Here is a 144,179-nt window from a genome sequence, read left to right on the forward strand (position 1 = left end):
TCTCCCTTAGCTACAAATGCTAAAACATCGTGGTGGGAGAAAAAAATCTAATCAACTGAAACCAGAGTGCATAGAAATCTAAAGTTTTTTTTTGGTTTGAAATGATCTGGTTAAACTATAACAGGGACGATTTCTCCTTTACATTACAGATAGCAAAATCAAACACATTTTGCGTAAATGGGTTTAGTTCCATTACACAGAGCGCAGAGAGGAAATCCCCTCCCCTTAAATATATTTTCTGTTTTCCTTTTTTTTTATGTTCTACTACCCTTCCCTCTCAGTTTGTTCACTTTCTATTCCTTTAAAATTTAATATTAGTTCTTGGCCACAAGCAAGAAGGTAAAAGAGCTCAGCAATTAAATATTCTCTCCTCCTCTTTTCCCCCCCCCCCCCCCCCCCACCACCACCAACCTGGTTTCTTGGTTTCCATATTTTTTTCTGTTCCTTCAGATATAAAATTTGTAGGACCCTGGACCAGTGGAATTTTGAAGTCTTTTCTGTGGTAATAATTGTAAACCTTAATTATCACAGCTAATTTAATTGTAAGGAGTCTGGACAACAACAGTAGGATAATTTTTGGTGGTCATTTCTATAGTTGCCCTGGGCCTAATTTGCTGTCAAAAGAGACTTTGTTTGTCTGATATCTGAGGTACATAAGAAGATGCTGATAAAGCTACAGGCAAAAATATGGGGGAGGTTGTAGCTGATCTTACTTTGTATCTCCGTTTATAAAAATGTTTGAAATACACTTTTGAACAATTGAGCCAGTTGTCATTTGAGTTGCTGACTTTAGGCAATCTGCTACTGTGCAAAGGGTATACCTGAGTGAGAAAGAAAGAAATTGCATTCATATACAGTCCCCACCACCTATACCGTCCCTGCTTATCCCGAACAGCTGCCTATACTGGGCAAATGGTGCTAACTGTTTGCTATCACCATAGGTGTCAATTACAAAAGTGCCGCTTACATCATATTAAGCGTGCTGACTATTTCAGGCAGTTCAAGCAGCTCTTCGCACCTCGTTTAAGGTGCAGTTACCTGTATTAAGTCCTTTCAGGCGGCCCTGCTGCCTTCAGTTATCCCAGTGGCCTCTAGAACTCCTGCGATTGCTGCTCCCAAACATTTACCTGCTGTGAAACTGACTAGGACCGCTGCGTACTTCAGCCTCAAACTTCAGAACTTCTTTGGCATAATACTCCCCATGCCCTCACTCGGAGTAGTAGATATGCAGAGTAAACTCTCTCCAAGAGTCATTAATGTTACATTAATTAACCTACTTCAAAACGCACCCATACCACAATGGCAAGAGTAAAGGACTACACACAGCATAGTGATGGTCAATAGCAATAAAACATAAACTAAAAATTGATGATGTAGTCAGTGTTAAATCTAAACTTGAGTGGAGTTTACAAAATATATCTCCAAAATACCGACAGGTTTCAACAGACATGATCATGATCAGTGTCAGAAGAGAGCACGGTGCCGCACCTCGTTGCCTGTCACCTCCAGGATCTCAGCCGTCAGGTTACACCAGCCACTGTGTATAGTGGGCAAATTGCGTTGACGCCAACGTGCCTGCTACAAGCGGTGGGGACAGTAGCGCCTTTCACAACCTCGGGACTTCCCAAAGCACTTCACAGCCAATGAAGTTGTTTTGAAGTGTAGTCACTGTTGTAATGTAGGGAAAGACGACAGCCAATTTGCGCACAACAAGGTCCCACAAACAGCAATGAGATAATCTGTTGTAGTGATATTGTTTGAGGGATAAATGTTGGCCAGAACACTGGGCAAACTCCTCTGCTCTTCTTTCAATAGTACAATAAGAACTTTCACGATCACCTAAGAGGACAAATGAGGCCTTGGTTTAAAATTTCATCCAAAAGATGGCACCTCCAACAGTGCTGTACACCCTAAATGCTGCACTGAAGTTCAGCCTAGGTTATATGCTTTGGTCTCTGGAGTCGGGCTTGAACACACAAGCTTCTGAGTGTGCTACCACTGAGCCAAGACTGATACCTATAAAGGTTGCATTATATTTTCTTTGTGTAAATGTTGGTACCTTAATTGCATGATACATTTACTAGCAGTTGATTGAATAATAGTGTACAAATTGGGTGGTGTTGGAACCATTTCTCCAATTTGATCCCCCTCCCTGTATGCTCACTGAGTGAACCAGCCAATCCACAATCTCAGGATCCTGTTCGACCAAGCTGAGCTGCAAAAGTCTGAAGAGCCAAATTACTTTTTTCTAATAATTAAACAGCTCTCATTCAAAATCTTGCTCGCTGATATCGATAGCAGTGAACAATTCCCCACTGTCCTCCCCTGCTGTATTATCAAACCATTTGGTTTGGAAACGTGATAAAAATGTGGATCTACAATTCTGCTGCTGGAATAAGGGAGCTGGTTTTAGCAATGCTGCTCTCCCACAATCCATACGTCAATGTAAAAGCACCGCACAATTCACCAAATGGCCGTCCTCATCTGTATCCATCTTGTGATTTGTGAATAAAGCTTTCCTAGTAGTGTACCTATTTAAATATTTTGAACTTCAATTTTAAAGTCCTGGTGAGCTGAATGTGCATTGTTGCGTATACAGAAACCAACCTGCTGATACCTGTTGCAGCAATTGTGCTCCTTTGCATGAGCGAGCTTTCCAACAGGAACTGCACATTCACTTTTTAGACTTTTTTTTCTTGAAACAACCATATTTATGGGTTTCCAATTTGCCATTGGGCTATTAGAGCTAAATCTTGCATTGTAAATGTGGAAAGCTGTCACAGGGACACTCCTCTCATGGGTACTGATAGGCTTTCTCTACCTGATCCAAGTGCCCGTTCTTCATATGTGAGCATGTACAGTGAATATTGGACTATTCAACCTTGAAAGGCTTCATAACTAAGCATTATCTTGTTTGCTCCCGATGTCCACACAACTCCCAATGGATTGCTAAAGGGCAGCAATTGGGAATAGAAACCATGGCTAATTTTTTCCCTCTCCGTAACTGAGGGGTGCGGACTAATTGTGGTACTCCATCGAGATCAATACAAGAGTGGGGGACACCTGATCTATATAGCTCTGTACTACACTGGGGGTAGATCTGATTTTAAACACTATCGTGCTGGGGAGCTCTAGTTAATTAGTTAATTTTATCAGTATTTATTCCTCGATGGACTTACTGTGTTGTAAAAGTGTGACTATCATTTCATTTTTGAGTAAAGTTGTTGTCTTGGCAGAATTGGGTTGTGTAATTTAGAAGAGCATTATTACCATCAGTATGCACAATAAATTTGATCATTTTATCATTCACCAGTATTTCTGTGCATACTAAACATTAGAAATGTTTGGTTCTAAAACATGAGCCAATCAAGAGGAGGTAGCCAAAATTAAACAACAATAACTCCAGGCCTCCATTAATCTTTTTGGGAATAAGTTCAAGTCGAATGTAATTTCCAGCAATATTGGGCACACAAATGAGCACAGACTATAATGGAGAGGTAGAGTGGTTTGCTTTATCTGATGAAGATTGTCTGATGTACATGGTGTATCAGGCAGCTTGATCTTAATGCACAATACCTCCAAATTAAATTGGGTGATCAGGCAAGTCAAGTTGGAAGGAGCATTTTTAAATTATTGGCACATCTGAAGTGGATCAATAGAATAAGCAACGTGCCTTCTCGAACTCCAAGACTGAACAAAGATTATTTTTGGCAACCAACTATTCATTTGACTGTAGGCGTTCTTGAACACTTTTGTAAACTAAATTAAGCAGACAGGATATGGGTCACTTCATGACTAATTTAATTGGTTAAAGATGCAAATTTACTCCGGTTAGAGATTGGAACATTCAGCAACTTGAGAGTTTGGTTGCATATGAGCAGCAGGCTTTATTTTTTTATAATACAAGTTGAAATTTGTTTTGAAAATGCTGCTTTTTTGTGTCTCATTTTAAAAATACTCAGGCACAGACATCTTCATTAATACCTACCATAGGTTTTATTGCACAAATGTTTGAGTGTGGCTACAATTGTGACTGTCCCCACCCCCATTCCTGGTTGTCGTATATGTGCAGCATGGAGCCTTCGGGAAACGTAAATCTTAAATCCATGTTCCATTAATCTGCCTATATCTCAGGTTGCTGATAACAGATCTTCATGATTTAATTTAGGATTTATCCACTGATGAGGCAATGGTGTGGAGAACAACCCTTTGTAAACCCCTGGCTCTCAAAATGCAGACAGTAAAAATCAGTGCATTAAAAACACAAATACAAATATGACTGAGTTGACTGGGCTTTGAGGGACACGTGGTCCACAGGCTGCAGTTTGGACACCCCTATTCTAATCAGTGACTGTCAACAGTAATTAGCTTTCTGTGAATGCCCATTAAACAAATACAATTTAAAATACTCCATATAGGAGTGCTGCATCTTGAAATTTTGGACGTCAGATAAAACATGATGTATAAAATGAGCACAATTTAACAGTATTTATTTTGCAGAACCAAGGCAAGAATTGCTTTGCCTAATGGACCAGGTGGCTAATAGAGAATACAGAAATCATTCTCGCTCTTGGCAGCACCCGTCAGACCTCACCTCCAGGTAAACCCGAATATAAAAACATTACTTTTTAAAAAATTAAATAACTCACTACAAAAAGCCATTTTTGACCCTATTATATTTTTTTTCCTCACCCATTTCCTGAGTTGTGTGCCTCCCCATTCCATGAACACTTCACTAAATCGGTGGATGAGTTCTGCATGACCCTCTGTAACCAATTACTGGGACAAGGCACATTTGCCAGTTCCCTCCCCTCCCCTCTGCATGTATTGCAATGTGCAGAGTTTGGGAAATAAACTGGGTGAACTGGAAGCAATTATTCTACAAAAAGTCTAGACTCGATAGCATTAGCAGAAACCTGGCTGGAAACTGGACGCAATTGGAAAATAAACACATTAGGGATATAATGGCCCCGAAATTGCTCAAGAAATAACGGCAAGGCTAACAGGGCTCACTGTTATTTCAGGGAAATGGAAGAGCAAGTTCCGGCAAGCACGCATGGGCAGTCAAACCCAGAAATACGGAACTTGCTCTTCCTGATTCCCTGCTGATCTGACAGCTTCGCGTTAGAGATATCGCCAGCTGGAATCAATGGATCGTCGCGAACTTGCTCTCCTTCCCAGCTGGATACTACCTAATCTCCATTAAAGAGGTACGCTGAGTTATATCCGGTCTAAATTAACTTTTAATGGCAGGATAAGTCTTTATGACTGCCAAAGAGCCCCTCTGGAACTGATAATTAACTTTTAAAAATGTGGAGTCTCATTTCTCCTGATTTTAATTGTTTTTGGACATTTTTTCTAAAAAATTTTAAATTAAAAAAAAAATGTAATTTTACTTTTTCTTTCTGTCTCTTTTATCTTGGTTTGTGAATGAGCTTCACTTCCTGGTTCTCACAGCGTAGCTTGCTTCAAGCTGATTGGAGGGGACAGAGAGATCCTTTCCTCCTCTCACAGCTCAGAGAAGCCCGGGAAAGATCTCTGCACTTCTTACGCTTCTTAATTAAAGCAAGTTAGCACCCAGAAGCCCGCGAAAAGTTTGTAGGTGGGTGAGTTAGTTACTTACGAGTGGCGGGTGACGTCCATTCACCGCTCAGCCCGATTTCCAGTCAAATGGTCCAGAACTTGCTGTAGCTGGGCAATGAAGGGCATCCGCCGTTAGTTAGACATGCCCATGCCCCTATAATCACGATGATATTTTGCGCCGCAAGTTGTTGGAAGTGCGAGATGGAAACGTCGCAACGAGGGAAACCGGGTATCTGGGATCTGAATGAACAGGACAAGGAACTGTTTCTCCTTAACCAATCAGATTGAAGGATTGTAAATTAACAGCGCAAGGACTGAGAAGGAAGTGTAAATTAAAGTGGGTGAATTCAATGTTGAATCAGGTACAGAAAGAGAAATGAGAGAAAGAAAGATTGGATTAAGAGAGAGGAAAAAAAAGACACAGGAAAAGTTTTTAAAAAATGTTTTAACTTAGTTATTTTTTTTTTCCGACAACAGTTTAAAACCTGAAGGAATGAGACTCCACGCTTTTTTTAATGGTTAATTTTCAGTGCCAGAGGGATTGACTGGTAGTAATTAACATTTATCACATCATTAAAAGGGTACTTAGACTGAAATGACTTGACTTAACTATCTGGCGAGTTTAGTTTGTATCCACCGTGCAAATACAGCAACTTCATGCCGTTCAGTGCATTTCGATGGTGAGGCAGACAGCGCGATACCGTTTTCGCGAAGCTAACGGCGGAACGGCACATCTCTGACAGCAACTTTTGGATTTCCGTGTTTAACCGTGCATCTGCCCCTTGCCTGAAGTTGCTGTAGCATTTGTGCATAAATAACAGCAAGCGCCATTAGCCTCACCATTATTTTGACAACAAATTCTGGGCCAATATGTTTAGAAGTGGGGCAACTTTTGTTCACTGTGTATATCAATGATTTAGATATAGGCGTAGTGGGAGTGGTGTCGAAATTTGCAGATGATGCCAAAATAGGAAGTGTAGTTAATTCTTAAGGAAGCTGCAAATGGATATTGATAAGTTGGGAGAATGGGCTAAAAAGTGACAGATGGAATTCAATTTCAGGAATTGAGGTGATTTTAAAAAAACAATAATTATACTCTGAATGAAAGTAGGCTCAGTGGTGTGGAAGAGCAGAGGGATTTGGGGTTACAGATTCTCAAGACATTAAAATCAGCATCTCCGCTTGATAAGGCTGTAAGAAAAGCTAGTGGGATTTTAGATTTTATCACTAGGTATAGAATATAAAAGCCAAGAGATAATGAGCGTATATAAAACATTAAGGCCTCAATTGGAGTACTGTGTGCAGTACTGGGTTCCACACTACATCAAGATTATTGAAGCTTGCATTTGTACTCTTTGCCTCTATTTATAAAGCCATATGCTTTTTTAAAACTTTATCAACTTTCTATGACTCTTACCTGGTCCTAGACAGGTAAGACCAGTCTTACCTACAGCACAGACAGATTGAAGATTTTTCAAGTCTGGGTTGTTAGTTTATGTGATTATGTTGTGTTGTTCTACACATTTGCAACCAGTTGGCTCTGTAATGACCAGTGCTGAAAGAAATTAGAGAATTGGCAATCTCAAAGGAGAGAAAAGCTGAGGTGGTCAGTAGTTTAGATAGTGACAAGAAAGTGCCACATTTCTTGCAGTTTATGGACCAATGGCCTTAAAATTGGGAGCAATAACTTTTCAGTTCTCACTAATCCTATAAGACCATAAGAGATAGGAGTAGGCCATTCGGCCCCTCGAGCCTGCTCCGCCATTTAATGAGATCATGGCTGATCTGATTTTTACCTCAACTTCACTTTCCCATCCTTTCCCCATATCCTTTGACTCCCTTGCTGATCAAAAATTTGTCTAACTCAGCCTTGAATGTATTCAATAACTCAGCCTCCACAGCTTTTTGGGGTAAAGAATTCCAAAGATTCGCGACCCTCTGGGAGAAGAAATTCCTCCTCATTTCCGTCTTAAACAGGTGACCCCTTATTCTGAGACTATGCCCCCTAGTTTTAGATTCCCCCACGAGGGATAACATCCTCTCAGCATCTACCTTCTCGAGTTCCCTCAGAATCTTGTATGTTTCAATAAGATCTCCTCTCATTCTTCTAAACTCCAATGAGTATCGACACAACCTGTTCAATCTTTCCTCATAAGACAATCCTTCCATACCCGGAATCACCTAGTGAACCTTCTCTGAACTGCCTCCAATGCAAGTATGTCCTTCCTTAAATAAGGGCACCAGAACTGTATGCAGTACTCCAGGTGTGGTCTCACCAGCACCCTGTACAGTTGTAGCATGATTTCCCTGCTTTTATACTCCATCCCCTTAGAAATAAAGGCCAATATTCCGTTTGCCTTCCAGATTACCCGCTGCGCCTGTGTGTTGACTTTTTGTGTTTCATGTACGAGGACACCCAGATCTCTCTGTACCGCAGCATTTTGTAGTATTTCTCCATTCAAATAATATTTTGCTTTTTTATTTTTCCTCCCAAAGTGGATGACTTCATATTTTCCCACATTATATTCCATCTGCCAAATCTTTGCCCATTCGCTTAACCTGTCAATATCTCTTTGCAGACACTGTACCCTCATCGCAACTTGCTTTTCCACCTATCTTTGTATCATCAGCAAATTTGGCCACAAGGCACTCTGTTCCTTCATCCAAGTCATTGATATATATTGTAAATAGTTGAGGCCCCAGCACTGAGCCCTGCGGCACCCCACTAGTTACAGATTGCCATTTTGAAAATTACCCTTTTATCCCAACTCTTTGTTTTCTGTTAGTTAGCCAATCCTCTTTCCATGCCAGTATATTACCCCCAACACCATGAGCTCTTATCTTGTGCAGTAATCTTTTATGTGGCACCTTATCGAATGCCTTTTGGAAATCCAAATATACTGCTTCCATTGTTTCCCCTTTATCCACCCTGCCCGATACTTCCTCAAAGAACTCTAATAAATTTGTCAGACATGATTTCCCCTTCATAAAGCCATATTGACTCTCCTTGATTGTATTATGCGTCTCCAAATGTCCTGCTACTACTTCCTTAATAATGAATTCTAGACAAGTAATTGCTTCTCTAAAGAAAACTTGAATCTGACTTGTGCCTAGAAAGTTCTTTTTATTGCTTTTGTTGTATATTGCTTACAGTGATATAGTTTGGTACAGAAAAATATTTTGAGAATTTGCTTTAACGTTGCAACATTTGTTTTCTCAGAAATTATTCCAGACGCAACATGAATTCAGTCAACAAGCCTAATCTCCTCCAATGGGCAAACAGCAATGGACATGTCTGCCGTTTCAGTGGAATACCAGATCGCTTTCAACGTAGTCCCATACCTTAGTTGCAGAATATACTGCCTGGAATCCGTAGCATTTTTATGACACATGGCACAAAGTTGTAGGTTCAGTTTGTGAGGATTTGGTTTCCAAGTTTTTGGTGGGACATTTGGTTGCATCTGTAGTACATTACAGTGTAATCTGTTGCTTGTAAAAGAAATTTCTAATTTAGTCTTAATGAGATAGGTTTTTTTTGCAGGATGATCTTGTTGAATGTCTGACTGAGAGGGGGCAGGTATTTACTACTACTGTCAGAGTTGGAAAAGAGAACTTGGCAAGCCCTTCTTAGATTCTGCTCTCTGCAAAGAATAACCTTGGCTGTTGCAAAATAGCTTGGTTGAGATCAAGAAATCACAGGAAAGACCCGTAAACCTGACTGGTTGCAATTTTAGTCTCGAGGCAGACTATGCAATTATAAAATTAACATTTTACTTGCATATGTGGATTTGATTGCCAGCATACAGTGGTCAAGTGGCCATTGAGAGGCATTATACTTTCATGAGTCCTGGCTCTAATACTGGGTGTAACGACTGTACTCTGAAATGAAACTCTAAAATTGCAGATAGCCTGAAAGGTCAGTTATTATTAATGTTTCCAACTGAATATAATAGCTGATCTTAAAAAATTTAAGGTAACTCACCTGGGTATTTAGATGCAGGGTTTTGGTATGATTTATTTTTGTTCTACAGACTTGGAAGTTCCTTTGCATTAGTCCCTAAGAATATGTAACTAGCAATAGAGTATAATTAATGTGGTTACTATTTTGGAGGGGTAGTAATTTTGTTGGTGTAAGTAGTTAATATTAAATGGAAAGAAATACTTGAAAATCAATTTTCTGTCTGCCCTTGAAACTACCAGGGCATAGATATGAGGAAGAAAAAAAGAATGATATTTAGCTTTCAATCTTGCATCTGGTACACTTAAAGCACTTTAAGTACAAGTTATGGTTGGTGACCTTTTAAATTCCGCACAATAGTAACTGAAGTGAAATTATTCCAAAACACCATTGTAACATGCCCTACCTCCACGTACTGCTGTCAATCCCAGATAACAGTCTTGAGTACCAGTTTCAATAATAATACTATTGGTACCAGACTTGCACTGAAAACTATGTCATAATTTTGAAGAAATTCTGGAGCCTGGTAGCGTGAGTTAGGGTTGTTGTACTGCGTGACAGATTTGTTCTGCAGTAAAACATACCTTGCGAACATGACTAATTTATATCCAAACTCCAGTAGGAGAATTGGATGTACAGTAAAGCATACTCACACCATTTAATATCCTCTTGGCCAAAGAATTGTGCTTTTTTAATTTTGAAGTATTAAACGTCTCATTTATGTTATTAGTGGCCTATTAAATCCTTTTATATTTTCTACGTTAAGCTTTTCAGCTAACTACAACGAACATTCACATGAAGTCTAAGTATAAATGACTTGTCATTAACGTGAATAGTGCTTTAATATTAATTTAATCTTTTATCTGTTTCTCACATTTGTACAATCTTCTCTGTTACCCTGTGCTACTTTGTGTAGTAACATCTGTTTTGCCTTCTATATTTCTGTATCTGGCTTTAGTTATTGAAGAGCACATTCACGCTACTAAGGCCGCATCGATGTGAAGTGGTTTTGCTTTATGCTAACACTAAGATTATAGTGTAATTTCAAGGTCAGGGTTCAACCTGACTCACGATACTGGGCAATGGAATATGCATTTGTCAGGTATAATTCAGTACACTGGGGATACTACTGTGCATCAAACTGGATACAAATAATACATATTAGCGAAACATTTTTAAAATACAAACATGCTTATTGTACCAGTGAATACTGTATCGCCTTAATGTTGCATCATTGTAATATTGCACCATAATAATTTACAAGATTGTACAGTGGAGCCTACAAAATATTGGTCTAATATATTTGGATTAGGTAGCAAAAACTGTACATTACCCAAGCTACAATTCCCTGAGGGGAAAGTTATTTTATTATTGCAGCAGTTCTTAACCTTTGGGTTGCTGCAGCTCTACTCCCTGATTCACTCATGAGTGCTGGACCCAGATGTTGGTTCTCAACTCCAGCTCTTGCCTCCCCGACCAGACTCTTACCATGCTTTTGTGTGCAGGAATTCACAACCTTGACCATTTTGGCAGGATCAGGAATTTTCACTTGCAGCAGGTGAGTCTCTGCTTCTGGAGCAATACAAAAGTGTTGCAGAGGGGGCAGTAAGGAGTGCATCAGTGAGGGACAGCACCTCTGGGAACTGTGGGGGCCTCTGAATAGGGAGGACTTTTTAGTTTTCAGTTACGAAAAGGAGATCGTGCAACCTGATTTTGCAAAAAGTCCGACATAAAAATGTACTGAATTAGATATAAATAAGATAATGTAATGGGTAACTGTATGCTCACTGTGGGTGTTTGAGTCAGTCTATAGTTCTGCTTTACAGTTTAGACCCAATTAGAAACAGACATTTTGTGTCATACCTGCCTGCCCACAAACCATTGTTCAGATTCATATCACCAGAGTGGAACTTCATAACATCACAGGAAAGGGGAGTTCTCCACAAAATACCTAATAGGCTGCCTCTAACCAGCTCATCAAACTCTTAAAAAGGTGGTGATCGAGAGACATGCAAGTGTTATAACTCAAAGCATTTGAGATAATTTGGCATCTGGTAGAATATATTTTAAGCAGGTTGAAGAGACTAGTCTGAAGTGGAGTTTTGTAACAGTCACTTAGTTTTTTGGTCACAGCCCCACACTATGTGGAAATAAAGTAAACCTGCCAACGACTAGAGGTTTATATTGCTGACTGTAAATTCCAAATTGGTTTCCAAAAAGCCACCTGATTGGCTGAACCCTTAAGGCTGTGAAAAACTGCTTTAATTGAGAACACCAGTTGGCCAACGAGACAATATTGCATAATGAAATGTTGTTCTTTTATGGTCTTTCATTGCTATAAAGTCCTTTGTATTTTTTTTGTCATAATTTTAGATTTGTGCTTCAAATATTCAATTAAAGATGTTTTCCTACTGTTTAATAGTTGTGTGTTTTTTAACTTAGATTATTGAACATTCTAAGGTTTATGGTCAGTCTGACATGAGATAGCTTGGACAAATTATTCTTTTATGGCTACTTTTGGTGTGTTATACTATTCATACAAGTCTCTGAAATGCATAATCCAAAGAAGTTCCAACTACTTTGTGACAATAGAAGTAACTGTAGCCAGAGGTATGCAATTTCTAAACTCTTAGTGGATCTCCTGTGATGTCACTGATGGTGACTTGGAAGATACACAGTTTTATAATGTCAAATGACTCCAGCGTTAAGCACCTTTATACGTTCATTTGCTTCTGAAGACAAAAAACTAAATTGTATCTGCCTGCAACTATCTTCTATACTTTTTCGCACTCTTAATCCTCCTGTATTTCTATCTAGTATTTCTCTCTCTTGTGATTCATTATGGTTCGATCTGTCCAGTTGTCTGAATCATTTGTCACTCCAGAACACGCACTGTACTATTGCCTGTTTAGCTGCATGAAGGAATACGTTTATGTATAAAATCTGTTCAGCTGAGTCCTTTAACTGTACCGTAAAATTTTAAGGATAACCATGTTGCTTTTGTTCATGCGATAAGGGGAATAAGTGCATATGTGTTAAGTTGCAAAAGAAATTGTCATATTCTTTTTATAATTCTTCCAAAGGCAATTCTAGGAAAACTGTCGTAATGATAGGTATATTACATTGAAGTAGTGGGAACTCCTCTCAGTGTACTCTACTGTAGTACGTTGTCTACCAGATTGATTGACAGGAAGTAATATAGATGGTATAGATCAAAAATGTGATGGACAATTCTTCATGAGAACAGAAATGTAAGAAATGAGAACAGAAATGTAAGAAATGAGCACAAGCAAGAATGTTTTTCTGATTGCAAATTTTAGTTTTATTCCTGTTCTTTCTCCAGATGAAATGTATTGCCCTGAAACTGCATTACTGTTATGCAGTTACAAGTCCATGTGGTTCCAAGCTATAATTGACATTTAATTCCCTCAATGAACATCTAAAATAGAAGATTTGGTCATTTAACTCATTGATGTTAGTGAGACCTTGCTGTATGCAATTTGGTTGCCGTGTTTACATTACAACGGTGACTACACTTCAAAAATACTTCTTCATTGACTGTAAAGTGCTTCCATCCTGACAAGATAATTCTGAAACTCACTTTTATCCCTTATATAATACAATTAACTGGAAATTTGCATTGCAGACATTATATGCAAGTATTTTGATTATATTTTAGTACATAATGCAAATTATATATTCATTCCATCTTGATTTTAATTATAATTCTGTGCAGTATATCATTACCAAGCAGATTGGCGATGCTTATAAAATAAATCCCTTCTGAAATATCGCACCAGTAACAATGTATCATTAATCTGCTCATCTAAAAGATGTGCTATAATTCAAGGGTTGAGTTATAAGCCTGTCACACTTTTTTGAAAGAGCTGTTGTAACACACTGACTGCTACAGCATCCTGTATTTCACAAATGTTCTCAAATTACATTAATTATAGAAATCCAAACATATTAAAGAAACAGTAGCTCATATCCTTTGAGCATAACAAATACTTGAGTTAAAATGGGATAATAGGTAATCAACTAAATGTGATGGATTCTCACTGGAGGATACATTTAAAAAGGTTTGTAAGATGTTTAATAAATGCAAAAATAGATTATATACAAAAGAATAAAGTACCATAGTTTTTATTTTGAAAATATGTTCATACATTTGTAGAATTTTACATTATGTACAGTCATTGGTAAAAATGTAAAATCTTTTAATTCATGTACATAAATAAGTAATCATGCTAGCCCTCTTAGGAGTTCATAATTTTTTAACATGTTTGTAAAATACAAAACTCTTCTTGATTTTCCCCACCCTCCCCAATTTTTTGTTATTTAAACTAATTTTGGGGTTTGTTTAACCTCCATGTCAATATTTTTAAGTTTGTTTACTGCAAAAGATTAAGCTATCAGGTGCAACTTGAGAGCACATACACTGTAGTAAATTTAATGTACAAGTTATATTGTTTAACAGTAGTTACTGGGATAGAAAGTAATCACACAAATTTAAGTACAGAAGGTCATTTCAGTCACTGCTGAGATTCAAATCGTCAATCATTTACTTTATTCATATCTTTCTACTGTTTCCCATATCCTTTAATTTTTTCATAATGTTTTTATTTAACACTCAAAACGTGGCAATGTATTATCCCATATTTTAATAACCCCCTGGTGATTTATTTGATATTTTGATTTCCTGCTTGTACTAATCCTAAATTTGCACCCCTTTGTCATTGATTCATTGACCAATGGAAATGACCTTTCACTGTTGACTTATTCAAACCCTTTCATGATTTTGAACACTTACTTTAGGCCTCCCTTAATCTTCTTTCCTAGTTTTTCAAGCCTCTCATCATAACTATAATCTTATCCTAGAATCTTACAGCACAGAAAGAGGCCATTTGGCCTGTCGTGCCTGTGCTGGCTCTTTGTAAGAGCTGTCCAATTTCCTAATGAATCTATGTTGCATCTTTTCCATGGCTTCGGTATCTTTTCAATAATGGAGTGCCCAAAACTGCGCACAGCACTCCACCTGAGATTCCTCGTTGTCTTTTGCTTTTGTATTCAATGCCCCATTATATAAAATCCAGAATTCCATTGGCCCTCTTTAACCCTTTTAAAGATCTGTACCCTAGACCTCGCTGTCCCCCACTCCATTGACAATGGTACCAAAATATTTCTGGATTTAGGGTATACTTTGATGTAGTTATAAAAACCTTTTATTACATTTTATATTGACTGACAGTTTTCTTTCATACTCTTAGCCCTCCTAAATCTGCCTTTTTATTTCTCTGCGCTTTTTAATAGTGCTAGTTTTTATCTGTACTATTAGCCTTAATTTAATTGTGTGCCCACTTTCTATTTGCCGTAATCTCCTTATTGATGCAAATCTGGACATTCATGAACCCCTTTGCACCTGGTCAAGATGTTTTTATCTGTGCTCCATCCATCTTACACTTAAATATTTCCCACTGCTGGTCTCCAATGTAGGATGAATTTAATTTTTACAGAAAAAAAGATTCTGATCCCTTCAGAGATTTAAAAAAAAAATGTTTATACCTGATCCTTTAAAATGTTGTATCTGAACCATGTAGGTATAACAGGCATCGCATACTTGGCTTTTAGTGCCATTTTGCCATCAGAGCAATGTGAAAATTACCAAAAATAAAGCATAAGAGCTGCCCTCACTCTGCTGCTGTAATTTCACTGGAAGTGCAGCAGAAACCCTGTCTAGAGTTTCCTTGGCACTTAGGTGAAATGGCAGCACAGCGGGAGCAGTTCTGGCCTATGTTGCACTTTCAGGTCCATCATGATACTCCGAACTAACACAACATCCCAGAGCTATTATAAATTGTGGTGCCACAGATAATGTGTATCGATGCAAGTACAACTCCTCAGACTGATGGTGCAGCAGTAGCTATGGTTAACTTGTGTGGGCTTGATTTGACTGAGTTTCCTTAAACTTGGTTCTACAAAGATGATTGCCATTTTTAAACATACAATTGGATTGATTGGTATACAACAAAAGTATGGAACAAGGGCCAAGTCGTGAAAAAAGGACAATTTTCAGTGTCAGCTTGGCTCAGTGGTAGCACTTGCCTCTTGAGCGTATAATGTAGGTTGATACTTAATGCGATACTGAGGGAGTGCTATATTGTTGGAGGTTACATCTTTCGGATGAGTCATTAAATAAAGGCTTGTCTGCCTGTTCAGATGATCATAAAAGATTCCATGGCATTATTTGAAAAAGAGCTGGGACATTTTTCCAGTGTCCTGGATAATATCTATCCTTCAACCAATATCACCAAAAATAAATTAACTGTTCATTGGCCATCTCTGGGATCTTGTCTTACTTTTGCCTTTGTAATAACAGTGACTACACTTCAAAAATAATTCATTGGGTTGAATAACTCCTCACATTAGTTATTGTACTTCTAACTGACGTTCAAGTACTTTCCCATTACTATTTGAGAAGTATACACTTCTAGCTGCTCTCTGTATTGTGTGCAGTAATGGAAGAGTTGGAAATTGTCACAATCCCCTTACAATTAAAGGTAAATTGTGCTCCGAGCAGCTGCTGAGCAGTGCCAATAGCCAAACTAAACAGAATAAGTGAAATTCCATGTCTCCAAGATGGCAGCAGACTATGCGATAGGTAATGCAATCCTGGCTGCAGCATCTTTGGGAGTGCTGTTCCTCAGGTAGTGTGTGTGCCTGCAGCCCACTGAATTAACAGTGAGCTCTGCTTAGTTGAATACTTTTGTATTGCCCCTGACTCTTACTACATGGTGTGATATTAGCACCATGGGGGTCAGAATGTTTGGTGCCAGCAGTGAGTGAAAGGTTGCTGGCTCCCTTTGAAAAGCTGCCATTCTTTTTTAATGCTATGAGACACAAAGATCCCTTTTAAGAAGTGGCCATTGGAGGGGCAGGAAAAGCAGGGCTAGAAATGGAGGGTGGCCCTATCAAATGAAGAGGGCCATTTGTGAGTAAAATTTAACATTTTAATGTATTTCTGAAGTGCCCATCAGAAATGGGTAATAAAAACAGCAAGTTAGGTAGCATCTGTGGAGAAAGAAACAATGGTCCTTTACCTACTTTATAGGAGGAGCTCTAATTTGCATGAAATTTGGGATACACGGTGCTAGTGTGCTTGGTGCTTCCCATTCACATTTCTCTACACTCATTGCATCAAGGGTGGAGTAGGCTTCAGACCTTGGTACCTGACTGATAGGGCTCAGTGCTTTGGGTGCTTCTGACCACCTTGTCAGCCCCTGTGATACTTCCCCCATTCTTTTCAAGAGTTGTAAATTAATACTCTTCAACGAATCAAAATTATCTGACCTTGATATAGAAAGTCACATTGTTTGAATTCTTTAAATTTAGTGCTGCTTTTCTCAGTCTGCTACCATTTTGGAATATGGGAATTTGTCTCTTATTTACAGACATTTTGTTTACTCACTGGCCTAATCGCTGATGAATATATATCTTTAAGCAATCATTATAAATATGCAAAACAAACAAAGATGAATAGATGTCAGGCATTCATAAAATTGTATATGCTTTTATAAATATGACCTGTGAAGATTAATAAATTACCATTCCATAAAGGAAACAGCATCTGAATGGAACAGAAATTAATTTTGGAGGCACATTTAGTGCTTAAGTTTTAAAGATCATTCACTACTTTGAAATTTTTCCACAAGTTGCTTATGAACTGCAAAAACTGCAGATTAACACGCATTTAATTTTCTTACTGCTGTTGTCATTTACTCTTTACCCTTCCTCTCTGCCTCATTAGTTTTTTAGTATCTGCTCCTGTGCTACATGTAGGACACAGAGGAAAAAAATGACTAAAATAAGCATTAGTAGGATACAAACAATTAAAAAAAATGACCAGAGTAAGCATTAGCTGTTCAGCTTTGTATTGAGCTCTGCTTCAAAACAGTAATTAATCTTGAATTTGCTGGATGATGGGGTAAAAGATCATTACATTATTTTGCCTTTGTGCCACCTGACCAATCCAGATGGTTTCCCAGAGGTACTGGCTACCTGGGTATGTAAAAATCAGTCTATTCCTCTTTTGCTGCAATCTTGGAAACTAAATAGACAAGCATTTCCTACACCAAACACTTAAAGCTGAAACAGATCATTTAAATTTGACTTATTTAAACTATGCTTATTTAAGTTAAGCTTCATACTTGCCTGCATAATAAAAAAGAACTGGAACAAGTCATTGAACAAAATGCAACCTTGTTATCCACTAAAAGTGTTTGCTACATTAAACTTCCTGCTCTGAAATACACCATCATACATCAACAATGAGGTCATGGAAGACCTAGATTTCAAAACCTTAGTGAACAGCTTGTTCCATCATTACTCCGTGGTATAAAATGTATAAATATGACCAGATGGTAAGTTACCATTTAGGCACCTTCAATATAATTGAGATGATTTTTTAAAAATAGGAGTTACATCAGAAGTTAGGGTACGTGCACTTATTTTTTGCTGTACAATTGCACTTTTTTAAAAAAACAATGCTACAAAACCAAAGAGTTAACAGGAGTTTTACACAGACTTTTTTTAAACAAATCAATGGCTTGGCTTGACTTGACTATTTTCATGAGAGCATATACCCTCTCTCTTTCTTTCCCCCCCCCCACCCCTCGGGCATGCACTTGTGTTTGAGAGGGCAGCCTGCTCCTCGGCCACTGCCAATGATTCTTTTAGCCAGATGTAAGGAGTCTTACAACACCAGGTTATAGTCCAACAGCTTTATTTGAAATCACAAGCTTTCGGAGCTTTCCTCCTTCGTCAGGTGAGTGTAGGAGGATTCCATAAAGGTACAGCATATATAATTACTATATGTGCTGTACCTTTATGGAATCCTACACTCACCTGATGAAGGAGGAAAGCTCCAAAAGCTTGTGATTTCAAATAAAGCTGTTGGACTATAACCTGGTGTTGTAAGACTCCTTACATTTGTCCACCCCAGTCCATCACCGGCATCTCCACATCATGGCTACTATCTTTTAGCTAGGTGCTAGGAACCAAGTGAAAATGATCTTACATCAGATTTTTTTTAACCACCTCACAGGTTGGTGATTGGGTTATGCTTAACACCTCCCCACAGCAGCACAGTTGAAACTAGGAACTTAGAGGAGACGGTTTGACAATTCACATGATTCACCACTGTGCCAGACATTACTCATGACACTGTGATGCTGTGCGTTTTCTTGTGTTTCGTCTCAATATTTCTTTTGTTGAAATAAGCTTCAATAGAAATTAAAAGTTGCTTATGTAAAGACGGCACAATGAAACTACCAGCAGCCCTGAAACATGTCTTCCTCCAGACATCTTCAGCAACCTGTACCCAGTGGACCTTACAACGGAAGTGAGAGGTTCCTGAATCCAAGCACTATAAGCAACTTGCAACCACTGAATCATATCAACAGAAGTGAGAGGTTCTCAACTTTAGGCATGTTACTTTATGCAATAATGCTTCCACATGAGGCAGGCTGCTGACTGTGCTGTCTGCCTGGACACGATTTCCTCAATCCAGCATTTCTTCTTTGTTATGAATTATCTAAAAATGATATTCTGCAAAAAATGCTTGTTATAAAATACAATGAGGACAAAAGTATGTCTTTACAGAACACTGTGGAACAAAATATATTATTTTTCCCCATGTACAGAATTTCTACAACTTGCAAATTAGAAATTGTATAAACAGGCTAATTTAGTGGTATTGAGCACTAAACTGTTGTAGTTTATAAGTCAATTGAGATCTGTATTGCAGTGGTCCCATCAATTTTTTTTTGCTGAGTATGGAGTTAGTGCTTTGAGTAAAGCATGGCACACTAAAATCTAAAATAGAGCAAATTTACAGTTTTAAAAGTTTATTTTAAAGACTATGAATGAAGAGTTGTTCAGTGGTTCTGTATTCTTTGAAATCTAGCTTTAATTATGCTATAGAAATTCACAGAAAGCAGTGCTTGTAGATGCTATGATTGGAAAAAAAGCTCAACAATTATTAATAGCATACAGCACTTGAAGGAGTGAATGATATTTCAATGAAAGTTCACTACTGTATTGCATAAATGTAAATGAAGCCTTTTTGGATTATAAATTATATAGTTGGAGTCAATCCAGCTAACATTGTTAAAACTAACAGCACTGACAGAGTTCATTTCATGTAATTTATGAGGTGCAGAAGCATTCTCTATTCAGTAATGTTTCTAACACGCCTGGTCTAAAATAAATGCTGTCACTTTTTGATGACTTGTATAGGCTCCAGTGAAGTAAATTAAAAATCAGTCTTTAAAATCAAACCTATTATATGTGCTTTTTTAAGCTTTTACTGTAATGGCTCATGTTTATTTCATATATTAATGATTAAAATCTGCTAATATTTTAATATGTTTGTTCCAGGAGCCTTCTGTTTTATCGTGTCAATGTAGCATGCAAGAAGTTGCTACGAAGACTTCTTTTGAATATATTTTGCTCATCGTTCCCTTTATTTTTCTCCCCAGTGAAGCTGCTTACTCCAATAACCGGGAAAGCAATGCAGTATAGGACTTCTGTGACTGCCATCAATGTCATTTCATGAAAGAACATCAGGAGAGACAGCTCAAGCAAAGTGAGCTTGTCCATGTTCATTTTTCCTCTCTGTACTTCTCCTGGAGATAAGGTGCCTCACTTCCATATACTGCTCCCACTGGTTAATCAACTAAAGCAGATCAAACTGATGAAACTTGCACAACTGAGACAAAAAGTACGATGAATATCCTAGGTCTCAACCACTAGACATAATTTTTTCAATATATTTCTAACAGCAATCAATAAAGTTATAGCAAGCCATGTTAAATAAAACTACCGCCCCCTGGAAGGCAAGTAAAATCCATAATCCAGTAGAATAAATGATCTCCAGTGCATTTATATTATAGGTTTTAAGATGTGAAACCTTTTGACTGCCAGTAATCTATTGTAACAGGATCAGAGCACTGTAAAATAGCTTGATATTGAAGGGATATACTAATCGTAACATTGGACATGTAGATGTGCATATATGTGCACACACCATTATCCTAAAGAAAACTATGGATGTTTAAAAGTTCAAGAACCCAGCAATATCCTTAAAAACAAAGCTTATATCAAATGATTTTGTTTGCCCTTCAAAGAAGCAGGTCCCTGCTTTCTTACAAGCTCCAACTTCTATTGATTGAAGAAGTCTGGAGGTGAGGGACTTAATGACCTATGAATTCCATGATGATATAAGCAAACATTTCACAAAGATCATGTAGTGGCAGAGATTGCGCTGGTTTGCAGATGGAGCAATATGATGCTGCAGCAAGGGAATTTTGTTAAACTAGCAGTAACGGAAACCATCTTAGTTCCAGCCTGATATACGAACAGACAAAATTGATGGGCAGGAAAAGACCAACTGGTCCATCAAGCCTGCCCCATACTGGAGCATCATGACCAGACCACTTCCTACCCCTATTTCTCAAGAGGCAGATATTCCTCTGATTTTCTCAGTTGCATAGTTTACCTTAGTACACAGTGTATGATAGAATGAAGGTGATCTACAATAGTTGTATTTATATGGTACCGTAACAACATAAACATCACAAATCGCTTCATACAATTACTTTTGAAGTGCAGTGACTAGTGTTATGCAGCCAAACATAACAACTTAAAAAGTTCTCAGTTACGAACAACTTATTTGTGAGAAATATTTTCTCCTGTACATATTTCTTTTTCTCTAAAATATTCTGTATGTAACAGAAGTAATGAGCCTGATCACATACATGGAAAATGTTTTGTATATAAAATAGTGTATTTTGGGTATAATATTGTAATAAACTCGTATACCAAAATTATGGATGAGCCTGAAATCCAAGTTACCTCAAATTTGGAGATTTGCTTAATAGGAGCTAGATTTGAACCATTCTCTAAGTGGGAACCTTGTTTTAGAAATTGATTGGATTTTTCAAAAAAAACAATGCACATTAAGAACAAGAGGTATATTTGCAAATGTGTGGATCTTTTATGCAAGCATGAGCTTTTAAAGGTCACGTTTTTAAAGTCTAGAAATGATCACAGTTAACGATGTGGAAAACAATTTTGCTTTAGGGAAATTTTAAGGAATAATTTGACTGGACAGGACAGTTCAATGGGAATTCAGCAAAAGGGAAGGAAGCCAAACCTCATCTAAACTCTCAAATGACTCATTCTGGACCAGAATATGGATATCTATGTCAAGCAGAGCCATCTGTTGTTTCCCTGTTATGGCATACCATAAAAATTGTGAAAGATTAACAGAAGGTAAGTTTAGAGGACTTCTTAACTTGGACACAGTTGGTTCACTTTTTAGAAAAATGATAGGAGTTCATTGTACATAGGTGATGTGAATCATTGGCATTTTATACAGTAATTTTGGATAGTGTCATGAAGCACATTTGATGAAGCATTGAGATTTTTAAAAATCCTATATTACCATGAAATCAAACCATGACATACCCTAATTCTAAAGAATATGGAAAGTTCTACATCTGTAAATTGTGGGTTTAACACAGAAGTGATACTGTATTTCTCAAAGGGTTATATCACCATCTTCTGGAAAGAGCTGACTGATTATCAGTTTATAAAGGCACATATTTTAAACACAAGTTTTCCCGTTTTTCTTTGCGTGCGCCGTTCTAATCCACCAAAGTTAGATTGTATATCTTCCTTCCTTTGCTTCAAGCTGGCATGAGCTCCAATGCAAAATCAGATTTCTGAGTAATCATGCACTGCAAGGAAAGCGATATGAGGGTGGAGTTTCCTCTTTGTTGCACCTGGGGAAGACAGAGTTCTTGGATGTTGTGAACAGGAAAAAGGTGCGGAAATCTTTCACGTCAGGTCTCTGGCCCCACTACACAATTAAGGGATTTCATCGGCTTCCCCAACAATGTGTCACTTGGACCTGCACCTGGAGATAACCACAGGCTCAGCTTAAGCATGGAAATGAGTTCGGGAGGGGGGGTGATCCCAGCCTCCAATGTCACTTTGCTTATCATCCAACTGTTGGACGCCCCAGTGGAGGGTTACCTGAAGAAATCAGGTGATAGGGTTTGTACTGAGTCCCCCATGGGTCACTTGAAGACCTATACATGCAAATTTGTTTTTCGCCAGAAGGAACTAATACCAACGGCCAAAAGTTCAGTTGTAGGTCTGTCCTGGTTTCCAGCATTAGGTCTCGGCAGGGGGCATGCCTATGCTAGGGGTGTACCCTGGCCAAACAAATGGCCTTGAACAGGAAAATAGCAGGACTCTGCCCCCACTGATGTAGCAATACATGAACTATGTTGCACCTGTCTCGTATTCAGTGAACCTTGGAACAGGAGTAGGCCATTCAGCTGCTCGAGCCTGTTCTGCCATTCAATTGGATCATGGCTGATCTGTACCTCAACTCCATTTACCCACCTTTGTTCCATATCCCTTGATATTCTGTATCCCAGTGAAGGGTCTCAGAGGAAAATCTAACCTATGGACTGGAGAAAACCAAAGCACAAAAATACCATTTTGAGTTACGTACTTTGGTGGAATGTTCAATACTTTATTTTTAAAAAATTATATTTGAACATTTAAGAGAAAAAATTAGATGACCCAATTTTACCATTTGTCTGCTAGACATAGTCCAGATTCATAGTAGTTTTACAATTTTGGCATGTAAGTTGTCTTATGCTGATGAAAAATAATTACCAATTTGTGGTATTTTTGTATTAACACTTAGTTGCACCACAGCTACATAAAATGCAAACAAAATGGTCGGCAGCACAAATATCATCACAACTCATTTGTACTGGTAACTGCTGCAAAGTACAATATGCAGTAGCACTAAATAAAAATTAAGATTAAACCATGTCCTCAATGCTTTAACCCCAATAGTAATGGTAGTTTTAAAGCATAGCCGTGAATATGTCTAAGGATTCCTCCAGGTACATGTCCCCTTAACAGATATGACTAATTTGTCATGTTTGCCACTGGTTGGGAAGGATTAGCAAATGGTTGTCATACCTTGAATAAATGAAAAAAAACATGGGTTTTGAGAAAACTGTCTGTTGGAGAGACATATGTCATAAGCATTAAGTTCCATAATGTGCACTAAATTAATTGTGTTCTGAAATGTATCCATGTATTGATAATAAATACAAATTATAAAGTCTTTACCAAGTCTTCTATGCTTCCTAGTTTGGTATAACTCCACATTACAGTGAAGAAGAGAAAGATAAAAAGGCTCTTAATGTGTCTGGCTTTTGTAACTAACAGTATGGTTATCCTTTATATTAAAGTTAAAGGTGCTCTATTATTGGTTATAAGAATAACAAAAAAGAAACTATGTAAGTGCTGTAATCTGTCTGTAACCACTTTCAGAAGGCTGGCCAGTATTAGTGGTTCATGGGCAGGGAACGTTTGAGAAATTAAGAAATTCATTAAGAAAGTGCTACCTTTTTGTACATGCCTTTCATATTTTCTTAAAGACCATATATCATAAGGAATATCTAGCTTGCAAGCCCAGAAATTCATTTTTATAAGCAAAACAGAGAGTTAGGATCGTTGAAGATGGTGATAGAAATCTAAGATCATAATCTTTGCAATAAAAATGAACGTTAGAAGTTATCTTGCCATTCTCCTTGTAGAAAAGCTACTTTCGATTGTACTGAGCAAACCCCATTGCAGTGGTACCATCTTAGACATTGTTAGCAAAATCACATTTCTCACTGTGAAGAGACAGTATACCTTTAAAATATGCTTGTTGTTTGAGGTCCGCATGACTGTCTTCAGTACTTTGGAATTCTGAAGCATCTTGCGTCAACCATTTATAATTCTTCGGATGAACTGTCAGGTGAGGGAACTTTAAATGTTTGCAACTGTTTCTCAAATTGTTTATTTCTGTATCAGTCCCTTTGCAAGAACGCAAAGATGAAATCTTTATTAAATTACCTTTTGTCGTATTATACAAAAATGCTCAAAACTTTAGGGGTCTTCTTTTCCGCAGGTGAGAAATTAAATTGTCTCCTGTCCTTGATGAAGACGATCATTTCAAGAAATCTTGATTATTGTGTGCTTTTAATTCTGTTTATGAAGCAGGAAGCTCCTCGTCTTCAGAAACCAGCGGCTCCCTCCCAAGAGAAATGGATTAAATAAACCATCTTCTTAGATGCACAGCAGTCAGGCTTCAATGATATTTACAGAAGGCTTGTTCTTTGGAAACTGAATAAAAGGATGAAATTGTTATTTAAAACAATATATTTTTTTCTTATCAACACTTCAGATCACACATTGTCAAGTATGGTCTATGAATGGAGTGGTCTGTATAATTCTTGCTGGTTGTAAAGCTCTGGTGAATTTGATGCTCAAAATAGTTCACAAAATGTAAAACAAAGTTAATATTTGTTTAGAAACTCTTCATCAACGAAATAGTAACCTATTTTTTCCCTTTACTGGTGCTGATTGACAGCTCTTTGCTTTCAGATTTCCAACATTTGCAGTTCTTTTTCTTTTTATTAAAAAGAATGCTTTTTAAAGTTATTATTCCCCCTTTAGATTGGTACTATTATGTCGCATTGTCACAATTTCTCTTTCAGTTTAAAGGGTGGGATGCCTTGGGCCACACCCTATGATTGGCTGAAAAGAGGTCTATGTCCGAATGCCAGGATTGGGCCTGGAATCACCATGCATTCCCTGTCTCTAATACACCATTATGTATGTCAGACAGATAATCTGAAACTATCAATCCATATTCTGATCTAGGACAGTATTGAGTACAAACATTGAGAAAATCGAATTAAATTTCCTAAGCACAAATAGGAGGCATAAGTCATAGCCCCTTTGAGAGCTGTTTTTAATTATTTGCTTCTCTATCAATTGCACCAGATGGCAGCTTTAGCCATTTTGTTTTTACTCTTAACTAAGCTGAGCACTATAGACAATACCTAATTATCAACCTGCCATAAAAATGATGATTCATGTGCAACTAAGGCAAGCATAATAAAAATCTTGAATGTTTACACAAATCCTGTCTTCTGATTGCTGACATAAAGGTTGCATCTGTGATATCAATAGCATTATGTTGGCTATCGCGTTAGCAATATTTACACTATCTGCATAGTCTATGAGTTATCAGTTTAACCATTTGTCTTTACTTGTAGTTAACATTGCAGAGTTGAATCCTTGGAACAAACAGATGTTTTCTACACGCTATCTTTGTACTGTATAGTTCAGTCCAATCTACAGTCCAATTGTCTTCCTATAGAAAAAAAACTGTTGTCTACCACTTCTATATCTACACTTTATTTATTACATTCTCATCTCAGCCCCAGGACTTTGCTGCAGGAGTTGCTCAGGGCAGTGTCCTAGGCCCAACAATCTACAGCTGCTTCATCAATGACCTTCCCTCCATCATAAGGTCAGAAATGGGGATGTTTGCTGATGATTGCACAGTGTTCAGTTCCATTCGCAACCCCTCAGATAATGAAGCAGTCTGTGTCCGCATGCAGCAAGACCTGGACGCCATCCAGGCTTGGGCTGATAAGTGGCATGTAACATTCACACCAGACAAGTGCCAGGCAATGACCATCTCCAACAAGAGAGAATCTAACCACCTCCTCTGGACATTCAACGGCATTACCATTGCCGAATTGCCCACCATCAACATCCTAGGTGTCACCATTGACCAGAAACTTAACAGGACCAGCCACATAAATACTGTGGCTACAAGAGCAAGTCAGAGGCTGGGTATTCTGTGGCGAGTGACTCACTTCCTGATTCCCCAAAACCTTTCCATCATCTACAACGCACAAGTCAGGAGTGTGATGGAATACTCTCCACTTGCCTGGATGAGTGCAGTTCCAACAACACTCAAGAAGCTCGACACAATCCAGGACAAAGCAGCCCACTTGATTGGCACCCCATCCACCACCCTAAACATTCACTCCCTTCACCACCGGCTCACTGTGGCTGCAGTGTGCACCATCCACAGGATGCACTGCAGCAACTCGCCAAGGCTTCTTCGACAGCACCTCCCAAACCCGCAACCTCTACCACCTAGAAGGACAAGGGCAGCAGGCACATGGGAACAACACCACCTGCACGTTCTCCAAGTCACACACATTTCATCCCGGCTTGGAAATATATCGCTGTTCCTTCATCGTCACTGGGTCAAAATCCTGGAACTCCCTTCCTAACAGCTCTGTGGGAGAACCTTCACCACACGGACTGCAGCGGTTCAAGAAGGCGGCTCATCACCACCCTCTCAAGGGCAGTTAGGGATGGGCAATAAATGCTGGCCTTGCCAGCAATGCCCACATCCCATGAACAAATAAAAAAATAAATTCTGATGAGAGTTCTCTACCCAAAACTTATCTTTTCTTCCTTTAAGTTCCGATGGACTTGCGTATTTCCAACAATTTTTGTTCTTATTTGTTTCAAATTTCCAGATGCACGTTTTTAAAAAAAACTTCATCTTTTAAACTTTTTTTGTTTGGAAATATCAGCTCATATATCCTATGGCAATGCTGAAAGGTTTTCAATTTTATTTATGAAAATGTACTTATTCTTAGGTTTTCAAAGTGAGGCATTTGGGCCCACCAGAGGATCTGTCAGATCATTAGATTTTGTACCAGTGGAGCCAGGTATATCATGCATCATGAGCAGAGTATCTAGAGAATTCAGTAATTTATTTCTTCTGGATTTGCTGACTTACTAAGTATGTTTACTTCTGTTGCCATGTAGTAATACAAAAAACTCTGTAATGATAGTACTGCTTTCCTTTGGGCAGCTGACATTGTCGCTGGGAATTTCCTTGGGGTTTCTCCTGCTCTGCCACTGTAACTTTGTGGAAGTTTGCCACCTGAGTGCCTCCATGGAGTTTCCACTGAACTTCCGCCAGCGAAGGAGAAGCCCCGAGGGAAATTCCCAGTGTGTTTTTCAGAAGTGAGGACAGGAAGTACATCAGTATTTGCAAAGGGTCCCATATACAGAAAAGTTTAAAAGGCACTGTACAAATTGAAGGTAACCACCTTCTATGTGGAAATATTTTAAGCATCCATAAATGTTCCAAGCACACTATGCATTTTGCAAATATTACATTAGGTCATTCTTTCTTGTTTTTGAGGAAAAATTACTTCTAAATTGGATTCTCTTCACAAAATTAGAAGGTAACCTCACGCTGACTCATTTAGTTTCGATTCTGAGAGACAGATAACCACGAGCCAGTTCCTTAGATTGACATCACTAACTCCATCTCTCTTGGTGGTTGAATTGTAGAGTGTTTTTTTTTAAACGTGTCTGCAGTTTTGCCTTTGGAATCAGAGGGCTGGATTTAACAGTATAAAAACACGGACCCTGTTCATGGAATTCTAGAATTCAAACTAAATGACCCTACAATCCACCCACCCACTTGTTTCTGAAACCATTTTTATATTGTACTAATGTCACCAGCTCTTGAAGCGCAGGCCTACTTGGTTGCCGACCTTAGTAAATTTGGCAGTTTATCGTTGGTGTTGGCACTTGTCGCACAGGCCTCCTGCATTGCGAGCTTTAAACGATTCGACTTTTTGCCTCCACTACAGTCCCTGGAGGTCCGTTCCATATGCTGATCACTTTTTGTGGGGCAAAGAACCTCCTGACATCAGTCCTGAATTTGCCTTGCACTAGTTTAAACCTGTGCCTCTTGTTCTACTATCATGGTTTACTCTGAAGCAGTGTACTGCATATACTTTTTCAAAGGATTTACAAAATCATACTCTAAAGTACCGTTGCCAGTTTATGCAATTGTACATATAAGTTAAATAAATCAACGTGCTCAAAAACCATGAGCCAAGACTGCCATAACTACTGACCAATGTGTACAATGCCAGAGACAACTCTTACCTCATTTTGTTTATACTGAGTGGATGACATTGCTGTGATTAGCAATGAAATGCATAACAAAAGGGAAACTGTTATTCTGGTTATGTGTATAGTTTGCATCAGTGCCTTATGGAAACTGATTGCTGTGACTTACACAAGGGTCAAATTCAAGATGATCTACAATGCCTTGTCTTGCATACAATACATGGATTGGCCTCAATGTACTGCATATTCTGATTGCAAACCACACTCCGATAGATACTGGTTGTAGATTATTCAATGACAACAGAATTAAGATAGGAAAATTAGTTTCTTTGTGACCCAAAGCATTTATTTCTGCTTTTGCCATTCACTTATACTTCACTTATACTGAAGGCAAAATAATGTCATATGCCTGTAAGTTATAATATTTTCAGGAACTACAGGCTCTTCCTTGGCCATAAATTGCTCCCTCCAGCTCTTTTCCTCACTGAGATCAATCCCAGCGTGAGCTGTCATGACAGAAGTAAAATTTGCAAAGACTGCAGTTATTTGTGATTCTGTGACGACATTTCAGAATTTGTTAGGGGCTAACTCTGGAGTATTTCGCTATTGTCGTTTGCTGTTGCTTCTGTCACTATACAGATCCTTATTCTTGATTCCCAACAACTGCTTCTTATGCTGATTAACTTGAGCATTATCTCTTAAACCACACTGACCTTTCAACCTGAGGAGAATTTTATGATGATGAAGTGTAAGCCAACTGTTGAAGACATAAAGTGCAGTCAAATTTAGTGTGAATACTGGGCCTGATTTAAGCCTCCTGAAGCTTTGGTTTCAGTTGTCACCCCATTTGTTCTGTTTGATACAAAATATACCAGTAAATGAAGTATTGAGGTAAGTGCATGTATATACATTTAAAAGGGCCTGTAATAGTAAATGAACTGAAATAATATTCTCTGAACATAAGATGAAGGCAAACAAAAAAGGACAAGAGCCATAAGCATCATTTTTCTTAACCCATGGAGACATCAGTATAAAGACATGGCCTAGAAATTGTTTGCCCATTTTGTGCCTGGAAACGGGTGTGGCATCATCAAATTTCTTGGCCATGATCTCTATATTTTGGGGGCATTGAGGTATGCTTACTGAAAGCCTTGGATCAACAGTGTTCCCATCTCCTGAAGAATAAAGGTCAGAGGTGCTGCTATTTAACTTAAGTACAGAACCGAACAGATGGAGCTGCCCTTTAGCAGTCTTGTACAGTTCATTCTCTAGTCTTAAAAGCTAGCCTGGAGTTATACGTTCCTTAAGGCTCTTTCTTCAGGGGATTAAATCCTTTTAGCTGCAATGACAGTGGAAACGGCAGGAGAAATTTGGTTCAAGACCTTCCCAGATGCTGCTCTGCAAAAGCTGCTAGGAAGTGCATGAGAACTAGCTAATAGTGGCTCTCTCTCTAATTTTCCTTCCATTAATGCTTGAGGAGAGGCAGCTAACCTGTGGGCAGTGCAGTGATGTGGCTAAGATCTGAACTCAGCCGCATGGAGAAAATCAAACCAGCGGCTTGTCAGCATTTCGATTCTTAGCTACGTTGTGTCTGACTTGTCAGCAGCTAGTGTTGAATAACTGGAACTAGACTTCACCCAAAATAGATAGGTCCTTAACTGTATGTAAATACATCTATAGTTTCATACCAAGTTGAAACTATTAGGAAAAATGTCATAGGCACAAAACTTCCTGGTTAAAGAAGTAGATAAACTGAGTGTAATGGGGCAACTTTTACACCTCCAGAAATGGTACAATCTACACTGCTGGATAACAAGTGCATTGGGCAAATGTGATTTGTCAGCAAGCAGACAGTTAGGTATAATAATTCAGCATCTCCAGCTAGTAAAACAGGATGCTGTTATGCCTTTTATTGACAACATGCTGCAGCATGTCTGCCTTCTGTTCAAGCCTTTAAAGATGCCAATGATCAGTGCAGCCTGGCATCACAAGAGATCATCAATCACTGTGTATATACTTAGTTAAAACTATCAGGGGTATTATCCAACATTCATAAGTTTGTTGCTGGCATTCTCTTTGATGACAAGAGCATCTCTGGGGAGTATGTAAAAGATGTTCTTGCCAAATAACAGCAAAATTGGCAACCAATGTTAGCAATTCCTGATCGCATAAAGTAGTGCTATTGTCTTAGGAGGAATTAAATGCAAAATAACTTTCATGTTTGAAATTGCTTATTTGTAACCTTGCTTAAGAAATCAGAGCAGAGTCAGGCTCTCACGCCAAGAGTAAGGAGGGACCAGGCTCCCTGTCAGCCTATCAATTGGATAAATGGAAGCCATGGAAATATCAGGGGTGAAACTGGTCTTCGCCAGTAACGTGAAACAGGCTCATAGCAAATTGGCAGTCTGTTTTTCACCGCGCGACAAATTCTTTTCCATTGATGTAAATGTCAAAGAAAATCAGATAGAGTGGAAAACGGGCTGCCCAATTGTTACGAACCCATTTCATGCTACTGGTGAAGATCAATTTGTCCAATGGGCGTCTTGCGATCGGGAAGGGGGAGGGGCGAGTCCGCGGCAGGGGAGGCCAAAGCTTTCCTGTGGGACCCGGAGGTGCACTTTACTTTCCACACAGAAAGTTTTAAAAAAAAGTCTTAAAAAACGTCCCTATTTGAACCTCTTCCAGCCCTGGTCGTCTTCGCTGAGTTGGCCTGGTGGGAATCTTGCTGCGACTTGCCACTCAGGCCGCTGGGCTAAGAGTGCAGTCAGGTCATGATGATGTCTACATGCATATTTAAAGAAGAACCCCGCTTGCTTTGGGCTGGTGTCCTTATCTCTGCTCAATAGAGGAGGTTAAAATCCCAAATGGTCTGTTCCTGGCGGCTCCAGATAACCTAGTCAATTTTAACTGCCCACCTGCTCGGTTTCTGCTGGGCGGATTTGGTTAAAATCGACCCTAAGTGCAAGTATGCCTACGTCAACCACCATCAGGATTAATGCTATTTTTCCTTCAGGATTGGGACTTCAGTGTTATGCTACCAGATAACAATTTAAGAGCATTCTGAAGACAGATTTTATGCATACAGTAGTTACTACTTGGGCAAACGTTCAACAACGGTCATGTCAAGAGACCTGCGAGGATAAATTGGAGCAATCCGCATATCTTCAGCAGGCATTACTGTGTAAACTAACTGTACAGAAAAGCATTCACTTTGGCAGAGCTGTGCTCTGTTCTGTTCTGGATGCATTCTTCTCTCTGTAATAAATTACTGTGAGAAAGTTACCTACAATATGTAGTGGATAAGCAAATAAAAATGAATGACAGACTACTCACCTTTAGGCAGTGATTATTAGTCTTCAGATGGAGGTTAGACTCCACATAGTACATTTCCAGTATTCTTCCCCTCTGAAGTGGTTTGCAGGTTATCATTTGATGTGATTCTTTTCCTCGGAAGATAATCTCCAGGAGTGTTTTTTTTAATTGATCCAAGAGTCAGGGTTATTAATCTGTAGAGTATAACTTGACAATGCTCGTTTTCTTTATAGATTTTTATCTATACTTTAAAATGATAAATATTACTCCTAATTTTTATGGTTACTTGAATTGTTTTACAGTTATATTAATAGTTTAAAAGTTATATTAATTTATATGCTGCAGGTTTATTTTAGTGTTCTAGTAGGAGAACTTTCACATCCTAAAAATAATAATAATAATAATAATGAGAACTGTTATCGTTATAATCCTTAAAGGAATGCATCTTTGGATACTTCCCTTGGTTGAAAAAAATTGGAAGCTGGTGCAAGAAAGAGTCTAGTAGACACTGTAAGAGACTTTACATATACGGTTCTACCTAAAACCTCTAATCTCTGATTTTCTACCAGTGATTAAAAATAATTGTTTATGACATAGATAGCCCCTATTTACTAAAAGCATCCAATGTTGGGAGGTTGTTATCAACAGGGGTCAAGTGCTGGCATTAAGCCTAAAGGCATTTGAATGTAAGCCAAAACAGATTTATTTAAAACTAATATATGCCTTTGATAACATATTTGTAATATTATGTATAATTTTTTTTTGTTGATCTGTTGGGTGGAAATTCATCAACCTGTTTAAGAGTCTAAAAACCAAGCTACTGAGAAATCCCCACAGGTAGAGTTTTTGTTTGCCTAATTCTTTCCCCATTGGGCCACTGCTCACTTATCTAAATCCAGATAACTTACGCAGAGGTTAGCAAAGCCAAAGCTTAATGACCCTCAAGTGTGCACTAGGGGTACAGCTGCAGTTTAAGCACTTGAAAAGGCACATCCTTCTGGCACAGAGCTTCTTGCTGCTTTTTCAACCCGAGCTATTATATCCATTTGAGCACTGGCTTGCAGGGTTTTCTGGAACTGAGTGGGTAGAATCCCAGCTCCGGTAACAGATCTACTTCTCCACTTAATGAGCTAAAATGGCTGGTGAATCATCATCAGTGTCCAGCAATGTTCCCTCTAATTTTTTTTGGCCATGTGCGGAATGAATTTGGGTTTGTTCACCGATATAAAGGCTGTGTGTGCCACCGTAAAAAAAAAATCACAACTTTGAATTGAACATCTTTTTGGAAAACATTATTCAGGGCATATAACAAACAGAACAAATGTACAAGATAATAGATAATTGTAACAATTTAATGTTATATTGGCTGATAAATTTATATCATTTATGGAATAGGTTTCTTAAGTTGCACTAGGATTGAGCAGACCAGTCTTGTTATATTTTATTAAAAATTATCTGATGGGAATGATTCCAATCAGCTTTTTGTTGAATCAGCTTAATGACTCTGATTCAAACAGAAATAAATTGTGTGCAATCAGAATTTTTAAATTGAGTCGGAAATACAAAACAGCTGCCAAATCAGTCAGTGTGAATTTGGGGATAGGGAACAGTTCAATTAAAGCTCCCCCCACCCACATTGAATCCTCAGCAGGGTTTAAAAAATTATTGCATTACAATTGTAAATTTGTAGATCTCATTAGTTTTGGCTGCCTCTATGTAAGGTAGGGAGCAGTTTGGTCATGAAGAACCTGAACTGAGGGAGGCAACAGACAAAGATAAAAAGAGACAATCCTTGGGGCAACTGAGGGCTTTTGGATAGCAGTTGTATAAAACAATTTAAATCAACTTCATTGTTTTGATTACAATGTACCAATGTGATTGGAAAGTATATTTTAGCACAATTGTAGAAGGATCTTTAATAACAGTATTACACATGATCTGTGTCAGAATTACTTAATTTGTAAATATGAAATATAGAAATTGATAAACGATTATTACAATATGCCAGGGTAATTTGGGTTCATTTGTAGTTTACTTCAGAAGCTAACGTCGAATAGGATGGTGACAAAAACTGTTAATTGCACTAATTGTAGACTCCCTCCAATGTTATTTGCTACCAATGCTTTAAATATATTTGTCTTTAGACTAAAGTAACAATTCTCCATAATTCCCACTAGAGGTGAAAAGCTTTCATTTAACTGAATGCATCTTCTCACTGAATCTTTACTGAATCCTCGGGTGCTGAAGTTTTCTGATTGGAAACTCAAATCAGTTATATCATGAAGGGATGGAAATATATATGTATATATAAACTTTTACACTATTTATCCAATAAATATATATAAACTTTTACACTTTGTCAAATTAGTTTATATTTTTATATAATATATATAAACTTTTACACTATTTCTTCTATATATAAAAACTGTCACACTATTACTTTTATGTATATAGATATATACACATTTCCACTATTTGTCCTATATATATATATATATATATATATCCATCCATCGGACAATATACTATTTGTGGAGACCAGTCTCTGAGCAGCTGTACCACTGACCCGCACTAGACGCCGACATCTGCAGTACAAAACTCCCATCCAACTATTACACTATTTTCCCAATGCTCCCGTCCAACCTAACTTTAACTCCTGCCCTTGCTGCAAAGTGATTGGTAGCTGACGTCTCCTCAGCAGCATCTCCACCAGAGAGCGCTGGTTTGGTGCACAGACGGAATGATGACGTGCGCAGCACACAACAAACTGCTGCGCAGCCGCGCACGCGCACAGCTTAGAGGGAACAGTGGTGTCCTGTGGAATATGTGGACGTGACTGGCTCAGATATTGGATTACTGAGTCTGTCAATGTGGGTGGACTTAGTTACAAACTTCCATTGCTAGACTGATCATCTTGGAGCCACCTTGACATCAGAGAAACTGTGCCTACCCCCCTCCCCAATTAGATGGTCATTAATAACTGCAAGTGAGAGTTGGAGCCCACAGCTCAGCATAATATGTGTAAATGCATCCACCTGACATACCACATCCTACTGAATGATGGTTCCACAAGTTGGAGGTATAGAGTTTCAGCAGCATTTGCTAGCCTGTCTGTAACCAAGGCATGGTAGGCATGGAATTCTGGATATATGAGTGCACGTTCCCAGACCGAGCCTCCAGGTAATGCTTTCTAGCAGCTATCGGCCCATGTTTTAGAGTTTTTTCATGAGATATACAATGGACATTTGACTTCAGCATAGTGGCAGAATCTATACACTGCAGCTTGCAACATGCCAGCCACCGTGATGTTCGAGATGTCTAGGTCCAATGCTGCATACCAAGCTTACTCATCACCAATTATTCCAGGTCCTCATGTGAGGAACTTTGATAAAGAGATACAACTGGTGTGAGGTTAACTCCCCCTTCAGGATATTCAGTGGTATGTTGGTGTAAGTCAGAGAAGGGTTAGTGTTGGGACAAATGCTCCATGCACCATCCAATCAGTACCTTTGAGATCCTCTTTGAACTGTGCAAAGCCATAATGCCGCACTTAAGGGCACCCATCATTACATCCTACTGATTTGTCCATCATTCAAGGTGTTGAGTAGAATGCAATAGATTCGCAGTTGACTCTGCCAAAAACATAATAGCAACTGTGATAAGGGGTGCTGCAATTCCTTAAGAAATGTCTGGAATAGACACTCCGAGGCAATCCTTTATGTTACCATCCAATGCATCGCTGATAAAGATATTGGACAGGATGGATAACAACGGACAGCTCACTCCTCTTAGAAAGAGCTAGGTTTGGTGAATCTTTCACACATCCCAGATAAAGTTCAAGATTTGGTTATATACTTCCACAGCTTCCAGCTTTATCATGGAAGTTGTGTGATGCATTGCTAAAATACAGAAAGCCAGTAAAATCAATCACAGAGCAATTCATTGTGCAGGCAATGGTTCCAAATTAAAACAGGCCTCTGTGAGTCCTGCCACAGCAAACCTCCACTCCCACACTTGGTTGAGATCAGGGAGCCCACAGAAAATATTTAAATGACCCCGAGGCCGGAAGATGGGCCAGAATCAATGGCTCATGTTTATGGAGGTGGAAGCCCGTGCTGAAATGTGCCCCAACTCTGGTGGTGGTTAAGGGGAACAAGGATGAAATGGAGGAGAAATCAGAGGAGGCAGAAACCGCTGAGCAGATGGCTTGGGTCTTGTAAACATATAGAATTAGTGTAAGGAATCTTACAACACCAGGTTATAGTCCAACAAATTTATTTTAAAATCACAAGCTTTCGGAGATTATCCCCTTCGTCAGGTGAAACATTCACCTGACGAAAGGGATAATCTCCGAAAGCTTGTGATTTTAAAATAAATTTGTTGGACTATAACCTGGTGTTGTAAGATTCCTTACATTTGTCCACCCCAGTCCATCACCGGCATCTCCACATCATATAGAATTAGAGCTGTAGATGGAGAATGTGGAGAGGAAGGTCAGAAAAAGAGCTTAGTGATGACAAAGAGAAGTTTGGGTTTGTCCTTGGCCTCAAAGGTGACCATGAAACAATAGCAGGATGGTTCTCCTGGAAAGATTGAGAAAATTGTTTCTTCCTGGCAGGATTGCCTCCAAGCTAAGAAGGATTGCAGGGATGTGTGAGTTCAATGTGTAGGAAGCAAAATAGGGAAAATATATCTTTATAACAAAACGGCAGCCTTGTGATGGAGGTTGGCTGGAGGTTAGGTTCTAGGAGATGCACATTTTCACTGCCTCCTTAGTGAAATGAAGTCTGCAAAGGCAGTTTTCTTTTGATATTCCAAGGCACACAACACAATCCCAGCAACAATAATGGGAAATTGCACAGGCCATTACTTATCTTTAATATTAAAATGAAGCTTTTACCTGTTTTCATCTTGCGCCTGATTGAAACTTGGAAAGGGGAAAAGAACGGATAGAGGTCTGATGGGATGGATCTCTGTGTAACTTTCTTACTACCCACCATAGTGCCTGTTCAGCTCTATTACCACCAGTGACAGTGACTGGAAAGAATGACTCTGTTAACAATTCATGAATATTTGGTTTTTATTTTAGAATTGACCTGAAAATGGAATATTTTTGATCTCTACTGATCAAGCATAGATAGTATTCTATACACTCGGAGATACTACAAACTGCTCTAGGTAGGATCAGCTGGTCTTATAATTCTATTAAAGGCTTTGCAAAATGCAAAATCATTATTGAAGTTCATCTGTTTTCATGTTATTCATTGAATCCTACAGAGAGTTTTATAGATTGCACTGTAGAAAATAGCAGTGCAAACTATAATATTGCTTATTGTCATCCTCAAAGCAGTTTCATTAAACTTACATGCAGGTTTGATGGCAAGGAGATTAATGGTACAGTCACATACAGTAACGCCAACTCATATCTAACATTAAGGGGTAGACATTGGACCTGCCCCATTCAGGATTCTTCAGCGGTTCCTACGTTCACCAACAAAAAGTAAGTATTAAAATTTTTTTTTAGAAAACACCTTCCTGTGGAGCCAGGAGTAGGAGTGCTCCCCCAACTCCACAGGCATTGCAATCAGCCTACCAGGGGCCCAGGCAGGGGGAGAGAGATAAAGAGACAGAAGATCTGGCAATGGTAGAAACACACATACATCTACAGAGAGAGGCTGGTAGAAGCTGGCACTGTAATAACAAAATAAAAAAGTTTTTTGTTCAAATATATTACACAGTGAAACCAATTTATACGGAACTCAGGACAAAATTGTATTCAACCAAAAGGTGCATATATCTGAACTATACAATGGTGCTTGACTGTATATAATTCTGATATTAGTGAATTCCTGATAAATGCAAATTGTTATGAATTCACAATTTTGCTTCTTACATAGACACTAATGGTTTATTCAACCCTTAAGCACATAAGAACATAAGAAATAGGAGCAGGAGCAGGCCATATGACCCCCTCGAGCCTGCTCCTCCATTCAATAAGATCATGGCTGATCTACCTCAACTCCACTTTCCCACCCTATCCCCATATCCTTTGATTTCCTTAGTGTCCAAAAAGACCTTGTTATCTGTTTATATTGTTTCTTCATCTCTGTGTATCACAGGATTTAAACATATTTAGATTTTGCTTGCATGGCAGCCAGTGATTTCTCCTACCTTGCTGCGTAATAGTCCTCCCGTTGGGTGCTCTGGTGTGCTGTACTCTGAAGAATTCTTGGCTTTGTCCTTATTATTGTTAGGTTCATTGTCTTTGATGATATCATATTGCCTACAAAATAAGGCTATCACACCTGGCAAAGAGCAAAAAAGGAGCAATTAGCAATCAGTACCAAGTTCAGATGAATAACTAAACCACGCTGGGATAACCCAAGTAGGAGAAACCAATGGAGCCAAATTCCACCTCATAATTTTTGAACGCTGCATCATCAGCAGAATTCTTTAGCATTTACTTATCACATCAAGAAGTCACTTTTGTCAGTTCTTGAATACCCAGCAGATTGTTGATTCAAGTCCCACACTGGAGACTTGAGCACAAAATCTAGGCTCACACTCCGATGCAGTACTGAAGGAATGCTGCACTGTCGGAGGTGCCGTCTTTCGGATGAAACATTAAACCGAGGCCCCGTCTGCCCTCTCAGGTGGATGTAAAAGATCCCATGGCACTACTTCAAGTTCTCCCCGATGTCCTGGCCAATATTTATCCCTCAACCCACATCAATAAAAAACAGATTATCTGGTCTTTATATGAGACTTTGCTGTGCGCAAATTGTCTGCTGCGTTTCCTACATTATATTAGTAACTACACTTCAACAGTACTTAACTGGCTGTAAAGTGCTTTATGACATCCTGAGGCCATGAAAGGCTACATAAATGCATGTTCTTTCTTTCTTTGTCTTTGGTATCTGTACAGCTTTTAAATTTTACGGTTTGTTGTAGAAAAGCCATTGTTTGCTTAGTTTGTAATGGTGCAACTTAACTGAGGTGATGTGGCTCTTTTAAATGTTCTGCAGCTAGCAGTTGAATAGCCTTACAAAAATTAAATTGCCTTTGTATGTTCTTCATAATATTGCAGAAATGTTTTCCTCCATCTCTCTGAGCTCTGCTACATTCCGTTGTAAAGTGTAACCTGTCAGGTTCCATAGATTTCTGATACCCTACTTCATATTATTCAGTGAGATATAAGGCGATAGGAATGAGATCCTTCAGCTCGTATTATCTCATTTTTATATATGTGACAAACAAAGGAATTTCTGACTTTATTTCGTTTTTTTAAATAGTTAGATTGGAGACTGCTCTCTCTTCACTAAGTTTCAAATGGGAAGACAGGAGACAGTGGGGGAAATTTTCATCTGTATACCACTATGTTCATGCTGAAAATTGGGGCAGTTGGCAGACACATTTTTTTAAAAAATCCCGCCCATTGGCAGCCTGAGACCCACGTGACTCGATTGTCGAGCAGCTTCGAAATGAACGGTCGGTGCTCTCGCCCGAAACAGGTGGGAGCCTATTTAAATCAGGGTGCTGTACCGTTTGTAGGAACCTGATGCCACTTTCCTATATCAATGGGCATGGCATGCGTTGTGCATGCTCCTCTCATTGGTCCTAGACGTTGAGTGGACTCCTGGCCCCGCAAAAATCTTCCAGCTTGCTGTTGGCCTGTCCACGACCTCTTCCCTTCCCCCCCCCCCACCCCCCAACCTTAAACTCATTACTTCTAGCTTGACTCAATGGAGGAGTCTCTGGATTTCCCACCCCCCCCATTCCCAACCGGCGAGCTGCCTGTGGGTGCTCCTTCCACATTATGGAAATGAAGCCCAACCCGAATGGAATTGGTCAAATGAAAAATGCTCCAGTCTGTTAGCAATGGGACAATGGCTTGTGTTTGTAAATTAGTTTGGCGGATGGAAGTATATCAAGATAGCTGTTCACAGCTCAGTTAATATAGCAGCTACGTATTTGTACATTGATAGGGATACCTGTCCATGGTGTCACATTTATGAAAAGCAGGTTGTACTGGAATGCATTAATTACCATGGTCGAAAAGGACACAGAACTAATTATGTATCAGTATAGACAGGGTCATTGTATAAAGCAAAGTAGTTTACCATAGTACTGGAAATAAACCAGATTAACTTCATTCAAAAGTGTTTATGTCATTGTGTTTGTATCATTGAATCAATGCTTTCTAAAAATGTATTGGTTAACAGAAAAACTATAAAGTTGTCCTAGAGATAAAAGAAAACAACTGGAAATCTGACACGAAAACAGATAAAACTAGAAATACACACCTGGACCATTAACACCTGTAAAGAGAAGAGATGGGTTAGCATTCAGGCTGTAGACCTTTTGTCAGAACTCACTGTCCCAATAACATGACACCTTTAATGTAATAAATGTTCTAATGCATTTCAAAAAGGTGGAATGGACAATAGCAGAAGAGGAATTAGGGGAGCTAAGGGAACGCATTAGTATAGGTATTGAGGAGACTTTTGAAGGTGGAGAGGTAGCAAAGTGGAGGAGTTTAGGGAGAGAGTTCTAGAAGGTAGAGGCCAGACATCTGAAGGTTCGACCACTGTTGGGAGATTCGGGGGGAGAATGCAAAGAAAGCCAGAGTCAGAACAGCAGAGGGAGTACATTGGCATGTAGGCCTGGAAGAGGTTGCAGAGGTAGGGTGTGGAGGTGGTGGTGGAATGATTTATAAAAAAGGATGAGGATTTTGAATTTAGTCTGTTTGAGGACTGGGTGCCCCTGAAGGTTGGTGAAGACAAGTTGATGGGCAGCAGAGGTTTAGAGTTTTGGACAAGTTAAGGTGCAGCATGGTAGACTGACAAGGAGAAGAGGTGATGAATGAATAGATAAGGGTTTTGGCACAGGGAAGGGAGTAAGGAATGAGGTGGGAAATGTTGTGGATGTTGAATTACGCAGTCTTAGTGACGGATAAGTACGGGGTGGGGTTAACAGTGGGATCTTGTAACCTTCTAATAATTCTAAGTGGTGCAATTGGCTACAAGTAAAGAACTTGTTAATTGTTGGATTTGTGCAGGGTTCAATCCTAGCTGATAAAGGGTTGTAAGCATATGACCCGCATTTAACAAACAAATCAATTAATATTTCTAGACTGGATAACAGAAGCTTACTAAATATTGAATGAAGTGGTTTGGTAATAATGTTTGCGATTTCCCTAAGTGCTCAAAAATGCTTTTCAATTTGAAATGAAAAACAAACCCCACATCCTCTCACATTGCCAGATTGAACAGCGAGCTAAACAAAAATAAGTTAATATTTCCTCGAATTCCAAGAGGGAAACAGATGTAGAACAAACACCCACCTGCCCACATGACTAGAACAACCACAATAATGATCATCTCGCCTGTCCTTAGTTGTGTATAACGTCGCTGCAGCATCTGTGCTTTCACCTCATCTGTAAGTGAAAGATTAAACAGCTAACTGAGTGACAGAAGCATTAGATAAAATTGGGAATCAACTAGTAAAACTATTTAACTACTGAAAAAATATCAGACAACTTACACTGCGATTTATCAGTATGACTGAAGTTACTGTTTACATCAGGGAGCATTAAAATCCTTTGTAAACACTCAAATACACTGCATAATGATTGCAGGAAAATTACTTGTTGAAAATTTGTAATGCTGAATATCATAATGCAGGATTATAGAAATGTAAAGATATACTGAAGACGTTTAGACTGCTGTACATAAGTATAAGCTGTCGACACATTGCTAAACATATAAGTATGCAGGGAAAAAGATTTCTTCTGTGCAGTTGGCGTTGCAAAATGGTAGAAATTGTAGTTTATAAACAGGTTGATGATTTTGCTACATTTAGCAGATGCTGTAAGTCTTCTCCGGTGGCTAGTGCTGCATCAGGTTTCCCTCCCAATTTCTTCCTCTTACTGCTTCCTCTTTCTATGTCCATGTCCCTCGCTATCTGCTCCCACATTCGTCTCCATCCTTCTCAAAGGGGGAATGAGTGTGGAAACACTGCTGGGGCCAAGTTACCCGAGATGTGAAATTTAATTTAGGGAGAGAGAGCTGGGGAATGATGAGGATTGCAGTAAGGCATAATGAAAGCAGGAGGGAGGGACTGGGAAGTTAGGGCCATACTTTCTTCTGTTTGATAAGTTTAACGAAAATTTAGATGTGTACAATGGTGAAATATGTGCCAGTGCAGTATTTGTCTGTTTAATGATGCTTTGAGGATTGTTCCTATCCAAAAAGGGGTTCATAAAATGAATAAAAAAGATAAACAAAACAGATTTTGATACGTTAATCCTTTGTTAGAGGCCAATCAGGAAGGAGATTATTTAAAAGGGGAATACTTAACTTCAGTCATTCCTGGCCTTGGAGCTTAGTTTTTTTACTTTTTACTTGGCTCAGCAGCAATACTGTGGGCCGTTGTCAGCCCACTGCCGCCCCACTTCCCATTTGTTCATCCCCTCACCTCCAGGGCTTGCCTGTGGCCTAGCTCGGTATCCATGCCGACTAATTTTGAGAAGGCCTCAAACAGCTAGTTACATTGGGTCCATGGCTCGCGGTTTTTATGGAAATGAAGCTCAAGGCGCAATTTGGAAGGGGACTTCATGCGTCCATCTTTAGGCGTGTGCTCGGGTCGCACTGCCCACTTTGCTCCAGTTCCCAGTGCAAAACCAATTTCTCGGCCTTGGTCTTGACCCTGGTGCAAAGCTATGAAGATCGACTAGTATATTAAAAATCTTATGCCTGTATGTACTTCCAGTCTACAAAGCCTTAGGCCTTGATATTATTCACCCACCCACCGACATTGGGCACGAGAGCATCAGGGGAACGATTAAAATGTGAAATCCATGTAACCTGATCCCAACGTGCTACACACGCACCCGCCGCCATTTTTGCAGCGGTGGCTATCGGGGCGTCCGTGTGTCCCGCCGTGGAGAGGCGGGATGCTTATTTACATATTTAAATGGGGCTCCTACAGTCCAATTGGAAGCCTGATTTGAAATTAACTGTTGCTGCATGGGTTTCCCAGGGGTCGGGAAACTCGGCAGTGAAATGGAGGCAGGAACTGCCGGCTCCCCATGGTAAGTGGCTCTTTTAGCAAGCAGGAGCAGGAGTGATCCCCCCCCCACCCAGGCCCTTCAAGGAAGCCTTTGGCCTTCCCCCAGCCCCGATCTTCAGCCTCCCTCCCCCAGCCCCGATCTCCAACCTCTTACCCCCCCCCCCACCCCACCAGCCTTCCCAATCGCAGGCCTCATCCCCCAGCTTTCCCGATCATGGGCCTCCCCCCCCGCCAACCCTTCCGATCACGGCCTCCCACCCCAGCCCTCCCATGCCAGCCGGACCTACAAGATGCAAATGAGGCCCGGTCTTGCCAGGTTCTTCGGCCGATTTCAACCTCACTTTCACCATCCCCAACTCCCCGTAACTATCGGGGCCTTACTTTTTGTTGACATAAAAACATGACAAAAATAGGACAACTTTTTCCAATTTTAATCCCCTACGTCCACATTCATAATGGAAACCGTGAGGTAGAAATTAGTGTGGCCCAAAATTGGACCTTGGGCCTAATCTAAATATTCCGGGCTTACTGCGCCTCCACAGGCAGCTCACACTTCTCCAGGATTGAATTTTGGGCGGGCTGCCTGCCTCGCCAGCAACGGCCCTCAGGTAATTTACAGGGAAAGGGTTATGGGAAGGCCTTGCGATTGGAAATGGGGGGTTCCCGGGGAGGGGCAGGTCTAAACTTTGCTCTTCCGGGCCCCACAAAGAAATGTTTTTAAAGTTTTAAAACCTACCTGTTTGGGCCTCTTCTACCTACTAGGTTTCACTTGGCAGAACAGCCACAACAGCTTCTCCACTCAAGTCACTGGTTAAGATGGCAGTTGGGACCCAATGACATCATCAAAGCCCGATCTGCATATTTAAAGAAGGACCCCGCTGTGACCTTCCTGCCTGCTTAGAAGAACAGGGTAAAATGGAAGACTGTGGGAAGGAAATGGGATGTCAGAGGGCATGTCTCTTGGGCAATTTTAACGGCTCACCTGCCCAGTTTCTGCTGGGTGGGCCAGGTTAAAATTACCCCTTTAATTTAGACTCCCTTTGTGCAACGCCATGGGGGATTGACAGGTAATTTTATAAACTAAAGTGGATTGGGCATGTTGATCATATAATCTAACATTACTCAGTAGGTTACAGTATATTTCATGTTCAAATGATCAACATTCTTAATAAATATATATTTTTAAGCAGCAATGTATCACTAGCTTTGTTAAAGGTCTACTTGGTGCTTCAGCCGTGGCTCAGTGGTAGTACTCTCACCTCTGAGTCTGAAGATCGTGGGTTCAAGCCCCACTCCAGAGACTTGAGCCCATAATGTAGGCTCTCACTTCACTGCAGACTGAGGGAGCACTACACTGTCAGAAGTGCCGTTTTTCAGATGAGACATTAAACGGAGGCCCTGTCTGCCCTCTCAGGTGAATGTAAAAGATTTCATGGCACTATTTCAAAGAAAAGCAGGGGAGATCTCCTTGGTGCCCTGGCCAATATTTAACCCTCAATCAACATCACTAAAACAGATTATCTGGCCAATTATCTCATTGCTGTTTGTGGGACCTTATTGTGCGCAAATTGGCTGCCACATTTCCCCATATTACAATAGTGACTACACTTCAAAAGTACTTAATTAGCTGTAAAGCCCTTTGGGACGTCTTGAAGTCATGAAAGGCGCTATATAAATGCAAGTTCTTTCTTTCAGCCGTGGCTGAGGTTGGGAGCATATTAACTCAGTGATTTGAGCCTTCTTTAGCTATCTGCTAGGTTTTAGATAAATTATGGCCTTCCACCTTGCATAAGCATTCCTGTGTGATGAGGCATAACCTTGATAATCTGATTTACATATGAGCATTTCAATACATCAATTTGGTTGAGTTCCTACAGATAGCTGTAAAAATAAAATGAAGGGATCAGGAAAATGAATTTATAATTTACCTGCACTGTTCACTGCACTAATATGCCATCTGGTACAATGAGAAAAGTAAGAACTGTCTCCAACAAAACAAAAATTCATTGCAAAAGTACTGGTAGGAGTGTAGCACAATCCATTATACAGTACTAAAGTGCTTGTACACACCCAACAAGAGAAGAAAATGAACATCGGACACCCATTTGAAGATTTTCATTAGGCCAAAAAAGTGCAGTATATGCTTCCTGTGCTGACTTGACCTTGATTTTTGGTTATGTAAGTAAGACCACTTCCAAACAGTGATGTTGCATTGATTTTTCATTGTGTAGTGTAACGGAGTTATTGAAGATCATCAGGTTGAACTAGCACGGTGTGATATTAATAGCAAATGCACTAACGCATTTGAACGATATTCTTTGCTATTTTAACAAAGGTATAAAATAGGTTGATGCTTATCTTAAAATAGCAGACAAAGGAATTTCAAATGGATTTGCTAACAAGTTTGTTACTAATATCCTAGTGTGATTTGAACCTCTAAGAGAGAGTGAAACAGCAACACGTGGGTTGCTAACACTTAAGGTATGTCTCTATTTGATACCATGAATGCAAGAACTGCTGCAGTATTCTGTAACAAGTCAGTGGCAAAGCTTCACACACTGCTCCTCTTGGAACTCCTTCAAATTCTTCTAGCCTTTTGCATGTCAGAAACCACCAGGGTCACTGTTGTGAGATATTTCAACTTACAATAGTTGCTTACAGCTATGTTATGGCAGCTAACAACCAAAAAAAGAATTGTGGAGTGTATACCAACAGTGTAGTGATTCTATCAGAGCTTAACAAATGTATTGTATAGACAAAATATTGGGCTGGATTTTGCTCTAAAAATAACGGCGGGGTTAACAACGCTCACCGTTATTTCAGTGCAAATGATACAGCAACTTCCAGTGACTGCACGTGCAGTTAAACGGGGAAATCCGGAAGTTGTTGTACCAGATGCCCTGCTCCTCCAGAAGCTGTGCGGGAAGGAAATCTCACCGGCTGACTCATCGTTCAGATGAATGGAACAGCGTGAAGTTCCTGCACTGACCTGATGGATACAAAGCAATCTCACCAAAAAAAGGTACGTCAAGTTATTTAAATCTAAGTGCCCTTTTTAACAGCGTGATAAGTTTTAATGACTGTCAAACATCCTCTCTGGCACTGAAGATTAACTTTTAGAAGTGTGGCTTCTCATTCCTTTTGATTTTTATTGTTGTTGGACATTTAAGAAAAAATAATTTTTTTAGAATTTTTATTTTTTTACTTTTTCTTTCTGTTTCTGTCCCTTAATTCAATATTTCTTTCCTTCTCTTTATTTTGCTTTCTGTACATTGAATTTACTCTTCTAACTTACATTTCCTGGTTCTGACTCTGCGTGGATTGTTAAGGTGCTTTAATCTGATTGATTAAGGGATAGACAGTTGCTTGCCCCGTTCACACAGGTCCCAGACACCCTGTAGAGGGCGCCCCACAAGAGCAACTTGTCATGAAAAAAACGAAAAGTTTGTAGGTAAGTGCAAGTCTAACAAGCAGCAGGCGTCGTTCGTTCACCGCTCAGAGGAAAATCCAGCCCATTTAGTTTGCAAGCAGAGGTTGAAGTAGTCTGGGACACTGTTCCAGTTCTTGGCTCACTGCTACTTACAGTCTTTTGATCTTCTCATCGGAGTTGTTAAGTCTTTGTTTTCCTTGGGCCTTTCACAATCTTGCCTGATTAGTAAAAGATTGAAATATGCCTTCTGAGGATGCTCCAGTTTTGAATCCAGAGTTCTTTCATTTGTGGCTCTCCAAATGTGCTTTCCCCTCCCGCTGTTCATTAGTGGATTTGTTTTGCCGCTATCCCTGGCTGCTGGCCTGACTTCTGTTGCTCTCCCTGGTAACTGGATTCACAGACGTCCTAATTGGGAGAGGAATACTCTCGCTGTTTTGTGCACAAGTCTAAGGTTCAACAAATGGCAGTACTATGTACAGTAATACTCCACTTAAAAAATGGCTCATTTCAGAATGACACAAGATCATTAAGTTGTTAAAACTGCAATAAGCAACTGTTTCCCTAAATTTATTTATTGATCTTAATCTAGCAAACAAAACCTGTAATAATGCAATAACAACTATCTATTTCTGGTCAAAATATGAATACATTGATATAAAATTGCAAGGTCAAAATAATTCATCCATCCAAAATGGAGACCTTGAGAGAGTGAGCTCCCGAAATACTCAGAGGAAGACCCCAAGATACCAAGAAAAAGAGACCCTTTGAGAGAATGAGTCCCCAGATACCATCAGAGAGAAAGGACTATTCTGAAAGATCCATTTTTTCTTTTTCCTTATTTTTTCTTTTTTTGAAAGTGTCAGCCTGGGCTCAGTGGTTCAAACCCCACTCTAGAGACTTAAGCACATAATCTAGGCTGACACTTCAGCAGTACTGAGCAGCGCTGCACTGTCAAAGGATGAGATGTTAAACCAAGGCCCTGTCTGCCCTCTCAGATGGATGTAAAAGATCTCAAGGCACTATGCAAAGATAGTAGGGGAGTTCTCCCATTGTCCTGGCCAATATTTATCCCTCAACCAATACCTAAAACAGATTATCTGATTGTTTAGCCCATTGCTGTTTGTGGGACATTGCTGTGTGCAAATTGGCTCGTGCATTTCCTTACATATCAATAATGACTACACTTCAAAAGTACTTAATTGGCTGTGAATCGCTTTGGGATGTCCTGAGGATGTAAAAGCACTATATAAATGCAAGTTCTTTCTTTCTATCTTTCTTTCTTAAAAAACTCTAAATGCATTCAACTATTCAGCCCTGTCCTGTCCTACAACATCTGAATTTTCTTTACATTTCTAATGTTGAATATTAATGAATGGCCCTTTGCCTTATATAAATACTGTACATTTATAATCTCTATTGTGTGTCTGATCTATCTAAAGCTTATTTAGACATTGTTTTTAAAAAAAATCCCCTTTTTCACTTTCTCCTTGTCCTCTTCTTTTCCCGATGATGGTGATTACTACCTGCAACTCTTAGGTGCTTCACACAACAACAACAATTTGCATTTATATAGCATCTTTAACGTAATAAAATGTCCCAAGGCGCATTACAGGAGCATAATGAGACAAAATTTGACACTGAGCCACGCAAAGAGATATTAGGACAGGTGACCAAAAGCTTGGTCAAAGAGGTAGATTTTAAGGAATGACTTAGAGGAGTGAGAGGTTTAGAGAGGGAATTCCAGAGCTTAGGGCCTAGGCAGCTGAAGGCACAGCTGCCAATGGTGGAGTGAATGAAATCAGGGATGCACGAGTTGCCATTCTTCCTGTGTGAATCTTGGCAGTGAGCCTCGGTGGGGTATTCAACCATGGGGAACATTATTATTGAGCCCAATCCTATTCTAACCAGGTGTTTGCACATGTCGATTTCCAACAGTAGTCATTGGATGGTGATCAAGAATGGAAATTCTGGCCAGTTATTTTCTTTCCTTGGCCTGTGAACAATGAGGTTAATTGTAGAACCTTCCTGTGCTGGCACAGCTCAGTCAGACAACAGCACAAGGATTGAACCTGGTGTGTATGGCTTAGTGCAATAATATTCGGTCTTTGGGAAGAGTTTCATCAGAACAGCTATAAATTTGTACAATTCTATTACTGTGAAATCAGTTAAACAATTCTTGTAGCTGGGTTTACCCTATAAAAGCAGGTAGGATTTGGATTCACTTTAGATTTTATTGATTTACTTGATTCTCAATCAATTCACAAACATCATGATTATAAGGTCATGGGTGGGGTATGAATTAGTTCTTCATACGTTGCGTGTGTTGGCAACACGCCTGAGGAATGATTGAGGGGAGAATGGTGGAATTACTTTGATTTTCTATTTATATGGCCTTGAAGTAATGCTGTGGGATACTAGTGTATGAATAATTAATACATTTGTCTGAAATTCTTCTATTTGTTATTTTAGTTTGTTTAAAATGATTGCCTCTGATAAGATACAGAATCAAATTTCACAAAGAGGCTAAGTATTTGTATAGCAGTGTGCCACAGCGTAATTTCAAGGCCTATGAGTTTAATATGCAGCATTAAACACCATTCATATTCAGGATTAAAGTTGTATTTTAGATTGCCTCTGCATTAACACCATTCATCCATTTACCATTTAATCATCAAACAATGTTTAATTCAAATCAAGAGCCCCAGGGCTTGCCCCTTCGATGAAATCTGAATGACTTGCATTTCGGAGAGTGTTAGCAGAGATATTAGAGGAACAATCCTGCAGGCAGCAAGGCAGAGGTGACACCTTGTTGCACATTAAACATACTAATTGCTGATCATTTAAATTTCTTCAAAGAAAGTAAGTGATTATGTGAGATGAATAAATAGAAGAAATGAATTCTACACTTTATATAATAATTACCGCCAGTGTCTTTTATGTTTCATTTTACGCTAACAGTGTGACCATCTAATTGATTACTGTATTAATTCAGCTATAGTCTACCATCCACAGTACATATATAATGTATATTCTGTTTGAATGTAATAGTTATCTTGATGCCAATATTTCATTACTTTATCATTCTGAAGTAATAAAGATAAAATGGATTTATAGCACATCTAACTGGAGCAGAAGTAATTCAATTTAACCACTTTCTCTTTAGTTCTGATTGTGAAAAAACTGTTGTATTATTAAAGTTCTCATTTCTTGGGTACCAGTTATTTCTTTTACAAGATTTTTCAAGGACATACACATTACATTATATATATATATATATATATATATATATATATAAATAACTAAAATTGGACTGTGCAACCCAGTTAGATATGAAATGGGTCTTGTATCGAGCTTTATTGACAAGAGTATGAGAATGTACAAAATAGAATAAAATATTAAGAACAGCTACAGTAAAAAGAGGATCACAGCTTAAAAATGTTGCATAACCATCAGTACACCTTTTCTGACCAGTAATAAACCACCAATAATGGGACTGTTTTGTTGCAAATGACTTGTAGTGCATTTTGGTCATTATTATTGCTGACGTACGTTATTGTAGCTGGATCCACAGGGATACTGTAGCATGGCATCAACGTAACACAATTACAGAAACAAAACATGTGCAGCAGAACTCACTGTCCAGTTATGCTACAGCTATACAAAGCCCTGGTTAGACCACACCTGGAGTACAGTGTTCAGTTCTGGGCACCGCACCTTAGGAAGGATACATTGGCCTCAAAGGGAGTGCAGTGTAGATGTACTAGAATGACACCTGGACTCCAAGGATTAAATTACAAGTAGAGATTACACAAATATAGGGTTGTAGTCCCTAGAATTTAGAAGATTAAGGGGTGATGTGATCAAAGTTTTCAAGATATTAAGAGGAACTGATAGGGTAGATAGAGAGAAACTATTTCCAATGGGTGTGGGGGTCTAGGACTAGGGGACATAGCCTAAAAATTAGAGCCAGGACTTTCAGGAGTGAAGTTAGGAAACACTTCTACACGCAAAGGGTGGTAGAAGATTGGAACTCTTCTCCACAAATGGCAGTTGATGCTAGCTCAATTGTTCATTTTAAATCTGAGATTGATAGATTTTTGTTAACCTAAGGTATTAAGGGATATGGAGCTAAGGGGATATATGGAATTAGGTCACAGATCAGCTATGATCTCATTGAATGGTGGAATAGACTTGAGGGGCTAAATGGCCTACTCCTGTTCCTATGTTCCTAAACTTTTGACCACCCAACTTCCCTTCCTGGCCCCCATGGTAGCTGACATTTTAAAGGGTTCCCTCTCATTCGGCACTGTTGGGCCCTTCTTTCAAAACCACCATGATAACTCACATCTCAAAAAACCCTCAACCCCTCTGTCCTTGCAAACTCCTGCCCCATCTCCAACCTATCTTTCCTCTCTTATGTCCTTGAATGTGTTGTTGCCTCTCAAATCCCTGTACAAATCTCTCCAATCTGGTTTCCATGCCTGACACTGCACCAAAATAATCCCAACCAAAGTTACAAATTTACACTCTCTGTGACCATGATCATGGTGCCTTATCACTCCTCATCCTCCTCAATATCTAGGCATTTTTGAGAAGGGTGACGACACCACCCTCTTCAATGTCTCTCCTCCACAGTCTAGCTTGGTGGGACTGCCCTCGCTTGGTTTTACTCTTACCTATCTGATGATAGCCAGAACATCTCCAGCATTGTACCATTGCCACCAGTTCCATTCTCTCCCTGGCCAATGTCTCAGACTGAACCAGACTGTTCCCAACTTCAGCATCTTATTCGACCCCAAGCTGAGCCCACATCCTCTCCATCGCAAACACTGCCTACTTTCACTTCTGTAACATTGCCCACCTCTATGCCTGCCTCAGCCCATCTGCTGCTGAAACCCACATCCATGCCTTTGTCACCTCCAGATTTGACAATTCCAATGCTCTCCTCTCTGGTCTCCCATCCTTCATCCTCTGTAAATTTCAGCTCATCCTAAATGCTGCTGCCCATATCCTGTCCTGCGGCATCCTGCTCACCCATCATCCCTGTCCTCACTGACCTACATTGGTTCCCAGTCCCACAATGCCTCTAATTTGAAATTCTCATCCTCGTGTTTAAATCCCTGCATGGCCTTGCCCCTCCCTATCTCTGTAATCTTGTGCAGCACTATACCCCTGTATTATCTACTGTTCTGACTCTGGCCTTTTATGTATCCACTCTCTCTTTACCCCATTATTGATGGCTACCTAGGCCTCACATTCTGAAATTCCCTCCTTATATCCACCCTACTTGCTTACCTCCCACTCCTCTTTTAAGATCCTCCTTAAAACCTACCTTTTGGCCAACTCTTGGTCATCCCTCCTAATATCTCCTTCTTTGGCTCACCCTCAGTTTTTTAGTTAAGCCTCTGTTAAATGCTTTGGAACAGTTTTCTACATTAAAGTTGTTATATAAATGCAAGTTGTTGTTGCTGTTAATTTCCCACAGGAAGGGTTTTTAGTGTCATTGTCAATGTAAATTTTCCAGTGGCAAATGCTTATCTGATTTTCTTTTCAAAATGCCTAAAATCCAGCTAACATGCCTTTCCATTCAGGACCTGGAAAGTAACCCTGATCTTTTTGTTTGGAGGACAACATCTGCTTTGGAGATATTACTCTGCATGCCAATAATTTAGAAATTTTTATTTGCCCTTAGGGTGTGGGCGATGCGGGCAAAGCCGTATATATTGCCCATCCCTAGTTGCCCTGAGAAGGTGGTGGTGGGCCTTCTTCTTGAGAAGCAGTCCTTGTGGTGATGGTGCTCCCAAACTGGCGTTGGGTAGGAAATTACAGGATTCTGGCCTAGTGACGATGAAAGAATTGCGATATGTGTCCAAGTCGGGATGGCGTGTAACGTGGATGGAAAATTTGGAGATAATGGCGTTCCCACAATGTTACTGCTCTTGTTCTTCTGAGTGGCAGAGGTCACAGGGGAGGGAATTAAAACTATAATACTCTATACTACCTTACCTTGCTAATTACGAAAAACTAAATGCTGTTGTCCTCCATCAGTCTCCAGGGGGTATTTCTTGTTAAACAGCAAACTACATATATCCATGCCTTTAACATTTTTTCAGTCTTCTCAAAGCTTTACAATATCCTCTTTTCCTCTAAGCCTGTGTGCGCCTGTGTTTTCTGGTGGTGCATCAGTAATGAGGATTACAATAAAAACTTCTGCCGATGTAAAGTCAGTTAACAAGATGGGTATTTAATTACATATACAGAACTAAACGCTATTAAAAATCTTTGCAAGTTATTCAGAATTGTAATATCCAGTTGCAAAATGCAGCCAGTAGCCAGATCCTGCTCCAATCACTCAGCCATTCTATTAAAGAGTATAGGTTTACCGTTACCTTTTGAGGCTAATTTCTCAGCTTCCTTTGGGGTCCTAAAAGAGATAGGGTCACTAGCTGGACTCACACCGCTCAGGCTAATAGACTGAACGTGGACAATATACTCAGTGTCTTCCTCTAAATCCCACAGTACACAGGAACGGGTCGTGGTGTTCACTTCCTGGATAAGGCGTAGCATTCGCACATCCTTTTTCTAGAAAAAAAGTATATTTGTTACTGATCAATGAAAAAAATTACACTTTGAACATTTGTAACAAAATCAATGGGATGATACATTATTTTGAATATGAGAATTTAGAGACATTCCCTTAATACCGGTAAGGGCTATTTCAATTCTGCAATTAATTCACCAGTTAGAGCCAGACTGGAGAAGTAAGTCAGTTTGCAAGATGGGGGGAGACTGGTACCAATGGGCAGAACAGCAGAATCAAGTTTTAACTTTTTCTTTGTAAATGGTTTAATTGTCACCTTTAAAGTCTGGTTAAGTAAGATTCAATAGTGTCACATGGTAATCACCTATACATAAGTTTTACATAGCCAGAGGATTTACTGTGCATGTAAGGTTACATTGCAAATATACATTAACAGGTACATAGATAGCTGTGTACAGCAGTATGCTCAATTGGGAATTTTCCAAGAAAAGAATTTACTCTGAAAATGAAAGATGCCAGAATATTATTCTTTATTTTAGCTCAAAGAACAGCCCTAACTTTCAGCTGTCACTACAGCTTGCTTCATTGCTCGCAGTTATAGCTTTTCCCCCTGCCCTGTTAAATTTTGAGGTTTTTTTTAAGGATTGAGGCTGTTTATGTTGTTCCTATGCAAAACCTTTCAGCATTGTACACAGGGAACACAAGACTCCCGAGATTACAGTTGTGACAGACAGTCATGAATATTCTAAAATGTCAAAGCATAGAACATAAATTTTTACAGCATATCAGTTTAAATATTTGATTTCCATTAGCTTTGAATTGTGTTTAATTTTAATTTCATAGAATATAATTGTTATCATCACCCTCCAGAGGCGATAACAATATAGGAATTGACTGAGATTTATTTGCTCACATCTGTTTCCTGACTGCATAATGCCTGTGTTATGGTAGATAAATAAAATAAGCTCAAGAATAAACAATTAGAGGAGCTGCTGTAGATTTTGGCTTTTAATTATTACCGCCACATTAATATTTAATCATTTAGATTTCCCCTCCAATGCAACTCATTAAAATGAAGGAACTTTGCAGCTTGTTGCCAGATGCAATAATGATATCATCATACCACAGTGCTTCTCAAATCGACACACAAAATGTGATCCAAGAACATAGAGCTGCACCTCTTTATAAATGCAGAGATTGCCACATTATTGGTGAGTGCGTCTTCATGGTATTCTAGCACTTTAGAGGGTGGATTTTATAAGGACAGTGGCTGTCTGGGGGCGATTTGTTTGGAATGCTCTGGACCTCTTCACCAGGAGGACACTGTCAGCGCCCAAACTTCCTGTTAGGCATAATTTACATTGCTCAAGCATGCATTGGTTGCATGTGAGGGCATTTCTATTGGAGCGAGGAGGAGTAAATCCAGATGCTGCCTGGGCCTTAAAGGCAGCAACGATATTAAAGGGGCAGGTAAAATGGAAACCCCATAGGAGATCCAGAAAGATTTGAATTCTACAGGTAATGAGAGCAGGAATTTTATCTTGGCAGCTTCTGATGAATAGTGGTAAGTTTTTACATTCATTCATGCCTGCCAGAAGCTCTGATTTGCATGCCAGTGGTCTTCATACGTAGTTATTGGTGCTGTGTCCTGTGAATGAGCTTGTGCTGTTGTGCCATGGCTGAGATGCCAGGAAGTCTCATTAACTTATGCAGATCAGGGCCCTATTATGTACATAGAATCCTGATGCACAAGTTCCACCCAGTGGAATTCTAAATAGAGCAGCCTAACCAGCACTCTGTGAGGAGATTCAGTAACTCATGGGTACTCCCCTGAAAAGAAGGATTTTTGAGGAACATCGTACCTACATGCAGGCTCTAAGGTCAGTCACTGAGGATGTGTGGTGAATGTCAGGTCTTGAGTCTGATACTCTCATTTTGCAACATCAGGGAAGCTTTTTCTTCATTGCATGCAACAATGCAGCATTTGGCAGCTTCAATGGAATCTTCAGTGGACCCCCACCTAAGAAGCAACCAGAGACCATTTATCCCTCCACCTGCTGACAATAAGGGAGAGAGTAGAGAGCAGCTTCTCAGACCATGGCAACTACGATGCATGTCGCTATCTCTCAGAGCTTTCAGGATCTGGTAGCTGCTACTAGACCAACTGATCAGTGGGGCCACAGATCCAGGGCCCAGTGGAATGGTGATGACTGGAATTGACTTGCCTGATCCTGCTGTTTCTCAGGGCAGCACTGTGTGCCAGGCCTTCCATCAAAATACAGAGGATCTGACTGGCAAGTATTTCAATAAAGTATAGAGTCTGAGGGTGGACTGATTTACTTTCTAATCTGTTAAAAGAAAATTGAGTGATAGATTCAGATGAGTGACTGCACTGAAGAAAAGTTTATTGTGCTAGATCCCACCTTAACGGCAGAGAAGGATGGAACATTTGTGCAGTGCAGCCTACCAATGCTTTACTACCTGACCTGTATTTTACTCCCTCTACCCTCCACTGGCTGCTTGTTCCCTGCCTACTGCATGCAAATGGCACTAAAGGAGGGGAGGGGGGCATTGTGGCCTTGGCACCTGGTGGATTTCCCTCCTGTCCACCTGTGTTACTTCCACTTCCTGGGGCTACCATGGAGAAGGTGGTTGAAGGCCCCAGGAAGTGGCAGCAATGGCCCTGAGGTGCCCCTGTGGAGGGAGAAGGCCCTGTAGTGGCCTTTGCTTCCTCCAGCCTGGCGCCAAATGACTTATCTGTGTAGGCCTCAGTCTCTGCGGAGTCCTTCAAGCCTGCAGGTCCTGGTCTTTGGGGTGCTTCTGCCCCTTAAAATGCATTCCTGCCTCTTGTGGTGCTTCAGTGGCAGCCCTGCTTGCAGCACTGCCAGCAATTCCCTTGGCAGCAGGAATCCTGCCATAAATTGGAACAATCCCTGAGCTACGGAGGTGGCTGGAGCTGGGGCAGATTCGGAGTGGTGCTCTGAGGAGGAGAATCATGGCCTAGAACTACAAAGGATTGGCTAGAGAGGAGGAATTAAAAAGAAAGAGCAGTATAGACAAATTTGGAGTTAGAATAAAGAGGAAAGGTCTTTTACAGCGATATCATAATGTACGTGAGTGTTTTTGCTGGAGGAGAGATGGCTTGAAGGCTTTCGGGAGGTAAGAGAATTTTGGTAAGTTATGCTTTCATTGTGTAAATAAAAAAAAAGCAAAAATCATTTGGACAAAATGTACACACTTATTCAAACAGAAATATATTGCACTGTACATGTTTGCGAAAGAAATAAAAATAAAAGAGTTAAAGGAGTTTTCCAGTGAAAGCCTATAGACATCCTATTTGTGAACCTTCTCATGGTATCTGGCATGACCTAAGAGCAAAAATTAAATTTCTGCTTCTCTGCTGAAATTATTTGAATTTCCAACAGCCATCTCATTCTGTGTGATGAATGCACTATAACAGAAATGTTACAATTATTTCAGGGATTGCGCTGCATGCTAAGTCTGTCACTCCACTGACTGCAGCACTTATTAAAATGTTCTCAGGCGGTTATATTATATCTCAATTCTTCAATTTTCTGCACCTTTTTATTATATTTCATTGCTCTTTCTGTCACCATGCCATCCTCTTACAAATAGGTGAGCAGGATAAAGTGGGGTGTCATCTACTCCATGGCTACTCTTATTGTCACTTCATCATTCAACTTGAGATACACTACGTGCAGCAAGATGGGTCCTGATTTTTTTTCCCCTTGCAATAATAATTCTTGATCATCTCTCGGCCTGCTCATGCACTGGTAAAATTCATCCAGAGAGGATAATGTTATAGGATATCAGTTAAGGCTAGAATTGAAAACCAACTCCTCTGAATGGAGTCCAATTTTACCACATTGTTTGTAATACATTCTAATTTACACGGTTAGTCTTATGTATGGTGGAGCTTATCTCAGTTTCAAAAAGCCCATACTTATCTGTAGTTTGCAAGATTTATAGTTGGAGTACCTTGTGTTATTGGTGTTTCATACACTTCACAATAATACAAAAAATTTCTAAATGAAAGAGAACCTTAAAATTAAAACTAATATTGATAACAAAACAGGTCCATGTCAAACATAGATTCTAAATCAGAGCCGATAATATCATTGCAAATTTTTTTATATTTCACAAAAAGATCAGAACAGTGAAGCTTTGTTCAAAAGTCCTCGTAAAATCTATTGAAGCAGTCTTATTAACATTCATCTTATATTCCAGTTGATAGTATCCAGGTGTGTCCATGCAGCAGGTCCCTCATTCATCAAAAGTGAAATCCTTCTCAGATCTAGCAGACCCTTGGGGGTACCCTGATTCTATTAGGAGTTCTAACCTTCATTGCTGGTGAAGTTCTCTGCCCTTGAGTTTGGGGACTGTCAATTGGTTAACTGAAACTTGAACCTCTAGGTACTTTTGGAGAGAATAATAATATCCATCCTGATCTTAATGACATGGCAGTAATTGAGTACAAATTGTTTTCAGCTAAGTTGATCTCTCCTGTCTAAATATTTTATACAAACAATCTACCTTTGGATGGCAATGATACAGGGGTAAGAAATTTAATGCCATCAAATTTGGTAGCCCAAGAATATTTTCAGTTGGCCAAGGAAGAAGTTCATCTCTTGTATCTGGCTATGTTTTGGAGTTCAGTCGCAACTGTCACACAGCAAAAAAATGGACACATTTCAGAACCATTTTCTATTGTGTATGTATATGATTCAGGGCTGTGCTGGCAAATGTCTGATTTGCTGTCCACCTGGTCAAACTGCCAAATCGCACAATGTTTATACCATGTTGAGACTGCAGCAGACATTCATTGTCATTATGAAGATCTCAACAGAATAAAAGTAGTCAACTTTTAAAATCTGTCAGCTGGACCAATATTCAATAACCTGGAATTACTGAGCTACATTGCATTTTTGCTCCCTGTTACAATACACCAAACAGCATTGCAACCTTATTGAGGCAATGTCTGAAATGGCAATTTTGAACGCACTAGGCACTTTACACAGTCAGTGCCATCTGTACTGATTTAAATCCTCAAAGATATTATACTTGTGATTTTTACTCAGATTGCAATTTTATTTTCTTACAAAATGTTAATGAAATGCTATATACATCACTGGGTTATGTTGCGCTGCAGCACACTCACCATTCAGAGGATTTAATTTATCGTGGTGCACATTTACTGGATTTTATTTTTGAGGTATTATCACATTTCCTCTCTTTCAATCCCTTTGTTTTTTTCAAAGTACAAGATGTTGAGGAACAAATGCAATGCAAGGTGGTGGGGGGGAGAATTAGAATCCAAAAGTACTGATCAAGCAAACACAATAATACCTGCTGTGATATAGCATAACCAATAACAGCATCTCCATCGGGAACCTCCCATGATACCACTGCCGAGTTGGCCTGCAGATGTCGGACTGTGACATTGACGGGAGCTGCTGGTATGTCTATAATTGGAGAAAAGAACCAAATTAAAACAAATCTCTTCACTTACCACTCTTGAAGTCTATTTTAAAAGAATGGTTTCCCACTCAATGATCACCAAAATAGCCTCTTTTTGTTTGAATTCCCACAACCACCATCTAAATTAATTTAAAAAAAATATTCTTACCAAAATGGGGGATAACAGTGGTTGGGAATTAAGTATTTCAAAGTCAGGTACAATATAAGACAAATGCATCATAGACTCCCCTTGCACTCTACCTAGAGTATAACTTAATCCAAGACTTAGAAGAACACCTCTGCTGTTAGAGTGACATTTCCATTTGTCACACTGTCATACTCAAAGTAGAATTGCTAAATCAGTGTCATACCTGAAAGCAGCTTTTGTTGGATTTAGTCTTCCTAAGCAGATTTCATTTATCAAAAGATAAATGTAAAAAATGATATATATTTAAGTTTCTCCCTGACAGTACCAAAACTACCTATAGATTACCATCTGATCAGTAATTCACAAAATAAGTCCTTGTAGACCAAAATGAATTGGTGTTTTCATGACAGTGAGATAGAAAAGTTTCAGACAACTTTCATCTGATTCCAGTAACTTAGCTCAGAATATGCTTTTTGCTTTCAAGAATATATATATGTTTTTAAATCTCTGTGGAGAGGTGGTTCACCAATCAACAAATGGATGGAAATCTATTTCAAGGATATAATACCAATCCCATCTGGTGAATTTGGTCCTGTTTTGCTCTCAGTAAATCCTTACTGAACCTTTGACACACAGATAGAACAGAGCTGTAACTAAACAGCACAATCAAAAGTCCCATTCATCCTTGTATTGGTGAACCATGCACAATTTTCAACTCTCGTATAAATCTTTCATGAAACTATACTTGTGCAAAACACAACAAAAAAACATTATCAATGGCAGAAAAAAACACTAGAATGAATACAATTTCACTTCTCTGAAACCTGGATGTAAATGGATTTTATATTGATACATCCAATATATCCTTAGTAGTAGCCAGCAGACAGGTCAACACCAATTTGCACTAGGTTTGCCATCAGTCCAGTTTTAAACAGGCAGTCTAGAAACTACTAAGTTTGTTTTTTTAAATAAAAAAACATTTTTGCACTTACTTCTAAGTCTTATGATGTAAAGGCATCAGCTTTTGAGCTAAATGAGGATTCTGATACATTTTCATCAGCAAAGCAAATCTCAGAACTCAAGGCAAGATCCCATCCCCTGCCTGGTTTTGGACTTGGTGAAAAGAGGCACTTCTCATTTCCATAAAAATATGTACACACACATCATGCTTCTAATAATAATTTTTTTTTAAATTCTGTTTTTTCATGCCAATGGCAAAATAAACCACCAGAACTAAACTTTTCAGGTCGGACTACAGATTACTGGGTACTATTAAAATGAAAAAGAAAATATTATTAGCCTAAATAAATTATTTATAAAATAATTTGTTCAATATTTCTTTCACGAGAAGTGTCACCTGTTTCTCTGAGGTTTATTTTAAACTGTAATTTTAACCTACCATTTTTCACTTGTCTCCTGGCAAAAATAATATCTTATTGAAAATTGTCAAGGGTTTAAATTGCAGAGCATTAACATAATTAATTGGTTTATGACTTGGATTTAATCAGCTGCTGATGCCTACCACCTTCACTACTGCATTGAAAGTTGTGTTCTTACAATTATGTAAATTAAATTAAATTTTAACTGCATCTGAATTAGCCCTGAAGTAATGTTGGATTATTTTTTCAGTTCCCTACAGAATATATAAACACTTCATGAATATTAATTTCGCAATTTAAACCACACATTTCACCGCTGCTTTGTATTTCATTCTCTAGGTCTCGATGAGAGTTGCATCTCGATGGCTACTTACTTTATTCCCTAATGGTCCCAGGGAATCATTTTGATGTATCTCAGCAATGGATTACTCTGGAATCATTGAAAATATGGCAATAAAACTGTCTCAATTCCACCTGATGTTCTTTTAAATGTCAGCTCATTTGACGAAGGAGAAAGCCTCCGAAAGCTTGTGATTTCAAATAAAGCTGTTGGACTATAACCTGGTGTTGTAAGACTCCTTACATTAGCTCATTTTAAATTAGTACTGTATTTTTGTTCTTTTTAAATAGTTTACTCCAAAAGAAACCCATATCAGAACTGAAATAGTCCAGGATGCAAACTGGACCAACTCTGAACTTCTTGCCTATCTTAGCAATTTGATTGGTATTCGGTCCTAATATTAATGATTCCATCCTACAACAATTGTCCTATTCCATATAAATGTTGTTTCACGCATCTGTGACCTTTACTTTATACCTCAGTGGTTAATTGAGGCTCTGATGATACTGATTATAAAGTGGCCCTAAACTGATGAAATACAATAGGTGTGGTATCTTCTCTCATGGTATTCCCTAAAATCTGAGCAATGGTGGATGTGTCAGATTACATTGCTTACTACGTCAGTCACAAATGTAACTGCCCAAATTCAAAATTTTCTTTAAAAAAATACCTAAGTACAATGAAAGTGAAATGAATTTCTCATAAGAGTGGTCTTGGGATAACTTTCTCTATTATTTATTTTTGTGGGGAAAGCCCCATCCTCCATTTGACAGCAGCAAAGAGCAATGTGGTTCAGAATAGAACTCTGCTACATGGGAGGTTGTCCATGGGCTCGATTTTACATGAAAATTGCGGGGGTGGGGGGGGCTGCAAAAATTGCAGAAATGCAGAGCTGGTTCGGAAGCCGGCTCCAACCCGCCGACTTCCGAGTTCCCCACGGATGCACCTGTGTGCGCGCGGGGGTCCCGAATCCGGAAGTCCCGCCGGCAATTAAAGCTGGCGGGATGATAGTTAAAGAGCCAAATGTACCTCATTGAGGTACTTAAGGCACTTTATTTGTGACATATTAGATAGTTAGAACAATTTTTAACTTTCCTGGGCGGCTTTCCCACAGCTTCTGATTCACGCCTGGTGAAACCAGACGTGAAGGGCCGGATCAGGCAAAAAAGAAATGAAATAAATTAAATAAAAAACCACTGCACTAAGTTAAAACACAAAATAAACCTACCTTTCCACCCTGCTCTGATGTCTAATATCTCCCTCTCCGATCTCCCCCTCTTCACCCCGCCTCTTCCCCCCGATCTCCCCCTCTTCACACCCCCGCAATGTCCCCCCGATCTCCCCTTCTTCTCCCCCTGATCTTCCCCTCTACCCCCCCTGATTTTCCCCTCTTTCCCCCCCCCCCGTTCTTCCGTTCCAGTGTAAAGGGTGAAGAGGGGGACAAATTCCTGAAATGTGTTCAAGAGAACTTTATCGAACAGTGTTGTTTCCAGCCCAACCAGGAAAGAAACAGTACTGCATCCAGTTCTGGGGAATGAAGTGGGACAGGTGGAGCACGTTTCAGTGTGGGAGCATTGGGGAACAGTGATCATAATATCATTAAGTTTAGAATAGTTATGGAAAAGGACAAATGTGAAAATGCTTAAGCGGAGGAGGGCAAATTTCAGTGAGTTAAAAAGGGACCTTGCCCAGTTGGATTGGAATCAAAAATTGGTAGGCAAAACAGTAATTGAACAATGGAAGGCTCTAAATGAATACATCGCATCCATCTTCAATAGAGAAGAGGATGCTGGTATTGTAGCAGTAAAGGAGGAGGTAGTAGCGATATTAGATAAGATAAAAATACATAAAGAGGAGGTACTTAAAAGATTGGCAGTACTCAAAGTAGAAAAGTCACCCGGTCCAGATGGGATGCATCCTAGGTTACTGAGGGAAGTAAGGGTGGAAATTGAGGAGGCTCTGGTCACAATCTTCCAATCCCCCTTAGATATGGGGATGGTGCTGGGGGATTGGAGGATTACACCAATGTTACACCACTGTTCAAAAAAAGGGAGAGGGATAAACCCAGCAATTACAGGCCAGTCAGCCTAACATCAATGATGGGAACACTTTTAGAGACAATAATCTGGGACAAAAATCAGGGACAAAATTAATTGGCACCAGAGACTGGAGATGTGGTGCTCCCAGGGGTCAGTATTAGGACCACTGCTCTTTTAGATATATATTAATGACCTGGACTTGGGTATAAAGAGTATAATTTCAAAGTTTGCAGATTGCATGAAACTCAGAAATGTAGTAAACAAGTGGAGGATGGTAACAGACTTCAAGAGGACATAGACAGACTGGTGAAATGGGCAGGCACATGACAAATGAAATTTCACGCACAGAAGTGTGAAGTGATGCATTTTGGTAGGAATACTGAAGAGGGGAAATATAAACAAAATGGTACAATTTTAAAGGGGGTGCAGGAACAGAGAGAACTGGGGGTGCACATATGCAAATCTTTGAAGGTGGCAGGACAAGATGAGAAGGCTGTTAAAAAAGTGTATAGGATCCTGGGCTTTATTAATAGAGACCTAGAGTACAAAAGCAAGGAAGTTATGCTAAACCTTTACAAAACACTGGTTAGGCCTCAGCTGGAGTATTGTGTTCAGTTCTGGGCACCACACTTTAGGATGTCAAGGCCTTAGAGAGGGTGCAGAAGAGATTTACTAGAATGGTGCTAGGGATGAAGGACTTCAGTTACGTGGCAAGATTGGAGAAGATGGGGTTGTTCTCCTTAGAACAGAGAAGGTTAAGGGGGGATTTGATAGAGGTGTTCAAAACCATGAACGGCTTTGACAGAGTAAATAAGGAGAAACTGTTTCCAGTGGCAGAAGGGTTGGTAACCAGAGGACATCGATTTAAGGTGATCGGCAAAAGAGCCAGAAGCGACATGAGGAAACAATTTTTTACGCAGCGAGTTGTAATGATCTGGAATGCACTGCCTAAAAGGGTGATGGAAGCAGATTCAATAGTAACTTTCAAAAGGGAATTGGATTAATACTTGAAGGGAAAAAAATTACATGGCTATGGGGAAAGAGCAGGGGAATGGGACTAATTGGATAGCTCTTTCAAAGTGCTGGCACAGGCATGATGGGCCGAATGGCCTCATCCTGTGCTGTACCTACTATGATACTATGAGGTGTTACCATGGAATATATGAACCACAAAAACCCATCGAGTTTAATGCATTCTCAATATCTATTTAACCTCTATGCCAGAACTTCTGCCTATTGATGAATGCTCATGTCTTGCAGTGGTGTGACAGCTCATTGCCTGTTGAAATTCCCATTAGATGACCACCTAATGTTATGACAGGTAATAATGACAGGTCAGCATTGTCATTTAACATTGACATTCTCATTAGAGCACCACCTAGTGGCACATCAGGTAATAGCTACTTGTAAGTGTTGACATTTTAACATTGGAATAGATTGGTGGATAAGTCAGTGGGAAGTGGTTTGGTCTATTATGTATGCTTTGTTTAGGTTTGTAGTTATCTTGTAGTTATACTGTATTTATCACAAACAAAGGATGTTGTGGTGACTCAATAATAGTAGAATAAAAAAACATTTTCCAAGTATTTTGCAATTTTTCAAGTGTCGTACTATATAATTTTTCAATACACCCTGAGATTTTTCAAGTGCCCTATCACTTTACCAACTACTGTCCAATTTTATGTCATTTTTCAAATGCTCTCCAGTCCCTGCCATTTTTCAATCCCTTTCATGCTTATCATGTCTTCACATCTATGCATTTTCAAAACATCCTGTGATCCATTCAGTTTCCTGCCATTTTCCAGGTGCCCAATCAATTTTTAACCACCTCTTTTTTAAAAATACAGGTACCCTGTGCTGTAGCACATTTTTGGAATGATAAATACACACATGGATGTTCATCAGGATTTGAGTTGCTACTTGACCACTGATCACCAGTGGTGATACTAAATGGTAGAGTCATTAAAAGCCAATCGATCTTATAGTTGGGAGACAGAATGGTGGGAAAAAAAGCTCATGTGCAATAACTGGTATTTATGTTGAAGTTATTCTTGATAATAGTAGAGCACTATAAATTGCTTGTGAAGAACCAACCCTGATACTTTTTGATATGACAGCAACAGCTGAAGAAGAATACAAAGGGTCGAGAGAAGTACTTTTCTAACAGAATTTACTGACCGAAGTTGATTTATCTAGCTCTTACTGAAAGGCATTACTTAAAAGAAGATTTAGGCTCCGCAGAATAGTCATGATTGACTAACATGAGGAATCCCAGAGTAAATTACAATCTCAATCTGTAATTTCACCTGCATTGTCATTAGCCATGAAGATGGCAGTTGCTATTAATTTTTATGCTACAAACTCCTCCTATGCACTTTTTGGGGTCTTGGAGGGATTATATCAGTCAACTATATTGCATTTCATTCAGCTGGTCACAGCTGCCTTGCTCAGGATGGTGCATTGTTCCCAAGAACCAAACAGCTACAATTGGAATTCCAATGATCATTTTATGCCATTGATATATTTCCAAGGATATCCTGTGTTGTTGACCATGGCTTCATATTTGATTCCTTTATTTTTTCTGATTCCTCCATACCCAAACTCTTGCTACAGATGAGATACTTCAAGGGGTTAGCTTGCAGAGACTATGGCTACTATTCATGATATTGATTATTATCGACGTTCAAAGCTACATAACATCTATAAGGTTGTTTACATTGCCAGTGCAGACTGGTTCTTCGTTAGACAATGAAATGCTTTGTCATAAAACAGGTGGTGCTAAAACATGGCTGATAGTCATCCTGAGTCATGTGATATATTTCGTTCCTCAAACAATCCAGCTATGGTCACAAAACAGTCAATCACTTCCCTAATTAGTCATCATAACCTTTCCCACTATAGATACAATCAATCATACAGATCTAGTCAAACAGTTATCAAACCTTACACATGTTGATGTGTCTGATGTTTTGACAGATCAACTGATACTTTTCAATGTGCCCCTGAGAAAGTCTGCAAAATATTCTCCCCACGCAACACTGCTATTTAGTGAGACATCATTGTAGCTATTCCCAGAGAGGCATATTATCTACACAAGCTGATGAGCTATGACAATCTAGTGATAGAGGTTAAGGGCCCACTGCAGCCACACCTGGGCAATTTAATCCAGCCACACTTCACCCGACAGTAAAAAGGAATAAATCCCTGGTAACCATGTAACGTAAATTGTTTTAAAAATTTTGTTTGAGTGGTAAGGACCATACTGCTTTAACACCAATGAGGACCCTGCATAAATTAAAAGAGATGCAATGCAACAGAAAGGTCTCTGAGATGAAACTGCAAGGACTGTACATGATGGTGCATCGAAGAGCTGGCCACCCAATGTAAATCATTCAAATCACCAGGAGGACCTTCCAATTCAATTCTGAAGGACATGGACAAAATAGTAATAAGAACAAAAAAAGTTTAACAAAAAGTTAATTTTTACATTTTTCTTGTCTGTTGGCTGAGTCCTTGTCTTCTCTGCTTTGTATCCCATCCTGACAGCAACACCTCAATACAACTCTTTACTGTTTGTTGTCCAGCTGCAAATGGAAGGAGTCAGAACTGTTAAGTAGCATAGGATTTGTGAGAGGCATGAGGCCTTTAGTGACACTTGAAGCAGTGTCAGGAATCTCTTTAGTTAGGGGATTTTACAGGAGTTTTAACAGGCTTTTGACTCAGGTGGAGTTCCATTTTCAGGCTGATCATGGAGCACATATACTCATTTTTTTGCTAAAACCAGCTTACGTGATTATGTGCAAATATCGGTAATTATTACCAACATGGGTGAGACCTGATCAGAGTTCATTCTGAATTTCTGCCATGTTGGTCCGAACAGCAATTGCACAATAATGTCTAAATTCTCTAATTCCTGTGGCTTCAATGGTTTCTTGGGGAATGCAGAATCAACTGATGTCCTCTGTGATAATGTGTAATTCTTTTCTCTGATCCACCTGATGGTAATGCTTAAGCTTCCCTGAGGACATTTCAAGGGCTCATTCCTTCTCTTACTCTGTGGTTGGCACATTTATCTCAGCAAATGCTAACTACCCTGCAAGTTATCCCTAAGTGGCAGTGGATTATGTGCTGTTCATCATCCCTACCCTCACTGTGGCTGTCTGGAGTCTGTGCTATGAGTAACACTCTAAAAGGTCCTTCATGTGAACTGAGAGCATGCTACATTTATTATGAAATTAAAGCAAAAAATTAAAGCTTTATTAGGGGATTGTGAATATGGGAGAACAATATTTATGTGAGAGGCTATTTAACAGATTAAAATGAACAATGTGCTTTGCTGTACATAGAAGAGTGATTAGAATTTTCTTAATGCAAATGCCTTTAAACTTGCAGAATGGGCATGTAATTGGCAAATGAATTTCAACATAGGTAAGTGTGAGGTGGTACATTCTGTTAGAAAGAATAAGGAGGCCACATATTCCTTGCAAAATAAGAGTCTAAATGGAGTAAAGGAGCAGAGGGAGCTGGGGTACAGATACACAAATAACTAAAAGTAGCGACGCAGGTTAATAAGGCCATAAAAAAAGAAAACAAAGCAGTGGGGTTCATTTCTAGAGGGACAGAATTGAAAAGCAGAGAAGTTATGTTAAACTTGTATAGAACCTTGGTTAGACCACACTTTGAGTACTGTGAACAGTTCTGGTCTCCATATTATAAAAAGGATATAGAGGTACTGGAGAAAGTGCAAAAAAGATTTACTGGGATGATACCAAAAGTGAGAGATTATACCTATCAGGAAAGATTGAACAGGCTGGGGCTCCTTTCTCTAGAAAAGAGAAGACCGAGAGGTGACCGGATAGAGGTCTTTATGATTATGAAAGGGTTTGATAGGGTAGACGTAGAGAAGATGTTTCCATTTGCAGGGGAGACCAGAACTAAAGGCCATAAATATAAGATAGTCACTAATAAAACCAATAGGGAATTCAGGAGAAACTTCTTTATCAAGAGAGTGGTTAAAATGTGGAACTCACTATCATAAGGAGTAGTTGAGGTGACTAGCATAGATGCATTTAAGGGGAAGTTAGATAAACATATGAGCAAAGAATAGAAAGATATGCTGATAAGGTTAGATGAAGTAGGAAGGGAGGAGGCTCGTGTGGAGCATAAGCACCAGCATAGACCTGCTGGGCTGAATGGCCTGTTTCTGTGCTGTACATTCTATGTAGTTCTATGCAAAAATTTACAAAAATCTGCAGTTTCTTCATGTTTCTATCCTCATTTGCACACTATACCTCCCTCTATGGGCTCCAATAGTTCAGCCACCTTCTCTTCGCAAGGATTACTGGCCTCTAGGTTTGTAATTTCCCTTTCCTGGATTCAATACTATCATTGGAACTCATCACTGAAGTGTATCCAATCATTTCCATCTCAATTATTTATGGATATTTACTGTAGTGGTTGTTTCTTTCCAGGCTGCACAATGTCCACAAAGGTTTGGTCAGGCATTTTGGAGTTTAAAATGATTTATGTTATTTTTCTTCTTTGCCCATTGGCAAATCTATATCTGCTTCTCGAAACCAAAATTTCCTAATTTTTCTTTGTCAGACAACATTTTACTGATGAAACCTATCAGTAGAAACAAGAATAGACTTGTCCACAGAACTAATTTATAAGCTCATTAATTTGCATTTTTTCAACTTAGATAAGATTTTCAACTTATCTAAGACTTGGACAATAATATTTGCTGCTGGTATATATGTGGCTAGACTGAAAGTGGAACACAATGTATTAGTATTTACTGTCTGAAAAAAAACTCTACCATCTACAAGGCACAAGTCAGGAGTGTGATGGAATACTCTCCACTTGCCTGGATGAGTGCAGCTCCAACAACACTCAAGAAGCTCAACACCATCGAGGACAAAGCAGCCCGCTTGATTGACACCCCATCCACCACCCTAAATATTCACTCCCTTCACCACCAGCGCACAGTGGCTGCAGTGTGTACCATCCACAGAATGCACTGCAGCAACTCTCCAAGGCTTCTTTGACAGCACCTCCCAAACCCGCGACCTCTACCACCTAGAAGGACAAGAGCAGCAGGCACATGGGAACAACACCACCTGCACGTTCCCCTCCAAGTCACACACCATCCCGACTTGGAAATATATCGCCGTTCCTTCATCGTCGCTGGGTCAAATCCTGGAACTCCCTTCCTAACAGCACTGTGGGAGAACCTTCACCACATGGACTGCAGCGGTTCAAGAAGGCGGTTCAAGAAGGCGGCTCACCACCACCTTCTCAAGGGCAATTAGGGATGGGCAATAAAAGCTGGCCTTGCCAGCGACGCCCACATCCCATGAACGAATAAAAAAAAACGTAGGGTAAAATCTAGCCCCATGTTTCCACACAAACTGCTACATTAACAAATTCCTTCCTAGCTGCCAAATGTCTTGTTATTTACTATATAATCTCCTATTCACCATCAAAATATAAGCAATCAACTTCAACATCTCCCAGTGTGCAGTTTCTTTCCACTTGTCAGATTTATATTTTTCTCACTTTAGTACAGTCTCCTTTAGGTAGGAAAGCAGTCTGATGATGGCTGTGATGCTCTCCAGCACTAGTGCAGTCATTAGCTGACAGGAATCACACTTGAAGGAAGGTGAAGCTGATATTTCCATTTTCTTTTCTTCTGAAGTGTCTATCTAATAGTATAGCTGCTAGTTGCCAGAACTTAACTGCAGTGGGCTGGCAGATGGGAGTGATGAGCAGCTTTGGAATTTCATGTCATTCCTATCTGGATGTAAAGGAAGCACAAATGTGCTACACTGCTCAGTGGATCTTTTTATTGAACAAAAACAGACAAACACAAAACACAAAAGGATTACATACAATCTTTAGCAAAGAGAATAAATAATTCTACCAGAGAGAGAACAAATCTTAGCATTGAAATCCGACAGCTAAATGCAATCATTATAACAAGATTCAGAAGCAATATCTTTCCTCATCAACAGATGCATCGTTCTGCTTTTTGAAGAAAAGGGAGAGAGGGAGAATAAATCACCAGAGGTCAAATCACTATTGGTCTGAGGCAATGTGATGGGGTGGGGTTGAAACAAAGCAAAGAAGAATCATCAGGGACCACTGACCTCAATTGTCAAACAGGAAAGTGGCTCATTTTTCATATTTGATTTGCACTTTATATGCAAACAATGCACTATTTAAACTGTCTTATCAATTTAATATTACAGTGTTCACTGGATCTCATGCATTAGGAGCCTCATATTCTCTATCCCTCATATAAACCCTTTATAAGACAAAAAAAAATCTTCATTTACACTTGAATTAGTTTTACTCAGATCATAGGTCATTTCATGTTCAGAAAATGCAGGGAAATGCTTTAAAAAGCAAGAGTACACAAAGGAGTTATAGAACTCTCCTTCACTGCGTTCACTGGGTACATTTACACAACTGTAGCATTAGTGAGAAGCAATTTTGCTTGTGGTGTAAATGAAGCCTGAATCTGGTGTTAGTGCCCAACCAGACATGGGAATGAAGTGGAGTGAGACTCCATGCAGGAGTCGGGCAGACCATCACACCCGGTTTACACTCTAAGTCAACAGATGCATCGTTCTGCTTTTTAAAGAAAAGGGGGAGAGGGAGAATAAATCAGCAGAGGTCAAATCGCTACTGGTCTGAAGCAATGGGAAGGAATGTTACATGAAATTATCTATGTTGAGTAAAACTAATTCAAATGTGAATGAAGATTGACTGTGAAAGAGTTTTTGGATCCAACCCTCTGGCACAGTGGAGGCAAGGATGTACCCATCAGTTTCCCAGTGTTTCTAGCCAGTAGCACCAACGAGAAAAGCATGAACAAGGCTCAGAAAATTAGATGAGTAGATCTTAGCCTAATGGTTTTACCTGAATTTTAACTCCCGTGATATTCTGGTCATTTTGCCACCATGAAGGTGTCAGGAGAATATGGTGAAATCCACTATTTACCATGATTAGGGGGTTAATCATTACATTTGGACATGCAAACCTGTATATGGCAATGAATAGAGACACAGGTTTTAGTTCATGAAGAACTCGATCTGCTTATGGAAACTGCCATCAAGCTGTGAACACCAGAGCAAGTGTTGGGGGAAAAGTTTGAACTGTTACACATCACTAACAGTTTTTTTTTGCTTGCTAACAGGGAAGGTGCAAATATATTCATGATTTACTTGATCTTCACATGGCATTGATTTCACACAATTGAAGATGGTGTAGAAACACCGGAGGGAACCAGCAGAGTTCAAGGGGTGATCAGAGAATGATGTAATTTACGGAGCTAGTCAAAGAGGAGTATTTTAGTGAACATAGCACCACTGTTGTAACATTAAATGTTTGGAGGAATATAAGCAGCAATAGGAGTGTGTGATGGCCTGGTAGGTTTGAAGCCATAGAGAAGGAACTTTCAGCCCTTGTTATTACCTGAGGCAAGGTGACTATTGGGTGTGATAGTGCCTAAAATTTAGCTTAATATTGGCTTCTTCAATTCTGTCACAATTCATGGAAGGGAAGGTAAAGCTAACTTCACACACAGCAAATTTTTCCAGCTCAGCTTGTTACAGTAAACTGCTGGTTCGTCTGAAAGGAAGGGCCAAGTCACTTAATTAAATACAAACATCTGTGTGATTTGTTCAAATATGTTTGATTAGCAACCTCTTTTGAGTTTAAATTGTTGAAGCCCTGTTCACTATTTCGATGTATTTTTCAGCCTGTACTTTTCAAATTAATAAGCTTGGTTAGGACCCTTTGGTCTGCCTGGAGCCTTTGAAGAGAATTAGATCAGCCAAACAACTTCTGTGGTTGGCGAGGAAAGGATTTGAGAGTCTCAATGTAAAAACAGTAATTATAGCATAATTTTAGAAAGAACTCTTTATTTTTTTCTAATATACAGGAAGTTCAAAGTTCAACAACTACTGTAAAGAGTGTTTTGTTACTGCTGTCATTCTATTACTGTTTAATAAATTTGTTGGGCAGTTAAAGCCTAAAACAGCATTATTCGGTCACCTTCCCATGACAATGAAGATTCAGTGGAGATAATTGATAGAGTTAGTAGCTGAAGTAATGTCCTCTGTTTGTTTCTCTAGGAATGCTTTGATATCTTACCAAGGTATGAGGCTAAATAAAAACACTCTGCAGGACATAGGGAATTACTACAACTACGCTATTACAACTTGCATTTATATAGCGCCTTTAACATAGTAAAACAAGCGTTATCAAATGAAATTTAACACTGAGCCACATAATGAGAAATTAGGACAGGTGACCAAAAACTTGGTCGAAGAGATAGGTTTTAAGGAGCATCGTAAAGGAGGAGAGGTTGAGGCAGAGAGATTTAGGGTGGGAAGTCCAGAGCTTAGGGCTTAGGCAGATGAAGGCACAGCCGCCAATAGTGGAGCGATTAAAATCGGGAATGCGTAAGAGGACAGAATTGGAGGAGGGGAGAGATCTCAGAGGATTGTAGGGCTGGAGGAGGTTACAGAGATAGGGAGAGGTGAGGCCATGGAGGGATTTGAAAACAAGGATGAGAATTTTAAAATCGAGGCGTTGCTGGACTGAGAGCCAATGAAGGTCAGCGAGCACAGGGGTGATGAGTGAACGGGACTTGGTACGAGTTATGATACGGGCAGCAGAGTTTTGGATGAGCTGAAGTTTACGGAGGGTGCAAGGTGGGAGGCCGGCCAAGAGAGAAATTAGGGCTTATCTACGCAGTAGTCTGAAACACATAAAGAATAAAGGAAAATTAGAAGTAGGGCAATAGTTAGAGAGGATGGATGGATCAAGGGCAGGTTTTGATGATAATTATGATTATTATAAGGGGAGAGGAATGGTGTCTTTGGAAATAGAATCATTAAAAATGTCAGGTACCATGGAGCCCAAGTTGTAGTTAATGATAAGAAGTGGAGTTGGAATGCAATCAAGGGAACAGGATTGGTCTCATGGAAGAGATGAGTTTGGAAAGAGTGAGGGGCTGGATGGCAGAGAAACTGCAAAATAAAGACGACTGAAGTTTGGGAGACTGGGAGGATGTTGGAGCAGAGGGCAAGATGAAGAGGAGGGAGCAGCAGAAACTGTTGAACTTTATCTTAGAGATGAAGAAATCCTTAAGTTCCTTGCACTTGCTGTCCGAATATTTCTGAAATATCTGCTACCTTTCTTTTATGGTCCACTTCCAGCACTTTACTGGATAAATTCAGGTTAATGATACTCGTGAAACTATGCAGACAAACATGGCTGACGTCCCTTGGATATCCATATATGGCAGTGTAAGTTAACTGTCATACGCATATCTGGTTGATAATCAACAGTTGTATATTGTAAACAATTTTACAACACCAAGTTATAGTCCAGCAATTTTATTTTAAATTCACAAGCTTTCGGAGGCTTCCTCCTTCCTCAGGTGAACGTTGTTAGAAATGAAATCCTCGAAATGAAATCACATTTATAAATCACAGAACAATGCTTGGTGATTACAGACAGTTTTTTCAACTGCCCGTTGCCAAGGCAATCAGTGTGCAGACAGACAGGTGTTACCTGCAAGGTCTCCGAATATACAAATCACCAAAAAAAAACAAACAAACAAAAAAAAAACAGAGATAGAGAGGTAGAAACATAGAAAAGACAGCAACTGACCCGTTATATTAAAAACAGATAACATTTGTTCGCTGGTGGGGTAACGTGTAGCGTGACATGAACCCAAGATCCCGGTTGAGGCCGTCCTCATGGGTGCAGAACTTGGCTATCAATTTCTGCTCGACGATTTTGCGTTGTCGTGTGTCTCGAAGGCCGCCTTGGAGTACGCTTACCCGAAGGTCGGTGGCTGAATGTCCTTGACTGCTGAAGTGTTCCCCGACTGGGAGGGAACCCTCCTGTTTGGTGATTGTTGCGCGGTGTCCGTTCATCCGTTGTCGCAGCGTCTGCATGGTCTCGCCAATGTACCATGCTCTGGGGCATCCTTTCCTGCAACGTATGAGGTAGACAACGTTGGCCGAGTCACAGGAGTATGAACCATGCACCTGGTGGGTGGTGTCCTCTCGTGTGATGGTGGTATCTGTGTCGATGATCTGGCATGTCTTGCAGAGGTTACCGTGGCAGGGTTGTGTGGTGTCGTGGACGCTGTTCTCTTGAAAGCTAGGTAATTTGATGCGAACGATGGTCTGTTTGAGGTTGGGTGGCTGTTTAAAGGCGAGTAGTGGAGGTGTGGGGATGGCCATAGCGAGGTGTTCGTCGTCATTGATGACATGTTGAAGGCTGCGGAGAACATGGCGTAGTTTCTCCGCTCCGGGGAAGTACTGGACGACAAAGGGTACTCTGTTGGTTGCGTCCCGTGTTAGTCTCCTGAGGAGGTCTATACGATTTTTCGCTGTGGCCCGTCGGAACTGTCGATCGATGAGTCGAGCGTCATATCCCGTTCTTACTAGGGCGTCTTTCAGCGTCTGTAGGTGTCCATCGCGTTCCTCCTCATCTGAGCAGACCCTGTGTATTCGCAGGGCCTGTCCATAGGGGATGGCCTCTTTGACGTGGTTAGGGTGGAAGCTGGAAAAGTGGAGCATCGTGAGGTTGTCCGTGGGCTTGCGGTAGAGTGAGGTGCTGAGGTGCCCGTCTTTGATGGAGATTCGTGTGTCCAAGAAAGAAACTGATTCTGAGGAGTAGTCCATGGTGAGCTTGATGGTGGGATGGAACTTGTTGATGTTATCGTGTAGTCTCTTTAGTGATTCCTCGCCGTGGGTCCATTGAAAGAAAATGTCGTCGATGTATCTGGTGTATAGTGTTGGTTGGAGGTCCTGTGCAGTGAAGAAGTCCTGCTCGAACTTGTGCATGAAAATGTTGGCGTATTGGGGTGCGAATTTGGTCCCCATGGCTGTTCCGTGTGTTTGGGTAAAGAACTGGTTATTGAAGGTGAAGACATTGTGATCCAGGATGAAGTGGATGAGTTGTAGGATGGCGTCTGGAGATTGGCTGTTGTTGGTGTTGAGTATTGATGCTGTCGCAGCGATGCCATCATCGTGGGGGATACTGGTGTAGAGTGCCGAGACGTCCATCGTGGTGAGAAGTGTTCCTGGTTCAACTGGTCCGTGGGTACTGAGTTTTTGTAGGAAGTCTGTAGTGTCGCGACAGAAGCTGGGGGTTCCCTGTACGATGGGTTTCAGGATGCCCTCGATGTATCCAGAGAGGTTCTCACACAGGGTTCTGTTGCCTGATACGATAGGACGTCCGGGTGTGTTGGCTTTGTGTATCTTTGGGAGGAATCACTAAATAGACTACACGATAACATCAACAAGTTCCATCCCACCATCAAGCTCACCATGGACTACTCCTCAGAATCAGTTTCTTTCTTGGACACACGAATCTCCATCAAAGACGGGCACCTCAGCACCTCACTCTACCGCAAGCCCACGGACAACCTCACGATGCTCCACTTTTCCAGCTTCCACCCTAACCACATCAAAGAGGCCATCCCCTATGGACAGGCCCTGCGAATACACAGGGTCTGCTCAGATGAGGAGGAACGCGATGGACACCTACAGACGCTGAAAGACGCCCTAGTAAGAATGGGATATGACGCTCGACTCATCGATCGACAGTTCCGACGGGCCACAGCGAAAAATCGTATAGACCTCCTCAGGAGACTAACACGGGACGCAACCAACAGAGTACCCTTTGTCGTCCAGTACTTCCCCGGAGCGGAGAAACTACGCCATGTTCTCCGCAGCCTTCAACATGTCATCAATGACGACGAACACCTCGCTATGGCCATCCCCACACCTCCACTACTCGCCTTTAAACAGCCACCCAACCTCAAACAGACCATCGTTCGCATCAAATTACCTAGCTTTCAAGAGAACAGCGTCCACGACACCACACAACCCTGCCACGGTAACCTCTGCAAGACATGCCAGATCATCGACACAGATACCACCATCACACGAGAGGACACCACCCACCAGGTGCATGGTTCATACTCCTGTGACTCGGCCAACGTTGTCTACCTCATACGTTGCAGGAAAGGATGCCCCAGAGCATGGTACATTGGCGAGACCATGCAGACGCTGCGACAACGGATGAACGGACACCGCGCAACAATCACCAAACAGGAGGGTTCCCTCCCAGTCGGGGAACACTTCAGCAGTCAAGGACATTCAGCCACCGACCTTCGGGTAAGCGTACTCCAAGGCGGCCTTCGAGACACACGACAACGCAAAATCGTCGAGCAGAAATTGATAGCCAAGTTCTGCACCCATGAGGACGGCCTCAACCGGGATCTTGGGTTCATGTCACGCTACACGTTACCCCACCAGCGAACAAATGTTATCTGTTTTTAATATAACGGGTCAGTTGCTGTCTTTTCTATGTTTCTACCTCTCTATCTCTGTTTTTTTTTTGTTTGTTTGTTTTTTTTTGGTGATTTGTATATTCGGAGACCTTGCAGGTAACACCTGTCTGTCTGCACACTGATTGCCTTGGCAACGGGCAGTTGAAAAAACTGTCTGTAATCACCAAGCATTGTTCTGTGATTTATAAATGTGATTTCATTTCGAGGATTTCATTTCTAACAACGTTCACCTGAGGAAGGAGGAAGCCTCCGAAAGCTTGTGAATTTAAAATAAAATTGCTGGACTATAACTTGGTGTTGTAAAATTGTTTACAATTTTCAACCCCAGTCCATCACTGGCATCTCCACATCAACAGTTGTATGGCAGTCAGTTATCTTACACTGCCATACATGAGTATGACTGGGTTATCGTACACTGCCATTTTGACAGCCAAACCCGCGGCCTCTACCACTAGAAGGACAAGGGCAGCAGGCACATGGGAACAAGTCACACACCATCCCGACTTGGAAATATATCGCTGTTCCTTCATCGTCGCTGGGTCAAAATCCTGGAACTCCCTTCTTCACAGTACTGTGAGAGAACCTTCACCACACGGACTGCAGTGGTTCAAGAAGGCGGCTCACCACCACCTTCTCAAGGGCAATTAAGGATGGGCAATAAATGCTGGCCTTGCCAGCGACACCCACATCCCATGAACGAATAAAAAAAATGAGTTTTACTGATGATTATCTTATATAAGACTATAAGACTACCACACCTGTGCATCAGAGAATTGGGGCTACAGCTTTATCTCTGACCTCTGCTCCTACAAATACCACCTTTAAAATATATAATTTTAGGAATAATGGAAACAGTCACGGGCAATGTTTGTTGAATATAAGAAAATAAAGGAAGCTGAAAGCATGGTTCAGGTGTGCAATGAATTTTGAGTAATAAATGTGCTAAAACACCAGTAGTCATATTGAAAGGAGAGTTAGATTGCAGATGGAAATTAGGGAGGGGGCAAATGTTAATCGATAAGTTAATAGCTAAATATGTCATGCTTCAGAGAAATTGAAATTCATATAGCAGCAAATTGAGGCGTTTTGGAAGAATGCCAATACTTCTGGGAGGAGAAGGAAAGAAATGTTAAGGAGGAAATTATATAATGAGACATCAATGAAGAATCTGGAATGGGATTTAGAGTTAAGGCTTCAAGAAGTAGAGGTGTTACAGGAATAATGAACAAAGAAATGAGGCAAGGAGTTATAGGAGTACACAGAATGCAAGTTTTTGAATAAAAGGGAATCAAGGCGAATTAAGCTGGTTAATACAAGATGAGTAATTATGTTGTGTGGGTACATAGATGTGTGGATGGAGGGGTATTTGTAGGGAGCAGGAGGTGTAGTTAATTGTGTAGTTTAGCTGTTAAAGGAATTGAGGTAGGATCAGTCTAAGAGAGAATACAAGGTCTAAGATAGGTTTACAGTGCATGTGTGTGAAGGCACAAAGCGTGGTAAATAAGGTTGGTGAGCTGCAGGCGCAAATAGCCACATAGGAATATGATGTAGTGGCGATAACGGAGACTTGGCTCAAAAAGGGGCAGGATTGGGTACTAAATATTCCTGGATACAAGGTGCTCAGGAAAGATAGGAAAGGAAAAAAGGAGGGTGGGTGAGTGGCAGTATTGATTAAGGAGAATATTGTGTTGGCCAGGGGCTGAAGTAACCTGAGATTCCGAGCAACCATAACCGGTGACCTCCGGTCAACAATTGAGTGCTGGAGAGAGAGGATTTCCTTGAGGGGTCAAGGACAGAATCTATTTGGTTAGAGTTAAGAAACAATAGAGGTGCCATTACACCACTGGTTGTATTCTATAGGCCACCAATTAGTGGGTAGGATATAGAGGAGCAAATATGCAGGGAAATTACAGAGAGATGCAAGAACTATAGAGTAGTAATAATGGGGGACTTCAACTATCCTAATATAGACTGGGATAGTAATAGTATAAAGGGCAAAGAGGGGGAGGAATTTCTGAAGTGTGTTCAGCAGAACTTTCTTAATCAATATGTTTCCGGCCCAACATTGCAGGATCTGGTTCTGGGGAATGCGGTGGGTCAAGTGGAGCAAGTGTCAGTGGGGGAACATTTAAGGAACAGTGATCATAGTATCATAATGTTTAGATTAGCTATGGAGAAGGACAAGGAGCAATCTAGAGTAAAAATACTTAATTGTAGGAGGGCCAATTTCAGTGGGGTTGAGAACGGATCTGCCCCGGGTAAATTGGAATCAAAGATTGGCAGGCAAAACTGTAATCTAACAATGGGCGGCCTTTAAAGAGGAGATGGTTCGAGTATAGTCTAGGTACATTCCCACGAGGGGGAAAGGTAGGGCAACCAAAGCTAGAGCTCCCTAGATGATGAAAGAGATAAAGAGTAAAATGAAGCAGAAAAAGGGGGCGTATGACAGATGTCATGTTGATAATACAAGTGAGAACCAGGCTGAATATAGAAAGTACAGAGGAGAAGTGAAAAAGGAAATAAGGGAGGCAAAGAGAGAGTATGAGAATAGACTGGCGGCTAACATAAAAGGGAATCTAAAAGTCTTCTATAGGCATATAAATAGTAAACAAGTAGTAAGTGGAGGGATGGGGCCGATTAGGGACCTAAAAGGAGATCTATGCATGGAGGCAGAGGGCATGGCTGAGGTACTAAATGAGTACTTTTCATCTGTCTTTACCAAGGAAGAAGATGCTGCCAAAATCACAGTAAAATAGGCGTTGTTGAGATACTGGATGAGCTAAAAATTGATAAAAAGGAGGAGTTACTAGAAAGGTTGGCTGTACTTAAAGTAGATAAGTCACCCGGTCTGGATGGGATGCATCCTAGGTTGCTGAGGGAAGAAAGAGTGCACATTGCAGAGATGCTGGCCATAATCTTCCAATCCTCCTTAGATATGGGGGTGGTGCCAGAGGACTGGAGAATTGCAAATGTTATACCCTTGTTCAAAAAAACAGTGTAAGGATAAACCCGGCAACTACAGGCCAGTCAGTTTAACCTTGGTGGTGGGGAAGCTTTTAGAAATGATAATCCGGGACAAAATTAAGTCACTTGAACAAGTGCGGATTAATAAAGGAAAGCCAGCACGGATTTGTTAAAGGCAAATCGTGTTTAATGAGGGCAATGTGGTTGATGCTGTGTATATGGACTTTCAAAAGGCGTTTGTTAAAGTTCCACATAATAGACTTGTCAGCAAAATTGAAGCCCATGGAATAAAGGGGGCAGTGACAGGAAACAGAGAGTAGTGATGACCGGTTGTTTTTCGGACTGGAGGAAGGTACACAGTGGTGTTCTCCAGGGGTCAGTACTAGGACCACTGCTTCTTTTGATATATATTAATGACTTGGACTTGGGTGTACAGAGCACAATTTCAAAATTTGCAGATGAAACTAAACTTGGAAGTGTAGTAAACAGTGAGAAGGTTAGCAATAGACTTCAAGAGGACATAGATAGGCTGGTGGAATTGGCGGACACGTGACAGATGAAATTTAGCGCAGAGAAGTGTGAAGAGATACATTTTGGCAGGAAGAACGAGGAGAGGAACAATATAAACTAAATGGTACAATTCTAAAGGGGATGCAGAACAGAGAGACGTGGGGACATATGTGCACAAATCTTTGAAGGTGGCAGGACAGGTTGAGAAAGTGGTTAAAAAAGCATACGGGATCCTGGGCTTTATAAATAGAGGCAAAGAGTACAAAAGCAAGGAAGTTATGTTTAACCTTTATAAAACACTGGTTCAGCCACAACTGGAGTATTGTGTCCAATTCTGGGCACTGCACTTTAGGAAGAATGTGAAGGCTTTAGCGAGGGTGCAGAAAAGATTTACTAGAATGGTTTCAGGGATGAGGGTCTTCAGTTACGTGGATAGGCTGGAGGTGCTGGGGTTGTTCTCCTTAGAGTGGAGGAGGTTGAGAGGAGATTTGGTAGAAGTGTTCAAAATCACGAAGGGTTTAGATTAAGTAAATAAAGAGAAACTGTTCCTATTGGCGGAAGGGTCGAGAACCAGAGGACACAGACTTAAGGTGAATGAAAAAAGAACCAAAGGCGACATGAGGAAAATCTTTTTTTGCAGCGAGTAGTTATGATCTGGAATGCAGTGCCTGAAAGGGTGATGGAAGCAGATTCAATCACTGCTTTCAAAAAGGAATTGGATAAATTCTTGAAGGGAAAAAATTTGCAGGGCTATGGGGAAAGAGCGGGGGAATGGGACTAACTGGATTGCTATTACAAAGAGCAGGCACAGGCTCACTGGGCCGAATGGCCTCCTTCTGTGCTGTAACCATTCTATGATGTTATAAGCTAAGTCATAGAATCATTGAATGGTTACAGCAGTAACTCCTTTCAAGTATTTATCCAGTTCCCTTTTGAAAGCCATGATTGAATCTGCCTCCACCACCCTTTCAGGCAGTGCATTCCAGATCCTAACCACTCACTATGTGAAAAAGTTTTTCCTCATGTCACCTTTGGTTCTTTTGCCATAATATCATGAAGGAGGTTGACTGCATATCGAAGGGGGCTGGTGAGGACCCTGAGCATTTCTCCATTTAGCATTAATAAAACAGGCAGCAAGTGGTCCTAAAAAGTACTTAATTCTGATTTTGAAGCTATCAGACAGAAGCATAAAATAATAATACCTGGGAAACTGACATAGGATTAGGAAAAGATGAGCAGATTAATTAGCCTCAGCTGCTAGTTGAAACGATAATTCCCAGAAAGGACCTCACCGAAAATGAGGACAGAGTTAGGAAACAGCATGAACTACTTGGGAAAGGACTATGCATGCACAGTTTTGTTGTTCCAGCTGCTGTGGAATCTCCCTGCAATATAAAGAGGGCAGTTTCCACACTATCCAAGACCTGAACTGCTACTGAAGATAATGAAGGGTCATCGACCTGAAATATTAACTCTGTTTCTCTCTCCACAGATGCTGCCTGACCTGCTGAGTGTTTCCAGCATTTTCTGTTTTTATTTTAGATTTCCAGTATCTGCAGTATTTTGCTTTTGCTTCCTATAGCAGTTGTTAAATATAAAGGCACTGTGAGTCACACAATTCCCTGTTGTGCTTACTCATTCTCTCCCAGTGCTTTTATATTGGTGTCAGTGGGGTGTTTGCACCACCAGTTCCCAAAGCTTTGGACTTGCACAGCAGACGGCAACCTCAATGTAAACCTGCTGGATTCACAAAGGCCGGGGTCCAGGAAAATCCTCTTTTAGGTTTTCTGGGATGCCGTTCATAGTGAATACAGCAGACTTACACTGGAGTTGCAACTGGCTGTATAAGTCCCACAATTTGGTAACTGGTCATGCTAACAGCCCACTGTCATTAAAACAAATATAGATCTTGTCTCATCTGAGAGAGAAAAATAGACATTTGGCACTTTTACATATGTATTGGAAGTCCTAGGAGAGTAGCGCTCAAAAATGGAGACCAGTGACCTTTGTGCATCTCTAAGCTTATTTCCTTTTCTCTTGCTCTGAATCAAGGCTCATTTGCAGCCCTTAAACCCGTATTCATGGGTAGAAGGCAATGCAAATCTCCCTTTGACTGGCTACTTGTGCTTAAATTTAAAGGGCTCACAGCAGCTTGTAAGATCCACAAAATGTGGGAGTAATGCTGTTGGGTCTGCAGATGTCTCCTACTTTATATTGCAGAGTCCCCATTACTGATGGGAGCACCATGCTTCTGTCAATGACGGTACCTCTTAAATGTTAGTGTCTAACTGAGACAGAAGCCAGAACCCTGAGTAATTTACAAGGAATGTCCAAGTAACCCTGAAATATGGCACCTGCATTTCACTTCCAATCTTTGAACCAGGTCGACAGGCTCTGCTCAATCCTTAAATAATGCATCAAGTCAAAAGGAAAGAAAAGGAAATGGGGTTCTTATTTGAACACATCAAGAGTCCATTAGGGAAAGGGAGGGAGCTAATGATGATTAATTTTAATTACCCTGAATTTATGCAGAGAAGTGATGGGTATCTGTCAAAAGGGGAATAAATTCGTGAAGCTCGTGCCAGAGTAATTGATACCAGAGGATGCAACAACTACTTCTATTTTTATAGCGCCTTTAACTGAGGAAAATGTCCCAAGGCGCTTCACAGGAGTGTAATCAAACAAAAATTGGCATCCAGCCAAAGAAGGAGGAGTGACTTAAAGCTTGGTCAAAGAGGTGGGTTATAAGGAAGGTCTTAAAGAGATTCTTATACCTTTCTTTAAAAATCTTAATGAAATCCTGCAAAGGAAAGGAAACCCTAACACTGAACACTGTCTGACTTGCTCTGGTTGAAACTTATGCCCCCACAGCTGATCCTAGACTGCACTGACAGTGGGGCAGAATTCCTGTATCCATAACATCTTGCCTACCCAGCTGGAGGACAATGTGTGATGATGAGTAATTTGAAAAGGGAGAAAAACAACTAGAAAAAACAAAATTGCCTCTGTATTAGTTCGTACAGGAAGCTAATACTGCTTGATTCAGCAAAATGTCTGAAGCTAAGGCTGCAAAATAGCGTGAACTCTATCCGATAGAATTAATAGTGTTTCAATGTGACATCTACTTTCAGAAATTTAATCTGTTCCCTGAACTCACAGGTCAGTGGCTGCAATAAAAATTGTTTTTCAATTTCAATTAAAGGTTATAAAGAACGTAAGCCCAAAGAAGTGATCAAAGATGTGAACTGACCATGTACAAATTAGGAAGTATTGTGCTCAGGAAATAAAATAAATTATATTTATCAATGAACTTTTCCACACTTGGAGTTATTCCAGATCTTCACCCGAAGTAGTGAATGCTGAAACAGTCGAAACAGTTACAGAAAAATTAATATCATATTTGGATTTGCAATCTGATGCGAGAATTGTTGTATTGGGGCCCATTTTAATAAGACATTTTTACCATCACAAAAGATAATGGGCTGGATTTTGCTGTAAAAATAACGGCGAGGCTAACCTTTATTCATGTGCAAATCGGACAGCAACTTCCGGCGACCGCTCATGCGCAGCTAAACACGGAAATCCGGAAGTTGCTGTCCGAGATGCCCTGCTCCTCCAAAAGATGTGTGAAGTCGGCATCTCGCCGGCCATTCAAATGTATTGAACAGCATGCATTCCCTGGACTGACATCGCAGATACAGACAAAACTCGCCAACAAAAGTCAAGTCATTTCAAGTCTAAGTATCATTTTAATGGTGTGGAAAGTCTTAATTACTGCCAAATAACCACTCTGGTACTGAAAATGAACTTTTACAAGTGTGAAGTTGCATTCTTTCAGCTTTTAATTATTGTTGGACATTTAAAAAAAACCGAAATCAAAAATGTTTTTTTAAATTTTTCTTTCTGTCTCCTTTAACTGTCTCTTAATCCAATCTTTCTCCCCATCTCTTTATTTCGCTTACTGTACCTGATTTGACACTGAAATCACCATTCTAACTTACACTTCCTGGTTCAGTCTGCGCTGCTCATTAACGATGCAAAACCCCATAGAAAGTCTAACGAGCGGCTGGCACCATTCGTTCACCGCTCACAGCAAAATCTGGCCTATTATTTTAATAGTTACAAATAAGCCTTGCTGTGAATAAATGTTCACTGGGAAGTTGGCCTCAGTTTTACTGTTAAATATTAAGATTCATTTTCCAACCAATCTGTCAGTTTTGTATGATTTTTAAGGGCTGAGAGCAGATACCTTTTCGCACATTTGTTGGATTGTCCATGGTGTAATATATAAACAGAAATAAAAACCCAGTCATTGAGCATCATTTTAGCATCCGCTATCGGGTGCATTCCTGGCGGGGGGGCTCCGAAAATCGGGGAATCCCGGAGCGGGTTTGGAGCCCGGCTCCAACCCGCCCACCTCCGGGTTCCCCACAGACGTGCCGACGTGCGCGCGCAGCCCCCGCATGTGGGAATCCCGCAGGCAATTAAAGCCAGCGGGATGCCACTTAAAAGTATTTACTGAGGTATTTCAGGTCATTAACAGACCTGATTTAAGTGAATATGTGAGGAGGGGTGGGATTTTATAGACAGCTGGGACTGTTTACCATAATGGGGGAAACACTCCCAGTTCAAATGGACCTGTTGCAGCCATCAGCCTGTGGCAGCTGCAAAGGTCCATTTGACAGGTGCGGGGGGGGGCATCAGTTGTGGGTCTTCATTGTGATCCTCAGGAAAGGGCATTATTGCATAAACCAGACAAGATTCGCAAAGACGTGACAGTAGTGGTGCCAATATAATATGTAATGTGAGTTGCTCAGAAATTAAATATAAGGAAAAACCATGACAAACCCTCAAACACCCTTGTGCATCCCCTTCATGCTCACGACATGCCTTTCACTGCCTACTGCACATATGTGATGCATGCCCTGTGGCTGCAGCACAGGTAGTGGAAGGTTGAGTGAGGCTGAGCGTGAAAGAGATGCACGAGAGGGTGAGTATGAGATAGAGCCATGAGATTGTATGAGGATTGGGTTGAGTGGTAGTGGTGGGATGAGTACTGGCGAGGTGAGTAAGTGCAGGTAAGATGAGGATGAGCTTTGATTGGGTATGAGGGGTGATGTGACAGAGTAGTGTTGGCTGTGCAGAAGGAGATGTGGGGTGGGGGCGGTGATGTGGCAGATGGAGTGTAGGGGAATGAGTAAGTGTACTCACTTTGGTTGACCTACTTAGGTCACTGCAGCACCTCCTGCACTGTATGCAGGTGGGCGATATGTTGGTGGTGCAGGTGATCTCCTTTGCCACCTCGAGCGAGGCCTTCCTGGTGGCAGAGGCAGGCCGCTTCCTCCCGCCCGCCGGGGGGAAGATCTCTGTCCTCTCCCTCCTCCTCACCCCATCTAATGATACCTGGAGTGAGGCATCATTAAACTGGGAGCAGCCTTCCCCCTGGGCTGCTCCATGCTGTACTTTTTGCTATTTCTTGCAGCATCTGTCAGTGGAGGACTGCCCCTTTAAATAGAGCTCCTCCAGCTGACAGAGCTTACTGCGCATGCGCAGCCCGCCCGACACACAGATCAGCAGTGGGGAACCCGGAACAACAGGTAAGTGGCTCCAATTAGGCTGCGATCGCGCGGGGGGCTGACTAATTTCACTGGGCGCGTTACCCACGCACCCAATAGCCCCCCTGCCGCGAACCCGCAGCCCTGGTAATATCGAGCCCATTGTTTTTGAAGTCCTGTAATTCACAATCTTATAGGATCTCTGCTGTTGTGGTTTGGGATTTTTTTGTGCATTACCTGGCAGGAGTATGTCAAGAACCAGAAAAGTTGTGTCTAGTTCTTAACTTACCCCTGTTAATGAGAGAGGTTATCAACCCACTCTGGATTAAGTAAATAGATTGGGTTCAGCTGGATATGTACTGCTTTTTGTGAATAAGTGTTGTTTGAGGCATGTCGTTAATTTAAAGCTGAACACTCTGAGAAGTATGGATTCAGATTTCAATCCATCGAGCATAATGAGAATCAGGTGCGAGTAGAGAGATGGCCTTTACTAGACGATCAGAAAATCAGTACCTCAGCACTAAAATTTCCAGTGCCTGAATTCATAATTTAATTTGCTATAATGAATAAAAAATATAAACAGTCAAGGACAAGAAAAGGTCATCAGCCCCATTAAAACTTGATTCCCTAGAACCCTCATATCCCTGGCCTCACATTGATCTGCATATTAAACGTACCTTTGTCTCTACTGCTATGCCTATTAAAATATCCTAAACCGTTAGCACCTTATAAGTAAAAAAAATTCTTTCTACTTTCCTCAATTTACTTTTCACAAATTTTAATTTATGTCTGCTGGTCCTACTAACCATAGCACTTTGTAACAATTATGTCGATCATTTAATATTTTATAAAGCTGACTTTTATAAGGCTGCTTCTTTAACTATCTTCATTCTATACTGTCGAGCTTGAACATCTCTAATATTTCCTCATAACTTGGCTCCTTTACACCAACAACAGTCAATCTCCAGACGCCACCCTACAACTCATCCGCTTCATCCTGGATCACAATGTCTTCACCTTCGATAACCTTCGATAACCAGTTCTTTACCCAAACACACGGAACAGCCATGGGGACCGAATTCGCACCCCAATACGCCAACATTTTCATGCACAAGTTCGAGCACGACTTCTTCACTGCACAGGACCTCCAACCAACGCTATACACCAGATACATCGACGACATTTTCTTCCTATGGACCCACGGCGAAGAATCACTGAAGAGACTACACGATAACATCAACAAGTTCCATCCCACCATCAAACTCACCATGGACTACTCCTCAGAATCAGTTTCTTTCTTGGACACACAAATCTCCATCAAAGACGGGCACCTCAGCACCTCACTCTACCGCAAGCCCACGGACAACCTCACGATGCTCCACTTTTCCAGCTTCCACCCCAACCACGTCAAAGAGGCCATCCCCTATGGACAGGCCCTACAAATACACAGGATCTGCTCAGACGAGGAGGAACGCGATGGACACCTACAGACGCTGAAAGACGCCCTCGTAAGAACGGGATATGACGCTCGACTTGTCGATCGACAGTTCCGACGGGCCACAGCGAAGAATCGCATAGACCTCCTCAGAAGACAAACACGGGACGCAACCAACAGAGTACCCTTCGTCGTCCAGTACTTCCCTGGAGCGGAGAAACTACACCATGTTCTCCGCAGCCTTCAACATGTCATCGATGACGACGAACACCTCGCTAAGGCCATCCCCACGCCTCCACTACTCGCCTTTAAACAGCCACCCAACCTCAAACAGACCATCGTTCGCAGCAAGTTACCCAGTTTTCAGGAGAACAGCGTCCACGACACCACACAACCCTGCCACGGCAACCTCTGCAAGACATGCCAGATCATCGACACGGATACCACCATCACACGAGAGGACACCACCCACCAGGTACATGGTTCATACTCCTGTGACTCGGCCAATGTTGTTTACCTCATACGTTGCAGGAAAGGATGCCCCGGAGCATGGTACATTGGCGAGACCATGCAGACACTGCGACAACGGATGAACGGACACCGCGCAACAATCTCCAGACAGGAGGGTTCCCTCCCAGTCGGGGAACACTTTAGCAGTCAAGGACATTCAGCCACCGATCTTCAGGTAAGCGTTCTCCAAGGCGGCCTTCGAGACACACGACAACGCAAAATCGTCGAGCAGAAATTGATAGCCAAGTTCCGCACCCATGAGGACGGCCTCAACCGGGATCTTGGGTTCATGTCACGCTACATGTAACCCCACCAGCGAAAAAGGGGAAAAAAATTATGTTTTTTAATATTCTCTCTCTCTCTCTCTCTGCCATTTTGGGTATATCCAGTGTACTGGGACGTGCTGTTCTCCGTGACTGGCCTGTTTGAATAACAACGACACCTTTTGATTGGTGTGATGCTGTCCCAGCCTAGTATAAGATATGCGATTTGAGAACCTTTTCACTCATTCACCTGACGAAGGGGATAATCTCCGAAAGCTTGTGATTTTAAAATAAATTTGTTGGACTATAACCTGGTGTTGTAAGATTCCTTACATTTGTCCACCCCAGTCGATCACCGGCATCTCCACATCATATTTCAGGAGGGTTGAGATTTTACAAACAACTGGGACTGTTTCCCGTACTGGGGGAAACACTCCCAGTTCAAATGGACCTGTTGCAGCTATCAGCCTGTGGCAGCTGCAAAGGTCCATTTGACAGGTAGGGGGGGAGAGACCCTCACTCATTGCAGGAGGCCACTATGTCACTTTGGACAAAGTTTGGCCTCCACCACCCTCCTCCTCACAATAAAATTCACCAACTTGCACACTTACCCCGGTGTCCAGACACATGTACCTACCTTGCGGACCCCCTCAGATGTACATCTTCCGGATGGGGGCCGCCGTAGCTGCAGTCATGACCTCCTCGGAGGGCGAGCAGCATCACCAGCCTCGCCGGCCACGCCGTCCACCTCTGACACGTGGAGCTCCACAACACAGTGCTGTGACACATCCACCTGCACAGCAGGAGGGAGGGCAACCGCAGAGAGAGATGCTTCGCAGAGGGCACTACCCTCGCCACAGGGTCCACAGACCGAGTCTCAGCTTCCTGGACCTCTCTGAGCAGCAGTGCACACGGAGGCTCAGAGTCACTCGATATGTAGTCATGGACATCTGCAGCCTCCTTCATGCCGAGCTGCTCCCGGCTGGCCCGAGCACCATCTTCTTACCTGTCGCTGTCAAAGTCACCACTGCCCTCAACAACTTCTCCTCCGCATCCTTCCAGGGTGCCACCAGGGACATTGCCGACGTCTCTCAGTCGTCTGCACAAAAAAGCAATGGGTGGCATCAGTTGTGGGTCTTCATTGTGATCCTCAGGAAAGGGCATTATTGCACAAACCAGACAAGATTCGCAAAGACGTGACAGTAGTGGTGCCAATATAATATGTAATGTGTGTTGCTCAGAAATTAAATATAAGGAAAAACCATGACAAACCCTCAAACACCCTTGTGCATCCCTTTCATGCTCACGACACGTTTGCCTTACGCTGCCTACTGCACATATGTGATGCATGCCCTGTAGTGCATCACATATGTGCACAGGTAGTGGCAGGATGAGTGAGGCTGACGGTGAAAGAGATGCATGAGAGGGTGAGTATGAGATAGAGACATGAGATTGTATGAGGATTGGGTTGAGTGGTAGTGGCGGGATGAGTACTGGTGAGGTGAGTAAGTGCAGGTAAGATGAGAATGAGCTTTGAGTGGGTGTGAGGGGTGATGTGACTGAGTAGTGTTGGCAGTGCAGAAAGAGATGTGAGGTGAGGGTGGTGATGTGGCAGACGGAGTGTAGGGGAATGAGTAAGTGTACTCACTTTGGCTAACCTACTTAGGTCATTGCAGCGCCTCCTGCACTGTAGGCAGGTGGGCGATATGTTGGTGGTGCAGGTGACCTCCTCTGCCACCTCGAGCCAGGCCTTCTTGGTGGCAGAGGCAGGCCGCTTCCTCCCGCCCGCCGGGGGGAAGATCTCTGTCCTCCCCCTCCTCCTCACCCCATCCAATGTTACCTGGAGTGAGGCATCATTAAACCTGGGAGCTGCCTTCCCCCTGGGCTGCTCCATGCTGTAATTTTTCCTATTTCTTGCAGCATCAGTCAGTGGAGGACTGCCCCTTTAAATAGGGCTCCTCCAGCTGACAGACCTTACTGCGCATGCGCAGCCCACCCGCCGCGCAGCTCAGCAGCGGGGAACCCGGAACAACAGGTAAGTGGATCCAATCAGCCTGCGATTGCATTCAGGGCAGACTGATTTCACCGGGCGCGTTACCCACGCGCCCAATCGCCCCCCCGCCGCGAACCCGCCGCCCTGGTAATATCGGGCCCTAGAAGTATCCAAGTATGGGTTTTGCCAGGCTTTTCCAAACTATCTTTTTTAAAGCTAGTCAGATTAATTAAAGGGCAAGTCTATAGCTTGAGTTCCTAAATCAGCAGGTCATCATCATCATTAGCTCCCTGCTTCGGTGCAGACAGAGTTTATTATTGCTCTAACAATCATACATGCTATTGAAATAGAGTAACCCATTCATTTTGTAATGTTATCTTGCAAACTTGCTGCAGAAAAAACAGGTCTACAAGTGCCCCCCACTAATATAATAATTTGAACATGACGTCCAATCAAACTAAGAGAAACTTATATTGATGCTAAATCAAAATATTATCGTCTATGTCAATTTGGTGCTCACCGAATTTTTACATGCGGACATTCATACAAAAAATAACAGACAGGTCCATCTAGCCTGTCCTATACCATTGTGATGCCTTGTGCATCACAATATATAAGCTTCCCACCCTGCTATGTAATCTCCTAGGAGAGGCGAAAAACCAGATAAAAACCAAGGCAAATTAGGGGGGATAAAACTGCATAATTTCTCACCGACCCCGTTAGGCGATCGAAAACTAGTCCAGACAACCACTCCTGCCCTGATTAACATTACCAGGTACCTACCTCTTGTATGAAGAGATCTCCGCCCCAGCAAGAAACTAGTTCAGCTCTCGCTTGAAAGAATTTAGCGAATCAGCATTGACCGCACGAGCCAGCAACCTGTTCCACAGGTCTACTATTCTCTGGGAAAAGAAGAACCCCCTAATATCTAACCTAGTTCTGCCCTTACGTAATTTGAGAGTGTGACACCTCGTCCTCCCTGACCTATTCTGTTGAAACTATTTGTCTACACAAACACAATCTAATCCCTTCATCATCTTATAAACCTTGATCAAATCAATCCTAAGTCTATGCTTCTCTAAAGTATAGAGACCAAGCTCTTTGAGCCCATCTGGGGAACTAAGATGCTTTAGACTGGAACATAGGAACAGGAGTAGGCCATTCAGCCCCTCGTGCCTGCTCCGCCATTTGATAAGATCATGGCTGATCTGTGATCTAACTCCATATACCTGCCTTTGGCCCATATCCCTTAATACCTTTTGTTGCCAAAAAGCTATCTATCTCAGATTTAAATTTAGCAATGGAGCTAGTATCAATTGCCATTAATCTTGAGGCTATCTTCTGAAACTTTTCCAAAGCCTCAACGTAAACCATCTAATTCAGGCCAAAAATTCCAATTCATATTTATTTAGGGAAAGCAAAACACACAGAAACAGATTAAAATAATAAGCTCTTAATTCTCAGCTGTATTTTAAAACCATTTTCTGATGCTGAAATAACAACATTCCTTTGATTTTTTTTACATAAGCACAGGCCTATGCATAGAGTTCTACCTCGCTACAGTAACCTGTACACTTGGTTGAAAGCTACTCATGCATCAAGAAACAAGATAATGGTGTATCAAACCATTACAGATGATGGCCCTGTGTCTTTTTTAGCTGCTCAGTGCAATGTTAAATATTGCTGTCAGCTGTGGGGGAGTGGAATAGAAGATTTATCGACATTTTGTTTACCTTGTCAGGGTCAAGACAAAACCTTTTGGAATTTATGTTGGATACTTAGGAATGCTACCATAAAGTGCACCAGATTAGCTTTTATAAAACAAAGCTTACTCGATAACCCAACCATTAGGAATCCTTGTACTTTTAACATGCGAGGTCTCCAGTCAATTCATGTGTTTGGCTAACAAGACAAAGGGGTAAAAGAAATTTAGACTCATTACAATCTTGTGTTCAATTTATAGTGTTAAAAATGATATAAAGATTTTTTTTAAAAATCCTGGCCCCCGATATTTATGGGGAGGCGGGGAGGGTGTGGGGGAGGCTGAAAATGCCCGAACATCCCGGCAAGTCCTTGATGAATTTAATGGCAGGACCTCATTATAATTTTTTGGAACAGTTATCCGCCTGGCTGCTGGCAAAATTGACAGCCTGGCCAGCAGCTGGGAGGGAAAACCAGTGGCATGAGGCCGCAGCCGGGAAACCTTGAAGAAGGTCCCCAGCAATCGGGAGGATAGAAGGTTGACGATTGCGGTGGGGGGGGGGGGGGGAGGGCGGGGGGGGGAAGAGAGGACATTGCGGCGGCGGCGGGGGGGTGGCAGAAAGGTCAGACATAGCGGCAGGAAGGGGAAGAGAGGACATCGTGGCTGGAAGGGGCGCGGGGAGGGCTGCAATCGGGAGGGGAGAGAAATAGGCCGCAATTGGCAGAGGGGAGGCTGTAGGATTCCTTGAGGGGCCTGGGGGGAGCACTCCTGCTCCTCCTGGCCCACAAGGAGTGCTAGAAAAGACACTTGCCTATGGAGCTCTCACCCTCCTTTCACTGCCAGGTTTCCCGACCCCTGGGAACCCACGCAGCAGCAGTTAATTTTAAAACGGGCTCCCAATCACACAGTGGGAGCCTGATTTAAATATGTTGATCAAGTGTCCCACCCCTCGGAGGCCACGAAACCCGCCACTATAAAAACGGTGACAGACACGCGTCGAGTTTTGCGCATTTGATGATTTAATCCCATCCCCCACACTCTCCTGCTCGTCATGTGGGGGTGAGGCCCCGGTATTTGGCTGGGCTAATTTGGGAGGGAAGCCACACACAGTTTAATTTAGCACCAGTTCAAAATTGGAACAAGGTGTGAAACCAACTGAGATTGAATGACTTTAATTCAGTTATAACTCAGCATCTGTAATTTGCATTGATTATGCTGTAGAACAGAGGTCAGATTGGTGCAAATTACAGTCAGCCTGACCTCTGTGCATCAGTGTAATTAAGGCTGTATATGCTGTCACACCTGAATTATAGTGGTGTGACATTAATAAGATCATTCAATGTTACCAGATTCTCTACGACATCCCAAGTTACAGTCAATTGCTACAGTTTCACTCTGGTTAAATGGATATTGAATAAGTAAACTGGCTAATCTGAGCAGAATGTTTTGACTGGTAGTGAAAATACATAAAAGACTGTACGGACACTTAGAATCACCAACTGTCATCAGAGAAGTAGAACCTTCATCCAGTCTGTCTGAGATGGATTTGAATGTTTTGTAAGATGGAAGGACAATGTTCTACACCATCAACCAAATCATTGTATTATACAGAATAAATATTTTTGACATTTAAAGGCTTCATCAAACTTCACAGCAAAGATGAGTAAATGATTAAGATGTTGCAGCTATTTCCTATTATTCTTATATTTCTTACCGATTTCTATTTACTGGAGCAACATTGTAATAGATTTTAAAAACATGATAAATTTATTCGCATAAAATCTCTCACCTATATAAAGTGAGCAGAGAACGTTGCCAAACAGAAAGTTCTGTATTAAACATACAATTGAATGGATAAAGTCCATCATTACACATTTCTTGAATAAATAAATGTCAAATTAAATATGTAAAAATCCCTTCATAAGTGCTCTCTAAGCAAACCAGCCATACACCCTTTCAGCGCTGAAGTAGTCTTGAATCCTTTTATAAAGCCATATTGAATTACATGGTCTGACATTGTCCATTTTGCTTATTTTCTTTTAAAAATTGTGTATATTTTAATCTATTTATTAACATAATTATATTATTTCATTTTACTCGATTAATTGTCAGGTCACACTTCAAAATCAGCCTGAATTACTGATTTACTTAGCTTTTAAACTCCATTCCCATTGTGGTATATTCAGGTCTGCCTTTTCACTAAAATGAGTTAACAGAGAAAAACATGCATTTATGGAGCTACTACTCTTCAGAGCAATGGTTTACACACTAACTACAATATATGAAATTTCCATTTATTCAACACAGCATTGGTTAAAGCATTGGTTAAAGAGCTAGTCACATCATTTGTTAGCTACTTTTATTTATTCAGCAGGGTAAGGATCAAAATGCTAGTTACAGCACATGTGCTAAGTGAATTTAAGCTGTTTGGAATAAGTATTCTACGGCTTTAAGAGGTGGTTCTCAATGTGCTGCACCGCTGATTGTTTATTTGACAGATACACAACCCTAATCTACAATGTTTTTATGCTGGTTGGCTGGTTGGCTTCCATTGACATTGTACAATTGAAATTCACATTAAACAATACAATAGCCAACAACTGCAATTCAAAGATAGAATTATTCAAATGAGTTTAAACAAATTTCATGCTAAATTAATCCTCTTACAATTTAAAATTTGTAGCTATTGTTATTATTACCTTATTGTCTTTAACACTAATCATCAGGCATAAATATTGTGAGTGCTATTAGTCAATTAAAACAATACACTGTGATTGGATAATTCATTTGAATACTATAATACAGCCTGGTAAAGATCATAACAATGACAGCCCTCTATTGTGATAGCATTCCACTGTTATTTCATACAGATTTATTATAGAAAAAAACATGTTAACATTAAGGAAGGAGTAATTGCGCTTGTGTACATCATGCTAAGCTTCTACACCTGCAGTAAAGCGTGCCAGTGCCATGGTAGATTAGTCTAATGTCTTAACCCATTGAAAACTGCACTAGAATTATTTACACTTAAACAGAAATATAACATGATGACATTAAGGAGAGATGTACCTCCAACCCCTTCAACTTAATATTAAAATTTTATTAATAGCTCTGATGTTACTTGGAGAAGATTAATAACTTCTAGAGCAAAGTTGCTCATTTAGTTTATATCACATGGCAATGTGGCTCCAGACAGATGCTTAAAGTTATGCTGACTCCCTTGACCACTAGTGTTTTGAGGACATATGGCATCACAGATATTATCTCAGATTAAAAATTAATCATTTATAAATAAATGTGCACTCAGAGCCAAATGCATGATCATTGCTTATTCACAGAAACGGTGAATACTCAATATAGATCTGCATAATATTTTTATTTCTACAACTGAAATAAATAAATAAATTTTACAAATGACAATAAAAATTGTATTCTGTCCCTACTGTTTATAACTTATATCATGCAGTGGTGAAAATTAATTATTCATAATATTTATTTTGGGCTGGGAAGTTCACAGTAATCCATGTAGTGATGTGTTGGATTCATTGCGATGTGAATGGGGTGGAAATAATGTTTTTATTTCAAGATTTGGGATTGTGCAAATGTTATAAGAAAGTTTAACAAAGTATAAGAAAGTTTAAGAAAGTATAACAAATATATTTCTTGAATTCTATTCTAAAATGTCATAAATTTGAGAGAAAATTAGTTTGCAGATGTTATGGATATAAACTGTGCATTCTGAAAACTAAAGTGATGTTCATGATTCAGTAAATATGCTGGTGTTGCATACAGTTCTGTAGTGCAGACCCTTAATAAAAAATGTTTCTGAATTTTACAGATAAATGAAATGTATTAAATGATTGACAGTTTAGCAGTGCTTATTATCTTTAACAATTTATTGTTCCTTTTGTACGGAGATAGTTATAAAGGTAATGTATATCATCCAGTAACAAATCAGTATTCATACCCGGCCGCTATTGTTGCTTGCATTAGAAGTACCTGGATCAGCCCTGTACCAGCAACATTTACTGTTTAAGTGTAAGACTTCTTCACCTAGAAAATTTAACAGCTTCATTATTTTTCAATATGGCAGTAAATGTTGATGCATGCACACTGGATAAAAACATGCATTGAACCAGTACCTTGTAACTATTAATAAGGCACTATTCCAAATATTTGCATATTTGGTTGCCTTTAATTTGCAATTTGTATGAACAATTAGTTTTTAATCATGTACAATCATTTACCACAGCATTTGACGCGGTTTTATTTTAAGAGAAGGTAGTTAAATAATCCTTTGGGATTATGATACTTTAAAGGATTATGATACTTTATTTCCTATTAAAAATAGTGTGATCATTATTTGATCAATTAAATATTCTTCACAGAGATGTGAGCTGATGGGAGCAAGAATACCATGAAACATCAATACTTAGGGGATGAATGCTGTTGCACCTCTTGCAACTTAGAATACAGATCTTGTCTCTAATGAGAGCACATATTTTGAATATCTTACAGCTATATATTTCGCAATAGTTATAAATTGAATGCCTGTATTTTTAAAAAATAGTTGTAAGATGAAACAATGAGTACTTGAAAATAATTGTCGTCCCACCCCTCTTCCATTGCATCCCTCACCCACTTGCATTTCCACCCATGTTACTTATCTTGTTAGATTGTTAACCTTGCACTTTGCCATTTAACACCCTGCAATGCATTGGAAATAACAAACAGGTATTGCTCCATTGATTTATCCTTCATTATAATGCGACAACATCCACCACCAGTCATCACCACCAAGCATGCACTTTAGGTTGCTCTAAAACTATGCAACATGCTGCAATTGGCAACAGTGTGGAGAATCTTGTTATACTGCTTCTCTTATTATACTGTCAGAATGCACCAGAGCTGCACTTCACATCTTAGATTTTAAGATACATGAGGCAATTCGGCTACAACATATAATTTTGAAGGTTTGTAATTGAAAAGGAATCAATTTTACAGGTATAACTTATTTTTGAAAGGCTACTCTCTGATATGTATTCCTCCCTAAAAGCATTATACTAAATGCACAATTACTTAGCTGACCGTAGTGTACATGTGCTTAAGTTATACGCATCAAGTCGATAATCCCTTTCGGTTCTAAATATCCTTTGCAGCTTTCAAAATTGCTACATTAACAAACGTTGTATGGGTTTAAACTATGCTATGTTATTATAAGACAGAACTACATAAGCACAAGGAAGCAGGGATTATTTCTGTCTAAATGGAAAAATAAGTACTCGCCTTAAAAAAATCAAAGTATTTTGTTTTAGTGCAGCGTTGGGAGCTGTAATCCTTGGAGGGTTAAAACACATCCAGGTCAGGTAGTTCCTCTGCTTTCTTTTACAACATATACACATACACATGCACAGATGAAGAGCTATGGGTGACATTTTTTACAAAGATTCAGACGCTTAATTTTTTTGACGATATGGCCAAATGGCAGATCTACGATATGAAACAAAGAAAAACCATTAGACGGAGCAACTCTTTTAAGGTGGATACGCCCTCATTATAAGTAAAAAAAAAGACTAAGATTAAGATTAAGGCTTTATTTAGGAAATCGGATTGATACTGTTTTCCACCACGGCAGAATATTGCTTGATTTAATCGATTCTTGACCACATACCCGATCCAAGCATAATACTCCAATACCGTTATTCCCTTTGCATTTATTTACAGAATCCCTTAGGCAAGATTGGCACTTAAATACACGGTCGTGGGCCAAACAGAACATTTCTTGGCAAACTCACTGCAGGGGCGAAGAAGTGGTACAAGACCATGTTTGACCTACCTGCTCTGATCAGACAGATGTTAAAATAGCCGAAAAACAGTAGCACAGCTGATCTTATATACAGCAGAAAACGGCCCATCCCGTCAAATCCTGCCACGCATACTGGAAGCAAAGGAAAGCCCCTCCACATTAGAAGTGCAGATCTTCACGTCCCATTGCGCTATAAACTGCAATGTAACTTCTCTCAGCAGCGAACCCCATAGTAGCCACCTCCAAACAGCACCGAAGCGCCAAGCTGCATTTCAGCACCTTGGACAGATCGATAATAGACTTCCAATGACAATTCCAGACGACCGATGCAAACAAAGTTTCCCCTTAACGTGTGTGTCCTTGCCAAAGAGTCCAACGGAACGATTGCAGCAATAGTACCAACCAATGCCAACGCAGTCGCCCCCTCGAAGCGATCAGACTCCTGTCCCCAACGCAAATGATCCACCGCTGTGTTGATGCGTTTGGGTCTTATTTACGGAGGGCGTAGAGTGCCAGCTACCGAGGAATGCAGGAAATAGCACTCCAACAGACGTAGCGCTCCAGCTGTCTTTGTGGATGCGTTGATCCTTTCAACTTCGCAATTCTTTCTTAGTCCACGATCGGAGATAATCTATTCAAAGTGCAACACTTACCAAAGCAATGATGGTTTTTTTAAAATCAAGATTCAACTCTAAAGTGCTTGCTCGCAGTTGTAGAAGGTTTCAATAGACGCGACTACACGGGGTTTTATCCCGTAATGGAAATGAAAAACCAAAGGCAGAAACCGCATCAGAATGATTACAGCCACGGAAAGATAACATGGTATTTCCAAACGCAGTCAATACACAAAAATAATTTTACAGCTAGTCACAGCTTAATGGGAGTAATAAGAGTTGTTTAAGAAATATAATAGGCGAACACGTTAGTTAGCTGACATTTTATTTAAAGTTTCAGGACAGGTATAACATGTTTCTGCCTAATTAAATAAGGTTAGGAACACTAAAAGTCCTCAATCAATAATATACTAACAATGAGTAAATGTCCTTCGTTCAGCATATTTCTCCACTTCTACTTTATATTGTTTAGTGTTGGACAGTTACTCGAAATCACCTTGAAAATATGTCATAAAAATGTGCTTGAGTTTGTGAATAGAAATTCAGCTAAAAGCGCCGCCTAAACTTTGCTAGGAGTCATTGCAGTGAAGTTCTGGGCTCTGTCTTAAACCAATAGAAGCTACCTGGTGCGAAATGTTCTTGCAACCGGGTGACAGAGAGAATCCATCAGGACTGAAGCCAGTGAGCGCTGGGGTCTGAAATCTTAACTGCAGGATTGTGAAACTACTATCTTAATAAAAAGCTCACAAGTTGATGTTTAACACAGTATTAAAAACCCTAAAAAATAGATTTATCTTCACATATGTTAATTATACAGAAATGCATAACATTGTATGGCAGAATATTAACCGCTTAACACAGCAGAAAAATTAAGGAGGGTTTAGGGAGACCATCGGATCGATTTTGAGTGGCCTCGCCTGGCATTAATGGGGCAGTAACGGCCTCAACATGGGATCTGTAGCCTTCCTGCCCCGATAATACCAGCGATGCGGCTGGCACCATCTTAAAAAGGACCTACCACCGGGTGTCCAAAGTGCCCACTGTTTCAGGCGATCAGCCCCCTTTAATATGGAAATCGGGGTTTTATCTCGTAATTTGCCATTTAAGATAGAGACTGGTCAGAGCCTGTGCACTGCAGGCTCCAATCAGTTCCATGGGTGATGGAAGAGACGAGACCCGCCAAAGGTAAATCTTGAGTTATTTTTGTGAGCCCCGGAGGAGCAGGAGAGTTCCTCTGGGGCCCACATAAAAAAGCTGGGCTGCAGCCACCCCTGAATTCTCCCAATCTCCCAATCCCCCATGACTTACCTTCGGCTGCCCAAAAGTCAAAATCTACCCCTGCTTCTCTAAAACTGAAAGCCAATGTTTCAAATCCAGAATATTAATATTTAAAGAATATTGTATGGGGTATGATACCCTATTTATGATACCCATATTTAAACAATTGACAACATTCCCTACATGTAGGAAGAAGTCTCAGTGCTTTACAATAAGGGGGAAAGGAACAAAATGGGCAGTAAATATGGGGAAAGGGGAGCGAAGTGGGGATGCTAGGATGGGGAATGAAAGGCACATGGAAGAGGAGGGTTTTAAGGAGGTTTCTGAAAAATAAAGGAGTCGGCAGTGGGGGGGGGGGGCGGTGGTTATAGGAGCATAGTGGCTGAATGAGTAGCTTCTGATGATGAATTGGAGGGAGCAAGGGTGAAGAATGGAGGGTGTGCGTGAGATGTAAGCCAGAAGGAGATCACTAAGATAGGGTGGGGTGAAGCATGGAGAGATTTGAAAACTACAATGAGAATTTTAAAATCAACATGCAGGGTGAAGCTTCAACAGGACAGGGCTAATGGGAGTATGGGACTTAATGTGGGTACTGGTTTGGGTTGCATAGTTTTAGATGTGTTGAAGCTTTTGGGCAGTTGATGCAGGGAGGTCAGTTAGGAGTGCACTGGAGAAGTCAAACCTTGAGGTGATGAAGACCTGGATTAGCACATAACACACAAGCAATAAATTTGTGAATGTGTCACAGTCAATCTCATGTCCTGTTCTATTTATACATTTTTTGCAAATAATTTTTAAAGTTTTGAATAAAATTATGATAATTAATTTGTTCACAGAAGTAGTCAATAGATTGATCAGGTCGTGTGATGTGGATGCTGAGATATCTGGGATGTAGACAGGGGTTAGTAGGGGTGGGAGAATAAATAGAAATCAGAGCAGGGTAGCACTGAGACCAGAAGAAACAGAGACTTGAAGAAAATGAACTAGTAAGACAGGTGTGGAGACGAGATATGGGCCTTGATACTAACGGGTGGGCAGGAAGTGTGCAGGGGAGCCTGCGAGCAAGTGACAAACTCAGCAAAGCCGGTGATGTGGAGGTCCTACCGATTTTGACGGCAGAGCCTCATTTAAATAACTCTTTGCTGGCCCCCGCCCGACACCCGGCCAGATAGATTGCCTGGCCAGCAGGCGGGAGTAGAAATTTAGTGGCAGGAGGTCGCAACCTGGGACCCATGGGGATGGTACCTGGCAGACAGTGGAAGGATGGTTTTGCAGGAAATCGAGGATTGGTGGCTTCCAGTGAGATTTGTGGGGAAGCCGGGCTAAGGAGGCCCAAGAACTACTTGAGGGGCCTAGGGGGAGCACTCCTGTTCCTTCTGGCCCACAAGGAGTTCTAAAAAGAACAGATCTTTAATACTTACCTTGGCCAGTCAGCGCCTCCCGCCTTGGATCTGCTGCTGGGCAATCCACAGCACGGGACACCCCCTGACATTAAGTTAATTCTACGTTGTGGCGCTGATGATGTCATTGGCCCGTGGTTTTTGAATGTTAACTAGGCCCCCACCTGCCTTTTGCGGGTGCCTTGTCGATGGCCTGATTTGGGGTAGTAAAAATTTAAATGGCCGGGAATGTGGCGGGTTGGAACCGGGAGGTAGAATTTTTAAATTTTACCCCTCCCACGTACCATTCCCGCTGGGCGAAGGGGATGGGGAACGGAGTGGGGAGTTAAAATCAGGGCTGTCTAAACTTATAAAGTAAGATAACATGGAGGGGGGGGGGGGAAGGAAATTAGCTCAGACAACAGGGAGCAGACTTGAATATAAAAAGAGTAATGGGATGGAAAGCAATAAAGGGTGTAATTTTACATACTTGGTTTAGTTTTCTCTGGGTTTGCCAGTGTTGCTTATTTTGAAGGTAGAGGTTAATGATATTGATTTGTTATCTTGTCATTGTAGTGTAGTGGTTGGAAACATATCAGTAGTTTTGTATTGTACATGTAGCACAACAATAATCACATGGAAGAGTGCTGTCACACAGGTGCTATTGAAGTGAGTGGGGTCAAGATATCAAAAGAGGCGAATGTAAAGATTTAATTCACGGGTTGTGTAAATTGCAATAAATTGCTTAACATAAAAGAAAGCAAATTATATATGAAAGCAAATTATTACACTTAATGTGTCCTCCAAGGTGAATCTTTACATCATGACTCCATCCACAGTCAGACTGGGATGTTGAACTTTCTGTTGGAATCAAGCTGAGAATCTATTTTACAGGAAACTGCAATAAAACTGTCCATTAAATAATCCATTGCATGTGGTTCATAGACTCTACATTGAAATAAGGAAACAGATGATCAAAATATGACAAATTAGCTAAGCACAGTGAAACTCGACATTCTAAATGAGGTTAGTGTTATTAAGCAGGCTAGATACTAGAATAGGAAAAAGCTGAGTGCAATGATAAGAAAGATCAAATACAAATCACTCTCAGTGAGGCTACAATGTAGAATCAGTCCAGCTCTGTGCTGAAACAGGAATGCCTGATTTTATAGAGTACACAATGTTACAGATCACAGAATATTTAAGAGCTAACTTATAACAATATACTTTGTATTCATACTTTCAGTGTATGTGTAACTATATATCTGCCATACTGGAATAGGGAACAGACAAATGATTAAATCACAAGCAATAGAAAGAAAAGGAAAATTTACATTTCTATCTCACCTTATTACACCTCTCAAAAATGCTTCAAAGTGCTTTACACACAATGGGGGTAACTGTCAACTTCTGTAGGGGTGTAAAACTGGCGGTATCAGATCAGCTATCCCCGCCTGATTCTCCTTTCCATTGTGGAGCAGGGTATATAACAGGCGGCTGATCCAATGCAGCCAGTTTTTCACCCCTGCTGATTTTCAAATTTACCCCAGTGGATTACTTTGGAGTGCGGTGATTGTTGTTGTGTAAGCAAACATAGAAGGTATTTGTCTATGCTAAGGTCCCACGAGCAGCAATGAGATGAATGAACAGTTAATCTCTTTTGGATGATGTTGCTTGAGGGAGGCATGTTGATCAAGAAACTCTGCTTTTCTGTGAATAGTGCCTTGGGGTCTTTAATATTCGTAGGCAGATGGAGCTTCAGTTCAATGTCTTATCTGAAGGAGTGCCCCTCTAACAATGAAGCACTCCCTAAGCCTAGATTATGTACCCAGGTCCTGGAGTGGATCTTGAACCCACAGCTTTCTAACTAAAATGCAAGAGTGCTACCAACTGATTTAAGCTAACCTGTTTGATCACCCAGTGCAGCCTTCAGGCTAAACCATTCATGCTTTTATTTTGGATAAATACTGACCCACTTTTTTCTGTAAAAAATTTTGAACATGTTCTTTGAATAAGTTGACCCTTATAGGGATGACAGGTAATAACCAATATCAATAAACGAGGGACTAATTATAAAGTACACCCTACCACAACACTATTTGGGTCCCAAATAAGATGTTATGATAAGGGTTTACGATATTTGCATTAAAAAAAGTGAATAATAACTGATATTCTGAACAGCTGTTTGCTGTTTCGGTATGAATCATTTATATGTGAATTGCAAAAGGAATCATTTTAAACCTTATTACTATACACATAGTATGGATTTCTTAGAGATAAATGGGAAAATTGTTGATTGTTACAAACCAATACATTTATGTGGATATAGTCTACAACAGAGTTGTCCACTGTTCCCAATAAGGGTTCTAATGCAATGGATCACCAATTCAACAAGTCTATCTCCAATGTCTAAAACTTAACTATATCAGTCTGAGTAGAATCTGCTCTACAAATAAAAATAGAAAGCAAGTAATTGATCCTTTTCACAAATACCTTGGAGCTGGAGAGTTACCAATGGGCATTTAATCATGAATATCACAGTTTAATGGCACTGCCCTCTTACTGGGACATTGCAGTATAAATCTTTTTGTTCTTTATCCTTGGGCTGTGACTGCACCCAATAGTAGGAAATACACTTCTAGAGGCTCGATGCAAGTGGATTCCAAATTTGCTCACGTAGCTGAACAATGTTCGTAATTGCTCTGCTTTGTCCATCTTTACTTACTTGAATATTTTAAATCTTTTTGTTGTACCTTCCTGAAATTATCTTTCACTGTTTTTTTCACTAACTCAAACCTGAACAGATACATCAACAAAGATGAATGTTGGTGCATTAATGTTTCTTAAAGAGAAATCAATCTTAACAATGTGGTGTGTGTGAAAGTGTTCTCAACTATTAAACAATTCAGGACTGACATCATAAGAATGTAGTTAATGAATAACAAAGGAAGAGGTGCTTGATAGCATAGCTGCTCAAATGGTCATTTAATGATAGGGAGGGGGTCTGGTAATTTAAGCAGTTGTGAGCTTCACCCTCAACCAGAGGTCATGACCCTGAATTTCCTCAGGGCCTGTGTAGAGCTTGGGACATTAGTGGGTGGGTCTTCGATCTGCCGGTGACTCTGCCGGAATTCAGCTAATTAGCATATTGTATGGCAGGTCAGGAGCGCAAATCCCATTTAAAACTCTGGGCAGGCGGAGGGAGGAAACATAGGAGCAGGAGTAGGCCACTCAGCCCCTCAAGCCTATTCCGTCATTCAATTAGATCATGGCTGATCTGAATACAGTCTACCCGCCTTGGTTCCATAACCCTTACCTAACAAAAATCTATCCATCTCAGATTTGAAGTCTTCAATTGACCTGGCATCAACAGCTTTTTGGGGGAGAGAATTTCAGATTTCCACTACCCTTTGTTTGAAGAAGTGTTTCCTGACATCACCCCTGAACAGCCTAGCTCTAATTTTAAGGTTATGCCTCCTTGTTCTGGACTCCCCCACGAGAGGAAATAGTTTCTCTCTATCTACCCTATCAATTCCTTTAATCATCTTAAACACCTCAATTAGATCACCCCTTTATCCACTATACTCAAGGGAATACAAGCCTAGTCTATGCAACCTGTCCTCATAGGTAACCCTTTTAGCCCCGGTTCCATTCTGGTGAATCTGCGCTGCACCCCCTCCAAGGTCAATATATCCTTCCTGGGATGCGGTGCTCAGAACTGAAGACAGTAATCCAAATGAGGTCTAACCAGAGCTTTATATAACTGTAACATAACTTCCACTCCTTTTTATTCCAGCCCACTTGAGATAAAGGCCAACATTCCATTAGCCTTTTAAATTATTTTTTGTACCTATCCATAGCTTTTAGTGATTTCTGTACTTGGACTCCTAAATCTCTCTGTTCATCCAGTTGCTAGCTTCTCACCATTTAGAAATTACTCTGATCTATCTTTCTTAGGTCCAAAAGTGGATGACCTTACACTTTCCCACATTGAATTTCATCTGCCACTGTTTTGCCCACTCACTTAATCTATCAATGTCCCTTTGCAACTTTCTGCTTCCATCTACACTATTTACTGTGCCACCTAACTTAGTATCATAAGTAAACTTGGATATACGGCTTTCTATTCATTCATCTAAGTCATTTATAAATATAGTGAAAAGATGAGGCCCGAATACAGATCACTGGGGAACATCACTAGTCACATCCTACCAATTGGAGTACATACCCATTATCCCTACTCTCTGCCTCCTACCTCCTAACCAATTCCCTATCCATGTCAATAGGTTGACTCCAATTCCATGCGCTCTCATTTTTGTTAACAGTCTCTTATGTGCAACCTTATCGAATGCCTTCTGGAAGTCCATTTAAATAACACCAATAGACACTCCCTTATCTACAATGTTAGTTATCTCAAAAATTTCAACTAGGTTCATTAGATATGACTTACCCTTTACAAATCCATGCTGGCTCCCTATGATCAACTCGTATTTGTCCAAGTGCTCAGTCACTCTGTCCCTAAGGCCAGAACCAAGACCACCCCAACTTCTGTCATCGAGTTGCAGTATGCAGACGATGCCTGCGTGTGCACACACTCAGAGGCCGAGCTACAAACCATTGTCGACGCATTCACCGAGGCGTATGAGAGAATGGGCCTCAGGCTAAACATCCGAAAAACAAAGGTCCTCTACCAGCCCGCTCCTGCCACACAACACTGTCCCCTGACCATCAAGATCCACGGTGAGCCTCTGGACAGCGTGGATCATTTCCCATACCTCGGGAGCCTCCTCTCGGCGAGAGTAGACATCGACGATGAAATTCAACATCGACTCCAAAGCGCCAGTGTAGCCTTCGGACACCTGAGGAACAGAGTGTTCGAAGTCCGAGACCTCAAATCCAGCACCAAGCTCATGGTCTACAGAGCAGCTGTGGTCCCCGCCCCCCTGTACGCATCAGAAACATGGACAATGTACAGCAGACACCTCAAATCCCTGGAGGTATATCACCAACGTTGCCTCCGCAAAATCCTGCAAATCTATTGGCAGGATAGGCGTACCAACGTGAGCGTTCTCTCCCAGGCTAATATCCCCAGTATCGAGGCACTGGTCACGCTCAACCAGCTACGATGGGCGGGCCACATTGTCCACATGCCGGAATCAAGAGTCCCTAAACAAGTGCTCTATTCCGAGCTCCGCAATGGCAGGCGATCACTAGGAGGGCAGAGGAAACGCTATAAGGACACTTTCAAAGCCTCCCTAAAAAAAACCGCAACAACCCCACCGACACGTGGGAATCGCTTGCCCTAGAACGCCCAAACTGGAGAAGAAGCATCTGCGATGGCGCCAATCACCTCGAGCGTCACCGAGTGGAGCATGTGGAGGCCAAGCGTAAGCAGCGGAAAGAGCGCGCAGAAATCAGAACGTCTGACCCATCCACCTTATTAAACACTACCTGCCCCACCTGTGGCAGAGTCTGCGGTTCCAGGATTGGCATATTCAGCCACTGCAGAACCCACCCTCCCGGAGTGGAAGCAAGTTATCCTCGACCCTGAGGAACTGCCAAAGAAGAAGAATGACATATACTAGTAACTTCCCCACAACAGACATTAGACTAACAGACCTATAATTTCCGAGTTTATCTCTCCTACCCTTCTCAAATAAAGGAGCGACATTGGCAATTTTCCAATCCAAGGGGACAATTCCTGACTATCGAGAGTTTTGGAAGATCATGACTAGAGCATCTACAATTTCCTTACCTACTTCTCTTAATACCCTGGGGTGGAAACCATGAGATTTGAGAGATTTGTCTATCTTTAGTCTCATTATTTCCTTCATTACCATTTTTTTTACATATTAAATCTAGTAAGTTCCTCCCCTTGATTTATTTTTAGTTTTCCTTGTATCTCTTGTACTTTATCCTCAGTATTTAGCAAGACTGCCATTTCCTGATTTTCAATTACAATTTCACCTGCATCTGCCTTTAAGGGGCCCACATTACTCTCAGCCTTTTTCTCTTAATATACTTGTAAAAATCTTTAGTGTTGTCTTTGATATCCCTCGCAAGTTTTTTCTCATATTCCTTTTTGTAGACTCAGATCTAATGGGTCCTGTTCTGAGAGGAAGGATGTTTGATGTGCATCACACCTATGTGGAGGCAGTGAGGCCCATTTCCCAGGATATGTGGCAGATGGTAAGGCACATGATGGAGCCATTGGCTATATATGTAACAATGTTAGGAAAGCATTTTCTTCATTACAGACAGCAATGGAGCATGTGGCAGCTTCAGCAAAGTCTCCCCCTCCCTACAGAAGTGATCCAGGACAAGTTGGTGCCACCTCATCTGAAGCACAAACTTGTAGCCCTTGAGGCTCTGTGGGATTGATGAGAAAGCACAACATTCCTGGCTTTCAGACATTAACGCCAAGATATAAGAGATGCTCTCAGGGCTTTCAGGGTCTGGCAGAAACTGTTAAATTTATCCTCCCACTGATTAGTGGCTACCCTGCACTTGGGCTCAGTACCAATGGCACGGCAGAAGTGATGCCACTCTCTCTCAGAATAGCAGCATGTTGCAGACCTCCTGCCTCAGGACAAGACTGGACCAGAAGGCAAGACCAGACTGCCCAAGTAGTTGCACAAGAGTGCACACAGCAGGTGACATGAGAGTTACATCAGTCCCAATAGTCTCTTGTTCCAAGTGTGCAGCCAACCACTTCTGCACCATCAGCCCTCGGGATGCCCATCTAAGCACCCAGGGGAAACATGATGATAAGACGTAGGACTTTTTATTAAATTTGAACTTAGGAGTCATAATAAAACAGATGTAGATATTTGCATTAGCTCCATCGTTCAATGAATCCTGGTTAGGGTGAAGTGGAATGGCTATTTTGTGAGATATAAAAACAAATGTTTAAACATGGAATGATTAGAGCAGCCATAAAGGCTAAGGAGATGTTGTGATGGCTCTGCAGTCAGGAGAGTAGTGTTAATCTGATGCCAAGGTCGTACTAATAATCTGCTTACATATTTCCCTGGCAGTTATGGTAGCCTCCTCCGCATCAGGGTCCTCTTGTTGTTGGGTTCCAGGAGGCTCTGCCTCCACAGCAGCTGCGCCTTTCTCCTCCAGGGATTCCACTTTCATTTGAATAGTGAAGTTGTACAGGGCACAGCAAGCAACCACAATGTAGGAGAACTGCTTGGCAGCATACTGCAGTACCTCTCCTGATCTATCACAGCGCCAGAATCTTCCCTTCAGAACGCCGATAGTTCTTTCAGTGATCACTCTGGTTGATGCATGTGTCTCGTTCGACCAATGTTCAGCTGGTAAGGATGACACTTGAAGTAGAATCATGAATCAATTCATTTAAAATAATGCGCAGAGGAATTTCTATTCCTAAACTGGCTAATGGCAAAGCAAAAACAAAAGCAGAAAATACTGGAAACGCGCAACGGGTCAGTCAGCATCGGTGGAGAGAAGAGGCAAGTTAACATTTGAGATGTGGACCAGTCATCAGAACTGACAAAGGGTCCACAGCTGAAATATCAATTTGTCTGTTCTCTCCACAGATGCTGACTGATTTGCTGAGTGTTTCCAATGCTTTTTGTTTCAGCTTTCCAGCACCTGTAGTTTTTTGATTTTTGTTTAATAGAATAGTAACTTTGGCCTGTAGACAAAATGGTTCACAAAGACTCAATATACAAAAAGTATAACATGGGGCAATTCAAAGAACACTCCCCTCCCTCCTGATCGCTGCCCCCTCTTCTAACCTTTCTCCCCACTCACTTAGTGATAATTTTAAATTGACGACCCCTTTTTCATTGATTCCCCAATCAGAGGAAATAATCTTTCCCCAGTCACCATTTCAAAACCCTTCATAGTTTTAATAACCTCTAAGTTTTCTATTCCTTAGTGGTAATGGTCTCAGTGGCTCCGATATTACCAGGGAGGCGGGTTGGCAGCGAGGTGGGGGGGCGACTGGGCGCGTGCGTAACCCGCCCAGTGAAATCCGTCCGTTCCCCACGTGATCGAGGGTAAATTGAAGCCACTTATCGTGGCTTCCGGGTTTCCTGCGCAGCGGGCGGACTGCGCACCCGCATCACAGGCTGTCAGCTGGAGGAGCTCTATTTAAAGGGGCAGTCCTCCAACGGCTGCTCCTGCAGCAAACAACCACACAGCACCACGGAGCAGCCCAGGGGAAAGTCTGCCCCCAGGTTTAATGATGCTTCACTCCAGGTCTTACTGGATGGGGTGAGGAGGAGGAGGGAGATCTTCTACCCGGCGGAGGGGAGGAAGTGGCCTGCCTCTGCCACCAAGAAGGCGTGGCTTGAGGTGGCAGAGGAGGTCAGTAGCAGCAGCTACGTCTCCCGCACCTGGATACAGTGCAGGAAGTGCTTCAATGACCTAACTAGGTCAGCCAAAGTGAGTACACTTACTCATTCTCCTACACTCCGTCTTCCACATCTTCGCCCCCAACCCACATCTCCTTCTGCACTGCCAACACTACTCTGTCACATCACTCCTCACACCCACTCAAAGCTCATCCTCAACTTACCTGCACTTCCTCACCTCCCCAGTACTCATCCCACCACTACCACTCAACCCAATCCTCATACAATGTCGTGGCTCTGTCTCATACTCACCCTCTGATGCATCTCTTTCACGGTCAGCCTCACCCAAACCAATGCATTCAGCGGTTGGCCACATCACCATCCCTCACTTACGCCTCTCTACTTTCTCCCCTTAAAGGAGAAGAGAGCCCAGAATGTACGGGAGAGGGCGAAGACCGGAGGGGGGCCGCAACGTCAGGTTGTCCTCACGGACGCGGAGCAAGAGGCTCTTGAAGTGAGCCGCACCCTCGAGTGCCTGTCCGTTGGGGACGCCGAGACTGCCACCCGACAAATGGCTGGTGACAGAACTTTAACATTCAGCACTCAGTAGCAAATGATGTTAACATGCCTTGCCATCTTCAGCACCTCAACATCTGTTGCCTTGCTTAATATTACCTTCTGTTCTCTTATGGGCCTTCAGCGATTGCTGTGACAGTGGAGGGCGAATTCTCAGAGGATCTGCCAGCCTCTGAGGGGGCACCGTCACATCTGAACGAGCCATCCACCAGCACAGATACACACACCTCGGTAGGTCCCCGTGCTCAGTTAGTTGGGGTTGCACATGGTGAGTCACCACACATGTGAGCACGAGCAGACACTGGTGGCAGGGGCAGCTGCGGAGAGTCCGCCTCGGTGGGAGCATTCTTCTCCAGGCTCTGCTCAGCTGGACACAGATGCTGAACCCTGGGGGCCATCCTTTAAAAGGAGAATGATTGAGGGGCAGCAGCACATTTGCGAGGTGCTGGAACAGGTACCATGCGCACTATCCACAATCGCGCAGAGGATGGAGGAGTCCAACTCCTGCACGAGTGGAATGGTGGCACAGGCACAGGAGGGGATCTCCGAGATACTGTCACAGGGTGAGGGCATCTCTGAGATAGTGTCGCGGGTAAGTGCAGGAATGTCTGCGATGGAGGGAAGGCTAGCTTCCATCAAGCTTCAAGCACGGCTCACCAATGAGTCCATTGAGGCCTTGACAACAGCCCTTCAGACTCAGGGTGAGCAACTTTCTGCCGCCTTAAACAGGCAGGCAGATACACTAGCACTGGCCTTACAAGGCTTCACACATGTCCCCCAAACTGTCGTCCAGCAGGGTGGTAGGTGTAATGTGGGCCTGGCCCAGGAGAGGGATAATGGCGAAAGGGGACATGGAAGTGGGGACGCCACTCAAAGCACTCCCACGTCTCACCCATTGCCCCCCTCTCAACCAGTACCCACAATGCTGCCTCCTCTCCAGGTGGTTGAGTCTGCCCCTGCACAGGTGCAGGTGGAGCAGTCTTTGGAGGGGCCCTCAGGGGCACTGAAACTCAGAGGGTGTAGGCCTGAAGCATCTAATCGGTCAGGGCATGAACATGAGCAACCTGCCACTATCTCTGCTGCAGCCACAGGGGAGGCACCACGTAGGAGTCGTCGGAAGTGTAAGGCAAAGGTTTTGTGAGCACAAAGGGGATGCACAAGGGTGTTTGATGGTTTGTCATGTTTTTTATTTATATTTGATTTTTGTTCAACTCACATTAAATATTATATTGTCACCACTACTGCCATGTCTTGGCCATTCTTGACTGGCTTGTGCAATAAGTCCCTTTCATGAGGTTCACCATGAACACCCACACTTGTTGCCACCCATTGGGTCACTCTACATTGGGTGTATGTGTAGTTGCATGACTATTTTGTGCAGGGGGCGGGGAAGGGGACTGATGTAGCCGCTCCTCTGTCCAGGTGGTGAGGACTGGACTCTTCACACTGTCTGATGTTAGGAGAACCGTTCACATATCAGTGACTCCCTGGCCTCACGAGCAGCCAGGTGAGGAGCTGTTCTGCCCATGGGTTGCTCCTCCTCCTCTGCCTCCTCCTTCTCATCCTCCTCCTCCTCAATATGGGAGGCAGATGTGGATGGGGCCTCCTCCAGCGGCGCCCCTCTCTGTTGTGCCATGTTGTGCAGAGCAAAACAGATGACTATAATGTGTCCCACTCTGTCTGGTACGTATTGAAGCGCTCCCCCAGAACGATCAAGGCACCTGAAGCGCATCTTGAGCAGCCTTATAGCATGCTCAATTGTACACCTGGTAGCGATGTGGCTCTCACTGTTGCTCGGTGGTGGGGTTCCTCAGAGGTGTCATGAGCCGCATGTGCAGGGGGTATCCCTTGTCCTCGAGGAGCCAGCACTTGCGGGTGTTCGGTGCGTGGAAGAGGGGTGGGATGTTGGACTCCTGGAGGATTAAGGAATCATGGCAGCTGCCAGGGTATCTGGCGCACACGTGAAGGAATCTCTTGTGGTGGTCACAGATGAGCTGAGTGCTGATGGAATGATAGCCCTGGCTCGTGTGGAGGTGCTTGTATTGCTATTTGGGTGCAATCGATTACACCCTGCACCCGTGGGAAGCCAGCCACAGCGTGGAATCCCACTGCCCTCTCCGTCTGGCTGAGGTCATCCATGGGGAAGTTGACATAGTGTGAGGCCCTGCGAAACAAGCCGTCGGTGACCTGCCTTATGCATTTGTGTGCAGACGACTGAGAGACCCCGGCAATGTCCCCGATGGCACCCTGGAATGATCCGGAGGCAAAGAAGTTGAGGGCAGTGGTGACTTTGACAGCGACAGGTAAGAAGATGCTGCTCGGGCCAGCCGGGAGCAGCTCAGCATGAAGGAGGCTGCAAATGTCGGTGACTGCCTGGCCACTGACTCCGAGCCTCTGTATGCACTGCTCCTCAGAGAGGTCCAGGAAGCTGAGCCTCGGCCTGTAGACCCTGTGACGAGGGTAGTGCCTCCTGCGATGCGCTCTATCTGTTGTTGCCCTCCGTGCTGTTGTGCAGTGCCTGTGGCGCAGCACTGTGTTGTGGAGCTCCATGTGGCGGAGGTGGACGGTGTGCCTGGCGAGGCTGGTGATGTTGCTTGTCCTCGGATGAAGTGATGAATGCAGCCACGGCGGCCCCCATCCTGACAGTGTGAGTTTGGGGGGGCCCACAAAGTAGGTAAATGTGTTTGTACAGCAGAGTTTAGGGTATAAATTAATAATTTTGAGTGGAAAGACAAAGGTGTTGCAGCCAAAACTTTGTCTGAAGTGACAGAGTGTCCTGCTGCAATAAATGAGGTTTTCCCCCCACCTGTTAAATAATCCTTTACATCTCCCACTGGCTGCTGGCTGAAACACGTTTGCTCCAACAGGGAGTGTTTCCCACAGCACGGGAAATACGCTGAGGATCCTTGAAAATTGCACCCGTGCCAAAATCTCCAGTCAATGAGATCTGTCAAGTTCCTCAACAAGTATCTAAATTATCATCCCACCGGCTTCAATTGCCGGTGGGAGTCCCACATGTGGGAGCTGCGCGCACTCCCAAACGTGTCATTGGGGAACCCGGAAGTGAGCAGGTTGGAGCCAGGCTCCGGACCCGCTCCGGGATTCTGCCATTTTCGGTGCCCCCCACCCCCAACGCACTCGCTCGGCCATCCGAAAACCGGCCCCAGTATCTTAAACTGTCCTCATAACTGGTATCATCCTAGTGAATCTATATTGTATGCTCTCTGTGGCTTTAATATTTTTGCTGTAACAAAGCTCCCAAAACTGCAAATAGTTCTATAACTTTGGCTTACCCATTGTTTTGTAGAAATTTATTATAATGTATTTGCCCTTGACTTTATGTCCCTATTGATAACGCCCTAAATGCTGTTCGCTTTATCTGCGTGCACTCACACATTTAAAGAATTATACATTGTATCCCTAGGGCTTTCTGTTCCTCCACACCCTTTAGCATCTTTCCATTAAGTTTATACTCTTATTCCTTTTCTTTTGACCAGACTGCATCACCTCACACTTCACTACATTAAATTGTATCTGTTATCTGTCTGTCCACTCTGCTAACCTGTCTATATGCTCCTGAATCTTTTACAGTTCTCCTCACTGTTTATCAAACCTCTAGTTTTGTGCCTTAAGCAGATTTTGATGTTGTACACTCTATGACCAACTCCAAATCATCTCTATATAATCAAGAACAAAAGTAGACCCAGCACTGACCCCTGGGATACACCATTTCCAATATTTCTTCAATCCGAACAACAGCCAACAACCATAACTCTTTCAATTCCAATTCTGGAGGAAGATTTCCTCCGTTTGTTATTTGTAACAAAACTATAAATGCTTTCTTCCTTTATATGTATGTTTATAATTTTGCTGCAAATGACAAACAGAGGAAATCTTATTCCTCCATTGGCTTTCTAGCCTGCTGAGGTGCAAGTGCCCCTCATTAGAAGACAAAACACCCATGGTCCCCATGACTATATGCCCTGGAGAAAATACCAGGAAACAAATGCAGACGCCCCTCTCCAGCTAAAGTGATCCTATCAACAACACAAGGTAAACAGACCCATTCTCTGCCATTTGACTATTAGTGATTGGGTGCCCACCCACCTCCCTTTGGGCATGAAAAAGGAAAAAAATAACAAATGTAAAATTAAGACCCCGATTTTTTTTTTGGTGGTGGGGATGAGGCAGGGCTCTACAGTCTCCCACTGTGATTTTAGTGACACAACCCCCCAGGGAAACAATGTAAACGGCCAAAAGCAGGGAAGAGGATTCTCTCTGTTTGCCATTTGTAGTGAAATAGAGAGAAAGGACAAAAGTATTTTGGTTTCCAAAGTAACAGCATCAGTTTTATAAGACAGGAACTGAAAGGTACTGGAACAGTTGAACTCAGCAGAGATCAGTTGTCACTGGGACCTCTACAGGGGCTCCTTCAGACAGATGTTGTGAATTTATCATCTCGCAGCTCTCACCAAAAGATGGCAGGCCTAGTCGTCTCTGGCAAATTATAATAGGATGAAAGAGGAACAAGATCAATTGAACAGTGAATACTGGAATTGGGCCAAGGAATTGGCAACACATTGTGGGCAGGATGATAAGAGTGTGCTTTTGAAATTAACTTGGCAAATGTCACTATGAACATACATCATAGGAATTGGTTTTTGAGAAGTTTTACATTAAATTATACAATTAGTTACAATCACAGAGGATAATGTTCAAAAGAGACTTTCAATCCTGTAAGGGTACTAACAATTTCCAATTTGTTTTACAACTGCTTAATTTTTGTCCATAAATGACAAACTTGCTTTACATCTATTTTAAAGAATATTCATTATTCTTACCTCAAATTGTTAGTTATTTTTGTTCCCTCTGCAACCTGCCCCATTCTCCAGCCAAAACAGTAAGCAATTATCATGGTCCCAGTTCTCCAACAAGGTTGCCCTTTTCTTTCAAATTCTTGTGCTAATCAAAGGGGAGGGTCAGAAGTGGGGGAACGTCCTGCAATTTTCCAGCCTGCAATCCTGAAACTTTTGCTGGGGTACAGTTCCATGGCTGCTGACAGCCAAGTGGCCTAATATTCAATTGTGCATGACAACCCTGAGTGTCAGAAGGCTATTTGACTGTGGGTAGCATTACAGCTGAGCTTGATTTCAACCTCCCCAGATGTCCACATATGTGCATTTTCCAGTAGGGTTGACTGGATATCAATCAGGAGCAAGAACACAGGCCTAGAAATGCGATGGTACTGCACCCGTTATACAGGTATAAAACAGGGGGCAAAGTGACCAATATGACAGGCAGCAAGTGTGCGCACATTCTGAGTTGGAAGTGTGCTGCATGCCATATTGGTATGGGCATCAAAAGAAGCAACTAGGGCTCACATCTGAAACAAGTATTAGGCTCTTTTTCATAAGGAACCTAATGTTTGTTTGATGCCCAAATTGGTTTTCCCTAAATGCAGCTGGTGCTAGGCTGGCTGCATTCAGGTATACATGTGGCCTAATCAGCAGTCCCTAAAGGGACCATTGCAGGCCACCACCAAAGAGGTACGTTTTAAAAAAAATACTTGCCTGAATGTGGAGTTGGGTTGAGCAGGAGTGCTCCTCCCCATTCCACATTGAAACCACAGGCCGCAGCTGGCCACCAATCACCCTCCCGATCACTACCTCAACCCCCCTTCTGATTGCTCCCCTCCCTCTCGATCGCTCTCTCGACCCCTCTCCTGGTTTCCTCCTCTCTTCCAATTGCTCCCTCCCTCTCCCAGTTGCCCCCCTCCATCCCGATCGCTCTCCTCCCTCCTGATCACTCTCTCAACCCCTGTCCTAGCTTCCCTCTCCCTCCTGATCACTCCCTCCCTCTCCTGGTCCCCCCCCACAATCGCTCCCCTCTCTCCTGATCGCTCCCCCCTCTCGCAAGACCTACCTGTGGGGTGCTGCTGGTGACGCAGCAGCCAAAAATACAAATGGCCTTTGCTGGTGAGCTATCAAGGGAGGTCCAACAGGCCTCTGAAGCTTGCTGGTCTGATGTAAATAAGGCCTGAGGCCCAACATCGGGTGAGCCTTGTTAATTGTATCCATGTAATTTTATCAGTGTTAATTGTATTCAGGTGATGTTTATCAATTGGGACTCTCTTGTATCCATTTATTAGAGAGCTTAGCTAGGGTGTGGTGTGTGTAACGTGGATCTCTGCGAATGAAGGCATGGAAGCAACTGAAGACCAGGCTCTGGTATTCCATCTTTCACCACCGGGCTATCCAGTTTAGAACTGGCTTTGGGCCTACTCGTTCTGGTGCAGGGATTGATTGCTGTGCCCAGTTAGTGTCAGTCCGTCCTGAGGTCATGAAAGGCACTATATGAATGCAAGATCTTTCTTTTGTCATGTCCTGGATGGGCCAGAAGGGGAGAGAGATAAGGGGAAAGTGAAGGCAACAGAAGCTGAGAGTGGTGCTTTGGGAGAAAGAAGAGGGGAGAAACTTGGCGTAGTGCTTTAGGGTGGGGGAGGAAGGAGTGCCGATTTAACTGAGAGGGAGTAAGGAGGGAGACTGCCAGCATTAATGGAGGGGAGGGAGAGAAGAATGCAGCATTAACTAAGGGGATGGAAGTGTGAACTTGATCTGGAGGGGGATGAGAGAGCCTACTTGGGAGGTGGGGGGGGGGGGTGCGGAGAACAGTGCCAACTTGAATAGGGTGGGGTCTGAAAGAAAGGTACCAGCTGGAAATGCATTGGAGGGGGTGAAAAGTGCCAGGTTGAAATGAGGGGAGGGGGGGTTGTGGGGGGAGAGGGAGGTTGAATTAACAAGGAAGAGGGAGAAGAGCACCATTATGAACTGGGAGGATTGGAGGATGAACAAGTGTCTGTGTGAAAGGGTGAGGAATTGGATGTGTAAAAGTAACTTTTTGGGGACTGAAGGTGTGGTTGGTCTGTTCAAAATACAAATGCCATTTTGTTTTTCCTTTTTTAAGATTGAAAAATCTTTCAATTGTGAAGTATAAAGGTGCTTAAAGTTAACTAGAATCTATAATTTTTAATGTAAACATTTACATTTCTGAGACAGCATATCCCCAGATGTCTCCTAGATATTGAACTAATAATTTTGTGCCTCCAACATTTGTTTTTCCCCCATTAGAGTTTCATGTAGTTATGTTTTTTTTCACGTGCAATACAAGTGAAGGAATATCAGCTCCATCTACACCTTAACTTACAAAACTCAGGTAACTACCTGTTTTCACATATCAAAGGCTTATGCTCAGATCCAATCTTGAGTTGGCATGTTTTTGAACCTGCTGGTCAGGTTTGCTACTTTTCTAGGTTGGCATATTTGCTTTTCTCATCCTTGACTTTTCATATGTACTCACCCTTTGAGTACGAAGAACTCTTTGCAGCTTTCAGACAAAGCATCATTGAACATGTGCGAAAGCTGAAGTTTTATTTTAGCCTTTCATCCGATTGTTTCACGAACTGCAGGAAGTGGCTCAGCTGTTCTCAACTGCCATCTGCATTTCTATTCAGTTGGCTGATATGAGTGCAGTTGAAGTGGGGTGAGTGGATTAAACCAGACTTTTCCCTCTTATGAGGTGCATTGTTCTTGCACAATGAGACACTCGACCTAACACCTGCTCCCAATAACCTGAAAAAAATGGATAAAACTTGCTCTGAAAAATGAATATCAAACAGTGACAGATTTGAGGCTAGAAATTACTCTTAGCCCTATTAGTAGATGAACACTTAATAGGCTCAGATGACATTCCTTTCTCTGCTATTTTAATGGAAGCATTAATCAGTTTATTTTAAATGGATTAACACCTCCATTGAAATAGAGAGAGAGAAATGTTACACAAAAGTGTTAAGTGTTAATTTGTTAATATCGCCAATAAAAATTTCTAGCCCTTGGACTCATATCATTACATAAATGTACAGCACAGAAACAGGTCCATGCCAGTGTTTATGCTCCACATGAGCCTCCTCCCACCCTTTTTCATCTAACACCATCAACATATTCTATTCCTTTCTCCCTCATGTGTTACTCTAGCTTCCCCTTAAATGCATCAATGCTAGTCACCTCAACAACTCCTTGTGGTAGCAGGTTCCACATTCTAAACACTCTCTGGCTAAAGAAGTTTCTCCTGAATTCCCTATTGGATTTATTAGTGACTATCTTATATTTATGGCCCCTAGTTCTGGTCTCCCCCGCAAATCTACTTCTACCTTATCAAACCCTTTCATAATCTTAAAGACCTCCATCAAGTCACCCCTCAGCCTTCTCTTTTTGAGAGAAAAGAGCCCTAGCCTGTTCAATCTTTCCTGATAGGTATAACCTCTCAGTTCTGGTATCATCCGAGTAAATCTTTTTTGCACCTTCTCCAGTGCCTCTATATTCTTTTTATAATATGCAGACCAGTACTATTCATAGTACTCCAAGAGTGGTCTAACCAAGGTTTTACACAAGTTTAACACAACTTCCCTGCTTTTCAATTCTATCCCTTTAGAAATGAACTCCAGTGCTTTATTTGCTTTTTTTTATGGCCTTTTTAACCTGCATCACTACTTTTAGTGATTTGTGTATGTGTACCCCCAGATCTCTCTGCTCCTCTACCCCATTTAAACAGTTATTTTCCAAGCAGTATGTGGCCTCCTTATTCTTCCTACATTGAAATTAATTTACCAAATACATGCCCATTCTGCAAGTTTATTAATGTCTTCCTGTATTTTGTTGCAGTCCTCCTCAGTATTAATTATACCCCTCAACTTGGTGTCGTTCGCAAATTTTGAAATTGTACTTCTGATTCCCGAGTCCAAATCGTTTATGTAAATGGTAAACAGTAGTCCCAACACTGATCCTTGTGGAACTCCACTTTCCACTTCTTGCCAGTCTGAGTAACCACCTTTAACCCCTACTCTCTGGTTTCTGTTTTGTAGCCAGCTTATTATCCATTATGCTACTTGTCCCCTGACTCCACATGCTCTGAATTTAGTCATGAGTCTGCTATGCAGTACCATATCGAAAGCCTTATGAAAATCCAAATATATTACATCTACTACATTACCCTTGCCTACCCATTCTGTTACTTCTTCAAAGAATTCAATAAGGTTGGTCCAGCATGACCTTCCCTTTTTTAATCAATGCTGACTATTTATTATATTTTTGGTTTTAGATGTTTTTCTATTATATCTTTGAGTAAGGATTTCATTATCTTTCCTACCACCGATGTTAAACTAATTGGTCAAACTTCCCTGGACTTGTTCTATCTCCCTTTTTAAATATAGGAATCACATTAGCTGTCTGCCAGTCCTCTGGCACTATTCCCTTTTCTAATTAATTTTTATATTTCTGTAATAGTGCCTCTGCGATCTCTTTCCTAACTTCTTTTAATATGTGTAGATGCAATCTATCCAGACCAGGGGTTTTATCCTCTCTGAGTTCGATTAGTTTATCAATATCCAGCCAGGTTTTGTGCCCTTATGCTACCAAAGTGATGCAATAGCATATACATTATATTTCTATAGATTCCAGATGCAGAATCATAGACTTTTGTAGCACTGAAGGAGGCCATTTGGCCCATCGTGTCTGCTAGCCCTTTGTTACAGCAACCAAAAACTGATAACACTGCCCTGCTCTCTCCTTCAGCTCTGTATTTCTCTCAGCTTCAAATATTTATCCACTTTTCCCTTATAAGATGGCACGGTCTCTGCCAGAATTACTCCCTGTGGCAAAGACATTCCGTTCTCCAGCTATACTCTCTGTGTAAAGAAATGTCTCCTAATCTCTCTCCTAACTCTCTCAGTGATAATTTTAAATTGGTGACTACTCATAACTGACTAAAAGAAATATTCATTCCCTATTCGCTCATAATTTTAAAAACCTCTATTGAATCTCTTAGTATGCTTCTCTGCTCCAGTGAAAACCGTCCCAGTATCTTAAATCTCTCTTTGTAATTATAGCTTCCTAGCTCTATAGAAAATTCCAAACACAACTGATTTTCTTTTTGCTTGGCACAAGCACTATTTGTGCCGTGAAAAGTGGTATAATTCTCACCACAACCCAAAAAGGAAAAAAAAAACAATTCACAACTTCTATGTAAATTGATTCATTATAGATTTTAACCCATTGTGATCATTACATTCAGTCTTTGCAGTAGTACATTGTTGATGCTGGCTGAACTCAAGTTGGAAAATAAAATACCTGAGGCAGAGGTGGTGGAGCAAACATTGGGTGAGTGCTTATTATCAAATTGGTTGTAAATGGAGGCTGACATGTCAGGGCAAGAAGCATTTATCATCACAATCACTTCATTTATTTTACTGCCACGCTGGCCAACTTTGCAAAAATTACACTTAACATCAGTGGTTGAGCCTAAAATCTTGTCACTGTCTTCTGGTGTATGTAATTGAAAATATGATGATGTATGTGATTTGTTGGGTCTTGCATAAGAATAAGACTAATCCCATCATGTCTGACTACTTTTCCTATTTCGTTTATTATTAAAGCTATGACTTAGCTTCTCACAATGCTTATCTCACCACCCTGCAGATAAATGTATTTTTAGAATTTAAAAGTAAAACTTTCCGAAGACTGAATTAGCAGTTTCATTTTCTGTGTCACATGAGGCAGCTTAAAATAATAGGGCCGATAATGCAACCATACGGCCCTGGCACCCTATGTTATCAGCTGTAGAGGCCTGAAGCCTAAGACATGTACATTGGGCTCAATGCGACCCAGTGTTGCTGGTCAGCACTATGGGTGCTGGGAGTCCAATAAGTAGAAAAATAATATTTTGCCTGGGTGGCCCTTACCTTTCCCTAAGGCCACACAGCTTATCTTGTCCCAAAAGGTAGCAGTGCTCCATTACTGACATCAACCTCCCCCTCTCCACTGGTGTTGCATGGACAACCAACATCCCTCCACAGGCTGATCATGCCTGAACTTCCGGCCCTCCCCTCGGCACTCCCAGCTAATTATGTGCTGTGTGCAAAGAGCACCAGAAAAATATCTAAATGCACTGATCTTGCATTTTGGGGCAAGATCAGCCCATTCATGTGCAGGTGTTCAGAGCGCCTAAACAAAGGCGGCCCTCGCAGTGCTGCTTGGGGACCAGGTTGTCCACCCTAATATCTTTTGCTTTTTGCTCAGTGATATTTATTGAAACTAAGAGATCTTCTATGACATTGCTCATGGAAAATCCATGGAATGAAGAGTGATTACTGATGCTTTCCGCAATCTCAGATGAACACTCATCCCTTGCTCCTCACATTCACTGATGTCCACTTAAGTTGGAGGTTCTCCCTTACCTTTTGCCGTTGCCACTTTAGCCTCCTGCATACTGTGTTGTATTGTCAAATTGGTAACTGATAGCTTCTTTTGTTCCTCAGGTTCTACAATCCGAGAAAGCAAGAAAGGACCATAGAATCATACAATCCTATAATTTTATAGACACAAAGCTTTTTAATTATATCGATTCTACTTAACAGTCCAGAAATTAGGTGAAGTTTTATCTTGCAATGTTTAATTGCCCTTCATTTCCACCAGCAGATAAGATTATAGACTGCTTACATTAAGACCATCTACAACTTAAATCTCCGAACCCACCCTCTTCAGTATAGCATTGTGCCAGTGTTAGATCAGAGGACACATCTCCACCATAAGGGCACACAAGTTCCTCTCCAGAAGACCGTGAAGAATCGGACAGACCATCTCACCTTCCCATAGGACTATTAGATGTATCACATGCCACATACCACTCCCCCCACTAAACTAGCAAAGACTTGCCAAGGAGCCACAGACACATTCTTTGTTAGGCTAGCAGGAATAAACTTCTATTTTGAATCATTTTTAAACCTTTGTAAATGTGAGTATAAACCTTTGCGGGAGCTAAAGTGAACATTTAAAACTCTGCTAAAGTTCTCTTAGTGCAAAATCCTCAAACTAATCATAGAGCAAAAATAATTTGCAGACTGATGTCAGATTTTACAGAAATGTTCATTTAAGCAGAAAGGAACATTGAATATTACACAGCTGGTGCAATGAAGCCCAGCTGCACTAAATGTAATTTTATGTAAATATCTTGGTACCAGAGGCATTATCAACATAAATTACTTTTAGCAGGGCTTACTACATTCTCATTTAAACAGTAACAGAAATATAGTTAATTGGGAAACATGGGTCTGGACTTTCCTTAAGAAAACCGTCCATTTTTGGCCTTGTAAAGATGGTGCGACAAAAAAAATGGGGCGGAGAGGCCCTCTGCTTCTAAAAATGGCTGCCATGATTTCCTTCCCACAACCCCGCTGTGACCCTGCTCCATCCGTCACAAGCACGTCCTGCCACATTTAAATGATGCATGAGCGCATGACCAAGTGCCCCCTGAGATTTCCCTGCATTTCTTCCCACTTACCATGCCTGAAAATTACTGCCACTGTAAAGGTGGTGGTGGTGGACGTGTATGGTGGCTCACAGGTGGGATGAGATTGGGAAAGGTCATACAGGAATGCAATTCTGCAACACTGTTTTAGTTTGGAGTCATGTCCACTATTTTGAGGCTGCAATTACTGAGCATTTAAAGGTACTTTGTGAAACTTAGTTAAAGGGACCTCTGAAAACTGAAGTAATAGATTTCTCTCCGGGGGGTTCCATTATTCCTGTGCTTCGAGGAAGATGATGATGAGGACATGGAGGAGGAAAGGATGGAAGTCAGGAGAGGTAACTCCCGACCAGCAGATATCTAAGCCCTTGGGTCTACAGACCACAGAGATCCTATCTGGATTTTTTAAATAGGCAGCATTTTCCCCTGACACCGTGATAGAGTTATGCCATCTGTTGGAATCTGACACAACTTCTTCCCACCAAGGGCATTGCTGCATCTTTGGCTGTGAAGGTGACAACAGCACTTAGCTGTTATGCATCATGATGCTTCCAGGCAGCCTCTGGTGACATTAGCCAGTCAGCAGTTCAACACTGCATTAAGCATGCCCTGTGAGGCAAATCTCTGAGTTCATTCATTCCCAAATGGATTCAGCAAAGCATAGAGAGAGAGAGAGAGACATCAACTGCTCCCAAAAGGCTGGTTTCCTATAAGTGCAAGGTGCCTTTGATGCCACCCTCATCTGAAAGCCCGATCAACTTAATCAACAGAAAGGATTTCATTCCTGAATGTCCAGATAGTGAGTGAAGTTAGCCACCTCATTATACTCTATTCAGAGAGTAACCATGATGAGCTTATTCTTAGGTAATCCGGGAAACTTTACTGCTCAGCCACAGCAATGTGACAGGGTGGCTGATAGAAGACCAGAGGTACCCACTCCAGCCTTAGCTGAAGGCGCCTTTTTGGAATCCATGGCCACAGGCCGAAAGCAGGTTCAATGAGGCCTTGGGCGTTACCAGGATCATTATTGAACAAACGTTCGGAATTCTCAAGTGCTGGAGAACAATAACCTGCTCATGATAAAAAAGTCTAGGAGAGAGAGCAGGTGGGCCTTGACACCACACTGTCAGCATCATATGTCATCACTGACTTTTTCCAGTGAAGTGGGTGCCCTCCACCTGTATGACACAATAAAGCCCTTCATGATCCCTTGCCTTGCTCTCAGATACCATTCAGCTATTCTGTAATACCTCTAATATCCTCTCTGAGAGGAGGCAGTTACAAACATTAATCACCATATAAGATGGAGAACATCCAGGCGTGGATACAACCTAGCAAGCGGCCGCCGCAAATGGCTAAGTTTTAAAAAATTGAATGTGGAGCCAGAAGCAGGAGTGCAGCTCCTGGCTCCACAGCACTCGTGAGGGCCACTGCCTGCCCGAAATTGGCTCCCCCTCCTGTTCTCCTCCCCCCTGGTACTTGCCTTCGGGCTTCTGCCGGTGAGGCAAGCAGCCTGACATTCGTCTTTATAAAATGGGCGAGCTGCCTGTGGAGGTGCGACAGGCGCCGGCAGGTCGTCCAATAATGTTAATGAGACCCGAGGTCCAATTTTGGGCCAGGTTTGGGCCTCCCGGTTGGGGTGTGTGCTCCGTGCAAGGTGCCCATTTCAGGCCCGAAAATGGGCCTAACGTAATTTCCACCTCATAGTATAATAAAAACATAAAAATTAAATTATTCACAACAAAATGTTTAATTTGCTCACATAATTCTCTATGCTCTGTTGGAATTTGAACTAAGAACATTTTGCTGTAAAGGCCTTCTCTCTGAAGCTTGGGTCCAGAGTCTGCCTTTTCTTCACGTTATGGTTTGCAGGTGGATTTTTCAGCCCTGTGCTCCCTCCATGTGCACCCTGCACCTAAGCCCTCCAAATTGTATACACACGTCAGCCCTCGCAAGTACTCCCACGCCACAAAACTCTTTCACTACTGCAGCAAGGTAACTGCCGACTTATCATGAGTAATGCTAACGGAGATCTGACAGATTTACAAATACGTTTTTCCTCCCATAAAAAATCCATAAATATGGACCAATGTTCCTGGTGCTAAAATCTGTGGCTTCATTTTAAAATCTTATTATGTAGTTAATCACCAGACAGAAGTTTGGCAGCTTATTGAGAAATGCACAATGAAAATTGAATGCAGTGAGCATAAACCACTGTAAGGATCTCTACAGGCATAACCATGTCTGATTTTTAAAAATCCATCTCATTTCTATAAACTGGGTAATACATGTCCCTTAATAAATGTAAAATTTGTTACTGTTCCTCACAGAGGACAAAAATTGCTCAGTTAATTAATTTTTATAGTTAGATGGATAATGCGTATCCCAGTTAGAGGCACTTGCTAGAAATAATCAGGTGTGATATGAAAAGGCCATTATACGATTTGATATAGCACAAAAGACAATTTTTGTGTCGTTACCACCCTATTTGTGCTTAAAAACAGCTCAGTGGCAGGACCAAAATCACTGGGTAAGGGAAGCGCCAACTTACCGCTGGTTGTCTGCCTGTTTCGATTTTCAGGCGGACCTCAATTTACTTAGTCAGAGCTCCCATCAGAAACAGGCAGGGGCCTAATGAATAAATGCAAATTGATAATGTAGTCACAACCCCAAATGTCATTTTCCTCTCTGCCCGTGTTGTTGCCATTAGTTCCTGATTTCGCCCGCAAACCATGGGTGATACAAGTCAGGAGGTAGTCAGTGCCAGCGATCTTTAAAGGGATCTTCCACTGCCCTCAGGTAAAATGCTAGAATGTTATGGAGATATTTTGCTTGTATTACGTTGTGGCTTTTTGCTACTTAGTTGATTTCAAAGTGGTTGTAGTGTCTGTGGGATGTTCTGAACTCATAAGGGGCTTCTGGAAAAGCACACTTTTGTATTTGGGAGGTCCTTCTGGCAAGAGGAGAGGAGCAAACAGTGCTACAGCTGCAGAGAGACTAGATAGAAGGAGGTGTGCTCACAGGACCTTACCTTCCCAACAGGGTTTATAGGTCCAAGACAACATCCCTGCAGTTCTTTGAGGAACAGTGCATAATGAGGCTTCTCTAAGGAGGCTGTCACAGAGTTGTATCACCTCCTGCAACAAGACCTGCAACCACTGCCACAGTTGGCACGGCATTACCTGGTGCAGTCAAGGTCACTGAAGCCCTGAATTTCTTTGCCTCAAGCTCTTTCTAGACCGACACAGTGTATATCGGTAACATCAGTCTGCTGTTCATGTTTGTGTTAAGCAGGTGACTGATGCTGTGTTTGCTAGAGAAAACACTTTCTTCACTTTCCCCATGGCCTACCATTGACTGCACCCATGCCACCCTGTGAGCTCCTTCACAATATCCCACTGTCTTCATGAATTTGCAAGGGCTTTCACTTCATTAATGTCCAACTTGTGTGTGACCACCAGCAGCTCATCATGCAGGTCTATACTCACTTTCTGGACAGCTGCCATGATGCTTTTATACTGTGGCAATCTACCACCCTCCCAGTCTTTGCCCCTGTACAGCAAGTGAGAGGCTGTCTGCTTGGAGACATGGGCTATCCCTTGAACACTTGGCTCATGACTCCTCTCAGGAATCCATGCCTGGCGACCAAACTGTACTACAGTTAGTACCATGGGTCTTTGAGCAGACTGTTGGAGTCCTCAAGCAAAGCCTGGTTGCGGTCATACTGCCTGCTGCTCCACAATATCGCTGTCCACTATCCAGTATTGAAAAATGCACCTCCCCTTTAAGGTGCTGCAGGCTGCCTTTAAGTAGCGGCCACCTCACCTGATTTCCCACCCTGCCAATTGGTGAGCTGCCTGTAGGGAATGTAATTAGCACTGACAGCTGATTGCAAACAAATTGGGCTCAACTACGAAAACAGCATGGGCCCCATATCGATTCCTCCAGGTGGGTAGAGTGCACTCCTTACCCACTGCCTGCCCAATTAACGCAACATATGAAAATTGTCCCCTAAGGAGTTGCTGACAGAAGCTTATCATTACATTTTATAGATGTCATTTTCAGATCTGGGGCTCTTGCTGCTTTAACCCAAACCATCAGTAGTCTGAACTTGGGTTCAGGGGGCACAATATCAAAATTTGCATCTAGCACAAAAATAGGGAGCACGGTTCACTCCACTGAGCATAACAATTCAAATGGGGATATAAGAATAAAATGGATCCAGGTCCGTTTACCCTTCCTGTGGATGAAACTAATTTTAGAAATTTTGACTTTTGATAAACAACAATGCAGAGTGGTTTCCAGTGCTCGTATTTGCAAAGTGGCAGTATAACTGAGGGACAGATGGCATTCTGACTCCCAAAGCGATTTCAGGTGCATGTAGTTGTGAAAGTGGCAGTCTAACTCAAGGGCAGTGGGCAATCTAAGCACACTGAAGCAAAAGTTGTGAAGCCACCTCTAGTACATAGAATTACATAGAGTCCATAGTGCAGAAACAGGCTATGTTCCACACGAGCCTTCTCCCACCCCTCTTCATCTTACCCTATCAGCATATCCTCCTATTCCTTTCTCCCTCATGTGCTTATCTAGCTTCCCTTAAATGCATCAGTAAGTAGCTTCATAACACTGGCGCTTTAGTCTGGATGTACTAAAAATCCAGCCCAGTGTGAAACCACAGCTTAAGTTCCCAGGAGCTTCACTGGACCATCTGAAAACTTTTAAAACTCAATAGAATCTTTCAAATAGCAGAAGAAAACTTCTGTTGGCAGCCACTGTCTCATAATGTTAACAATTAACTGCCCATGAGTGGAGCTGTGCAGGCCCAAGCTCTCTCCTGGCTGGAGCGAACATGTGATGGATTGTGGCACTGTAATTTTTAAGTTATATTTCTTAGTAAGCTTCAAGATTCTCATGTGTAGAAAGTCTGCAGGCAAAATATTTTGTAGAATGGATTGTAGTTCCTGTGACATTAGCACCAATTGAGATACACAGGAACATGTGCACTTGGAAACTTTTGGAGCACTGTTGTGTGTAGCCAGTTTAACATATGCATCAGCAAATTGTGGATTTGTATTGGACCGGCAGCTAGGTATAAACTGCAACATTCAGACATTGAATTATAGACTGACTTCTCATTTTACAGTTGAATCAACATGTTCCTCTTCCACCAAACCAATGCCATAGGCAGGTCACAGTGGAGGTATCATGGTCTGGACCAGATAGGAATTGAAGGCTTTATACTAAATGTTAACATCTGATTTACTCCACTACAATCATAAGTGCAATGAAAAAGTTATAGTGCAACAATAATGCAATGTCTATTGTTGAGGCAGAGTAGATTGAGCATTATTCTACATCAAAGCACTGGTAAATGTAACTTGGGAGTGCTTGACATAGTATCATTGAACCATAGGATTTACAGCACAGATCGAGGCCATTCAGCTCATCATGTCGTGCCAGCTCTCTGAAATGACCAGGCAGTTTATCCCACTCTCCTTCCCGATATCCTTTTATTTTTTGTTTTTAAAATATTTATCCACTTTCCTCTTAAAAGTTTCAATTTTTCCGCTCAGTCCTGTGTTAAAATTGCAGTCTCAATGATGTCATGGGGACCCGACATGCATATGGAAAGAAGGATCCCGCCAGTTTCGGGCGGGTGTCCTTGCCGCTTGATCAGGAGAGCAGGTTAACATTCCAGACGGCGGAAGCCTGGAGACTTTCTAACGGTAAGTAACCTGGGAGATTTTAACTGCCCATCTGCTGGGCAGGTAGGGTTAAAATCACCCCCAATATTTTAACTGTGGCCTGACCAATGATTTGTATAGGTTTAGCATCACATCTGTGCTCCCATTTATAAAACTTGTGATCCCATATCCTTTCCCTACAACATTATCAAGTTGTCCTCCCACCTTTAAAGATTTAAGTATCTGAAAGGAGGGAAATGTTCCTTTGCCCTGCCAGTGACTCTCTTCACCTTGAATAAGATAAAGTTTAAGGGAGGAAAAATTCCACATGTGCCAACGAAACAAAGTGAAGCCCTTATACAGCACATTGTCTCTGAAGTCACAATTTATATTTGTTTGTATGTTGCACTGTTTGCTCAACTGAACTGCTACCATATTCATTTTACAAAATGGCCCGTAAGTGTATAATTTTACTTATGATACAAATAAGAGAAGGGGTAGTGAAGATTTGTATACAAGGTGCTGTTTTGTTCAGACCTAAATCTAAGTTTGTATCCCTGATGGGGCAGGGCAGGCAACTGTTTACTCGAGTGATTTGTTCTCACTGTAACTAAGCTGAGGAGAAAAATAGCTGCCTGCAAGGTACAGTTTCCTCCATTTACTTGAGTTGACAAAAGAGTCGACATGAGCATAAAACAAAGGAAAATGACTCCTCTGTGTGTAATATAGGTGATTATTAATATAATCTTTAATTTTAATCATGGATCAATAAAGGAACTCTTGTGAGCAGTTTGATGTTTTTTAGCTGACTGTGCAATGTTGTTGCTGGGAATTATATCCAGGGAACCCAAAGATAGACTCTCAGGTTGTTTTGACACACCCAGTACACACAATTCACATGTTAAGCTCCCTAATAATGTATTACAAATCTTAATTTGAATGAGAAATGTTTGTGATTTAAGGAGAAAATGACAGTTTTTGGCTGGCTTGCGAAATGGAGTTTCTTATCTGGATGTCGAAACTCATGAGAAAATGACATTGTTGCTTTCTTGCTATAAATCTACTTCATATCATTTAATTGTACTATAACACTTGGAGCTATAGACTGTCAAAATGCTCCTATCTGAAAAAATTGTTTCACAGTGAATCCTGTAGGGAAATAAGGAGTGAAACTGGTAAGAAAAATGTAAACGGAACAAATAAATGGATAATTTCCAAAACATCTCCCACTCATGATGCTAACAGTAATGATTTAGAATGCAGAAAGTTCCCGCAAGAAACCAACAAACCCAGAACTACTCAGTGGGGAGTTTTACATGAACCATGACTTGCAGATCTGGATCACTCCATGTCTTGCTCTTTGGTTTCAGTGCTGTTCGTCTTCACAGTGAGTGTTCCCCATTCTGCACTATCATCATAGGAATCAAACAGTTCACATTTAAAAGTGCAGCAGGGCATTTCATTATAATTTTATAAAACATTTCGCTCATTCAGCGCACAGTTATTCTAGCGAAAATGGCAGCTGAAACAATGAAATTGTGCATTGGATGGGGAAAGATTGTGTGATGAAATATGCTAACAGTGAAATCTGTGCCACATAATGCCACTAATTGTTTAAGAATAGTTCTGACTTTAAATATAAATTTCTGAAAATAAATTGCTGCTCCGTTGAGTGTACTTGTCACTCCTCCATTTGGCCATTGATATCTTCCAACATTACGTTGACATTTCATGGATAAGGCAACAACCACCATTCAGTGGGATATGCTGATAGATTTTGGTCTCTTACTTCACAAAACCCCACTTGAAAAATGAAGACAGTCATCACACAGATCAGCACAGAATTAAAATAATTAATCTCACCCATATTACTCACAACAGTGGAAGTGTGGCAAATGGAAGTATTGCATAAGTCAGTGCACTTCTGAGGCTGCTATTTGAAGTACATTGTCAGGGTAACATCTGACCTGTGTCAGCCATGACCTAACAGTGATTGATGCTGTTGCTAAGGTGAAATGCGGGGTGAAATATTCCCAGCGCTGTCATCCTTCCCCTTAATTAGGATGCATAAACCTGAAAAAAGGAACTCCACACAAAAAGCTTGTGACACAAACTGAAAAGACAAGAATCTTTCATTCTCCATTTCTGTCATCGTTCAACTGAATCCTTGGAGAAGATCAATGGTGACAAAGAAATATAATAAAATCTTATATTTGTAGTTTGAATTAACATGTGCTCATTTAATTCTGCTTCATTCTAATAAAAATAGTAATCTCCCAAAAATGATTTCTCTAGTTGCTATGCATTAGAAAAAAATGTACTCTGAAAGGTCCAAAGGGCATTCAGTATTTCGAGAGTTATCTTGTTCCATCAGCTTAAACATCAGGTGATTTACACTAGTGGGACTTTGGATGACAGAAATAATGGTCGCGATATTTACGGGGAGGCGGGGGGGCGGGGGGGAGCGGGGGTGACTGTCAACGGCCAGGAAACCCGAAAATACGGGAAAGGCGGAAGTCCTGCTGAATTTAACGGCAGGACCTCATTAGAATTTTTGTACTTAGCTTCGCGCAAGGCAGCCAGCCAGATTGAGAGTTTGGCTGCTGCCAGGCGAGAAAGCCTGCTGTATAAGGTTACAGCCTGGGAACGGAGAGGAGAGAGGGAGAGATTGAGGGGTGGGGAGAGATATCGCGAGGGGGGGAGATCGCGGGGGAGAGGTCATGGGGGGGAGGTCTGGAGATCACGGGGTGGGAGGGGTCGGCTGATCATGGGGAGGGAGGCAGGGTTAGCTTGGGGGGCCGGGGGAGGGACTCCTGCTCCTCCTGGCCCACAAATGTGCTGGAAAAGCATTTACCTGCTGGATCCGGCAGTTCTCACCTCCCTTTAGCTGCCGGGTTTCCTGAGCCCTGGGAAATCCGTGCTGGAGGTGTTGAATCCAAATGGCTGCTAGAATCTAAGGCAAGCAGCCTTATTAACATATTATAATTATCGACCTGCCTCTCGAGAACAGGTTACTCGCCCGACCCCCCAACCCGCCCCGGTTAAACCGGAAGTAGGAGTGTTCGCGGCGGGTTGGGGTCAGGTTTCCCATTTAAAAAAATTTAACCCCCCTCCCCATGCCACTGTCCCGCTCATCCTGGGGGGTTAAAACTCCCCCCATCGACTTTGCAAGTTCACCCTGAGATGAGACGCCTCCTGATGGTCTCTTTACCCCCTTACCGTGCTGTTGCAGATTTACAGGGACTGTGCACTTTACTGTCCCTCAGACTGATGGATTGTTGCAATCTACAGATACCACTTTTACAAAGAAAAATTAAAATATTTTCTGTCATAAGATTACTGTAATTCAAAACTCCATTGAAAAATTATTTCAGTGGATTTAAAATGACAGATAGGGGTGAGAATGTGTTTTTTAGGCCAGACATTGTGGTTGATTTTGGTTTTCAAAGTCCCAAATTTGGATATTTCCAAACCTGAATTCAAATCTGATACACCATAAGGCAAAATAGTAGAATTGAACTGAAAATTGTTTAGCATTCTTACCCATGTTCCTTAGATTAAGTCACACTACGGGTAACATTATGGAAAAGTTCTCCCATGCTAAGCATGATGGTGAGAACTGCCAGGATTTTGAGTTCTGTTCTCCAGATTGCACAGATGTACCACTGGAATGAGTCCACCCATCTCTGTCCCTACCAGACTAACACTGATCAGACGGATGCTTCAGTATAATAACACCATCTGTCTCTAATCTCCCTTGACTACCAGAAATCAGATGGACACATTACTGCAGTGTCCCCTCAAGAAATGCCAGTTGAATGCCTTTGATTGTTTTAGCAAATAACAAGCTGAAAGAGCAAAAGTCCATGCTTTGGGCAGAGTTTAAAGTATCCCTATATGTTGAGGTTCCATCAGTAACTTCAGCCCAAACCTTACCAATTAGTCCACTGTAATTGTACAACCTTTTATAAACCTGACTTTGGTGTGGCTTCAAAATGAAATATCTTAAACAAAGGCAAAATACTGCGGATGCTGGAAATCTGAAATAAAAACAGAAAATGCTGCAAATACTTAGCAGGTCAGGCAGCATTTGTGGAGAGAAAACAGAGTTAACATTTCAGGTCGATGACCTTTCATCAGAACTGGAAGAAGTTTGAGATTTAACAGTTTTTAAGCAAGTTACAGTGCCAGGGAAAGGGGGTGGGGGGGGGGGGGGGTGGAGGAAAAAATAAAAGGGAAGGTCTGTGATAAGGTGATTAAATGACAAAAGGGATGATGGTGCAAGGCAAAAGGGGGTGGTAACAGGACAAGTAAAGAAACAAAAGATGGGTCTAGAGGAGCTGTAAATGGCAACAGCAAAACTATTACCAGCACCTGCTGTCCGAAAAAGTGGGAGCAGTGGTTATGATCTGAAGTTATTGAAATCAATGTTGAGCCTGGAAGGTTGTAAAGTACCTAATCAAAAGATGAGGTGCTGTTCCTCAAGCTTCCGTTGAGCTTCATTGGAACAGTATAGGAGGCCGAGGACAAAGAGGTCAGAGTAGGAGTGGGACGGGGAATTAAAATGGCAAGTGACCGGAAGCTCAGTGTCACGCTTGTGGGCTGAACGCAGGTGGTCGGCAAAGCGATCACCCAATCTGCGTTTGGTCTCCCCAATGTAGAGGAGACTGCATTGTGAGCAGTGAATACAGTATACTAAATTGAAAGAAGTACAAGTAAATCACTGTTTCACCTGGAAGGAGTGTTTGGGGCCTGGATGGTGGGAAGGGAGGAGGTAAAAGAGCAGGTGTAGCATCTCCTGTGCTTGCACGGGAAGGTGCCGTGGGAAGGGAATCGGGTGTTGAGGGTGATGGAAGAGTGGACGTGGATCAGGGTGTCGTGGAGGGAATGGTCCCTTTGGAATGCTGAAAGGGGAAGAGAAGATATGTTTGGTGGTGGCATCATGCTGGAGGTGGTGGAAATGGTGGAGGATGACCCATTGAATGTGGAGGCTGGTGGGGTGGAAGGTGAGGACAAGGGGCACCCTATCATTGTTCTGCGAGGGTGGGGAAGGGGTGCGGGAAATGGGACGGACACGGTCGAGGGCCCCGTCAACTACAGTGGAGGAGAATCCTCGGTTGTGGAAAAAGGAAGATATATCGGAAGCACTGATGTGGAAGATGGCATCGTTAGAACAGATGCGACAGAGACGGAGAAACTGGGAGAATGGAATAAAGTCCTTACAGGAAGCAGGATGGGAGGAAGTGTAATCAAGGTGCTTGCTTAAAACTTGTTAAATCTCAAACTTCTTCCAGTTCTGACAAAAGATCATCGACCTGAAACGTTAACCCTGTTTCTCTCACCAGAGATGCTGCCTGACCTGCTGAGTACTTCCAGCATTTTCTGTTTAAATATCTTAAATGTAATTTATGAGGCAAGATATCACAGCCGTTATCAATTTCCATTATAGGTCTACGCACACACTGTAGTCCTGAGATTTAAAACTAAAGATACTTCACTCATTTTGCATCTTCCGATGATCAATTGTATCATATTTAATGTAACTTTGTCTTTTAGGTCCTCTCTAACACATTTAAATGTCAAACGCTATTTTCAGAATTCAATAGATTACATGAGTACAAAATTCCAAATGGCCTGAATTGTGCTAATTCAGATTCATTTCAAAAATTGTGAATTTAACCTAATTTCAATCAGATTCACAGGTGAATATCCCTTTAACAAATTGGGGGGAATTTTAACCCCAAAGAACAGGTGGGTTGGGGGCCGGTGGGAAGTAAAAATTGGAGAAATTTGAAGCGCGACTGCAACCCGACTCCAACGCGCCCACGCCTGGGTTTAACGGAGGCGTGTTTGGCTGCATGCGAGAAACCTACTCGCCGGAGATGCTTAATTATCAGGACATGCGGGTCAGTAATTATCCGAGCCATTTATGTGATTAGCATTTGTTAATGAGGCAATTTTAAATTAAATTCAACAGGCATTTGAACTTAACGTCTCCTGCAGGGTATTCCCAGGGCTCGGGAAATCGCCAGTGAAATGGAGGCGAGATAGAGCCGCACTTCATGGGGGTCTTTAAAGTTGTGATTGCCCGATGTGAATAATAGCTCAGTGTTTACAGCTGGTGTCTCAGTTCCCCCTGGCAAATGTTTGGCAGAGAGTGTTATGGTCATACAGCTTTTTCAGAACTTTGGAGGCTTTCAATCAGACAAGATCAGGATGGCGGCACCACGAATGTATTCAATAGGACATCGGACAAGGAAGAGGATCACCATCCACGGCAGCGACGTCGTTCTGTGGTGGGATCTGCAGGTCCACAAGAGAGAGGTGCACAACACAGGTCTGGAGAAGGGAAGAGAGAAGAGCAGAACGGAGAACGGCAGAGAGGGGAGCAGAGTGAAGAACAGCAGAGAGGGGAGCCGAGGTCGCAGGAGGCACTACCCACATGAGACGGTTTACAGACAGAGGCTGAGCTTCCTTGACCTATCTGAACAGCAGTGCCCACGTGGGCTCAGATTGAGCCAGCAGGTGGTCGCGGACATCTGCAGCCTCATTAAAGAAGAGCTGCTCCTTGCTGGGCCTGAAAGCCACGCATTGCCCATTGCTGTCAGAGTCATCACTGCCTCAATTTCTTTGCCTCTAGCACCTTCCTGTGCACCATTGGAGACATCTCCAGGGTCTCTCAGTAGACTGCATATAAATGGATAAGGCTGGAGATGGATGGGTTGGTTGACAGGGGTGACGCTTATGTGAACTTCGCCCACGACGAAAATAGCCAGAAATAGCGGGCAGTCGTGTTCGCCTCTCTGGCTGGCTTCCCACAAGTGCAGGGTGTCATCGATTGCACACAATTGGCAATCTGAGAACCACCAAATGAAGCAGGAATTTTTATCAACCACAAGGGATTTCACTCCATCAATGCACAGCTGGTGTGCAACCACAAGAAGAGGTTTATGCAGGTGTGCACCAGATTCCCTGGGAGCTGTCGTGATGCTTTTCTACTGCGGCAGTCCAACATTCCAGACCTCTTCCTACCAGGAGACAACTTAAGGGCTGGCTCATAGGAGACAAGGGAAACCCCCTTCAAACTTGGCTCACGACACCTGTGAGGGACCCCACCAATGAGGCGCAAGAGGACTACAACGAGAACTACATGACTACCAGGTGTGTTATCGAGCAAGCCATCGGCATGTTGAAGATGAGCTTCAGGTCCCTGGATAGGATTGGAGGCACACTTCAGTACTCACCAGCAAGGGTGTCCAGAATCATCATGGTGTGCTGCGTCCTGCACAACATTGCACAGCAGAGAGGATTAGAGATGCAGGACGATCAAGGCACTCGTCAATCATCGAGACAATGATGAGAACATTGAAGAGGAGGAGGAGGATGAACAATATGAAGATGGGGCACCCATCGTCAGACCAGCTGAGTGCATTGCTGCCAGGGAAGCCCTCATATCTCAAAGGTTCACTTAGTTAGTGAGACTGGGAAAAATAAAAACTGAAATACTCCAGCCCTCTCCCACCACCACCAACCCCACACTCTTTGCACAAAACAATCCTTCAATCACGCATGCACCCACTGCACATCCCCCATTGGGTCCCGTTATGTATTGACATTCATTATGAAGCAAATGAAAGGGCGAGTTGGCATTCGGGATGCAATAATGGGCAACATGTGGAAGTGGTGCTAATCAATAAATTTTATGCGCCAATATAAAAAAAGGAAGCTTCACAATATAACATTTTTTCAAATATCCATGTGCATACCCTTGGTGAATTACAATTGCTTGAATTTACGCTTCCTACCGCTTCTACGTGGTGCACCCCCTGAGGCTTCAGCAGAGGTTGAGGCAGGCTGCTCAGATCCCTTTTGGTTTATGACCTCTGGGTTTTGGAGCCCCTGAGGGCCTCGCCAAAAATTGCTCCACCTGCATCTGTGCAGGGGCAGACTTGGCCATCGGGAGATGAGGCAGCGTGTCGAGAACTAGTTGAGGGGGGGCAATGGGTGAGAAGTGTGTGTGTGTGTGGAGTTCCCACTTCCATGTCCCCTTTCGCCATCATCCCTCTCCTGGGCCAGTGCCACATTACTCCCACCACTCTGCTGGAGAGTAGCTTGGTGCAGATCAGTGACGCATTCAGCCACAGATAAGGTATCGGTCATCCTGTTCAAGGCAGCAGACATGTTCTTCACGGCCGTGGTCATGGCCTGCATAGACTCATTTGAGAGCCGTGGTTGAAGCTGCATGGAGGTGGCCACACTCTCCATGGCAGACATTCCCACAATTGCTTATGACACCAATCCATTATTGTTGGAGTTGGACTCCTCCATCCTCTTTGCTATTGTGGAGAGTGTGCATGGCATGTTTGCCAGTACCTTACAAAGTCGCAGCTGTACCTCTATCATTCTCATTCTCAACGATGGTCCCTGGGGTTCAGTCTGTGCCTTGCTGAGCAGTGCTTGGAGAGGACTGCGCCCTCTGACGGGGACTCACCACAGCTGCTACCACTCTCTGCTCGTGCTCATTTGTGAATTTTGAATCAGCAGGTGAAAACCCAACTAACTGTCTAACAGGACCCATTGAAGAGTGAGTATATGTGTTGGTGCATGACTGTGTGTCCTGTGACGGTGCACCCTCAGAAGGAATGAAGTCCTCTGAAGAATCGTAGTCATGCATCTTTGCAGACTCTTGCGCTACGCTTGAAGGCCCCAGAAGACAAAAGAAAGTGATCTGAATTAGTCCTGGCAAAGTAACAATCTTGCCAATCACCATACTCAGGCTTCTCATAGTTCAATCATTGATGAAATAAAGTCAGCATGTGTGCCAGAGATTTTTAAAATTCAGTCACCAGGCATCTTCGAGTTCCCAGTCTCTTCATCTCCGATTGAGGGACACGGACGTGCCACTGATCTCCATGGTGTCCTCTTCTATATCAGTGAGCTGCACAATTTGTGGCTAGCCATTTCCAGGCCTCTCCCTCACATTTTGTGCTCTCTTCTCCTACAAAGGGCAAAAAAACAGAGCTGCGAGTGACTGAGGGTCACGTTTCACCCGATGGATGCAGTGCATTGGGTAAGGGTGACTATCAGACGGATACATCACATTGCATAAGGCTTGTGATGAGTGGCAGCAGTGGATGGATACATGGGGGGGTGAGAAAGTGCATAGAAAGTGAAGGATGGATGCTGGTGAAACTTAAGTGAGTATGAGGAGTGATGTGGAGGACGCTTAGCAAGACAGAGTGAGGTGGGGGGATGTTGTATACCACACGATGTAGATGAATCAGCAACTGTACTCACTTTTCCTGACTTGATTAGGTCATTAAAGCACTTCCTCCACTGCTTCCAAGACCAGGCCACAATGCTCCTGCTGCTCACCTACTCAGCCACCTCCAGCCACGCCTTCTTGGTAACAGAAGCAGGTTTCTTCCTCCCATTGCTGGGGAAAATGATGTCCCTCTTGCTCTTCACTGCATCCAGCAGTACTTCAAGGGGAGCATCACTGAATCTGGGTGCTGGCTGTGCTCTTTGTGAATCCATGTTAAATACCTCACGGCTCCTCCAAATTCCATTTTCAATCATTCAAGTTGAGATCGCAGAATCCGACCTGCTAACTTTACTTCCAGGCTCCCCCCAAACCCAGCTCAGAACCTGCCTTTGCATTAATATCGGGGCCATTGTCCCTCCCCACATGCGGGCAATTTTCTCTCTTCAGCATGGCAGGTGTGTGGGGGTGAGAGTAACCTGAATTTAATTTTACTTTTTTTCCCAGTGGTGGTTCAAGCTGATCTCATAGTTACGAGGGAAAGCTAAAGTAGTCCTACATTATTTATCTTGTGTTTGTGTGAAGCCATGCTGACAATCAGTGATGTGCCGTATCTTACTGTGGACCTTTGAGCAATGGGAATGGACTTTTTCAAAACGTTTCTGTTTTCATGTGGTAAATACCCACTCTTTCCATTAAATCATTTGAATTCAGACTATCAAAATACTGTACATCTGAAATCAAAAAAATCTATCACTGAACATTTTATACAAGGAATACCTCAGGTGCACTTCTGATTAAGACAACTTATGTTCCTGGCAACAACAAGAAAAACTTTAATTTTACATCCATTATTGCTTTTGAAATAGTTCCTGCTAATGATATTTCATAGTTGATTAATTAAAATGATACTACCCATGTGTGTGAAAATATTACTCAGACTATTGCATATTGCTTTGACATTGTTAAATCCAGAGTGTGACTATCAAACTATTCCAGCTGTCTGGCACCTTTTTGAAGCCTTCTTCATCTCTTGCATTAAGTATAAAAGCTTTCCACTCTTATACTTCAACATTAAACAATATGAAAGGTGTATTGAATGGAATATTGGAGTGAATGACTGGGTTATTTTGGCGCTGAGAAACAATTTGTAATTCACTAGTGCTTGAAGTACTTCAAGTATAATATTTTCAGCTATATATCATACTGGTGTAATATTCTCTATTTTTTCTAATTTTCTATAATGGAGACAGATTTCAAGGTGACTATTTTTGACTCACCAGAACCCATCAGGCTCAGGGTGCTGCCATTTACTCCCTACACATCCCTGCTTGGACTGACATCACTGGTAAGCATAAAGTAGCAACTGGTAGCATAATATTCCAAATTATAAAGGAGATCAACGAGCAGCAAGTAAGTCTGTAAAACAAAAATGAAGGTGTCAAAATAAAAATACATGGATGGTACAATCAGTAACACTATGCTTTAGTGTTGTCTTGGGGCGTTTTTTGCTATATTAAAGGCATTATATAAATGGAAGTTGTTAAATTAACCAGTGACGTAGGATCCAAACCCTGGTATTTCTTTTCTTTAACGAATGGTAAAATTAGTCTTTAAGCAAAAACATCTTTACATCTTAAAAACTACAGAAATGTATGAAGCTCTGATTTTGTTTTTAATTTAGTTATCTTTTAGCAAAGCATACTTTACTAATCCTTGTGGACTTTATTAACTCCAACCCTGGCTGGGCTAGGCTGATTTCAATGATTTTATTAACCCCTAATTTCCATAGTGATCAGTACACTGCATATTGGGTAGAGGAGGAAAGGAATCTAGGAGTACAGATACACAAATCACTAAAAGTAGCAAAGCAGGTTAATAAGGCCATTAAAAAGGCAAACCAAGCATTAGAGGGATAGATTTGAAAAGCAGAGAAGTTATGTTAAACTTGTATAGAACATTGGTTAGAACACACTTGGAGTACTGTGCACAGTTCCGGTCTCCATATTATAAAAAGGAGATGGAGGCACTGGAGAAGGTGCAATAAAGATTCACAAGGATGATACCAGAACTGAGAGGATATGTTTATCAGTAAAGGCTGAACAGGCTGGGGCTCTTTTGTCTAGAAAAGAGAAGGCTGAGGGGTGACCTGATAGAGGTCTTTAGGATAATGAAAGGGTTTGATAGGGTTGACGTAGAGAAAATGTTTCCACTAGTGGGAAGTCCAAAACTAGAAGTCAGTCATTAATAAATCCAATAGGGAACTCAGGAGAAACTTCTTTACGCAAAGAGTGATAAGAATGTGGAACGCACTACCACAAGGAGTAGTTGAGGCAAATAGCATAGATGTATTTAAGGGCGAGCTAGATAAGCACATGAGGGAGAAAGGAATAGAAGAGTATGCTGATAGATTTAGATGAGGGGTGCGTGGAGGCTTGTGTGGAGCATAAACGCCAGCATAGACCAGTTGGGCTGAATGGCCTGTTTCTGTGCTGTAGACTTGTTGCAACTCGATGTAATAGCTTAATGTGTAAAACATATACATTTTTAACAGGTCTTTTATACCATTAGCTATGTTAACAAAATTAATTGTACTGTCCCCATTACTGGAGTTTTGAACCTATTTCAACTTGTTCCAGCAAATATTGTTTTTGTCCGTTAAGGGCATTGAATCTTTTCTCCTTGACTCATCAAAGCAATTAGCTGTATTTCACCGGCTTGCTGACAGTGTGCTGCCTGTGATCTGCTGATACAATCACTGTCTCTGATTAAGTGAATCAAGCGCAGCGTCAGCATGTGAACAATCCAATAGTTCTGTGCTCACAATCAATTTAGACTGATGAATGGCTGACAGGTTAATAGTTTTGGAAAAGGAATAAATCTGTAGAATAGGGACTAAAAACTGTTTCTCGAGCAAGTTAGATAATTTTCCTTTTTTAGATCGATCGTTGTGCCACAGGAGATGGGGATCCTGAATGGTAGATATAAAAGCATTAGCCTTTCAACTCAAGGATGTGAACTCAGGTGTTGCCCTGATAGGAGAACTCAAGTTTTACTTCACTAATAAGGACTATGCAATAAAGAGGCCTATTTTCTGATCCTAGAATTGAACCACTGGCACCAAAGTGCTGCAAATTTTTCACTCAGGATGAGTTGGATCTTCTGAGTTGGTCTTCATTGACTATGCAAGGTGAGCTGCTGGCCTGGATTTAGCCTACAGGTGCGGAACTCACCAAGGGGAAGTGAGAGCAGGGAACTGTGCCCATCATCAGCTCTTAAAGAGCTACATGTCGGATTTAAAGGTATGTGACCATTTAAAGGTAAGTGGCTGCATGCGGGGTTAAGTTCTTTTTTAGACTTTCCAAAGAATGCAATGACTTTCAGCCTTTCCAATGGCAGGATAGAACAAAAAAAGCGCTATCAATAATCCAGTGGATGGCAGGTAACGGAGCAACACAGCATCCGAACTCCCCGTTTGACGGATAGCAAAGTGGAAGTGTTGCTGCATGAGATGTGTGGTAGGACTTTGTTTGTCACTCCAGTACGCCCTCCCCAGAAATAGCAGTGCAGCATGCCTGCCAAGATGTGGTAGCCAGCAACAGCAACTTGCCTTTATAATGCACTTTGAATGTGGAATAAATGTCCCTACACATTTCACAGAGAAAGAAAAGAATGGATGTCTTGTAAGAGAGTTGGGAGAGGTGGCCAAAAGCTTGGATTAAGAGATTGGTTTTGAGAAGTCTTTAAAGGACAGCGAAGGAGGTAATGAAGCTGATGGGATGGGGTCGGGGGGCGGGGGGGGGGGGGGGGTTGAACTGAGGCAGCTGAAGGCTCTCCTACCAGTAGTTCAGCAGAGGTAGAGGGATCTACAGGAAGTCAAAGTCAGCAAATTGGAGGGCACAGGAGTGGATGTAAAATTGAAGAAGCTTGTGAAGGTAGAGAGAGATGAGGAAATAGAGAGAGCTGATATAGATTAGTGAGGAAGGGGTGATGTGCAATTGGAGCTCATTGCAGGACTGGATGCGATATTGGAGTTTTGAAAAATTTGGAGTTTAAGAAACTAGTGAGGGGTGTATTAGAGAAATCAAGTTTAGAGATGATAAAGGTTTTGGCAGCAGAGAATGTAAGGTAGGGGTAGAACCTGGGAACAGATGTGGAAAAAGTTGCCAAGGTAAGACTACCCAACAGTACCATACATTAGGTGGATAGGCCAATTACGTCCGCCACAAAATGCTGCCTGTCAACCGGTTCCATATTCATTGCATGCCTCTGTCAATTCCTCACACACCGCCCTGCAGCACTTTCCTTGCCTGCCATGCATATCCATACTCCAGCAGGGCACACATTAAGCTGCAAGCACTTCACAGCACCCTGCACCTCTTTCATCAACACTTGCAAGCACCAGCTGCACACATTCTGGAGGGTACAGTTAATAAGCTTGAGAAAATAGCACTGCATGAGACACAATGCACAGGTGAGAAGAGAATAGTGGGGGCAGAGGAACAGCAGGAATCCAATGTCTGCATGTCCACATGGCTGTCATCAACGGCCATCTGAACTTTGGGAAATGCAGCAGTGCAGCGACATTAAACAGCCATTTCATCGTTCTGTTTCTATTCAGTAGGAAAGCAGATGAAAGTGCTGACTATGCTTATCAATGCATCAGTCACCTATAAGATACATCTGTGGACACAATATTAACTGCTAGCCTGAGGAGGCAGAGGCAGAAAAGCGGTGAGCTGTGGTGAACTTGGCAACTGGTTGAAATGCCATACCTATGGTATAGGTTGGCTGCAGATCTCCTTGCAGCAGATGACACAGCTTTGCAATGGCCTCCCTGTTGACCCAGAAGCAGTTGTTCTTGGCCATTGCCAGATATGTTTGCCCAGACTTGGTTGTCAGCATAAAAGCAGGTGCAGGCAGTATGGCTCTGGTGCCTGCTGATCTCTCTAGTATGCCTTCTTTCATCTTATTTCAACTATGAAATATTATATTTCAGGTGCTTTAAAACCAATCCCCATAATTAATTTTAACTTGATTTGGTGGCTGCCATAGGAACCACAGCCTTACAATTAGATGACTTGTCATTTTCAGAGTTCCTGTGGAAATTTGTATTGAAAGAACCTCTTTATTTGTCACCTTTTTTTTTCAAAGCTGTTCCCGTTCCATTCTTGTAAATTCTTCAATTCCAGTTGTAACTTTGCAGATATTTGGTTCATTTTGTTTTTGATGTAAACACTCCCTACAGCCCTGTAAGGTTTGATATAAAAAATTCTACAAATAAATAACAAAAAAAAACCCACCTCCAGAATAAAAAAGTTCTGAAAAAAGCAAAAATATAAAAAACACTAACTAAAAAGCTACTCAAAAAATTTTAAATTAAAAGACATTATGCAAGACAGCACCTATCCCTTTAAGAGCTCCATCGCACAAGCTAAAAACAATGCTGTTCTCCTGGTGGAACTGAGCTCCAGCTCTTCAGCCAATTGCTGGTATAACTGCCCAATAGTCTCTGGGGTGAAGCACAGCCTTCTGAGACATTAACAGGCATAGAAATCTAAATACGTTCTTCTAGGTCAGTAAATCCTGTGGAATGGGTATAGACATGCAGGAAATAAGTATCTCCTGTGATGCCTCACTCTATGAGCTTCCAATCAAGCCTCTTCTATACTCTCATTCTCCTCTTCATAGCACAGGAATAGAGGTATTATCATTGGGAAATCCATTTCCCCAATCTAGAAATTTATTTTCTCAAGTATTCAAAAAACTGTTAGGAGGAGCCTTTAAGAGAAGTCCCAGAACGAAAACCAACCAAAAATCAATGTGTAGACAAATCTTCTCCAAGCTTGAGTCAGGAAATCAAAAATGTTCTCCTCAAGATGGTACTTGCCTCAGGCATACTGCTGTGCTGCTCATACCACCACTTATACAGTGTCAGTATTCTCAAAGTTGGGTTTGAGGTGAAAGTTGGGAGAAATGATGCAGGCACATTGACCACATCACCTGCCCCACCCCCACCCCTCCCATTTACCTGTGACTGGTGGACTCTGGGAGAGTAGTATTGCAGACTAGCAGTTTTTCAGCAGGAGAATCTGGGTGCAACTTTTTTGTGACAGTATTGCAGTGATAGGCCATACCTCCCCATTTTATTGATTTTAGCACACCGCACTGCCCAAAAATGGGCAGTAAAAGGGAAAAAGGAATGTGTAGAAATTATGCATACAAGTTATATTTAAATATAAACATACATTTGGAGATTGCCCTTTGGGAGACAAAAACACAGGCACACCAGGTCACCTTTGATTATAAAATTGAAAACTTTTGTAGCAAATACAAACATTTAATAATCTAAGAGTATATTTTGTTCTGTAACTGGCATTCTCTAAGTGTCTTATCACATAGGATGTCCCAAGCATTTCAGAACCAATGAATTATTTTCTAAGTGCAGTCGTGTGTTGTTATGAAGACAAACACACCAGCCAATTTGCATACAGCAAGGTCCCACACAACAGCAATTGAAATAAAGGATCATTTATTCTGTTTCTGTTGCTGTTGGTTGAGGGGGGAATGGTGGCTAGGACACTGGGACAATTCCCTGCTCTTCTTCAAATAGTAAAAAGGGATCTTTTACATCCACCTGAACAGGCACATGGGTTTAAAGTCTCATTCGAATGAAAGTACCTTCAATAATGCAGCACTTTCTTAGTACTGCAGTGAATTGTCACCTAGATTATGTGCTCAAGTCCTGAAGTGGGGTTGAACCTTCTGACTTAGAGCCGAGAGTGCTATCAACCAAGCCAAGCTAACGTTTTTTGTCAGGGAATTTTTTTTTTCAGATTTAACCACCCCCAGATTAAAATAGTGCCATTTTCCTGCAGTTGAATTTACGATGCATAAAGTAAGATAAATGTAATTCTTTATTCCTATCCCACATACATCTAGTATTAATCTAACTCTTCTGAACAGCATGTGCCTTCCAAAAAAACCTGAACTAATTAATCATCTGAACAGATATCCACATATCAACTGTGCAGGTTATGTTTTCTCAGGCTACTGTGGTAAATTGCAAAAGCCATTTCCTGCATTCTGATTCCATCAGAACTGATCCAAAATTCTACTTTCTATCCTCTTGATGTGCTCTACAAATACATGCATTCAGAGATATCTTATGTAAATAAAATGCTGATGGGTCAACTGAGTTAAACACAGATTTTTATTTACTTATCCATCCTTCATTTCATTTACTTGCGCTCCCTTGTGCAAATCTGCATGCATTTCTAAATAGAGGTTTTTAACAAGACCACCAAGTCATGCATGCCCTAAAAGGGCACTTTTTGCAACTCCTCTTAAACCCATTTTAGATTGTGAACAAAACTGAAACTAATGTTAACGATGGAAGAAACCTCTAATATTGCTCACCAGTTTAATCGAATCTGGATTTTTCATTCCTTTAACACGCAAAGTAGGCTATACCGCTTAATTGCTACATTATTTTTTGGATTTACCATCCCAAAAACAGATTTGAACAGTCAGATGGAGTAATATTGTCCAAAGTGTGTACCACCTTGAATTCTAAAGACTTTGTTTAGCGCCTTAATTATATTGGCTCTGTTTCAGGTGAATGATTTAATTATTTTTGTTTTAGCAGCATTCAGTATTTTCAATAATTTGGCATAAAAGACAAAGCAAGTTTGGCACCAAAACAGCCCTAGCCAAAGTCACGAATGTCATCCTCTGTGATGATGCCATGGTGTATTATCCTTTCTTGACCTCCCTGCAGCATTCAACACATCCAGAGCAATATTAGTGCACTTAATGTGGACATAAGTCCAAAAGAGGACGTTGCCTGACATTTTGTATTAATTGCTCACATTATATGGGAAATCTTGTGAGAAGCTACAAAGATACTGTGGCAAATAGAAAAGAGACTTTGATGCAGTAGGAGATACTCTTTGAAAATTAATAGCTTGATAAATATTTATTAGGTTGATGCCTGGTCATTGGGAACTCATCTCTATATGTGATTTATGCCAAAAGAAAGCAAGTTGAAACAATATTTTTTTAAAAACCTGGAAAGTAAGCATTATGTTTTAACTACAATTATGAATAAAACTATCTACATTATTAGTGTCAGTATGCATAAAATATTCTGCAATTGTCTGACATTTAAAAAGTATCTGAATTCTCAGAATAGCCCAGAGCAGGTTAGGGCATAATGCAGAAAGGAATGAGCATTAACACTGGTGAGAATTTGTAAAGGCTGCACAGGCTCATTGAGATGGACAGGAAGAAATTTGCATATGAATTTCTGATGTAGTTCCCATAAGCACAGCCAAATTTGACAAGTATTCTAGCTGAAATGAATCTCATTAACAAGACAATCCATCTATTTTGCTGATTTTTCCTTTGAA

The 144,179-nt window shown here is 41.5% G+C and overlaps 2 protein-coding genes across 2 annotated transcripts in view; one reads left to right on the forward strand and one right to left on the reverse strand.

Moving 5' to 3' along the window:
* LOC137342829 (S100P-binding protein-like) overlaps positions 1 to 11,960 on the forward strand; it is a 15,010-nt gene extending 3,050 nt beyond the window's left edge. Inside the window, exons 4-5 of the mRNA XM_068007013.1 lie at positions 4,501 to 4,600; positions 8,804 to 11,960. Of these exons, the coding sequence (XP_067863114.1) occupies positions 4,501 to 4,600; positions 8,804 to 8,930 (227 nt within the window). The 3' untranslated portion in view covers positions 8,931 to 11,960. The remainder of the gene's footprint in view (positions 1 to 4,500; positions 4,601 to 8,803) is intronic.
* Positions 11,961 to 32,093: 20,133 nt separating this feature from the next.
* Positions 32,094 to 96,400, reverse strand: fndc5a (fibronectin type III domain containing 5a). Its single transcript, XM_068006943.1, has 6 exons — positions 96,322 to 96,400; positions 58,150 to 58,265; positions 52,631 to 52,823; positions 41,085 to 41,177; positions 37,913 to 38,046; positions 32,094 to 32,123 (listed from the first exon to the last, which is right to left on the reverse strand). Exons 1-6 carry the CDS (start codon positions 96,398 to 96,400, stop codon positions 32,094 to 32,096), a joined length of 645 nt encoding a protein of 214 aa, XP_067863044.1.
* Between the last annotated feature and the right edge of the window lie 47,779 nt (positions 96,401 to 144,179).

Source organism: Heptranchias perlo, chromosome 26 (genome assembly GCF_035084215.1).
Source record: "Heptranchias perlo isolate sHepPer1 chromosome 26, sHepPer1.hap1, whole genome shotgun sequence".
Taxonomy (NCBI): domain Eukaryota; kingdom Metazoa; phylum Chordata; class Chondrichthyes; order Hexanchiformes; family Hexanchidae; genus Heptranchias; species Heptranchias perlo.

Excerpts from the sequence above, each read along its gene's own strand:
- fndc5a (XM_068006943.1), bottom strand. The coding sequence starts at position 96,400 with ATGGGCCGTTTTCTGCTGTATATAAGATCAGCTGTGCTACTGTTTTTC. Across the intron at positions 41,178-52,630 it reads TGAGAAATTAGCCTCAAAAG|ATGAGGTGAAAGCACAGATG; the intron begins GTAACGGTAAAC and ends TTTCACTTACAG. Across the intron at positions 38,047-41,084 it reads TGTTCTAGTCATGTGGGCAG|GTGTGATAGCCTTATTTTGT; the intron begins GTGGGTGTTTGT and ends GCTCTTTGCCAG.